The 121,896-nt window shown below is 38.0% G+C and overlaps 1 protein-coding gene and 1 long non-coding RNA gene across 2 annotated transcripts; one reads left to right on the top strand and one right to left on the bottom strand.

The window, feature by feature from the left end:
* Positions 1-207: 207 nt before the first annotated feature.
* Positions 208-112,381, bottom strand: SV2C (synaptic vesicle glycoprotein 2C). Its single transcript, XM_030470881.2, has 13 exons — positions 112,293-112,381; positions 84,756-85,470; positions 67,366-67,546; positions 53,557-53,708; positions 32,231-32,364; positions 31,990-32,079; positions 27,754-27,864; positions 25,429-25,517; positions 24,300-24,464; positions 21,396-21,529; positions 19,915-20,118; positions 18,802-18,961; positions 208-9,139 (listed from the first exon to the last, which is right to left on the bottom strand). Exons 2-13 carry the CDS (start codon positions 85,333-85,335, stop codon positions 8,956-8,958), a joined length of 2,184 nt encoding a protein of 727 aa, XP_030326741.1. The 5' UTR covers positions 85,336-85,470; positions 112,293-112,381; the 3' UTR covers positions 208-8,955.
* A 254-nt stretch (positions 112,382-112,635) lies between these two features.
* On the top strand, positions 112,636-117,225 carry LOC115601203. The gene is made up of 2 exons (XR_003989259.1): positions 112,636-113,497; positions 115,742-117,225. It is a non-coding gene; the product is annotated as an uncharacterized LOC115601203 (long non-coding RNA).
* The last annotated feature ends 4,671 nt before the right edge of the window (positions 117,226-121,896 follow it).

Here is a 121,896-nt window from a genome sequence, read left to right as displayed (position 1 = left end):
TTACAGTCATTTAAATTTCTTTAACTGTATTAACTTGTTCCATGTTTGCTTTTAGTACATGTTCAACTTCTATTACAGGCACTAAAAATGAGATACATAGAGAGCCTTTCTAAAAGAACTAATTAGCATAAGCCAACTGATTTTTGTTTTTGTAGTGATTTATGGATAGTAAAGAATGATGTTCTGGCTATCATCACACCTGATATGTATTCATTGCAAAGAACAAATCTTTATTTGAATATAGTGAAGCAAAATATCCCCTTTATTAATCTGATGTACACTAAATAGCTTTGCATTTCTTACATGGATGATAAATATTTGGCAGATAAATTTATAAACACTTCCACGTTTTATAGATTTATACTGTACACAGTCATCTTACACAGAGCATGCCCTTTCACAAGTATACAAGGAGCTTTCCTCAGGGGACTTAATCAAAACACTTGGTCAAACATTTTGGAAGTTGGCAATCCAACACAGAGGAGCATACTGGAAAGATGAGTTCACAATTGTACCAGCTGGACTTGAAATGAAAAATTCAGAACTCCAAAGAGAGAATTTATCAAGGCACACACATGCAAACACATATATACAATAGTGATGACTGTAACCTGCTTTGCAGGAGATCACACACAGCCATAAAGAAAACAAAGAAAGAAAGAAAGAGAGAAGTCAGGACCATTGCCAAGATCTTGTTGCAGATTAGCAGATCTAGAAGTAAACATGTATAAATGGGAATTCAACTTCAAAGTAGCTCATTACCATATATACAATATGTACATGTTTCCTCGCCTTAAGATATGGAGACTGTCAGAAATGGTTATGAATTTCTTGACAGCATATGCACACTTACACACCTGTGCTTTTGTACATGAAAGACAGTTTGAAAAACTGTACTCCTAGTTGGCTCAGAGTAGTTGGAAATTTGAGTGGAAGTTTAGTAGGATAAACTGGGAGCAGAACATAGCTCATGAAAAACTACGAAAGAACACATATTTTCCTTCTGTGGCTCAGCATTACAAAATGCGATTAAGTTTTTAAGAAAATCAGCAATCTGACAATGACAATAAATTATAGTGAAGGCAAAAAGCTCTACTTTACCTTATCCTTGATGTCTGACTTCTGCTCATATTTCATTGTCGCAGAGGAAACTGCCCACTTAAAATAAAAAAATCCAGTTATGTCTAGTACATTGCCAAACATATTCGAAGCCAAGTGGGAGATACTATTCAGTTGTTACAATGTTATGCAGCTGAAGGTAATACAGCAATTCTGGGTGAAGTTTTAGTTGGGATTTTTAATACAATGTTCTATAGAATAATAAGCTGTCAGTTGATTCATTAAGCTTGCAGCATGGGGTGCTATTATAAATCCTTTTACTGTTTGGGAAACATTACATTCATAGGAAATAGCCAGGCTAAAGTTATTCATGTTAAAAATAAGGCCTAAACCCCCACATTTCTCTTGCAACAGCAATCCCAGCATGACATTATACACAATCATGTACTTAATATTTTTGAAAGAGAAAGCTAAGATCCCAATCATGCAAATTGCTTCACTGATTTAAACAGGGATCAGTTTACACATAAAATACAGCTTAATTTGACACTTTGTAGGATCCTGAACAACTAGGAAGACAATCCAGTCATGAACAGCTTGGTGCATTTTTAAAAACTCTTTATAAATAAGCTAGTTTTCCTAGAGGCTAATTTTGTGCCTGCTCTCATTTTTGTTGCAAATGTCAGTAAAAATTTGAATTTCACTAGTGGGGCACAAATGAAATCAGTCACCTTATCAGAAGGGATCTGTGGCAGGAAGAAACAGGAAAGAGCTGTATGGTTTGTCCAAAAGAGATAATGGGCGGTTGTGTTTTGTAAGTCGCTCTCCAAGTATTAATATTCTCTTTTTCCTTCTAAACTACTGATTTAATCTATGTTTACAAATTTCTGCATAGAAGCTAGTATTATGTACTACTACTTTGAATCTGAACAGCAGTTTTCTACTTAAAACTGTCTATTCGTAATCACAGTCTCTCAGTGACTAGGTTTTCCTTTTGGAAAGACCCACTACCTTTCCAAAAGTACTGTCATGTAAGCATTGCTACCCTTTCATAGTCTCTTCCCAAAGGTTTGGTATAGATTGGTATTCAGTCTATCAACTCCTAGAACACATGAAGAAAAAATAAAAGAAAAAAAATTAATTGCAAGCTGCTTGGCTTTGTTTGTTTGTTTGTTTGTTTTAACCTTCATATAGAGTTTACTTTCCTATAGCAAATATACATTGTTAAGTCCTGTGGAAGGAATAAAGTCTTTCTGCTGCTACTTTCTTAGTTTGGTAGCATTGTGCCCTTCACCAAACAAAGCACACTGCAAAGAGCAAATGTCCTGCAAACAGGGGAGGAGAAATGTAGCAGATGCCAGAGCTTTTGGAAAAGCTCGCTCCACCCTCACTGCTCTGTGTGCATGTGCTGCTATTTTCACCCTAGATTTGCTTGAATTATAGCTGTAATTACTGTAGAAGATCTTTGTGGGCGTTAATCATCAATCGAAAGACACCCTGGCAATGGCTCTGTTTCAGGCTGGTCAAAGGTTGCTGACAAGAACAGCAGCAAACAATTATTTGGCCACATTACTAGAACAAGAGCAGCTATGTGTGCAGACACAATGAAAACATACAATACAGCAAGACACAGACATTTTCTCATAATGTTACACAGAAGTTTACAAGTTGAGATCCCCATGGAACATTTTGAAGGACTTCTAGTTGTGTAAGGCAAAATTCATAGCTTTTAGGATTTTATGTATCTGAGAGTGCTGTGTCTCCTAGTCACTGGAACATGACCAGCGTCTTTGACCATATGATGTTTTGCTGTTTGGCATGGTAGGGTGGGGACAGGGAAGGCTACAAGAAAGTCAAAGCTCATTTTCAGAGCATTTCAGGAGTTCCCTTCCAATGATGAAAGCTAATGATCAGCTAAGATGAATCTTGGCATCCCAACAATTTTGCACATGAATAAGTAAAGGTTCTGCACAAGGAATGGAGGAGGATTTTACTTTAGTTCTAAGCATAATGCATAATGCAAAAATAACACAGTGTTATGGAGAATGAGATGAGAGTGTGATTTGTAAGACTTACACCCACCTGTGTTACAGGGAACTGTATGTGTATATATGTGTGTATACTCAGCCAGACATGTGTCTGTGTATGTATTCACCTCTAACTGTGTAATACTTCTTTACAATATACAGTATTAAATAGCTGCAGCCTAGGATTTAAGGAGAACAGCTGACAAAAATAAAAGTAATTGAAGCCTAGGCCTTGAAATCTTACTCTTCTTGGTTTGCATTTAATTTTATTCCTTTTCACTATTTTTTTGTGACCATTTTCTCCTGAAGTACCACCTTTTAAATGGGTAAGACAGGCCTATGTGAGATTCACAAAATTACTTTTATCACATAGTCAGAGGGGGACAGGCATATATTTACAAGGCAGACATTAAAAGGATAAAAGACGTCTTATAGGTTAGAAAACATGCAGTATTATCAGAGAGAAATGCTGGGTGACAACTCTAGCACTAGACACAGATGAAACTGGAACAACACATACAACATTGCACTTTTGCAGAGTACTGTGCTTGCAATGAGTTATGAGTGCTGTCCGTTAGCAGCAAGTAGCTTCAACTTGCTTGGTCAGGACTACTGGTGAAAACTGAGTGGCAGGTAGGAGATGTCCAAAATTAGAAAGTAGGAGGCTGAGCAAAAGCGCAGATCCTTAGGACCAAGCAAAATGAGCTTGGGTGGCTAGTGTGGAGAGAGTGATGAAAGCCAGCCTGCCAGCAATTTCTCTCTCACTTGCAGACTGATGTGTCAGGCTACAGCTCAGAAGTGTTGAAGCCCAGAGTAGGGGCAAGATCTGTACAAATCTTCTTGGTTATATGGCATTAAAATATGTATTCATGAATACCCTGGGCGGAAAGGACAATACTTTTGTGTCAGGTTATCCTCATCCAGATACCTTTGTTGTTAAGTAATCTCCAGTCTTCGGTTATTGGGCTGTGTGCTGGTCAATATGTTCTATACCTTTGTCAAGCAGGGAAGATCATCTGCCACAGAAAGCGATCACACCTGTATTTTTCCCCATTTTTTTCCTAAGAATTTTGGTCCTGGTAAACGCAGCTGTGTGTATGTTGTGGGAGGAGAAAAATTATTGCTTTATTCATTTTTAGTTGGACAGTATGTACTTGAAGGGCTAGAAAGCATGGCTATATATTACAGGTCAGCATCTTTGGAGATAAATTCAACCCGCTATCAAATGAGAAAAGTAAATCAGGCCCATTTTGTCTTTTTTCTGTTTCTGACATGCTAGGTCACTGCATCAAAGAGAGGTCCTGAATGTGCATGAAGTTCTGTAACAATCTTACTCATCTGGAGTAGGACTAAATATTGGAGGATCCTTCCTTTGCATTAAGAAATAGCGTATTCACCACTGCAACAAAAATAAAGCATGCAGATAACAATAATGGATCCAAAAATATTTTGCATGATTTGATTGAAATTATCAACATTAGAAGAATGCAAATCAGGCTTATTTCAGCATATGGACTGGCTGCAGACTGGATAAGGGTAAGTGAAGGTAAAGGATACCTGCAATTAGCATTATACATTGGTGCTTTCTATTTAATTCAGCTTCTGAACTAAGTTCCAGATTTTTTGGCTAACATGTCTCTGCTAATTCCACAGCACTGCTTGATCCCTGTCTTGCCTTCAAGCTGCAGGCAAAAGTCTGCCTTTTCATGCTATTTTTCCTGAACTAGCAGCATTGGAAGGTACTAATTCAGGCAAATACCTAATGTTTTACAGTAAGTTTAACGAACAAGAAGGCAGGATATGCAGAGGAAAAGCAGTCTCTCAGACATGTTTTCTTCTGGAATATTATTACTGAACATGTGTTTTCTTTCAAGACTCCAGAGGAAGTGAAGGATTTCTGTTTTCACTTCTTGTGTGTTTGACCCCCTGAGTGCAAGACTTCATTTTTTAACATTGCGATTGAAATTTCAATTGCATTTCCAGGTTATTAAACAGGAAACATGGCTTGTAGGTTGTATTAGCATGATATCATCTTGTTTAGGTAAAGAGGTGCAACTGGATGTAAACATCTTTCTCTGACTAATGAAGATCATTTTAAAACTCAGAATGGGGCACAGAGCTAAAGACCAGCACACAGAGGCTGTCCATACGAGGGGCGGAGGACTGTATTATATTTCTAAAAATTGGAATCAGCAGTTGTGCCTCATGAGCAGTTGCACAAAGATAAGGATCCATCGTGGAAGGAAAAGCTAAAAACAAAACAGAGAATAATATTTCTTTCACATGGAGCTACACTAGGTGCACTGACAAGATTACCTCACAGCTGCACCTACAGCAAAAAAAGGCTCAGCAAGGGTCATTCTGACAGGAAACCCCTCTTTGTATTTGTTCAGCCTTCTTGATATGTAAGGAAATGTGGAGTCTGGCTGCTTGAAAAGGATAAAATAATCTGAAGGACTTTTGAGGTCACTTTCCATCTCCATTTAAAAAGGGATGGACAAATTGCAAAAGTTATGTAGCGAACCTTCTTGCTGAATGTTACTATAAAGTCGGAAGCAAGTGAGAGCATGAGCAGTGAGTTTTGACTATCTTTAAGATTCGCCCTCTCGTAAGAAAAGCAATTCGGGATGGAATTAATGGAATAGCAGGAAGAGAAAGAGAGCAGAGTCTGAATTAGCAGTCTTACTTTGCCCCACTTTTCTAAGATGATGAACAAAGAGTAGACCACTGGAGCCATTAGGAAGGAGGGCTAACACTTTTTTACCCGTGTCAAAATTTTGTAGTACATACCTCTGGAAAGGCACTGGCTAAAATCAAGCATAGAGGAAGAAGGCTTCCCAATACGTTATTCATTAACAATCCCCTTCAGGACTCCAGAAACCATTAACACCTAGACCTGGTTCCCTTGCTAGGAGTCCATACTCAGTAATCAGTGCAATGCATATCAAATGTAGTAGTACATGCTTCCAACCAACAAGGTGCTAACATGAATATAACCAATCTGGTTAAAATGTTCAAACACAATAAGTTGCTTTCAAGAAATAAGAATCTGCTAAATCAAGCTCTGCTATCAGGCAACCTGTAAGGACTAAAATTAAATAAATATTCTCTGCCAAAAATGAAAATGTGTGGTTTCTTCTGTAGTTTTTGTTTTTGAATTTTAAAGTAGTTGACCATCATGTTTAATACCGTTCTAAATGCTTTCAGACTTCTCTGTCTTCAAGAGCCATCGTACTTATTGTCATTGCTGTCATTGGGATGAGTCTTTCAGCTTTAATGGAGAAGAGCACTAGATGTTATATCCTACTTCAATTTAGACTGAAAAGAGTTTCCACTTAGTGATCAGTCAGTTCAGTGACCAAAACAGAAAAAAAAGTAGTTCTTATTATATATGTTCATAGCTCTGATACACATATGCTATCAAGATCAGTTCTCTGTGGTGTATCAGGTATCTAACCAAGCCACTAAGTGATTCTTTATGTGAGATGTAAGTGAATAGACAAAGAAAGGAAGTGCAGTTCCTACTGTCCAATATTTATTACCTGAGATTGCTTTGGAAACTGCAAAAAAACCCACAAATTCACTGAAGACCAGTCAAATCACTTTTGCTTGTGACATAAGTAACATTTGTGTCTAGATCTCCATAGATTAAGTATTTCTGTACCAGCCTGTGGATTGTACCTATCTAAGTAGTTATAGCTTGAAATTGCATTCACTCCTTTTGCCTTTATATGAGACAAATCTTCACTGCACTCAAGCCCAAACAATTGATTGTTCAAACAGTTTTGATGGTGGCTTGTTCACTAGTTCAAAACTGTTGAGCCAACTAAGTTCAACCTAGTTTTCACCAGCTAGGGAAATTCTGGCTTTAAGTTTTGTTTTGTATGATGGAAATGTTCGTGGATTTTTTCTTTGTTCCTCTTTTCAGTTATTTTTTTTTCCCTTTCCTAAACACTATTCTTTTTTTTTTCCCTTTTTCTACCTTAGAACATTCACTTTCATTCCGGACCATGTAAGGTCTGTGCAGTTGAGAATCTTGTTCATCTTTACTGATTCCTATTGTTGCTGTATTCCACTTCATCCAGACTTAATCACACACCTATGATGTACTCAGGTTTTATGATAAGAACCAGCTTTCTGATCAGCATAATTTTGCATGTAATGAGATTTTAGTGTGTTAGTCTTGAACTGTAGCCCTCAAAAGTCAAACCTTGTTTTTCTGTGGCCCGTTTTCACCATACTGGTCAGGTGGCATAAAGTGTTGGATCTGGATGTTTTTCAGAATTACATACAGAGATGGACAGAATATACTATTTCAAGCGGACGGTGCACAGCAAGACAATGTAATATTTCACCATTGCTGTTGATGTTTACTCCAAATATGTACAGAGGCTTCAGATTTCAAAATACGTTGCACAGTAAGTACAAGAAGGTGGACACATGCTACTAATGAATGGCACAGAAAAAGAGGGCTCAAATGTAATTCTCACTGGAGAAAACAGCCTTGAAATAATACTAAGGCTATGACTAGTGGACAAAAGCCACAGATGCAAAACCAAGGCCAGCATTTTTTTCTTAACCTGAAACTTGGTGAAAAATAATTCTTCCTCCTTTTTTATATCATTGTTTAGAAATTTAAAAGACATGTTTAAGTCAGATTTAAATATAAAATATTTAATCTCATATGTCTTGACTATTTATATTCCAAAATAAACACAATTCCTAAACTTTGTTTTTTACGATATCATATTTAAATTTTCAACATTAAAAAAACACTCGCTAGTTTTCCATACACATGCTTTTTTAATTCAGCCACCTTTCTCATTTGTTAACAACAGAAAAAGACCTCTTGGACTAACGATTTGGTGCTACAACTTGTAGCACAAGCATTTGTTAGTAACTGAAAAATGCAACTTCTAGAATCGGTAAATAAATAGTGAACTTTAAATGTAAAGAATGATCTTCCTATGTGGACTTTAGTGACTCTTTCAGGATGACCAAGACAATGACTGACACAGAATGCAGTGATAGATACTACTACCCAAAGCCAAGTTCATATAAATGAGCAAGAGACAAATTAATGAAAAAAACCTCTATCTTACTACACTGTGACCTTATCTGAGACCCTAATTTCTTTGGCAATGGTTCAACCACCTAATGAATGTTGTCAGATATAATTAGAAGAAATACTGATAAATTTTTCCTTATGTGTTATACCAGATTTGTTCCCTGAAACTTGAAAGTGCAGATAGTTCATCAACTAATACAAGTTGTCTTAGCTCCACTGAAAGCAATGTCAGTTCCTGTCATCAGAGGATCTGCCTCTTTTGTTTGATAATTTTATAAATGTATTTGTATTGAATTTTTAATGCTAACATTTTAAAGAGATCCTGCTATTCTCAGTCCTGATGTGGTCTGTAGAGTTTCCTGATTAATGCTGCATGCATTGATACATTAGCACTCTCTGCACCAATACTGCTAAGTTATTGACTTGCGCGTCTGTACTCTTACAAAAGCTCCAAATGCCATGGCCAAATTTTTTAAATAATATGATTGCTCACATTTTAAATATCTAATGATCAGTATGGTTTTTACCTTCCTGGACATGTCACCAGAAGTGTTCTAAGAGGTAGCTTTGCAGTTTTAAGTGGTTTTGAATAGTGATGTATGCACACAAACAAAATTGAAATTTAAAACTTTCATATAGAGGTTTCTAAATCTCTATCACTCCAAATATATTTTGGGTTTGATTTTTGACATTTGAGCACTCTACAAAGTATTGAGAATCTGAAGCCTTTGCACCATTGGTCAGGAGAGTTGACATTTGTACGAAGAAATAAATAAATAAATAGTAAATGGCTTTTCCCAGTTACATCAACACCTGGGTTCTTGTGTCAGGAAGGCGAAGTCCTACCAGACCTCCACATACTAGGACAGTAGAAGCAAGGAGAATAGGGATTGCTTTGGTGATACCAACAAGGGAACCGAATATTAAGTTTCCCAGTACAGCTGCTGCTTTGCATAGTGCATTCAAAAAGCCAAAGCCTGTTGCCCTAGAAGAGAAAACAGAAGAAAGTTAAAAAACGGGTGAGAGAGTAAAGCATTTCAGACAAATCCTCAGCAGGAATAAATCAGTATAGCCAAACATCTTAAACACAACTTATGCCAAGAAGTCTTCTATGCTTGTCTTTATAATGTGAAATCAAAGCTCAGCTGTTACAGCATTTTATTGAGGCAAATTCATTCTGCTGCCTCAGGGACCAAAATGTGAAATGAATGACTGAATAGGTAAGTTCACACCTCCACAGTAGAACAAAGGCCTTGCAAATGAAAATTCAGTAACACTTCAAATGTTGGACTGGGAGACAGGAGGTATCAAAAGAGCTCAAAACAGAGCTACTTGGTGATTTGGGAAAGAAGTCATCAGAATAAAAGGATGATCATCTTGGGGCACTGAATAGAAATGGATTTCTTACAGATGGTATACATATTTAACCAGCTTTTTGAAAAACGAGACCTCCAGTAATAATGAGTGTTTGTCTCTTAGAGGTAAAGAGAATAGTGCATATAAAAACCTGCTTGGTGCAGGAGTGATATCTGAGAAACTCTGGGGAAAAGGGAAACGAAATAGATTGCCAGGAGAAAGTATGACACAGGCAGCTCTGAGGGGCTTTTGCATTTCACTGGTGTGATTTTAGTAGCCTGTATTAAGTATTTTAGATGTTTGGTAGCCTGCGCATATATGTATTATGCAAACTGCAATTATATTAATAAACTATTTTTTACTTGACTGTATGACTCATAGTTGCAGCAATAGCCTTTTCCTACCAAAAATATCTTAACAAAAATATCTGTACAATAGAATCTCTAAAATGTCTCAAATTTCTTAGAAGTGAAAGAAGGAAGGAATATGTGAAGGTCACATTGTGCTCTCTGCGATAATATAATACAAATTAGGAGGGTAGCTCTTCTTCGTTTCAGAACAAAATGTTTCTTTCCTGTTAATATTAAATACTGCCATTAGAAGGAAAAAGGATGTAAACAATGTTCTTCGTAGAACTATTCTCTGATTTTGAAAACAGCAAACCGTGTTATCAAGGGAGAAGGATCCTCTGCCTCAAGAAACTGATGGACATGGCCACAGCTCAGAGTGCTACCAGTCAATCTCCTCTGCTCTCCTGCAAACTGGATCTCAAGAGTATTGCTCAGCCAGGCCATTTGGTGTCCTACATTCAGGCCTTATACTGGGGAGAGGTAAAAATTTCTCTCTAGTATAGTTGACCAGGATATAGGGGGTTTCAGCACTTCTTGTGCCCTGACTGGATCTGACATGCTGTGCTTCAGAATTCTACCACTCCTGGTATATTTGAGGACCCTGCACCAAAAGAATCATAAGGGTAGATCCTTCTGGTATATTTCTAAATCACTTTAGTTTAAGAAGCAGAACTCTAGTTGGCTCACAGAGTCAACTCCAGAATCTGAAACGATATTCAGAAATGTGCTAATCTGAAGTAATGATACTTTTATTGTCAAATTCTTAAATCGTTTAGAAAGATGTTTGTAGAACAGAACTAAGACATGGAACAGACTGACTGTTGTACCTCCAGAAAGTGTTTCTTTTCCCATTAATGTTAAATATTCATTTGTCTGTGGTCGTAGACCAGAGTTAACCCTCTTGCCTAAAACATTATGGAAGTAAAATCAGAAGAGCTCATACTTACTCTTCCAGTGTCAGCTCTGTGTATCACATGCCTTTTCTGACCCCAGGACAAAACAAAAGTTCATTTCTTTTTCTCAGTGATCATTATCATAATATATTTATTATTAGTTTGGTGACATGTCTATAGCAATCAAAACAGCATCTCTTTAAAATACCTGAGATTTTAAAAAGTAATTAATATTTGTCTGAAGTAATCATAATTATCTAATTATCAGCAATATCTAAGGAAGGAGAGACAAGGCATTCAAATGGCAAATCAGAAACTACCCAGAAAAAAAGTTAAAAACAAGCAGAAGAGACTCCGATATACCTCCTGAATGTGCAAAGTCCTTACTTACTTGTTTTGTTCTATATTTAATTAAACCTGCAGTACTTTTACATAATACTTACTGCCAAGAAAAGCTAAACATACACATCCTGGAAATAAGTTGGAGGTTGGAACTAGATAATCTTAAGGTCCTTTCCAACCCCAACTATTCTATGAGTCTATGATTCTATAAGCAACATGCTGTGCTGCCTGACAGTGCAGACCAGTGATGGCTGCTGGAGAGCATACTACTGAGGGCAGCAGTTGAAGAAACTTTGGAAGTGTTGTTTATGAAGCTTTCTGACAAAGAAATATTTGCAGCAGCTGCTTGAAAATACATTCCTCAGAGGTGGAATGGGCTAGTTAAAATTTGCCCATTTTAAGGATGGCATTTGAAGGACGTAAAGAAGGAGTAGGAGATGCACTGAAGGAAGAAGCCAAGAGCCACCCTACTGGAGTAACCTTCCAAAGCCTATGAGAAGATCAAATCTCTACCACAGAAACATCTGTACTGCTAGGGCAGATAAAGCCCAGAATACCTGGAGGAAGCTGATCCAGGATGGGGAAAAGCTCCTGAGTGGGAAGGAGATACAAACTGATGCATCTTCCAGGGTGGAAGAGAGTGCAGATAGGAAGGAGGAGCATGAAGAGAAAGGGCTGTTGTAAAATAGACTTTAAACAGGTGGGAAGAGGTTAAAGATGACACAGCCAGCCTGGCAAACACTGTTTACGTGATAGGATAATAGCAGGTTGTAGCTATTCTGAACAAGTCAGGGAAGAAGGAAAGGAAAAAAGTATGAACTATTCTAATTTCAGCCTCATTTACACACAGAAAGCATTTCTGAAGTTGTGGTGGTGACTGGTTGTGATGAGTGTCTGCACATGTAAATACAAATTCTTCAGCTGCTGGTGCTTATGTAAAACCAAACTTGCCCCAGATAACAGTAACAGGAAAAAAACTATGTTCATATGGACAAAATAAACACCTAGTCATCAACAGCCTCAGTATATTCAGAGGGATACCAGAACTCCCTAAAAAATACATATATCTAGCTAAAGCAAATTTGGATTGATACATGCAGGAAATCTTTGGAAATGCACAAAAGCATATGGGGATATTTTAATTTTTATTCTATGTTATTTTTATTTTATTTTATAGTGTTGTTTTATACTGCCTTATAAAGGTAAGCTCTTTTACAGATGCTGTTTGCTTGTATCAACTAGTAATAGCAGCGTCCAAATACAATTTTCTGAGCAATTTGAATGATTTCTTTTCCTGTGCTGAGCTCTGCAAATAGCACATTCAGGGCTGACACTGTGTTTTAGGTTTACTATAGGTTACATAGCCAAGATTACCTTAGTAAGGTTTAAAGTAATTCCATAATACAATATCTCTTACATCTGAGCAAAACTAAGATAATTTGTTGGCACTGAAAAAACAGTCCTGCTTTGTAAAATGGACTTACTAAATTCTTCCAATTGTAAGGGATCAATTAATCTAATCCCATTAATGTTATCAAACTTTAAACAAAGAAGAGTAAGACAAAGTAAGCCCATTTTTATTGCCCTTGGCTGTTCTGATGATACGACATGAACAACCAAGTAGAATTTTAATTTTTTGATCTTAAAGCAGTTTTCGGGCATGTCCTTTTGCCTAAAATATGCACTTCATTAGCAGGAACAGCAAGATTTTTACAGGCCAAAGTAAAATGTTATTGCAATCTGTTCAATAGTCTGTTTTCATATCCTTCAATTTTAATGCTGTGTTTGAATATGAATTTGTTGTGTACTAATAGATAGAATAAAGTCATTAAGCAAACTATTGAGCTCTAGGGATAGCAAATTTAGACTTGCTGTTTTTTAAACATCTTTCTTAGAACAGTGTTTGTGATTCAAATCAACCAAAATCTGCACTAATTCATGACTTTATACTTAATCCTGCTGAACCCAGAGTAAAAATAGCTGGGCAATAAATATGCTGCAATTCACATACATGTACAAGCATAGCCTTTTGTCGCAGCACTAGTTCAGTCTCTGCTACAGTGTTTCACGAAAGTGCTAGTGTGTACAGAAAGTCTGCAAATGATCGAAGATACATGATGTGTCACACACATGTATAAATGAAAAAATCCAAAAGCGTAAGGCCATTACTATATACACCAATTTCTGTTATGTTGATCAGTTACTAGGTGAAACACTGGCACAAAAATGTCATTTTGACTCCATGAACAATCCTTATTACTGGTCAAAGGAGTATGGTAGCAAGATTCCCTTGTCCAGCTGGAGAATGTCATAAAAGCCTCTTGGCACATGAGTGATACAGTGCTGGTGAATCAGTTTGGGATTGCCTTAAAAAGAACCCAATGCAACCCAACCCAAACCAGAACATGAAAAAACCCCAAAAAACCCAAAACCAAAAAAAAAAAAAAAATCACAACCGAAAAAACTGTTACATATTTTAGTATTGGTAGGAGAAAAATGCAGAAGTCTCATAAGTCTTGTAAAACTGTCAGGTCTGATAGAAAGATGTATCTTAGGGAAAAGTAATTTTCCCGAACGTATTTTACCTCTTGCTGGGAAAGCTGCAATGAAGTAAAATGCTTAGCTTCCTTTCACCCAAGCCCCACATAAAAATGGCAATAGCCCAAACAGTTAAAAACAGAAGGATTATCCAGGCCTTTAGATTAAAAGAACTTGTTCCATGGCTGCCACATATGTTCCTTCTTAAACAGGTACTTACATTCCTCCATATAATGGTGAGCCTTCAGGCTCACCTTTCCATTGCTGATAGAGTACCTAAACACTTCATGGTTCTGCAGTGCTACTGAATATGCAGCACAGAAATTTGATAACTTTCTTGCCAAAGCCAGTGCAAAGCCTACCAGAGCAAATTATAAAAAACTCTGAACATCATTTTGTGGGTGTTGATAACATGCAAAGACTATTACAACTATTTCTAAATATGCTATGGACAATTTTCTATTGTCCAGACATTTTAAGTTCTTAAAAAAAAAAAGAAGTATAAAAATGCATATCATAGCTGGGTGAATTATAGCACTTGGTGTGCAAGTAAAACTGTGGAATTTGTTTCCCTGCCTTGGACTACTGCCCAAGGCATGGCATATGTTTGACATGTCATGCCTTAAAAAAATTAACATGAAATTTCAACAAAATGCAGTTGAACCACATCCACAGGATGGCAGTAGAAAATAGCTATCAGGAGGTCTACTGTAAGTCTATGACTGTTGTTATAACTCAACAGAATAGAAAACATCTCTTCTAATAGCCACAACAAATCAAAGTTGGAGTTAAATACCCTATGAATAATGTTTATTACTCCTGGGATAGATTCTCGGGGCTCAAGAAGAAGAGAAAAAGAAATATAACAAACTGAAGATAGGTGACTTATTTCTTAATTATGACCAAACCCTTCTGAGCTTGTTTCAGAGGTATTGAAAAAAGGCAAAACAAGATTACTTCATTTTATAGCAAAACCTGGATTTTAAATATTCCTGGCCAAGATTCAAACCCAGATGTCTGGCACCTGTAGTAAAACTGATGAATTGTTGGCTATCTGATACAATCTGACCTTGATTTACTTTGCGGGAGTTGACCTATTTCTATTCCACTTGCTGGTTAGGTTTGGGTTATTAGTTGTATCTACTCCTTGTCAAAAGTCTGGCCTTAAAATGTTTGTGCTTCGCAACTTAGTTCACAAGAAGATATTTATCACTTATGGACAAAGAGAAATCTAATGATTGCATTTTAAAGTCATAAAACCCTCCTACATGTTACTTCTGAGAATTTTAACTCTATTCCATTCACATTTATATTACAGGCAGAGCTAGGAAACTGCAATGTTATTGCAAGCCCCCTGGGCACACATTACAACACAAGCCATAATTACCTCATCACACAGTATTTTTTTCCCGCATTGCTCTGCCAATGCAGAGAACAAAGAGAGCTCGAGGGTAAAACACAAACTTGGTTTCCTTCATCTGCTGCAGAAGTTGGAAGGTGTACTGTGATTAAGGTTGGGGACTGCAAAATGAGAAAGCAGTCTCATGGTTAAGATAGTTCAGTACTATCAGGAGAAAGTATACAATCACTACCACTGACACAAAATTCATATATGATGTGAGCAAGTCACATAAAGCTAACTAAATGGTCGTAAAGTATGCATTTCACATTTTCTGGGTGTTCAGCTTAGTACCTTCAGGTTTGTGTTGCTGAAGCGCTGAGCAGTGAAAGCTACATTTCCAGCCATTCCCTCATTAAAAATGCTCGGTGACTAGGATAGTGGGTACCACATGTGTCAGTCCACCGGTTTCCTTTCCTAATGGACAATGCTAAAGTAATTTTTAACAATATATTTTTCCTCTGTGCCTCAGTTGCTACATACATCACCTCTTTTCAAAGCAGTGTTTGAAAAATATGGAAAGTTTATGAAAGAGTAGGAAAGCAGTCTGGAGCACCCAAAAATGTTTGAAAGACATTTAACAACTCTTCTTGAGAGCAGAGCTATGGAATAGATTGGTTTGGCCTCCAAGAACCGATCAAAGGCTTTTCAGAATGTGCTGACTAGTCCAGAACAGCACATTAAGAAGAAAAGGTAGAAGAGAAAAGATGAGACGAAAGATGAGTTAAAACAAGTTCTTTACATTGTGGAGCTGGGTTAATTTACTTGCTCATTGGAAATCATCTAGTTTATAGCTAGTCATCATGCTTGTCCTTTAAAATTTGTGTATTAAAAAAATTATCAAATGATTATGTGTCACCACCATGTGTGTCATCTGGAAGATAGAAACCTACCTATGACTAGCATTAGTAAAATATCTTCACCTTTTAACAGAACTTCGTCATCTACCTGACAACCATCTGAAATCTATACAGTCCCGAACATGTCTTATTTTAGCAGTTGTGCAAATCAACTGAGATATCATAAGGAACAAGCAGGCAAAAGCTAGGCTAAAATAGCATAAAATTTGAAAGTGCTCATCAAAAATACAGGACAAACTACTTAATTACCTCAAATCCAGACACTAGTAAATTAAAATGTGAATAGGTAGATGAGTGTGAATGCATACAGAATCCAAATCTGTTAAGATTCTCAAGCAACCTTAACTCTGTCTTGCAGGCAGCTGATGAAGAGGAAACTGAAATGTGTGCCATGTATCATATACACTGCACATTTTCAAATTGCTCACCACACCCCTACCTGGCAAAAAGCCAGTATGATCCCTAAATACCCTGGAGTACAATTTATGAAACACCTTTTGTATTACACTGCACAATACTGGCAAAGTCCCAGTGGTTTGGCAACTGGCTAGTCTCCAAGAGGAGCTGTGCAGGAGGAAAAGGAGGGGCTGCCCAGCTTGGTCTCTTGTGCATGGTAGTATGAACTAGCCTCCTTCACACACTTTGCTTCTAGTCCAACCTTCAGCTGCACTTTACTGCTCATTTGTGATCATTTCACAGACTGGGTGTAGGAAAATGCGTATATTGGAATAGCAAAATAGTGACAGAGTTGAGCAACGTTGTTGTGCCTAGATTGTGTTTTGAGGGGAAACTGAAAGCCAGGTTCAGGACCAGATTCTCTCTGGATGCAGCTTTCCAGTGAAAGAGAGCATCATTTTAAGTATGAAAGACCTCATATGCAAAAGCAGATCATGCAGCTTGTTGTACCATATATGCCTGGAAAGGCTTGTTCAGCCCTACACCACCTTGCAGAAGCTGGAATTTCCTAGCTAACTGTGGAAAGTCATGCTAGGCCATGGAGATTAGAAGACTATTAGAAGGAAAGACAGGGCCATCAAAAGTGGGCAGAGTGGCTGTTAAACTGTAGTTAGTCTGGATAAAAAAAAAAATCAGAGAAAAAATTCTGGGAAGCAAGTTATTTGAGTCCCTGCAGGTATTAATTTTCAAATAGTTCTATGAAACATGAATAAGCTTTGCCCCCAGTCTGAAAAAAACATGTCTAGGAAGTGACTTTTAGAACTGATAATTTTCTTATAACCAGCTGGCAAAAACTGGCAGTGACAGTTCTATCACTTTTAGAATTTCAGAAAAAAAAAAATCTCATCTACAGGATGCGTGAGCAGTGTCTTTCCTGGCACAGGTAGATGTGGCTTATCAGCCTTTTTATAGTGATAATACAAAAGGACAAGTTTTCTAAGTTGTTGCAAAAAATCCCAACAACTCAGCTGCAAGTAAATTTCTGAGGTGGAATTCCAGACAGCTATTATTGCACACATAAGCTTTTTAAAAAATAAAAAAAAGGAAGAACTTGCTGCCATCCCAAAGTTAGCAAAAACTATTTAAAACAACTATTATCTACAAATACAGATGCTCTGGAATACATATCAGTTACATTCTTTTTATCAGTCCTAGTAATAATGATTGGTTTTGCTTCCATTAACATCAATGGCTTTTCCAGTTATTTTTATTTCACTTCATTTAAAGAAAACATTTGTGGTTGCTACATTCAGGAATACAAAAAAGACAGCTATTTCTATATGATATTTATTAGAATTATATCATAGAGTTTGGATGATGGAATAATTCTTGCCAAAAGAGCAATTTTCTGAGGTATAATATAAACACTAGCTTTTAATATTAAAGCTTAGTTCTTTGGATTCATAAATAGCCTAGTATGGTTATTCAATACAACCACAACAGTGGACATCAATGTCTTGTGTGAAGAAGCATATACTTTTATAATGCGAATAAAAAGAAAACAAAGCATCATGCATTTATAAACTAGAAATATTTTTCACTGTATTTGAAACTTCTAGTGAATAACATAGTGAATAGGACTGTGACAGGAGAGAGAGCACACTGTCCCTTGGCAGAAACCTGGGCAATTTTACATAAAATTTGTTTTGGGAGGGGAGGAAGGAGAAACATCCCAGTCTTTCCAAGAAAATGTGGCTTTTGTGTTTTTATACTTGACATACAATAGCATATGACTCAACTGTTCTTCCTTTATTCCATTAAGTGACATAAAACCAGCATTAAAATGTACCTGTTTCTAAGAAAAAAACCAAATCATGTCATCTAGCAGCAATGCTTGCATGACATGAAAACTGCCGTGAGCTTTCCTGTAAGAGCTCTGAAAAGTGAGGAGCAGTGCCTAAGACATTTTTGTATCCTCTTAATGCTGAGTATGTACACTCCTAGTGACCCTGCATACAAATTTGTAGCAGACTGATTAACAACTCAGCATGATTCAAGCCCACAGTCTCATCCAGAAGATGATGTTCAGCTCCAGACAGTGATTTTTATTATCATCCCCACCGTTTCACAGCCAATAGACTAATGCAGCTATATTGCCGTTTCAGACCAACAACTGTCTTTATAGTCAACTGCACTAGGGGAAACCCAGAAATATTCCATTATTGCTTTCAGAAATACTAGTCATTAGCTGTGTTTTAAATGAGAGTAACAGTGAGACCTTCTTTTTTCATATGAAGCTACATTTGTGGTATTTTCCTCATTAGACGATGTCTGATGCAAAATACATACCAAATAGCTCAAAAACATCTTTTTCCCCTTCATAAGTCAAACTATTTATTCAGTCCACTCAAAATACCACTTACCTCTGCAAAGCTCATACATACCCATTTCTAATTACCATTTCTGCTGACACATAGTGTCAGTAAAGTTAGGGGAGGTGTATGTGCACATACCTTCTGTCAGTAGGATACAGCTCCACGGTAATAACATCTAGAGAGTTCCATGCTGAGATGGTGAGGCCATTGTAGAGGCACAGCATACCTATCATCATGGATTCACTGGTCCCAAACCACAGGAAAAAACAGCTGATGCCAGAAAGAACCATGGAACCACCTAGGTTTGAAACAGGTGAAATGAACATGAAGTGGAGCTGTATTTTAAGAATTACCACTGTTTGTTTTTTCTAATGTATCTATATACACAGTACAGCTAAATAACTGACCCACACACTTGAGTTAAAATCTAAAGAGACCTCCTCTGCTAGAAAGACCAGTCAGGCAGACAAGCATTGTATGGTGCTCATAGAGAAAAAAAAGTAACTCCTCAAATATTAGGACATGTCATAAAGTATGTAGAATAGAGCATACTGGAACCCCCTCTGAACTCCCTAATTAAGCTGTTCGGGGATAACAGCCCCATTATTCCTTGTTCATCATCTTCTGCAATTACATGAAACTCGTTCATATATTGTAGCAATAAAAACACTGAGTGGGAATTGCATTTATATATTCTCCTAGAAAATGTACACAGTGAACTACCACATAGTTATTTAAGTAAATTGAAACCAGATTTAAGTAAATTGAAAACAAATTTGTCATTGCAGATAATCCAAGGGAGTTATCTTTCAACTGTGTTACTTTGCAAAGTAGATAACAGCAAAGGACTGCTGACTCTTCCGAGGGGCTGCTCCACTAGCTGAGGAGCATTTCAGCACATCTAACCTGTGCACATCTCGTTTTCCTTTCAGCTGGAGCAGAGATGAGCCTATGGCCATCACTCTCCAAAATCTCATCTCAAATGCCTAAATAATGGTCTTGTAATATCAGTGTGGAAGAGCAATGACTGATAATGTGGCATAGCAGAACTGGTTACAGAACCCTTTGTTCCTAGAGTTTCTAAGCTGGGGGCTTTTTAAAATGGCCCTTATGATGTCACAGAAACAAAGTATCCGCAAAAGGAATGTTTTGCACCTCTCTGAACCAAATTAATGAAAAAGAGAACATGTTGCTTTATCAGGAGAGCTTTAGATTTTGGTGGTGTTCCCTGTCTTAAACCGAAGCCTCTACCTAGCATCGTTAACCGTCCAATTCTATCCATCAGGAGAGCAGACACAATATTTCCTGGTAACACTGCCAAAGTTCCCAGGAAATTAACAAAGTAAATCCAGTAGGCACTGTAGTCATCATCAAAAGAAATCTGGCATCCTGTCCTGATGTGGAAAAACGTGCAATTTATCAACTCGCTGTCAACAAATTTATACTGCTCGAGATCTGTGGAAAGAAGAAAAAGAGACATTTCAGGTAACAGCTGACTCCATGTGCAGCTTTTGATTAGAAACATTTCAAGTTCACACAACTTTAATGACAATTCTGAGCTTTCATTGCTTCATAAAATGCGACTAGTTATTGCTGTTAATTTTGATACCTTTTCATCTTAATAAAAACATATGCAAAGCTCATTAAAAAAAAAAAAAGAGTTAAGGCCTGGAGTTAGGCAGGATATATTACTGCATTTCATCTCTGCTTGGACTGTATTTGGTTACGGTCTGTCAGCACTAGCTGGTCTTGCATAAAAAGTACTGGGTATCTGCAAGTTTCTAACACTCTGGTTTGCTCAGGATTAGATCTTCTCTTTCCACATCAGACAGCCTTTCAGATGAGACTGCCAATTGGGGTCAGTTTGGTTTGACTTCCTCTAAAGTGAGACATTCCTACAGAATTCAGATTAAACTAATTTTCATTTCTGACAAGGTCTCCTGGTCTTCAGCTCAAACACAGATGAGTTACTACATGCAGCTGTTGAGGCCATTCTTCCACCACTATTTCAGAGCTCTCTCCCTAAACTTCCACCTACTTTCCATTCTTCCTGTCAGCCTTATAACTCTGAATCAGGAATACCTTCCTTTCATGCAAAGAAAGCTGGGTGCTGCTTGCTCTGAAACCTATGTCTATTACTAGTATGACTTCTGGAGTTGCTTGAAAGTGGTAGGAAGTGCCCCATCTTTTCAACAAGCTTAGTTGCCCATGTTCTACTTTCAGTTATGTTTTAATAAAGTGAAAAAAAAGAGTCCTCTGTTTAACATATGAAAATATGCATTCCCATTTTTGTTACAATACTTAGGAGAGTGGGAATGATTATAGATTAGGTAGCTTGCATCCTGAACTCTGGTTCCCATGCCACAGCAAGCACAATGAACAATGTATTTCATCAGTCCTATTTAGACTAAGTAAAAAACCCACCAGGAGTTAAAGCTACCAGTAAAGCAACGAATATATTTTCTCCTCTCCAGAGTGAATCTCTTTAGAGATATTAAAATCAAAGAGAAGTTTAATATCTGAGTCAATATTAGGCCTGAGGTGTCTCCAGTGCAGGTGTGATCTGATCCTTTCACTTTTCTGTTATAACATTATAGAGGCCTGTTGCTTTTTTATAGCTTTCTATTCCCTACAAGAGAGCTTTTTGTATGCCTTACTAGAAATGCAGAAATTACAAACGTAAGATGAGAACATGCAGCTGAATGGATGTTCAGCATTTTTTCTCATAATACCTGTGTTGTAGAAGGTGGTATTCACAAAAGTACAGTTCCTGAAGAATGTGTTCAGTGAAGTAATATCTTCAAACACACAGTTCTTAAAAAGTGAATCTTCAAAGGTTACTGATTTAAACTTCATCATAATAAACCTGCCCAGTAGAAATAATTTCTGTCAGTCTACCTTCATAGGTTAGAAAGCGCAACAGGTCAAGCTGATGCAGCTATACAGGTCTAAAAAATATTAACTCCAGTAACGATGATTCCTTAAAGGCATTCTGCGGATGTAATTAATGATTACCTGATTCTAGAATACTATTGTTCAGAAAAAACATTAATAAGATGAATAGCTCCACACAGCTACCAGCCACAACCATTCCTTTGATAATATTTCTCTTATAGTTGTCCTTAATCATCAGACAAAAACAATGTCATGACATTACTGGAATAGCCTTGTAAATTAACTATTACTTATAACTTGGCATTACAGTCAGAAATTGGGAGATCATGCTCCAGAAACTCAGCTTCTTGGAAAAAACAATCACCTGCCAGTACCACGAAGCCGGAAGAAAAGAATTTTTTAAAGAACTTGTATTTCTTCAGACGAACACAGTGGGCATTGTGTCAGCCTCAAATGCAAAACAGGAACAGCACAATTACATTGCCAGTTACACAGCTACATATCCAACTGGAAGTTTGTGTTTGTTCCTCCTGTGCCTGTGGATGCAACTGCAACTACTGTGTACATAAAACAGGTATAGGTAAATTTTTAGTAACTTTTTCTTATTTCTGAACATCCCTCTTCCTACTGACTCATTTAACTTCTAGGTCTTTGATCATGACTGTCATTCAAGTCATTCACAGAAGAAGTCAATGATGAAGTGTATTACTAGCAGTAACTTTCTAACCTCGATGTTACTAGAATAAAAAAATGCTGTAAGCTTTTTTTAGTATAATTCTATAAAACAGCATTATTATGCTAAAAAAAAGAAAAAATGTAGAAATACATCATTATTTTTGTGATGTCTTCTATTTCACATGAAGCTGTGAAACAAGGTTGGCAGACTTCACTCAAAGTGGCAAGAGTTTTAAAAGCCGTGCTTTAATTGTTATATGACTGTAAGAACTGTTACAATGGCAAAGTCTTCAAAACACAGACCTGACTCTGCTCTAATTAAACGTGGTGTGACTAGCTAAATAATTTTCTTACTACAAGACTAATAGGAGGAATAGGACACACAAAATACATTACCTACAAAACAGTAGGAACTAAACTCTCTCACCAATAAAGTTGTTGAAATCTTTATGAGAAAGGAAAGAAAAACTGGTTGTATTTGTCACAGCAAGAGACTTACAGCTAATGAATTCTCTTTGTCTATTGCTCGGAAGAATGGTGTTTTCAACCCATTAGTTTCATTTACTATACCATTTCTCACTTGTGACAGACTGACTAAAATCAAGCTGGTGTTTAGTGTTAACTCCTTATAATTTTTCATATAACACTTCCCATTTTAAAATGTAGCCTAATTCTAGAGGAGAACAAAGAAAATTTAGCAATTAAATTAGTCAGTTGGAACAGAAATGACAGACTACATGTCCTTCATTCTTCTGATGCACTTTCTAGCTTTGGACAGGAAACATGACTATATTAAAATTGGTGTTGCGATGATTTGAATTAAAACCCAACAGAGATGTAATGAAGTAAAAAGTCAAGTACTAATGGATCTTCTATTTAAGAAAGAACATGAAGGAAACACAGATTGAGGGTGACTGGAGTATTTAAATATTTGTGGAGGAAGAATACTAAATGAGTACATACTTCTGTGGAAAATGCTTTGGTCATCTCATAACTGTCAGAGGCTTCTTAAATTTGCACATTTGAAAGAGTAAGTTAGTGTTTTGGAGCAGATAAATGTTAGATCTAGTGTTTTACAAGAATTTTCAGTTTAAATTGATAACACCTCAGTTGACTGAGTGCTGCCAGTTACTCTCAGCAGATAGTTCTTTGCTTTCAGGACATCTACCTCCTAGAAAGGAGTGAAACTGGAAAGCCATGGCTAGTTCAAAAATGAGATAACTGTATCTTCTTGTCTGAAGTGCATAAACCTTTAATTGTGTCAAAACTAGATTTCTTATAAAAATAATTTTTAAAGCCCTGTATTACAAAACCCAGTAATTTCACTTACCTAGATATAGATTTTCCTATGGAAATAATAATTACTTAGCATCACAACTTCCAGCAGACCAGTCACATGGTTATCCCTCAAGAGAAACCAGATACCTAAGCCAGCTGTATTTAATTTTCCCCTAAGTTCTCTAGCTATCTGTAAAGTCCAGATAGAGCCTTAATATGTTCAGATTCAGTTAAAAAAACCCCAACAAACCAAAACACAAAACGCATTGCCAACATGTTGTTTCCCATTCAGAGCTGTTTGTACTTTTTATTGATTTACAGTAACATTTAGCTTTTCTTTTTCTGTGATAAGATGCTAACCTCTCAATGTTCAGCGTTTTCACAGAAGCGTCTTTTATTGATATAAGAAACGAACTAGCAACGGAGATGAAAGTATGTCTTTTCCCAGCCGCCCACAATATGCTGCATGTGTTGGGTCTGAAAACCTTTGAATCCCACTGTGAAAGGATGTATTGTTAGTTTAGGCTTTTCGGTCTGTTTTTCAGGATGACAAGGAAGCTGTGTTTGCTTGGGAGATCCTCACACAGGAACCACCAGGGCATGTACAGGTTCATTTCTCCCCATGCTCCACAAGGCATAAGAAATCAAAATCAAAAATAAATTCCCATTAAAAAGCAACAAAAGCAACTATCATTAGATGATGGATAAAAATATGAGATTATTAGGACATGCTTTAAAACATCATTTGTTTATTTCAGCTAAGTCAGGATATTAGGAAATCTCTAAACCTGTCATTGATGTATTCTCCATTGCTGTGAATCTGATTTTCCAATGTGAAGTTGAAGACGAAATGTGAAACCTCCTCATTGCGGAAATGTTTCACTCGGGATGCATATTCGTCTGACTGCAGATGTTTAATGACGTCAGGAAACCAGACAGATAAGCCATAGTAGCTGCAAAAAACAGAAGCAGCTCAGTCACCAGTCTTACTTGTTGGGAAATCTAAGTTGAGGATGAACAGCTCTTATGTGATGGAGCAGGTGCTCCACATCGTGGTTTCAACCGTAACAGTTACTTATTCTTCCTAGCAGCTGGTGCAGTGCTGTGTTTTGGCTTTAGTCTGAGAACAATGCTGATAAACACACGAATGTATTAGTTGTTGCTAAGTAGCACTTACTCCAATCAAGGACTTTTCAGTCTCATGCTCTGCCAGTGAGGAGGGGCACAAGAAGCCGGGAGGGAGCAGAGACAGGACACCTGACCCAAACTGGCCAAAGGGGTATTCCATACCACAGCACATCATGCCCAGTATATAAACTGGGGGGAGGCACCCGGAAGGGTCCAATCACTGCTCGGGTCAGGCTGGGTATCGGTCAGCAGGTGGTGAGCAATTTTATTGCGCTTCACCTGTGTTTTCTGAACTTTCATTTCTTTTTTGTTGTTTCCCATTATTATTATTATTGTTATCGTTGGTATTTTTTCTATTATCACTATATTTTACTTTATTTTCGTTATTGAACTGTTCTTATCTCAACCCATGGGTTTTACGTTCTTTTGATTCTCCTCCCCATCCCACCTGGAGAGTGGGAAAAATGGGGGGTGAATGAGTAGGTGCACAGTGCTTAGTTACTGGCTGGGTTTAAACCATGACACTCCATCATAATAAAATCGTCCATAAAATAAAAATATTGGAAAATGCTGACATCAGAAGATGCTCTTTTCTGAAGCAGATATTTTTGATGAGGTAACCTTGCAACTAAAAACAGGCTAATGGATAAATATAACATTTTGTGGAAAGATACTGGATAAAACCCTTCTGGACAAAAAAGATAATCATAATGATAGAAATCTGCATGCAAATGATTTTTCTGTCCATCAAGTCTATTAAAAATGATTTAATATCTCAACCACTCTTACCCAAAAGACAGGGTGAACCATACAGCTGTAAGTTTGATCGTATTATCCTTCACTGGGTAGTTGAAGCATCTCATAAATGTCAACCAAATCTGTAAATCATTAGGAAATACATTTATTATGAATTGTATTTTGAACAATTTTGCTAAACGATAGAAGCTTTTTGATTCTGATTTGCTTGCTTCTTCAGGGCCTCTGAGAGAGTAGACCAACTCTTTGATATTGGTCACACAAGCATGTTAATCACAGCTCATTGGTCACACAAGTATGTTAATCTCCAGATATAGCCAGGTTGTGCACTTTTGACTTCTTTTCATAGAATCATAGAATGGTTTGGGTTGGAAGGGACCTTTAAAGGTCATCTAGTTTCAAGACCCCTGCCACAGGCAGCAACACCTTCTACTAGACCAGGTTGCTCAAAGCCCCACCCAAACTGGCCGTGAACACTGCCAGGGATGGGGCAGCCAAAACTTCTTTCGGCAACCTGTTCCGGTGCCTCACCACTCTCATCATAAAACATTTATTCCTAATGTCCAATCTAAATCTATCCTATTATAGTCTAACACTCTTACCCCTTCTCCTGCCACTACAGGCCTTGGTAAAAAGTCTCCCTCAATCTTTCTTATAAGCCTCCTTTAGGTACTGAAAGGCTGCTATAAGGTGTCCCTGGAGCCTTCTCTTCTCCAGGCTGAGCAATCTCAACTCTTTCAAGCTTTTCTCACAGGAGACATACCCCAGCCCCCTGATCATTTGTGCGGCGTCCTCTGGACTTGCTCAAACAGGTCCACATCCTTTTTATGTTGGGGGCCTCAAAGCTGGATGCAGTACTGCAGGTGGGGTCTCATGAGATCAGAGTAGAGGGGCAGACCTGCTGGCCATGCTTCTTTTTATGCAGCTTAGAATGTGATTGGCTTTCTGGGATGCAAGCATACATTGCTGGCCTATATAAAATTATTTACACACTAGTGTGTGTGGTGTTTATTAATTCACCCTCTGCTCTGATCACCTCAAACTTTCCAATATCTAGGCAACTTCATTTCACTATGTCAAATAAACAGAGATCTTGTCAAAAATGTTTTCTTCTCACTTCCCAGTATTACACTGCTTTAAGTTTTGATAAACTATATTCCATAATTCAACAGTGACACAGAGTTTGATCTATCATAACCTACCACAGCTAGAAATTGGTACTTTGAGGAAAAGATGGGACCACCCTCAGGTCAGAGACACTACAGCAGAGCCAACCGAGAATGGTGTTGTCTTCCCTCTCTCTCTCATCTCAAGAAGATTTTCTCCTTTTGAAGAGAAGTAGCAGTCTGTCTTAGGAGGTTTCAGCACACATTGTGCAACAAGGAGCTCTAACCCAGGGACTAGTCCAGTGAGATAACAAGGATGTGAGACAGCCAAGCTGTAACTCCTTTAAAACTGGTTTGGTAACAAGGAAAAATCATAACATTTCAATCCTCAACTAGTCAATTTTTGTACAAATAACTATAAAAGTAGACACCTTCTGGGTTTGTTTGGTTGAGGTTTTTGTGTTTGGTATTTTTTAATAGTGAAAATGCCATTTTACCATGCAAAGCAGTTTTGTGACAAACCTTGGTTTACAACACTTCATCATAGTTCTGGAGACTTTCAAGATGCCAGATTTTTAACAGCTGTGAAAAGATATTTCTAATTTTTTTTTTTTTTTAAATTGATGGGACTTTTCTCAATTTTCATTACAAGGTTAAAAGGTACAGCATAATTCTGGCTTTGCAAAGAAATAAAAAAAAATATGGAGCACAGTCCTGGTAAGCTTGCATTAAACTCTCTGAAATAGTTCTAAAATAGTTTTCTGGTAAAACAATTGACATGCCTAAAAATACATGCAGATACAAAGCCTTATAAAGGTTTTATTGACATCTATTTATACAATTTATTCATGACTTTACCATTTGTAAGTAATGTCGCTGCCTCAAGTTCATGTTGAAAATTTTCCATCTCATCATGTGTCACCTCTTTCTATAGGTATATATTGATATGCATTTCCAGTAGTTATTATACTGTGGTGGTTGGGAATATGGCTATGTAACTATCAGCCATTGCTTGTGTGAAGACCAATGGAGCATTTTCCTTCTCACAAACTGTGACCAACCTCTGTGATTCACCAGCACCTCTTCTAGGTCAGGAAATGAGAACCTTACACTGGTTCCTGAATCTTCTAGTGCATGGAAAATGCAGCATTGCAGCTATCGCTAGCATGAGCTCAATAATCCATCCCATATCTGAAGGCTAATTAAAAAGAGGAAAGGTAATTACAGAACAAACAGAGGTGCTGTTACTTACGGCATACAGCTCTGTGCGAATTCTAACAAAACACCTCCTGTACCAAGTTCCTGTATCGCTCTCTATTTCTATAAGCTCATCTATCTGCTTCGGAGTTTTGATTCTGTTAACCTAGAAATAAAAACAGAACAGCAAATGTTTGCATTTTATTGAATAATTAACTGCCTGTCAAGGACATTTGGAAGGTTTTAATAAATCCCATAAACTAAGAATGAGCAGATGTTAAACCTGTGTCTACACCCAGAATGCTTTAGAAATATAAAGGAATAGTAGCACTATCCAAATCCAAATTTCGTTATGAATGCAACTGTACTGGAAAAACTTCAGATTCAAAGCATGCAGGAAATCAATTTCCTCTGACTGAAACAAGCTGTTACTGTCAGGTTCTGCTAGACTGTTGCTGTGCATACCCCTAATGCCACAAAGGATAAAACAGTATTTAAACCCTTAGTTAACCATGTCCAGATTTTGCTATCAAGATGTTTCTGACTTGCTATCGCAACATTCTTGAAAGTCTACTGATTAAACATACAGTAATGCAAATAGAAGTATTTGAAATGTCAAGAATTAATAGTTGAGTAACGTTATTCTTTTGTTCTTATTTCCTTTACTGTCAGACAGGGAACTCTCTTTGTTTTTTGCATGTTGACTTTAACTATCTATTTTAATGAAGAGAGAAAAAGTTAGGTGAAATGATCTGGAATCATGCATGTTATTGCTGTTATGAGCAATCACCTACTTTATCTAAAGTGAAATGAGATAAACAGACATCAGGGAAAAATAAAGAATTACCAGTGACAGAGAACGTGATGTTGCCTACAATGCTAGTTTTCACTTTTGCTCTCCTGTGTAGCAAAACAAGAATGTGTAATATGGTCTTTCCAGACACAGGACTTGACAAACTTAAATCATTGTATGGTTTTGGTTTTGGCTTCTGCTCTGGTCCCAGGTTCACAGCGATACCACAAAAGGCAGTGTAATTATCCACAGTTTATTTTAAAAGAATAGAAATAGAGAACGGGAAAAAAAAAAGTAAAATGGGGAAAGGGACTGATATATAGGGAGGGAAAGAGCAAGACACTGAGTGTTCAGTGTATGGCTGGCATTTCTGAAGGTAGCAATAGCTTGTGTTTCTTCCTAAGAGAATGATGACACCACTACCCACAGATGCACCAGAGTGGATTAGCGGACACCAGGGAATAGCAGTATTGATGGTAAAGCTCTAGTTTTCAGCCCACTGCTTTTTATAGGTGTACACTGTTTAAGATGTACCAGCAGCCTCATCCCATGAACAAGAACAAACAAATGCCCACTAAGCAGTTTAGCTATAATCACCCTCATTTCTGAAATACTGCAGCTCACTGTCTTGCCAAACGAGGACTGTACCAAAGACAAGACTGTACTCTTCTCATCATGCCTTTTCCGATAGCAATAATCTTGTCTGCATCATTCAATTGATTTTAAACTTTTCTTATACTGCTTTTATGAAACATGTTATAAAGAAGACTGAGTTGAGTCTTCCAAGATTATTTAAGACCTTGTATATACAGACACCGTCACAAGTCACAACTCCAAGCAGAAAGGGCATGCCTTCTGAATCACACTGTTTAAACCAGTACCACGCTTGTAAGCTCAGGGGGCAGCTTTTTCACCTGACTCATTTGGAGCTCTGGAGGTTGGGGGAAGCATGCATATATCCTAGGACCACTGTATATGACTGGAGACAAAAAGCCCCTGGCTTTCATGGTTCTTTAACACAAGAAAAGTCCTACTGAATCAGGACAATGGTCCATCTGGACCATGCAAATTCAGATGTCAGAATATGAAGAATGAAAGAAAAAACCAAAAAAGAATACCTATTTTAATGAAAATGGAACTTCTGTTTAAACGCAATGACTAAAAATATGCAATGGCTTAAATTTTACAAAATCAAGACTTGCTGTAAAGACAAACTTTTTGCAGATTAAAAGATTAATATATCACAAAGAAAGAATGGACAGAATTTTGGGTTTAAGGATACAAAGATTTTTTTTTTTCACATAAACATTTAAACCAATTGATCTAATGAATGTATATTTTAAGGATCCAGGAAGGTAGTTAAGCATGTACATAAATGTTTAACTTGGGTAGTTCCATAATAGAAGATACTATCAATTTTCTACCATCTCTGTTAATGTCACTGCTCTCAAGAGAGATTTTCAAAAGTTTTCAAAGATATTACCACCACAGTCAGTAACTAGAACATATCTATTGGAGTTTCTAACTGAAAAATCAATTGTTCACCAGTTGATGCCTTCCCTGTTCTAAAGGTTTGAAGATAAAATCCTCAATATGAGTAACAAGCGTAAATATGACATGTGAAAAAAGCTTCTAGGAAAAGATGAAATCAATATAACATAGGAAAACATACCAAAGGAAAGCACATTAAAACTGCAGCAGTAATAAAAAAAGTTGCATCAGCTGTGGAGTTACAAAATATACTATCAAAGCATATCGGATGTGACTAGTGACATGAAATGGAGGAAAACAGTAACACAGAAGTCATAGAATGGTATTGGATGAAGAAACAGGGTTTAAGAGAGCTATGTGAATAAATTACTGAGACAAAATGACACAATAGGAATAACTTACATTTTTTAAAAAAAGAGAGACTAAAAGTATGACCCAAACAATTAATGCATAAGTTCTTCACTTTTTGGATTTTATAAGATTAAGTGCTGATGTTTTCAATGAGGAGACAATGAGGTATTCTCTAATCATATTAAAGCAAGCTAAAACCAGGGACTTCTATATATGTGTAACCTTGACATACAATATTTCTAATCTTTCAAATGCTCAATATCTGGAATTGAGTTTTCCCAATGATTATGTCAGAAACTGGCAAATATCCCAAGAAAATGGTGTGTTTTCCTTATTCATGCCTTATTCATGGGTGATAAATTAACAAAAATAGCTATACATAAACTGTTGAGTTCAATATGATTCAGTGTCACATTTTAACAGCCGTAGAAAGACTTGTTAGATCACAAGAACTGGAAACAAGAAGCATGTGCTTTGTTTTCTTCTCCACAGCTGCTTTAGGACATGATTATGATTATGTTCAACTAATGTGAGACTGTGGCTGATCCTTCCTCCCACCTTTTGTCCCAGTATATTTCTGTCTTACTCCTCATGCCCAAGCCAACATCGTAGGTGGACAGTGTCTGTGCTATGGCTGACTGTGCAATCAGTCAATGAATATCAACACTGGCAGAAGAAAAACAAAGAGTGACTGAGGGGAGGCATACCGTGTCTGAAAGCAGCTCGGATCAGCAAAAGCCAATGGTGAAATTACACCCTAGCTGTATGGTGTTAGGCAAATCTCTTTATCCATAAATGAAATCAGAAAATAAAATACTAGGTTAGATGGGATTAGAGGTAGATCACAGGTGTATCAATAAATGTGGATTTAACATGATAGGTGTGCTAACCAGCCTTCTTTCAGACTAAATACAGGAGGGTTTGAGCTTCTTTGTGGAAAAAAATTACATGGAGTCAACGGAAACTATATCCAAGGCAATAAACTGCAAGTCTTAATGAAATAAAGTTATATGGTCACATGGTCGTTCCTTGAGACTGCCTGCAAATGCAGAACCTTCAGAAGGATTTCTTAATTGAGTTATGTGTGCATTAAAGTAAGAGGAAAGCCTCCTGAAGACGAAAAACATCCCAAACATGGCTCTGAGAGGGAGCAGAGTGCTTACACTCCCACAGCACAGCACAAGTTGTAAAGGGAGACTGGATTTCAAAGCAAGAAAATGTCTTCTGCTATTTGGTCCTACTGTATCCAGGAAGAAAAAGATTATTATGTATATCGTTCATAATTAAGGAAGATGCCATAAAAAACCCCCACATCTGAATCACCAGTTTCTCCTCCAAGTAGAAACAACCTGTCAATGCTTTGAATCTGGCCTTTTCATTAAATAAAACACAGATTGAGTCTATTAAGTGTCTTCGTACACCAAAAATATCACAATGTGGATTCGAGAATATGTTGGCCAAAGGCTTGTATGTTTACATCCGTTGTATATATAACAATTTCAGTAGGAATTCGGTTCTTATATTTAGGTTTTTAGAGTGCAAATTATTTACTTTGTCATGCAGAGTATCAATATTGATTGCTTAAGCCCTCCAGACCTTGCCAATCAGCTAGCTCACTGATGTGTTAAAACAATTAGCTTTAAAAGTGGTACTCACTGTGAAGACTTTCTCAGGCTGACCACGAGCTCGCATGTTTGTGTCATGAATTTGCTTGAGTATCATCCAAGCTTCATCATGTTTTCCGACCTAAATGTTCATTTAAACAAAACATACATACAGATTAAGATATTCATTATTATCACTGAACAATCATTATGTCTGTTATACAGAAGTCATGATGTAAACACAGAGATAATTTTGACTGGAATCTGAAGACTATTTGGAAAGTTATATATACCTCAAGCAAGAACCGCGGGCTTTCTGGCATAAAGGTGAGGGCTACCACGGAAGAGACACAAGGCAGTGCACAGACGATCACAAATACTCGCCAGCTGTGGAACTGGTAGGCAGAGCCCATGCTGAAACTCCATCCTATGAAATAAGAAATTCACAGCATGTAGAGAAATAAGGAGTATTGTATATGAGAGTCTGCAGCTTCTTGGAGATGCAAAATGATACTTTTATTTAAATGAAGCCTGATTGGTCTCTCTCTTCTATTTCCACAAATATTAATGATTTCACAAATAATCTTACACAATGAGTTTCATGCTCTTTCATGTGATTAGTCAGGCTGGAAAATTGCCATATTATGTAGGGTGAGAAACTTCCTTACACAGGGATGAAGAAAGCTCATTCAAGTCTCTTATCAAAATCTGCATGAAAGTAGTTATGAAAACCAAACAGGGACACTATCACCATATGTAAGAATACATACACAAAGAAATAGTTTTCTAAGAATACTGGAAGAAGGAAGAATTAAAGAGCTACACTCAGATGATATGTTTTATGGAATTTTACAGCCTTCCTTACTAACTTTTTCTACAAAAAGTTAATTTCAACACTCTTCGTAAGAGTCTCTTAACATGATACAGTGCAACACATAAAGCATTTACAGTGCCTAACTTCTGTTTCCATCTTGTTCCAGAGCACTATACCACTCCTTAAATTCTGTTAGAAGTAAACTGACAGTTGGCCCCCTGCCTCATAACTAGATATACAGGAAAAAACACCCAGTATTTAAGCTTCTATCTATCTGAGATGAGCAACCTTAACATTGAAGTAGAGAGAAAATTTATGATTATATAAAAGAGATTACGAAAAAAGAACAAGAAAACAACTCTCATCTGAAAAATTGATTTTGAGATACGTATAACTAATAACATGCTATAGGAGCCATTGTTAAAATATACTGAAAAGAACACAAAAGGAAATACTGGAAAACTTGTATGTGAAGTTGCAGTGCTGGTAGTTCAGCTTTTTAATAAAATATCTGATTGTTCCATATATTATGACTGGACTATTGAAACGGTGTAATTGTAAGAAAGCTAAGAATTTCTCTAAAGAAAGAGAAAAATATTATTTGAGTAATTATCTGGCGTTTTAGTCTGGCTTCAATACAGTAGTAATTTTCAAGTAAAATTTTCAAAGGATAACATACTAAAAGATGAGTGGAAGATAAGAACGATAAAGGACAGATGAAGTTACTGGAATAAAATGGAATCCTGGCTGATGAAAGAGCTGATACCAGATAGATCTGATATATTTCTTTGCTAACTGATTTTTTTAGACAAAAGACATGGTTAATTAAATCTGTCTGCATGTCCATAAACAACTACTACAACATGGTACCAAATGGCTGCAGGGAAGGCAGCACAGGAAAGGGGGGTCATCTTTCAGGATAGTGCAGTCCAGGTACTGGCTCTTGTCGTTAGAAACAGTCCCAGAAATACACAGAGCCACTAGCATACTTACACAATCTGCCTTTCACTGCTCTGGTTTATGTTTTATGAGATTGAGCTGCAGAAAAAGCACTTCTGCGGTAAATGTAATCAGCCTGGCTTTATACCTATTTTAAAAACCAACAGTAACATCTTGTACTTCATAGCCAGTCCTGGAAAATGATAATTTATTTTAAGGTGTCATTTATTAATGTAAGTGAACCATACCACACTTAATTAAAGGCAATGAGTGCACCATTCATCTCACTGTCATCCTGACAACCTACAAAACATCTTTTTCGCTCCTCAAAATATCTGAGAGGCATGTCAAGTGAAATGTTTATTATGGTTTTTATTGCTCTTATTCTGCCTTTTTCCCTATTTATTGTATTAGCTGCTGCAATTTATCAACATATTTGCTGAGTTAATTATAATAGTAAATGTCAGGATTAGAAGAAGCAATTGGTAGAAAAAAGCCAGCTGCAACACAGCTTTCTTGGGGCTGCTCTCCTGTCTATTCCAGCACCACCAGCACTAGATCAGCAAAACGAACATATATTTTAAATGCAGAGAAAGTTTAGATTTATTCTTTTTTAACACATCCCATTTTCCTAGGTCATGAGCTAATCTGGAAAACGGGGCCATTAGAGTAGCTCTGAATTTAGCTCACAAAGTGGCTTTCTTTCCTATTAAACATAAGTCTTGAAACGAAATGAAAGTGTGTTCTTGGCTGTAACTCAATTTGCTTCTTGCTTCCATGATTTATGACACAACAGCAAAGACAGAGCAGCTCTGCACAGTTCCATTCAGAGCACTGCACCACAACCTAGAGCTAAACTTCACCCTTGCTCCCTGGCTATGCCATATCTGCTAGGGTCATTAATCCTGAAAACAGTGGCAAGTCTCAATGTCTTATGAATTGCAAAATGCTTGGCCCAAATGCATCTTGGAAATGATGCACTGCAGAGCAACATAAAACCTGCAGTGACTAAATGTGAAGATGCTGCAGCAACCTTTGTACTGAATACAACCCTCCCACTGTACTGACAACTGAAAAGGCCAAGTGAATCACAAACATGGCAATTATTGATTACAGAAATACAGCACCATGCAGCAGAGCAAAACCAAAATGTACAAGATGCTAATCTATATCTAATAATATATTGAATTCAATGTCAACAAAATCTTCCCTCCCAACACAGCATTTAATCTACTCCATAATGTTAATAAATTAAAAGGCTGTTATAAACAAGACCTTGCTCCAAAGGAGAGAAAAGAACATTTATGTCATAGACTTTCTGAATAAATAAATACAGAGGTAAACCTGTCCACATTATGCTGAATTTTGTAAATTTATATTACCTGATAAGCAACAGTATTTTCAAATACAAGGATCATCTTTTACAGTGGGTAGGTTACCAGAGAGCAGACTAACGGAGAAGATTTGTTTAACTTTTCAAAATGAGGGCTGAAAGGGAACGCAATAGCTCTCTACAAACCCATAACGGTTACACTAAGGTGCAATGTGGGCAATGAAAATATGGGTGCCTACAGCTGTGAAACACCTTTCTAAGAGACCAATGTGGGTAAAGAAAGCCAAACAGAATAGAGGGATTTTACAGCATGGTTAGCTAAAGACTGACCATTCTTGATAAAAATTTTTGTTAGTCATGCAGTAGGAATCAGAGGAACAAGATTCATGGCAGTGTCAGAAATTGACAAAATACAAGTTTGCATAAAATTCTGTCTTTCGGTAGATCAAAAGAGGGAGTAGATGGAAGAATACCCCTAAAATTAGGGGTAGACAGATAGATAAGGAATTTATATAAATTCACAGACTTGATAGATTCATCCGCAGAATCCTTTCTATAATTTTATAATTTTTCTTCTTTCTGTTTCACCACACAGTCTTTGGTCAAAATTCAACTTTCTAGCCTCAATTTTTAATGTTTTAAATTTGAAATATTTCCAGTAACTAAGATGTGTAATTGCTCTAAATTGCCACCTGGTGGCACTGTTACTGCACTTAATACAAATAATAATTAAAAAATATCTGCAGAAATACTTCTACTATTAAATATTGTTGTTTTACTGAGCATTTCACAAATCTAAGCTAAAACCAAATTAGAGGCAGGACCGGAAATATTTTGCAGCTGGCAGCATTGAAATACAAGGTTATTGTACTGATATTTGTCTGTCCTGGCATTACCAAGTTTAACTGTGAGTGACGTCTAGGATTTGAGCACATGTATTTTACTGGTACTGATTAGAATAACGGTAAAACTGAAATTGGAAAAAAAAAAAGTTCAGGTAAGTTATATAGCTGAGGAAGCTCAGTTAGACAGACATTTTTGCAAGACTGAGTGAAATACACAGTTTCTAACAAATGCAGAAATAATGTTTTCAGAATTATTCTGTAATGGTATTGATGTGAAATTCCAGTAGAATGCATGTCTTTCCTGTGACTATATTGTTAATATCACATCGGAGAGACAGTGGTATTTTTAGCCTATATAGATAGTTAGATACTCTATAAACCCACTGGCTCAGCAGGTCAGCTGCTGCTAATTTCTGCAGAAGAAATCTGGTAATAAAATAGCTGAAGTATGGCAGGCCATCATGCGGCATCTTAACAAAGGTGCCTGTAGAAGACTCTCTAGATATCATCTGCATTTGCCTGTCTCTTTAGCTAATGTTAATAACCCCTGGGAGCCATGAGGATCAACAGTTCAATGAAAGAAGAAAGTAGTAGTGTTAAACAGCTATATTTTGCAAATACATTACACTCAGACTTGGTCTGCTGACACTTAAAACTGTGATTAAAAGGGACAAGGCGTTTTCTAAAGACACATTTCCTTTCCCGCAGAGGTGGTAGCTGTCAACCACTGACACTCATCGCTTCCCTGTGCCAGCACTGATCTTTATCTGAAGACCTGAGATTATCAGGTCTCCAATCACGCGGGTAACATTATCTGCCATTCAGACAAGCCCCAGGAGAGCTGCAAGCAGGGCTGACCTTATATATAAAATAATTTGCTCTGTAATACCATCAGACATAATTCCTCTATCCAGTGCACGCCACTGCAGTCCAGGTGATGTCTCCAGCTGTACTACCTCTGAACAGTGATATCAATAATTCACTTCTAAAATGTTTCTAATACATGCTGTAGTACTGCCCAGTTTTACTTTTCTTTGAGGAGGAAGTTTGTGTATTCTCATAGTTCAGACAATAATAGGATATTATATGTCCTCAAAATTCATAGTTTATTAACAATATGTCAGCCTTTCACCTAACCTTTCATACACTCTGTGCAAATTACAAAGCTGTTAGGTTTGTTTCCTTGCTATTGAATAGCTAACGTATTTGCAACAGACCTGATAGAAAAAAAAACCCAACAAAACCAATGCAACACAAAAAAATAGTTGCAAATCATAATATCTAGCAATGCTCAGGAAAAAAAGAAAAAAAAAGATAAGGGAAGCTTGTAAGTCATTGTGTGCACAGACTGAAATGGTCTGTCTGAAATCTGGCTTTAATTTGGCCCTAGAGTGTGACTGTACCCAGATGCTGTGACTCATAGTAGCCATTACAGGCAAGAAGCTTATCTTTAAAATGGCAGAAGAGATGAACAGGTGTAATTTTCTAGGAGAATTCGAGCACTAATACGAGAACTGCAGGTAGCAAACAGCCTGGTCATGTCATTTGTCAAATCTTGGCAGACGCTAGAGGTGGCAAAGGATGTTTAATTAGTGGTCTATTTATGATTAGGATCTCACTTGCCTTCCTATCTAGATAAATATGAATGCATGTAGGGACTTGAAGTAGGCTGTTGATAGTACTGAGCCTGATGGGAACGGCATGTCTGTATCTTGACTTCAACAAAGGAAGCTATTTTTGCACTTCAATTTTCTTTCCGAGAAGAATACTGAGCCAACTAAATAAAACGGAGACATGAGTAAGGCAAAATCACCCCTTAGCAGTTCACTTTTTATAAGTCTTAGAGGGCAGAAGAGAAGCTATACAGAATCAAAGGACTTGCAAACTAAATTGACCTTTGTACATTTTCTGCATATTCACCCCTTCAGTGATAATCTTCCCTTCAGTGGACTATTCCAAAGACACAATAGTTATAATAAATGGTGGCAAAAGAGTAGAAGAGCTTTCATAAGAGGTAGCTTATGGCATTTTCAGAATTGGTTTTCCTCTTCTGCACTTACTATATGACTAAGAAAGGTCTGATAACAAGAGGATTCCTGCACACCTCAGAGTTGGACAAATTACCTTTTTACTCACATAAAGCAAAGATGAAACAAGCCTTGGGTAAGCACACTTTGCAGAAAACATTCTGGTTTGAATGGCAGCTGTAAGAATCATCTGACGGCGAAACAGCTAACAGGAGATGACGATTCCTTTCCCTCTATACATACTGTTTAATCACTTTAGTTAAGTCTCCAGGCCATCACTCTTCCTAACATTATCCTTCATACAGAAAAGATATGGACCTGTTGGAGAGGGTCCAGAAGAGGGCCACAAAAATGATCAGAGGGACGGAGTACCTCTCCTATGAGGAACAGGGTTGTTTAGCCTTGAGATGAGAAGGCTCAGGGGACACCTTAGAGCAGCCTTCCCGTACTTGAAAGGGACCTATGAGAAAGATGGGGAGAGACTTTTTAGCAAGGCCTGTTGCAATAGTACAAGGGATTTTAAACTAAAAGAGTGAAGATTCAGGCTGGATGTCAGGAAGAAATTCTTTACAATGAGGGTGGTAAAATACTGGCACAGGTTGCCCAGAGAGGTGGTGGATGCACCACCCCTGGAGACACTCAAGGCTGGGCTGGATGTGGTTCTGGGCAACCTGATCTAGTTCAAGATGTCCCTGCTTACTGCAGGGGGGTTGCACGAGATGACTTTTGAAGGTCCCTTCTAACCCAAACTATTGTATCATCTATGATTCTATTCAATTACATGGTGAGTTATTGGCAATCTGTAGTGTTATATTGTGCTTTTCTGTGTATTTATGTGCTACATCCCTATTTATAAAACAGGAACAATAATACTTACACAGGTTAAGTCTTAACTCTGTGCTGGAAGATCTCAGAAACACTGCAGAGGCATGAAAATACCAGAAAATCAGAGCCAAAATATACAGCATTTGGGAGAAGACTGTATTCTTCAAACCCATAAAGAAAGACATTGACATGAAATGAAGAGCCATTACGCCACAAGGGGAGAGAGGAAGGATAAATATCAAATTTGTTCAAAACCCTTTACATGATTTCTTGATGTATCTGCACCTTATTCCTAAGAGAATTAGGGTTTGTTCTCCAATACGCACTTGGCCCTGGAGATGTGCTCAACTGATGTGGGATCATCACGCACAGCTTTGTGAGCCTCTGCTAGATTGATCCCCTGATTTAAACTCCTTGTTGTACCCATTAATATGATACTGCACGAATATAAACGCTGAGAGCAAAGCATTCCACACACAGGAAAGGAATAAAGAATGTCACTGCTTAGAAGTGGAGACAACCCATCAGTCTTCTACTTCTGTTTAACGCTGGCCACTTAGAATTTTCCATTCTCAAACTAGAGAGAAGTAATAGAAATGCACTTTGGTAAGATGTCATGGCGATGTAAATGCCTCCACCTGGCCACCACCATGCATGGATCCAATTTTGTACCTTAGCAATTCTGAACACAAATACAATGCAACCATCCTGTCAGGCTGGAACCCTATGAAATTTCATAGCACTTCAACAGAAAATTGCAATATATTGACTTTCATTACCATTAAGGCTTTTGTCTATGTCCTGAGATGTTTTGCCAGACTTCAGGTACCTATTCCTATCCTAGGAATCAAGTCTGAATTACTTCCACATGTCCTCCACATGAAGGCAAATATTGTTATACTCCTTGGGAAGTGGGTATATCCTCACTCATTACGGTCCCTGGATAATGAGCATAGATTTTGAAAATTTTCCAGTGCAAACCTGCAAATTTCTGCTTAAATCATAAATCAGTGTTTCTAAAACATTCTACTTGTGCATCCTCAAAATAGCTTTCTTCCTCTCCACCTCATACTTTACAAAATACAAGAACTCTCTTAAAACTTATGTCTCTTAAAATGAGAAACACTATGTTGCAATTAAAATTATTAAGTAAGTAAATATGCATATTCAAGGCTATAATGTTCTGCACTTCCCTTATATGCAGTTATGATAGACTCCCTGAGAGAAAACTGCCCAAGACTAGTAGAAATTAATGTAGATAGATACAGGTCAAATTTTGCCCATGGTTCAGCTGCAAAATTTGAGAAGAACTGTGACTTCTAATCAAAGGCTCAAATGTTTTATTTCCCTATAAATGTCTGCTTTTGTCACATTTTTGCATCTAAATTGGATTTGGAAAATATTATCCTTTCAGTTAAAGATCTGATATAGATCTACATTTACTTGTATGTAGAGATATTAGGACTCATATGGCACCTTCCTCAGCTCTGTGGAAACCAACACTTGCTGTAAGTGCTTGGATGTAAAATTCATTTAAACATACATTTGCAATGTTCCCAATGCCCTTGTAATACTATGGAGTCAGAAAAAAAATCAAAAGTAGTGCTGGGATGCAATAGGTCAGTGACTTGTAACCTTCCCGAATTTAACAACAATTAGACATTTTTCAAGTGGATGTGTAGAGTCCTACATGGCTAACTAAGGCTTGTGGATGAAAGATTTATTTGTCTTAATTATTTTTACAGGCATACAGCCTAAAAACATTTAATGAAATCCCTGCTATTGAAAACCACAGCAATAGCTGACAGGATCTGGAAAGAAAACTAAATCAAAGAATGGTCTAAGAATTTTGTCAGCTTAAAAGTCAGATAAAAAGTGTGCATAGATATAAATATGTGTTTTTCAAATACGAACAAGATCTATTCAATAATTACACTGAGTTTACATTGTAGTCCAAAGCGGAATGGACACTGAAGAACTGCAAAGACAATTTTCTAATTACTTACACATTAAAAGAACCAAGCCATGATAGGCCACCAAGGGTTAATATTTAGCTGATACTATTGAAAATCTCATTACAAAGACTGTAGCACATAATTGATCTGACTGTTTGGCTGACTGAGTCAGTGGCCCCAGAGATTTATGTACTCATGCAGTTCTGCAAAGTCCCTGCTTATGTCTGGCTCTGTGCAGCTGTTCAATGAAGGCACTTCACAATCTGCTAAACAAAGAGTAAAAGCTGCTGACCACTACTCTGACAACATCATAACTTATAGGCTCATCAGCCTAAGAAGAAAAGGTCATGTCATGCTTTCCACAGATGATGGATCAAGCAGATGCAACTAATGCAAAAAAAAAAAAAAAAAAAGAGTGAGAGCACGTGTTAAAAGATGCTGCTGTCCGAGCTTAAAAATATCATGGTCAGTGTCAACATTGAGACTGTGCAATCAAATGTCACTAAAACGTGCTTTAGATTTTGTTTGTATGACCTTACTTTTGATTTCTTGTTAAGTTTTCTACCTCTGGTCTTCTACATGTACTTAGAGGTTTCCACTACTTCCTTTTACTACACCTAATTAAGAGTTGAAAAATGGTTTGAAAAAGTTCAAAACAGCTGTTTGGACAGTGGCAAAGAGTACAATAAGAGTAAATTGTACTCATCAACAGCAGACAAAATACACTTTTATAAGTAGACAATAGAAAATTGCCAAATGCATTATGCAGTAGTCATTAAAAATCAAGTGTGAAATAAAACACTTGTCTGCAACAAAACCTGATTATATTGTTGTCCTACCAATATGCAAAACAAATACACGATGGCATGTCTGTATTTTTGTGTGGTGCCTTCCATGGCCTACCCATAGACCTGAGCTCACATATTGTGTGACAAATTATTGTAGACACTACTATCAGCAGCTGTTAAATGTGGAAGCTAATTGAAAATGTGTTTCTGTCCTGGTTTGGGACGTCCAATGATTTATGTGCATCTGGACTAAGAGTATTTAAATGATGGACTCACAGTTGAAGAAGAAAAGAGAAACAGTTAACCAAAAAAGACAATCAGAAAAAGGCAAAATAAAATTTTATGAAAATAAAAGTTTATGAAAAGAAAATGGGGCTTTCTTATCTAGCCTAACTTACAAACAAAACAATCATTGAAAAACTGGAACATTTTCTGAAGAATACAGGCAGGATGTGTCTTTTACCAGCAATGAGCATTTTACCTTTCACATGCTGCTGCAGTGTAACAACAGAACATAATCCTATTCAAGAAAGTCTTTCAGAATTTAACCTTATTATGTCTTATTTGTTTGAAAGTTGTTGCAAGAAAACTATTTTTTAAATGCACATTTCAGTGCTGTGGTTTAAGTCTCATTTCCTTTTTTTGCTATTTAATTTACTTCTAATATTTGGGTGTTTGGTTTTTTTTTTTTTTTAATTTTAAACAGAAAGGATCAATATGCTATTACTAAGAGAGAGGTAGGCAGTTTATGTGACCAAAAAGTAGACCAGATACACATTCTAAAAATTATCTTCCAAACTAACAGCAGTCAATTAAATAAATGTGGTTGGTTGAATACATGGAGCTTTTCTGTATAAAATGTGAACCATGGGTCAAAATTCTTGAATTTAAACTTCGGTAAAACACTTTCAACACAAATATTTTTTACACTCACAAATCAAGTACTAATGATTCTCAGTTATAATCTATCGTAGCTCCAAGGAAAGGGGGTGGGGTGGATTTTGCCTACAGAGATGCAGTCACAGTGTTTGAAATGTAATTATTGAAGGGAACAAAGAAAATAGAGTATGTTTAATAAACAGAGCATTATATTATATTTTTTCCTTTTATAAAGCTTCATGACTTCTTTAGAGAGTCTAGAATATCTAGATATCATGAAGGAATCATATGCTTGTATCAGATTGAAATACATAAGGTTTCTGAGGAAAAATAAAACAATCTAAAAGCTTACCTTGATCTCTTTCGATGACACTCCTCACTTTTTTATTACATGGTAACGTTACAGGAAACAACTAGGAGGGGGCCCAAACTTCCAATGCCCCCAAACAAATAGCCCCTGTACTAGAAATGCAACAAGATAATACAGCAAGAAAGGAACAGAGAGTGGTAGAAAGCATTATCTCCTCACCTTGGCCAGCATCAAAGCTGAGGAGACCAGGTACTGAAACCTCAGCCCAGAGCCCTGACTACAAAATCTTGCTGTTTCTCTTTGCTCATTTCATACTGTTTTCTGCTGGCATCTTTGGAAAGTGTAAAAATAAAGCTGTATTGACAATATTGAGCACACAAACACTGTAGGGGAGGTAGATCAGTTTTTTCCCATATATTTATACAGGTCCCTACCATATAAATACAATCAGGAATAATGTGGTCAGATGCTGTATTCAGATACTCAGATACACATGGATGATGGAATATACCTTGAAGGAATTACTTCCACTGAAGTAGGCATGACTTTCAAAAGTAATATTTAATATTTCAAATTGAGAAAAGGTATAAACAAGTTTCCTGAAAAAGAAATCCAATGCCATTCTGTAATGGATTATGTTAATTTTTTTTAAAGGCAACTGCACTGCAAATTACAAATGATATCAGTTGTATATCAAACCCATAGACATAATGCATTATTGAAGTGAAAAGAAACTGTTGCTAAAAGGACAATTGCTATCTCCTTCAGAGCAGACAGTTTTATAAGCCAGACAAACAATATGTATGTTTGTAGTGGAAGTATGATTGACAAGCTTGTGCTGTTGCAGTGTGTTCCAGAGAAAATTTATATATTTAGGTATCTGAATAATCATACAATAAGACCAATACCTCTTCCTTCGTCCATCTGTACAAAGCACTTTTTTCAGCTGTTACAAACCAATCATAAAACCAAAAGCTTTTTCGTCTTTTTAACATTAAAAATTTGAACAAAGAAGCAATCTTGTCAGATTAGCATCTGATTTGTTTCTAGAAGGGAAAAGCAAGGGTTATGTCTGACACTGCAGACATTTCTGATGGCCACTGATCAGACTTCTAAGGCAGCTTCATTAACTTGGATGTAATTTTTTTGATTTATACTCAAGGCCAATTTGTCGTGTGAAACTGAGTTTTCATTAAAACTAAGGATGAGGAGCTGCCATCGTTTTACTGCCATAAGAATGATTGACTATCACTATGGTGTCTGCACGAAATTATGTTTATGACATTAGACGGTGATGTTCATGGAAACAGACTGTTCACCTGTCTGTCGGTTCCTCCAGCAGCATTGTTTATAGTGACTGACCTGCTTCAATCTAATCTGACAGTAAGAAATAGTCTCAAAGATAATCACAAAAGGAAAAGCTGAAGAAGTAAGTCAGTGGTCCCTCAGGGATGCTGTGGCCTGCCTGGGAGCTGGGACCATGCCTTGGTCATGGCATCCATCGGCTCTCGCACCAGTCTGACCCAAGCCAAAATGTGTTGCCTCCACACTGACAGCAGCTAGACCAGAGCAGGGTTGCAAAACAGCAGGGAGCACGGTGAGAGTGTTTCTTGTTGCACAGTGTTGGGGACAAGAAAGGGCAACTGTGGACACTGTAGCAGCAAGGGATCTGGAAAAAGCAAGGAGAAACTGAGTACTGCTGTGATGCCTTGAAAGCGATATAGGGGACGAAGGAGAGAAGGGTGTTAACCCGGATCACAGGGACATTGACAGAAACCTCTAGGAAATGGCCTCATAACTTCTCTGCTCTCAAAACAATTTGCTAGCTTTTTACTGAGCCTCATAATAAACAAATTTTCTCTTTCACAATCAACCTGAAAAGCCTAGGAGAAGATTATATTTGAAGCACGCTAATGAGTATCTTTAGTGCTCATTAAGTAGATGTGCTAAAAGCTACTTAAGCTTCTACCAATTACAAATATAAACATTTAAATGACCATATCAAAACCTGCATTAGGGCACAGAAAATAACAAACTGATAAACAAAGTGATTTGCTTTGCTTTCCTCGCTGGATCTGCATGAGCATCTGTTCTAAAATTCTGCTGTGTTCCATCATTCCTGTTGTTCTTAAAGATGAAGATTTTTTTTAAAGTATACATATTCAGTATAATCTAATTTCACAGGATTATTTCAAATGAAGAACAATTCACCAGTAGGAGTTGATAACTCAGGTTAACATTAAACCTGCCTCATACCCACTTTAATTAATGCAGATTTAAAATAACTTCAGCCTGCAGAATACCAGATTAATGGAAGTGCACTAAGTATGAGGGGTAGCATAACACATTGGGGATCATTTTGCATCCTAGTGGAATGCAAAACAGATCAACAGATGTTGCATTATGTAGTAGATGCCTTTATGTCTGATCTATTCCATTTGTTCAGCTTGACAGTCTCACAGCAAATGCAGATCCAGTCTTAAGGAAGCTCCAACAACTTCCATTAAATCTCAAACAGTATCTTTCATTGGTTAAGGCATTCATAGATTCATGAATTCTGAAGACAGAAGATGTATCAGAAAGGCAGTTGTATGAAGGCAAAATTGAAGAGCTGCTCTTGGTTTCAAAATTTGGATCAAATGTTTCCACCAAGATAAAATATACATATATATATATATTTTTTAAATTCTGCAGATTAATTAGTCTGTTCAGGAGCTTTTTACAACTAAGAAAAGATATGTGAAGCTCTTTCCCCGGCCATCTTCCCAGGCCATCTTCTTTGGTATCTCTTTGGTCTGGGCAACTAATAAAATTCAGAGAACAGAAGCTATTGTATAACAGAAAATGGAGCCTTGGGCTCAGCTTTTTCCAAAACAGCTGCTGCCAGAGTTTGGATTTGTTCTGAACCACTATGAAAGGATAGACTATTAGGAAAAAAATAAGAAAAATCATACGTTTTAAATTGAGGGTCCAGATTAGAGAAGGATCAACTCCTTCTGTGCTGGGAATGTCTTGTCTCTACTTCTTTTCCTTTTGTTTCATTCCTTCTAATTTCTGAAGTTTTATCCTCCTTCTGTCTTTTTTTTAATTCATTTGTTCTTTTCTGGCCTACCCAGCACCCCTGGGAGCAACAGAATCTGTTTAATAGTTTGCTGAAAACGGGGTAGATGGGATCTTGAGGGGGCATCCACTGCATCCACTTGCTCCAAATCAGAATCAACAATAGCCCCTATAATATTCTCAAAACACCTTCTTAGGCTTAAAGTAACTGAGATTTCACTACCTCCGCAGCCGTTTTATTCAGATGCTTAACTAACACACTATTAGAAAGTCTTTTTAGTTATCTATACTACCTCCCTTGACAGAAAGTTCAGGTCATTACTTTTTGTCTTATCAGTAAGCAGTTTACTTCTTCCCTTCTGCAGCTAATCATGCTTTTCTCTTATTTGCCTTTTGCATGATTAAAGAAAACATCACTGATGCACCTCTTGCATGTCTAAATCATTGATAGCATCCTATTTCAGTATGTTCCAACTTTGAACAAGAAAACAAAACAGCCACCACATAACTGTTTTTCCTGTTTCCAACTCACATTAATCAGGTGTTGACGTACAAGTACTGCAGTAAATCACGTCTGTAGATATGACTATTGAATATATTTCTTTCCCTTGTTGTTTTGGGCACAGTCACTGCAGTGATGCAGCAATATGAAATCAGTCAAGTGTGGCTCTTTTTATCATAAATCATGTAAGCACATCCTGGTCTTTTGATTGGATGGGTGCACTGCATTAGAGATAGTCAAATTCCCCTCTGAGGACTACAGCAAAGGAAAGGGTGGAAGAAGGAACTTGGTGATCTTTCCCCTAAGACGAAACCATGATTTATAATACATTTATGAGCTGCTGGGCACCTCACTGCCGAGGAAATGCTAGCAGCAGCTGAATAAATAGTCATGAGTGAAATCAAGCTGTTCCTCTGATGCTCAGACCCACCTCTAAAAAACATTTCAGAATCTAGAAGCACCACAAGAAATACTTGAAGCGCAGCAGTATGTGTAAAAATAACAGCCATTTATTTACAGCATCACCATCAACTTCTACACTTTCAGCTCATAGATCTGAGCACACAAATTATGTCTAAAGATGCTTTGCAGACATTAATCTGTGCAATCTCAACAAAGTAATTAATAGTGTTTTGGTTTTGTTGGGTTTTGTTGTTTGGAGTTTTTTTACACACAGGTAATAATGAGGTTGAGACCTTAATTTTTCAAAGTAGTCAAGAATTTTCTATTTCTATCCAGGTACAACTCTGACTTAGACCTTGAGATACCCAAGTTCATGGGTTAAGTTTGAAAAAATTGTAGTTTATACAAGCTGCTAGCAAAAAAATCTGGCTTCTAGTCCTTCATCTTCGTAACAAAACCATTTAACCTTTAAATTTCTATAAAAATAAATGCTGTCAAACAGAAAAAGCTTTACCATGTAACATTAATGTGTGGGGGAACAATTATTTCACAGCATTCATCTTGGAATAATCATCACCATGGAAGAGTGCAACCTTTTGACTCTGACATTTTGCTGATGCAAAAAAACTTCGTCTCCTTGTAATAGGAGGAGAACAGCAGGCTAGACTGAAACATCTGTACCTCCACACTTGCAGCTCCTACCACACAGAAGGATCCAGCTCAGCTCACCAGAAGTGCTGGAAGATAGACAGCTCCTAAGATCCTTCTGCTTTTATTGCTAAGCCGGGTTGGACAGAGTCTTGGGCGACATGGTCTAGAGTGAGGTGTCTCTGCCCATGGCAGGGGGGTTGAAACTAGATGATCTTAACGTCCTTTCCAACCCTAACTATTATATGATTCTATGATTTTAAGTACTCACCATGCCCTATAATCCCACTGATAACACATAGCACTGGTGTAGGGTTTTTTTACCCTAATATTTCTGCTGCCATGTGCCACTGAGAAACCCTTTAGCCACCCCAAAACTCATAGAATAAGGGAGTTAAAAGTTTTTCTGACTTCATTGCCACTGAACAGTTTTAGTCCATCATGTTCTCAGTTTAGTCTGCCTCAGGCTGAGAGATTAAATCCCTTCTTAACACTGCATGGTGCTGTACATGCTCTGAGTCACAAAATGAGCCAGTAGCTCTCCATTTCCTCATGTGCTCTGCTTACCTCCTTGCCTCTTTTACTACAGTATAGTTCATGATGGAAATTGTATTGCAGGTTTGAAGATATGTTTACCTTTTTTATCTTTTTTATCTCCAACTGGACACAAGAACAGAGCAAACATGACAATAGAAAATACTACCAAAGCAACTCTCAAGCCACCTACCAAAAAGGTGATAAAAAGGTCTTTTTGGTTGCCAGTAAAGCTAATTTCTTCAGGCAAATTGATCTGTTTCATCTTGACAATCTTTTGTTAGAAACTGAGAAATGTTGTTTGGGTCGCTTTGCAGGCCACTTACTTACTCAAAAGAAAAACAGATTGTTCCACTCTAATCACAATTACACTTGGTTAGAAATAGAAACCATTTATGGACTCTCGTGCCTATGAAAAGACCTACCTACTTATGGAAAGCAAATTTAAGAATGGGCAATGGGTCTCTAGCATTACGTTTGGTGAATTTAGCATGGTCCTAAACTATTGAGGACAGGATGTGGCTTGATGTTCCCTGACAGAGATTCTGTAACTGTAATTTGCAGTTTATGTTAGTACTACATTACACCTGTATTCAAATCTTAACTTTTTTCTTATTTAAACTAAACTTCAATTTCTGCAATTTAAACTCATTTAAGGCTATTGGCAGGAGAAAAGTAATAGGTGAAAATCATCAGAGAAAAGTAGGAGCAAATATATTTTATAAACCAGGAAAATAATACCAGATTTCCAGTACAAGACATAAATAAACATTTTAAAAATAGAAGTTACCATCAATCTTTTAAATACAATATTTTGCAAGTCAAGCGTGAGTCCATCATTTGGACATTTCTATGTCTGCATTTTTAAGTTGTGTGTTACTGTAAAAGAGTTATTATCTTAAAAATAATTATTCAGGAAAAAAATAGCTGGAGTAGAAATACTATTTGTAACTTGTCTTCTTCCACTCACAGAAAAAAATATCAGTTGTTTGCAGATGCAATGGAAAAATCTGCTAACATAGAAAACAAGTTAATACTTTCCTATTTGCACCTAGAGAGACACATTACAAGAAACGAAGAAATCTCTAGTTCTGACATGGAATGCTTTTTCCTTAAATTTCTTATTCCACTTCTTTCTCCTCCAAGTTCATGTTCCCTGAATGGTGCTAAATACCTCTGTTATGAACACAAGTAGCTAGTCCTCAACAGAGTAGAAAAAGATTTCACTGATGAAAAATGAATAGTTTAGATGAAGATCTATTACGCAATGTGATTACACAGGTCTGAAGAAAATGTTTAAAGATTTAAACCTGCTTTTTGTATTGAGTGTTTTAGAAAGCAGTATATTCCTTATTTTCTTGATTTTGTATTATTAACTTTGTAGTCTTTTAGTGAATAATCTAGCCTAATATAATCAGAATTTGATGGATATATAGAGAAGTAATTTCTCTGCCTCTGATCATACTGTAGAGATTTGTTCACTAAAGCCATTTGATATGGTTGTCTCCTCTTTGCCCTGGTAAATACCACAAGCGGAGGGTTAGAATGCTGTGAAAATATCAGATTTCAAACACAGCTTGTGCTTTAGCAGCCTGGACACCTACATCATCCTGTTCTCTGTCTTGCAATCTAATTTCTTTTTGGCCGTGTATTCCCCTTCTTTTTCTGGAATAAGACTTACAAATGAATGAGGTCAATATTTGTTAGTCACTAAGTAAAATATTCTCATGAATGCTCCGAATTTCAAAAGATTTTACAGTAGTTTGTGAAGCAAGAAAAGGCTCATATACATCATACATACAAAACATAAAACTACATGGAATATCAGAATAGTTTAAACATACTGAAATCCCCCTTCAGCTTCCTCTGATTTTCAGTTTGGAGATGTGGTACAATAAAAATTGAGACTGATTTTTAAAATAATACATGTGTATGAGAGGCGACCTTTTTTTTTTTTTTAACTTCTAATTGTATAACATTCTTTTTTTTATATTTTTAATGAAAGGGGTAAAATGGCTAGAACAACTTGACTAGTTCTTTTTGACCCTATCCTCAAACTAGCACATGTATTAAAGAATACTGGAATACACATTTGACGCATTTGACAGTCTTTGAACTAATCTACCTTAAAATATGATGCTAAATTTAAAGTTGAACTTGCAAAATAATTTATAAAATGAAAATTATCCTTATTATCCCGCCTGATATAAGAAGTGCATAAAACAAATTCTTCGTGGCAGTCTAATCTGGAATTTTGTTAATTGGCAGCAATTAGAACTATTTCTCTGCAGATGTTTCTTCTAATAGCTTCTCCATGACCCAGACTCTTCTTTCAGAGTCCCTGAACAAGTTTACATTCACCTTCAATTTTTAAGCAAAAGCCAACAGCTACAGAATTCAAGCAGCCTTGCAACAGAGATGCTTGTCTTACAGATGATACTCGCTTTTCCATATGTGGTCACTGCAGAACTACATCTACATCATGCTGATTCTTTTAACAACATGCTGATGCCAAGGCAACTGCTACCTTCCCTTTATTTTGTGTTTCAGAGTGTTACTCACGTTTCAGATACTCCTGTGCTGCTTGAACCCAAACAGAGATAAACTGTTACATATAGAGAATGTAATCTTTGTTTTCTCTCAGCTCTATCTTTTCTCTCAGAAAGATAGAGCTAAATGTTCAACTGGTAAACCTGTATAGATAGCTTCACTGGCTGCCGTGGGCTAGATGATGTATACCAGCTGTGAATTTAGGACTTTTTAAAGTGGTTTATATAAGAGCAGTACAAACGAAAGGAACACATTTGTAAAAGAGAGAAGAAAAAAAATCTATGAAATTATTCTACTCTGTTGGCATGGTATTTTTCTATTCGTTTAAGAATAATTCCAGTATACTCAATAGCAGTTCATTGCTTTTCAACAGGTGCAACTTGCTATGGATTCACTACTGCTGAGTAACTTCTGAGTTCAGCTGGGAAAAATGAACTCTACTTATTCTTCATATGAGAAGCAGAGAGCTCAGAAATCACTGTGCACTATATAAGTGAGGCTTAGAAGCGGCTGGGCTGCTTTGTTTATAATTATATTTTGCTTCCTGGTCAGTGGAGATGAGAATGATGAGAAAGACTAGAAGTGATTTAGAGAAAAATTGGTATTTTTGCTTAATTCTTTCAAAATAATTCCACGAAAACCATGTAGAAATCGTAAAAGGCAAAATACAACTACACGAGCCTCCTTATGAATGCACATGATATAAATGGTTCAGGGATCTGCACTGGTGCTTGCCTGACCTGGTGTGTTTCCAGGAGGGTACAGCAATGTATGACAACATACTCTCAAGTGCCAGAGCAGGGTTTGCCCTGGAAGCCCTTGGCAGTGCCTGAAAACTTGGCACAGCATTATGACAATGAAGTTTGTCCCTGGTAATGAGCTAGGGTGATTCCAGATTTGTACTACGAACTAAGATACAGGTTTTAAATTTTACAGCGTAATAAAAAGTTTGATTAAAGTGAAGACACTTTTATGACCTCATCAAAATCCATAAATACATTTTATTTAATTTTGTCAAAATTATGTTTAACCCCACTTATTTTCCTGTGGGAAAGGATTGTTTCTGTTGTTTATAGCTTGCTTTTTAGCCCTCCTTTCGACTGTTACAACTTTCTTTAATATACTGTAAGGAGAGTGATTTATAATCCCCCTGTACTAGGCACTGGTGACGCTACCTCTCGAATACTGTGTTCATTTCTGGGCCCCTCACTACAAAAGAGACATTGAGGTGCTGGAGCAGGTCCAGAGAAGGGCAACGGAGCTGGTGAAGGGTCTGGAGCACAAGTCTGATGAGGAACAGCTGAGGGAACTGGGGGTGTTTAGTCTGGAGAAGAGAAGGCTCAGGAGGGACCTCATCACTCTCTACAATGACTTGAAAGGACGTTGGAGTGAGGAGGTGGCTGGTCTCTCCTCCCAGCCTCAAGCTGCGCCAAGGAAGGTTTAGACTGGATATCAGGAAAAGTTTCTTCACCAAAAGGTGATCAGGCATTGGAACAGGCTGCCCAGGGCAGTGGTGCAATCACCATCCCTGGAAGTGTTCAAAAACTGTATAGATGAGGTCCTTAGTGACATGGCTTAACGGTAGACTTGGCAGTCCTGGGATAACAGTTGGACTTGATGATCTTAAAGGTCTTTTCCAACCGAGTTGATTCTCTGATTCTAGGGCCAACACTGAAGAATACTGTCTTTTATAAATTGGTTTTATAGTCTTTAGCCTTAAAATTATTTCATAAATATTTTTGCAAGACACACATAGACAAAAAAAAAAATGCAGAATGTCTTTTTTTTTGCTGATATTCTTCCACTGCTAAAGAAAGAAGAAAACTTCTCTCTCTAGTGCTACTGCCTTGGTATAAAGAAGTGTATTATTATTCACTGATATATTGCCATGTGGTCTTTTAAAAGCACATCAGTAAAGGTTATTGAGTTATTTATAAAACCTACAATGAAATTAGACAACATATATCTGTCATAATGTTTGCATTTTCTACTCAAAGATAAAGAAAATAAAAATCCATAGAAAAATGAAAAGTACTTGGCATTCTATGATTCAGAGCAATTTACTAATTGGACAAAAAATAAATTATCCACATTATACCTTGTCAGCAATAATTACTCTCTTTAATTCCAGCAATTCAAAGACAAAAGGCAAGGATGAAGACATAGATTCAGGTTGTGTGGAAAAATTAATTTTAATGCAACAGTCTAGATACTTGATTAGTCTGAATTATTATAATTCATTTCTGGACATTACTGCTTGCTGAATGTTCCAATCAGTTTGGACAAATGCTATGAAGTTGTCATCTCTTTCACAATCCAACTGTGATAAACCTCATTGCTTGGCTAAAGAAAGCTGCTTTGGATGCCAGCTAACTCACAGCTCTGCTTTACTTGTCTTGAGGACTGCCAGAGAGAAGTGTTTGCACAGGCTAATTTTTAAGAGCCCTTGAGCAGTCTCAGCAACCTTGGAGACCTGCGAGCACTTAACACATGCAAAAGGCAAACCCAAGAGGCTAAGAATTGAATCTGTATCTCCACATAAAGCTTAACCATGTCAGGGCAGTAAAGAACTCTTTCACAAAGTGGCTTATATTGCATGTGTGTATAACTTCAGCTGTTGCAAGCTTTCTGTACTATCTGTCCTCATTCGCCCCTACAGCAACTCTACACAATTGGACAGTGCACTCTCTTCAATTTCTCTACTTCTACACTTCTAGTTCTTCTACTAAGAATGAAACATTCAGCACAGATTTATATTCAGAACTAGCACTACAAGCATTAAGATAGTCCTTACTCTTCTTTCTCTAGAATGTGTAATTGACATTTTACCTCTGTATTATACAAACAATGTGCGCACAAGTTTGAGATCCAGCAATTTCACATTTATTTTCTCTGATGCAAGTCTCCACACCTATTTTCTTTGGATTCAACACTACCACCGATTGCATTTTCATGTGTCCAGGTTTTCAGCAATTTAAAGAATCTGACTAAACATGGGTATTGGCTATGTTTTGCACTTTTTAATATATTGTTTGTTATTTAGGGTAAAATCTATTCATATTATTCCTACCAGAAGGAATTTTTCTTTTTTTTCTTAACAGCAGGGTCAATATTTTGGAAAAGACATGAAGTCCCCTCTTTAAAGTATACTTCAGGATCTTCACTTTCACAGTCGAAGAGCTACAAATCACTAGATGTTCTTTCTTACCATAATGAGGAATTATTGCCCAAGCCATTGCAGAAGCATAGATGCCGCCAATCATCCAAAACATACAGAGCCAACTCAAGTGTTCACCTCGTTTCTCACGAGCAAGCACTTCCGAAAAATAGGAGAAGACTGTTGGCACAGCTCCACCGATCCTAAAAGGAGATACAGATTACAGATTAAGTGGGAGAGTAACAGCTAGTTGAGGTTTGAACTAGCCCATAGCTGCAATCATTGAAAACCCAAACTGCAAGCAGCTTTTCTGGTAAAGAATTACTTTTTCTCTCAAATTGCACCATGTATTGGGAAACTCTAGAGGAAACTCTCAGCAGTTTGGACAATTTTTGTCAGGTATTTCCTTTAAAACTGTATGTACAATTAGTTGCATTCAGTGTTTCAAGGGAATTGTCAATGTGCCAGCTGCTGGAACAGAAGGCTGCACATAGTGGTTGACTTTCACCATTACAAAAACCTTGAAATCATGGCAGTCTGCTGGCAAGTGTCAAAATACATTAGTTTTACCTGAAAAGGTAAGTAATTTTCCCGAAGAATAATAGAAAATCTTGCTTCCCATGCATTAGGTAATCAAGAAGTAACTAAATGCCAGCTATGTTACTAATACATTTTATTTCATGCATATTTAAAAAGAAGTTCTATTCAGTTGTATAACGTGATTTTCTAAGTCCATGATGGCTTTTGACTTAAGTTTTCTATGAAAAGCCTATGCGTTCATAAAATATTAGTTTTTTCACATGGTAAAAATAAACACTGTCTGAAGGTTGGTTGGACAAAAAAAAGAGTTCAACCTGGTTTTACAAAAATTAGAGTAACTCTAAATATGTATCATTTTCAGTACCAGCTTGCAGATCATCTACTGTCTTTATCTCTTCGTTACCAATGCAAGCTGTCAAATGTTCCACAGCAGGACAAGTCCTTGTGGATTTTATTTTCCCTGCTAGAAAATACCTGTGAAGCTTGAAGAGATTTTCTCACATACTAGATTACATACTTTAAAGCAGTATCTTGCATGGATTGAATTTTTAACTGAATTTCAAAGATAAATACATATTTATGATGTCATCTGGAGCTGCCACACTGAGAGCGAAATGAAGGAAGATTAAAACAAATATTAAAAAGGAAAAAATGCATATAGAAATGGTTTTTCACTCCAAAGATAATTCAGTGCCATAGCAATACAGATTATTTTTACATTCAGGTAGAATGATAAAATACTGGATTGATCTGTTATACTTGTTTAGGGGTCTGATGTTTTGCCACTTCTTTCTAGACAGCTCTTCATGAAGTATTGCTGGTCAGCTCTCATCTTTACAATGAATGTTTACCACAGTTGACCCTGCTAGTTCTTATACTCTCTGCAAAGGTTTATACATCCATGAGTTCTTTTTAGACACTGTCCCAGTCTGGGCTGGAATGGAGTTCACTTTTTCTTAGTAGCTGCTGCAGTGCTGTGTTTTGGCTTTAGTCTGAGAACAATGCTGATAACACACCAATGTTCTAGTTGTTGCTAAGTAATGTTTACCCTGATCAAGGTCTTTTCAGTCTCTCATGTTTTGCCAGTGAGGAGGGACATAGGAAGCTGGGAGGGAGCACAGCCAGGACACCTGACCCAAACTAGCCAAAGGGGTATTCCATACCACAGAATGCTCAGTACATAAACTGGGGGGAGCTGGCTGGAAGCCCCCAGTCGCTGCTTGGAGACTGGCCAGGCATCAGTCAGCAGGTAGTGAGCAATTGTACTGTGCATCATTTGTGTTTATTGAGTTTCATTGCTGTTGTTATTATTATTAGATTATTATATTTTACTTTATTTCAATTATTAAGCTGTTCTTATCTCGACCTATGAGTTTTACCTTTTTCTCATTCTCTTCCCCATCCCATGGATGGGCAGGGAGTAAGCAAGCAGCTGTGTGCTACTTAGTTCACAGCTGGGGTTAAACCACAGCAGATATACAGTTAACAAGGGCTGTACCTCATTTCTGTTCATGGGTGAAAACACTAAAAGCCTTCACTAGTGAACTGTCCTGTCACAGGTAATGGGAAGTTATCCTCAGTGGTTATCCTAGAAGCCCAGAGTAAGGAATGGTGGAAGGGGCATGTCCAAGGGTGGAATTGCAGCTAATTTTGAAGGCATGTGGAAGCCATGCTGCCTCAGTGGTGCTATGGACTTGGGGCTTTCCAATTCCCAAAGTATAAGGAGATTACAAATATGATTTCTTACCCTCCAAGGCTCAGGTACAGCTTTGAATTGCACAATATTGCCCAAATACAGTATTCATGGATCTGATTAGAGTGGTTCTGGGGGGTTGTGGTTTGGGGGTTTGGTTTGTTTTTCGTGTTGAAAATTCACTATCAGAACCAGAAACAAGGTCTTCCTTCCAGCTGGAAAGTGCTGATGAGGAGTTATAGGTGCCCACTTTCAAGAAGACAGAAATTAATAGATTGCTTATGGCATGTAGGACAGTATCATTCACGTAATAACGCCCTACCTAAAGAGAGTAATTTTTGGTAAATCAGTGCTTTTTTCTCTGATTGCTTCTGCTCATTAAAAAAAGTGTAGAAAATAGTAAGTAAATATATATTTGGTAATTTTCCTGCTCTATTATCCAATCTGTTCTTTAAATTTACAATTTTTTTCACTTCATATGATTGTTCATGAAGAAAAGAATCTTCTCTTTATTTTACAATGCATTTACTATGGTAGTAAATATAGTCTGAAACCACTTGTGATATATAACACAATTAATAGTAAATAACATTTAAAACTTTAGTAGTTTTCCTACTGCAAAGTGCTTGAAAACATTCTCTATAAAAGGTTTGTTTCAGGCAAATGTAGTTTTTATGCTTACGAAATTCAAGATTCTACATATAATCCTCTTGAAATCTCCATTAAAACATCCTAGGCTGGAATTTTGACAAAGTAAGGCTTGTGGAGAGTTTCCCACGGGTGGAGTATGTCTGTAGGTCATACAAATGTTTGTGGGATTATGGTTTAGGAAGTGGGTGGATGCTTCAAGTGGAAAGAACTTAACCTACCATAATGTCATAACATGTACAGAGATCCTGACCAAAGGCAGCAAAAAAGGCATCTCCTACCTATCCGCATGAACCAGCTGTATACCATGGAGGGTGGGAAGTTCATGCTGCTTTAGCGTTTAAAACTGGTCCAGGTGAGCTGACTCATATGCAATGTCCTAAAGGTCCTCCAAGGCTACAGAAGAAGCATTGTCTATACTGACCAATTTAACAGGGCAACTTTTCTTACTAATAGACCTTTTAGACACGCAAGAGGAATTTTGGAGCCAGCAAACTAAAATGTTTATTTAGGATATGCAAATAAACAGAAAACAATTCATCAGCTTTGAAAAACAACAGTTTTTCTGTTTCATCTGATGTAAATGACATTTACAGTAAGCTCCCCAACAGGCTAAGAGAAACTTAAAAACCTAGATATTACATTCATCATGATTAAACTGTGAAAATAACTATCTAATGTCTAAGGATAAATAGAGGATATATTTTCATCATACAGACAAAAGCAGCAGTTTAAAGTTGTAGGTCTCTGTTTCATAGCAACTGTCTAGTAAAGTGTGCCGTGTACTTCTTCACACCTTAAATGTGTGAATGGAAAACTTACTTCTCACTGGTAAATTCCTCCTTCTCTCCTTATGTAAGTGCAGAGTAATACTGCCAGAAGCTTTTAGGATACTGATATCCAAAAATCTCTTCCAATGTCACAAAGCTATTACAATGACTAAAAAACTATAAGAGAATCTTAGAGAAGCTAATCAACAGCTGAATTGGAGAAAAAAGGAGGGAGATTGAGAAGAAGCATCCTGCTGCAGAAGACTGTTCTTTTGCTCTTATGCTGGACAATCTCAGGGTGGCACTCGCCATTTCTCCACTCACTAAAACTTGTTCCCAAGTGCAGGGCAAGTTACAACAGAAATGTAAGAATATATGCAAGAAGAACACTTAATAAACAGCAGGACCCTTTTTCGACTGCACATATTTTTACGTATGCAGAGAAAATGACACAAATGTCAGTCAGAAGAATGACAAATGGCAGCCATAATCTTTTTCAGCTATTTTTCATCTTCTGCAATAAACCCCATCAAAAGTAGGCAGAGCAAGAGCAGGATGCAATTTTAATTTTTTTTATTTTATTTTCTCAGAAACGTAATTACATTGGAAGGAAATACAAATTAATCAGCATACTGTTGCCCTTTTTCATGCAAAAGATGAGCCAGTTTTGGAGCCTTATGGATTTCTTCTTTTTTAGAGAAAAAATAATGACTGAACATGTTATTTGGCGCCATCCTGGTTATAAAGAATGTAGACGTTCTGCCCCAAAATTCTTATTTTATCCTTACGTCTTACTGTCATTTCCAGGATTATGTTCTTAATATCTTTCTAGTTACATTTTTAGGTTTTAAATACCTCTTTCTGTCTGCTTTTGCTCATGTACAGATGCACACATGCAAATTCCTCCAGTATCTGGTACCTATGCCCTGCAGCTGCATTTAGTCTCTAGCAAAAGCCATCTTCTACATAGTCCAGCTTTCACTCAGTGTGCATATGGCATGTGTTTTGGGTGGTAGGTTAAGTCTTCTCAGTTCTTACTTCAAAAAAAGAGTTGTACTGTTTCTTCTATTTATTCACAAAGAAGGGTGGCTCCCTATCCAACATTTTGATGCAGTTTTGCTTTGGTATTTTTTGTGAGTTTTTGTTTGTTTGTTTGTTGATTTGTTTTGGTTTGGGTTTGTCTTATTGGGTCTTCTTAGATTTAAAAAAAGCAACAGCTATTCAGAGGGAAATGACAACACAGAAATAACCAACTGGTCTAATTCTACTTTTCAGCAAAAGAAGGTTCAGTTTCTGGCCCCAGAATATCATGCAAACTGAAAGCTATTATTTTAGAATGTAATTTCCGTACACTCTCTGTCCATAACTGTTCTGTGAAATATGGGCAGGGTGAAACCAAAGGCAGATTTAAGAGATGCACCCTCAGAGAGAAGGATTCTGTGAAAAAAACAATAAGCTAAGATACATTTTTGCTTACTTTGTCACAAACAAAGATGATAAATGTCTGTTAATCTACCTTCAGAGCTGTGATTTGTCACAACAGATTCTGGCAACTGCACAGTGTGACAGCTGGGATGAAAACACTTCTGTGAGGCATTCAGGACCCTCTGGCTTCAGATAGAAGCCTTTGTATATTTGCAGATTCACTAGCCAAAGGGGCTTGAAATGCAAAAGCATATAAGGAATAGAGATAATTAGGAAAAAACCCTGACAGAATACTAACTGCACAGGCAGGATGGTGTTCTTCTGAAACACCTTGTCTTCTTCCCTTTCAAACTTGGACAACATCCAGACTAAAAATACAGTGTCTGTGTGAAATGGTATTTGCAAGTTGTCTCCTTGTTATTTGCAATTTGTTAAAAAGTGATAGAGCTCAAAACACAGATTCAGTGTCACACTCCTGAGATTTGGAAACAGCCCACCACCCTTTGCCCTTCTGCCCAATTGCACTTACTCTTTTCTATTCTGATTAATAGCTCTCCTACGCCCACTACCACAGGTCCCATTAGAAACACCTCTGTTGTTTTTCTTACAGAACTGCTATTAGACTGGCAAAGTATCTGAGAGTGAGCAGCCAGACTGACCAGTTCTACTTGAGAACTGCTGGATAAAGCCCTACAGAACTACAGCATGCTATAGACTAAGCTTTGCTATCATTCTACCCTTGTTTAAATACAAGCGCCTATTTGGACTATGAATACTATAGAAGTTGTCTTTCAGGTACACACGTGGCTTGTATGTTATTAATAGCAAGGCAGTCCTTGCAGTTAAGAGTCACGTGATTGTTTCCTGAAGTTACAGTACTGTCAGTTCTGATGGAAGCTGACCTGATGAGTAAATAATTCATTCCCCAAATTTACCCAATACTCCTTTGAAAAATCAAGTCAAATTTGATGTTAAATTCAAGCATATAATTGCAAAGAATTTGCCTGCAGTATTTGCTCAGCTAGATATGTCAGATAAATTGCTTTCACATTCATCAGTATTAGTAATCACAATATCATTGTTTATGAACATTCTCTTTTGCAGATTTTTGTCTTCTTTTTCATTGCTCTTTTCAAGTTTTCATTTGAAAGGCAGATATCATAACGGGATATCAATGAAGAGGCAGAAGGAATATTCTACAGGCAGTCAGCAGAAGTCTCACAATCACTAGCCCTTGTTCTCATGGGGAACTTCAACTTACCAGATATCTGCTGGAAATGAAATACAGTGAAAAGAAAACAGTTCAGGAGGTTCCTGGAGTGTGTGGAAGATAACTTCCTGACACAGCTGGTGAGGGAACCTAGGGAAGGTCATCCTTGGACTTGATGTTTGTGAACAGTGAAGGACTTGTGGATGATGTCATGGTTGGAGACCATCTAGGCCACAGCAATCATGAAATTATAAGAACTTTTAATTCTTGGAGAAGTAAGGATGGGGAGTCAACAGAACTGCTACCTTGGACTTGTGGAGGGCAGACTTTGGCCTGTTCAGGAGCCTGGTTAACAGAGTCCCTTGGGAGGCAATCCTGAAGGAGTCCAGGAAGGCTGGACATTATTCAAGAAGGAAATCTTAAAGGTGCAGGAGCAGGCCATGCAGGAGCAGGCCATGCCCATCCGTTGAAAGACAAGCCATCAGAGAAGAAGACCAGCCTGGCTAAACAGAGATCTGAACTCAGTTAGAAAAGGAAAGTTTACAACCTTTGGAAGAAGGGGAACGTTTCTCAGCAGGACTACAAATATGTCATGAGTTTATGCAGGGAGAAAAATAGAAGGGCCAAAGCCAAACTAGAACTTAGCCTGGTTGCTGCAGTAGAAGACAAATATAAAATGTATTTAAAATACACTGGCCACAAAAGAAGGGCTACGGAGAATCTCCATCCTTTATTGGATGCAGGGGGAAACAGTGACAAAGGATGAGGAAAAGGCTGAGGTATTTAACTTCTTTGCCTCAGTCTTTAATAGTAAGACCAATTGTCCTCTGGGTTACCAGTCCTCTGAAGTCCTGGAAGGCAGGGATGGGGAGAAGAATGAAGCCATATAATCCAAGGAGAATTTGTTAGCATTCTGCTACACCACTTAGACACACACAAGTCTATGGGACAAGAAGGGATCCACCCAACGGTACTGGGGGAGCTGGCAGAAGCGTTCACCAAGCCATTTTCCATAATTTATCAGCAGTCCTGGCTAAGCAGGGTGGTCCCAGTTGACTGGAGGTTGGCAAATGTGACACCCATCCAGGGAGGGCCAGAAAGAGGATCTGTGGAACTACAGACCTGTTAGTCTCACCTTGGAGCTGGGGAAGGTTATAGAGCAGATCATCTTGAGTGCCATCACATGGTTTGTACAGGACAACTAGGTGATAGGGCCCTGTCAGCATGGGTTTATGAAAGCCTAGTCCTGCTTGACTAACCTGATCTCCTTCTATGACAAGATGACCCACTTAGTGGATGAGGAAAGGCTGCGGATGTTGTCTACCTAGACTTCAATAAAGCCTTTGACACTGTTTCCCACAGCATTACCCTAGAGAAATTTGCTGCTCACGGCTTGGACAGGTGTACTGTTCACTGTAAAAAACTGGCTGCATGGCCAGGCCCAAAGAGTGCTGGTGAATGGAGTTGAATCCAGCTGGCAGCTGGTCACAAGTGTTGTTCCACAGGTCTCAGTATTGGAACCAGTTCTGTTTGATATCATTATCAGTGATCTGGATGAGAGGATCAAGTGCACCCTCAGTAAGTTTGCAAGAAACCACCAAGTTGGGCAGGAGTGTTGATCTGCTTGAGGATAGGAAGGTCTACAGAGGGATCTGGACAGGCTGAATCAATGGGCTATGGCCAATGGTATGAGGTTCACATCAACGCAAAGTGCTGGATCCTGCATTCAGGTCACAAAAATTTCATGCAATGCTCCAGACTTGCGGAAGAGTGGCTGGAAAGCTGCTCATGGGAAAGGACCTGGGGGTGCTGATTGACGGAGCTGAACATGAGCCAGCTTGTGCCCAGGCGGCCAAGAAGGCCAAAAGCATCCTGGCCTGTATCAGAAATAGCGTGGCCAGCAGGGCCAGGGCAGTGATCATCCCCCTGCACTGGGCACTGGTGAGGCTGCACCTTGAATATTGTGTGCAGTTCTGGGACCTTCACTACAAGACAGACATTGAGGTGGTGGAGTATGTCCAAAGAAGAGCAATGAAGCTGGTGAAGGACCTGGAGAACAAGTCTGATGAGGAGTGGAGCAGCTGAGGGAACTGGGGTTGTTTGGATTGGATATTAGGGACTGGGGGTGGGTTAAAGTGGGTATTAGGAAAAATTTCTTCACCTAAAGGATTCTCAAACTCTGGAAGAGGCTGCCCAGGCAAGTAGTTGAGTCACCATCCCTGGAGATATTTAAAAGATGTATAGATGTGGTACTTAGGGACATGGTTTAGTGGTGGACTTGGCAGTGTTAGACTAACAGTTGGACTCAATCATATTAAAGCTCTTTTCCAATCTAAACAATTCTATGATTCTGTACTTTTGATAGTTTTCTGTCATGTAGGCTCTCTACCTTATTTATAGGGTTCCCTTGTCCAGTCTTTCATTCCCTTTTGTATAATCTTTGCTCCTCATAAGGCTACTATCTTCTTCTCCTAACAGTCTTAGGAAAGACCACTTCTCTCCCAGCTACCCAAGTTTACATTAGTCAACATTTCCCCACAGCTGAAGCTGCTAGAGCTAGATCAAAATTGTTTGGAAAGCTCAGACCTTGCCAACTGCTTCCTTGGCTTGACCAAGAAGTGTATCTACCCTTTTGGCATACACTATCAGCTTTGAAGCCAGTCACCTGCAGAGCTATTCACCAGCTCACAGTGTAAAAACACTGATAGCCATGGGTGGGAGGTAGCTTAGAGCTGGAGAGGAATTAGAGACAGCAGTATTACAGCCTTGTGAGGGTGAGAGGACACAAGGTGTTTCATGAGAAAGAAATGAAGCAAGTGGATATGAAGAGGTAAAAGATAAATACAACATGATAGTAAATGCTGATGACACAGTTATAAAAGCAGCCTGTTGGTCTAGATCTGAAGCTCTTGAAGGCAACTGCTTGTTTCAGGCTGACCATTTTGTGCTGTGTCCACATGGTCCATATCTCTGCTGGAACATTTTACAGTTGTTACGCATATGGGCTGCTTGCATATCCTTCCTCTCTTGGCCATTAAAAGAAGGGGATATACAACAGTAAGAGTTTCTTGCCACTACACATGATATATGAAGTGGTATTAAAAGTCAGCATGGGTGGATTTGCAGAAGCAATCACCTCAAAACTGCTAATTACAAAAAACTACAACCATGGTTTTGGATTTTTGCTAACTCTTGATTCACATAAGAATATGAAGAATTCAAGAAAAGATCTAAATGAGGAGTTTAGTGTTACTACATTGACACCAGCAATCTTTAGTAGATCCTAGTAATGTGGAAGGAGCACTGCAAGCAGCTTTAGAGGTATTTCTGAAGGAGGGTTAGGAAAGCTGTCTGAAGGTGAATTTCCGATTCAGTGAAGTATAGTCTAGAAAAGAAACACTACGTGATAGTACATCTCAAGAGAGACAGTTATTCACAAAGGGCAATGGGCAGGGAAAAGGCTTCTTAATAGCTTTTAGTTACATAAGTTAACTACATCTGCAAATAATACCAGTTGCAATGTAGAATAGACAACAACTCCAGTTCCATTCAAGTTAACAGTGATGTTATGATTCATGTTCTAGTATTAGAGAAACCTTCACTTGACAATTTCAAAGACAGATCTAACAAGGTGCTTTTTGATGATAAATCTTTGCACATTTCCTACATGGCTGATGATGAATACAGCTCACAGTTTCTTGTCTAAGTCTTTTTACTTTGTAGGAAACCATGTCTAAATCCCTCCTAGACCTTCACCAGGCTTTTGGGTTCAAGTTCCTTTTGAATTTTGATTTTGGATTAATCAGTTGAAGAATCACAGTCATGATACTATTTTCTGTTAAAGGAAATGATTTTGCAGACTGCTCAACATTCCTTTATTCTTTTCAGTAGCTTAAGTTTACCTTTCAGACTTTCATATCCCTCAGTGTCCTTTATCAAGCAGTATCTTAATATTATTGAAACTGTTTTGAATTCTAAACAGTATTTTGCATGCAAAATTTTTACTAGTTCTGGGTTTTTCGGATGCAAAAGAAGTATTTGAAGGGAGTTTTTTCCCTGAGCAGATTACTTGTATAAACACATTTTGACTGCAAATAAAATCTGAGAAGAATCTGTTTCATAGTACTTTTTATAAATAAAAACTTCTATCAGATAATGTTTTTATTTTTCATGCTTCTTAGTCTATTTTTATATTATCTGGAAGATAACAGACCAGTTTAAACTCTATACATCTAAATGATATCATATTTTTTGAACATTTCTTATTTTTTTATTGACTTCAAATGGTATGAAATTGTCCAGATAATTCTTTGGCCCGTCAAAAAGCTCTTCTTCAATGTGAGTGACAATACTATTCTGCGTTTAAAACACATAATTAAATTCTTTACTTAAAATTATTCTTATTTCACATTTGGGCTCTCTGATTCAACAGAATTACTGGAATAAAGCCACCTCTCTTGGTAAGAGAGGTATAGAGGTACATCGGTGATAAAAGGAAGACTGGGAAAATGTGGGCCCTCTCCAGAAGGTAACAGGAGACTGGTTACCCAGGGTATGGGGAAGGCTAAGCTACTCAAAGATGACTTTTGCCTTGATCTCCACCAGTGAGTGTTTCAGTCACACCACCCAGAAGGCAAAATTGGGGAAGGGACTGGGAGAATGAAGAATCGTCCTCTGTAGCAGAAGATCAAGCTCAAGACCATATAAGGTACCTGAAGATGTACGAGTCCATGGGACCCAATGAGTTGCATCTGTGTGTCCTGAAGAAACTGCTGGATAAAGTGGTTAAGTCACTATCCATCATATTTGAGAAGTCATGGCAGTCCAGTGTAGTTCCCAGTGGGAAAAGAGGAAATATAACCTCCATTTATAAAAAGGGAGACCCAGGGAACTACAGGCCAGTCAGTCTCACCCTTAGAAAGATATGGGATGCAGTAAAGAACACAATAAATGCTCAGGATTTAACAGAAACCCTTTAAGCAAATTTCCTGTCATACTGCAAGAAGATAGGGCTTCAGAGCTGGCACAAGCTTCTGAGAGTTTTTAAGTGAGTGATACCGGCTTCTTGCACAGCAGCTGATGCAAAGTATTTGGAAACAGATCCGTGCAAGATGCATGCTCTAACAGTGGCATATATGTGTTTAAAAGTGAAAAGATTTTGCTTTGCTGCCTCTGCAGCTGGAACTTTCTAGCCTGTCCCTTCTTTCTTGGTGCTTGGCATATGATGTGTCTGCTGTTACAGCTGCTCTCTAACACACGATTATACCCAAGCCGGGACTGAAAAACAGAGGAAAGGCAGATATGACACAAATACCATCTTGAATACAGCTCTTAAGTGAAAAGCAAGCCTTCTCTGAGAGCCACTGAGCAGATGAAAAAGAAGGGCACCAAACCTGCAAAGTCCGGTGGTGAACTACATCATCACAGGCAAACAGTGAGAGCAGAAAAAGGAAGAGATTTCCCTCATCTTGAGGGTATGAAGCACAGATGCAGTTCTAGAAACCTCATGGCTTTTATAATGCAACTATGATAACCAGCTGAAAGGGGTTATTCTGGAGAGAAGTCTGGTCTTTGAAGAAAATAGCAAATGTGAGCCAGCCAAGAATCTTTCTCTGCGGTAATTGCTATGAGAACTGCTGTGGTTTAACACCAGCCAGCAACTAAGCAATAAGAAAAAAATAATTCTATGCCAGCTGAAACCAGGACAAGGAATGACTTTGTAGCTCATAGTGTCTTGGTTTCTTGTTGTCACTGTTTGGTTGTTTCATGTTTGGTTGGGTTTTTGTTGGTTTTTTTTTTGGGGGGGGGTAAGCATTTAAAATGTAGGTGCCAAATTATCTATTACCAATTGATGCAGATCTCGAAGATGAGGTAGGAAAACTTCAGTCACAGTGGGGACCAACGCATGTGTAAGATAGAGATTTGAGGGGCCTGTTCTTTCAAATCATAAGCTGTGTACACAATAGAACACGCTTCCCAATCCAGGACATACATTTATCACAAGTAAAGCTACAGGCACTGCATGTTACTGGAAAAACTACAGCTATAAGTGAGGAGGAGACCCTGAAGGCAAGTTTGGCATGAAGCATGACAAATACATATTTTGTCATATGTCCAAAGAGGCAAACTCCAGGAAGCCGACAGTGTCACAAACCTGCCTCACAATAGACAAACCTTCGTGGCACAAGGGTCCAGTACTGCCCTCATGAATTGGGCAGTATATAAGCCCAATAAGCAGAAATACAAGCAGCTTCTGGTCTTTGAGAGGGTCATGGAAGATTGAAAATGTCATGCAATATGATCAATATTTCTCTATGGAGAGAGAAAACTAGCACCTGAAACTGAGAGTGACCTATAATATGAAAAACATGTAAAGAAGCTAGATGGGATTTTTTTTGTTTGCCTTTCTAAGTTTTTTTAAGAATTGGAAGAGTTGCCATTTCCTCTTGATCTCTCTTAAAGTCATATTTGACAATTTGGTGACTAAGCAGATTCTTCTAAAAGAAGGCTCCTCACATCTCCTTCCTCTCTCCCTTTGCCCTTCCATCCTCACTCCTAAAACAGTTTAATAATACTGAGTGCTGTGGTAATTTCTTTTTGGTATTTTGAGTGTCTAGTCCAACCCTACTTCAGACCAGTTCAAGGGGTTTCTAAAACTGCAAACACCACACAACAGTGTAATGCACTGCGGCCATATAAACTACAGCCAACAAACCATACAAACAGTGGACTTTATGTGCATGGCTTTACAATCAGCATACTGTGATCCCACCAGCTCCTGTCTGTTCAGCATCCTAAAAACTGATAATGGCGTGAAATGAAATTGTAACTGGGAGTTTTGATCCGAGCCAAGGAATTACCACAAGTGCTAAACTAACTGCTCTGCAGAACAGCACTCTTGATTATTCCACGGTGCAGTAAAGGTAGAAGCTTTCTCATAGTAATTTGCTTCTGTATCTCAATCTCTGCTCATGTAAGTTTAAAGTTATAAACTTAATTGACCATTACCAATATCCTAAACTTTTCCAACAACTGAGAAGTTATTTAAATGAAAAGTAAAGCAAAACCAGAGTCACAAAACCCATTCTTACAGAGAGAACAATAACATTTGGCACATTCCAGGGCCCTGTTTTAAATTTGATAGTCTTGACTTCAGTGGTATTATAAACAATATTATGTATACAAAGACATGAGAAACTTTACAAATATTACTGAAATCTTACAGTACACATGTGAGGAGGGTATTATTTTGCTCACTGAACAAATAATACATAGAGAAGCTGAGGCACAAAAGAGTTAAGCAAATTGATCAAGTTCACAAAGGAAGTCTGTTGCAAAATAAGAACAGAACTCCATTTCACAATTTGCAGTCTGTGTCTTTCCCATAAAATTATTATTCTCCTCCTTCAGGTTATTATTGTTATTATGTTGTTTAGGAGTATAGTAGTTACTTTGTTTAATTCTCTCACCTCTGACGCAGACTATATTTCTACATTAAATAATATGCTTTTACAAACAGTAAAGTTTTATTAACACAAAAAATTGTGGAAAGGAACAAAACCAGAGAAGCTTACCCAAATCCAGAAAACAAGCGACAGAAGAGGAAGAAGCCATAGCCCTGGACAAATGATGAAAGGAAGGCAAAGAATCCATTGACAGACATGCATATCAGGAGTGACTGTCTCCTTCCCACCTTGTCTGCCAAGCCTCCCCAGAAGAATGCCCCCACCATCATCCCCAGGTACACTATGCTACCTGCAATACACAAAAAGAAAGATGTTTTGTGAGCTACATAACTGACCACACCAAAAATAGTTGACCTTCTATATTTACAAAACAAACAGTATACAGATTGATTTCTCCTTTTTCAGTGAATATAAATTATATGCACATCTTTGCAAATACATCTAGTGAGAACAGATTTCCTACTGTGTCTTGTCATCTGTTACCAGACACACTGAAGCTCACTATAATTATTAAACAAGGTGGCTCTAGCTAAAACAATTAAAATCGAGGCAAGTAAGACCGAAGGGGAGAAAGAATGCCACTACTTCCTCAGTAATAAACTGCATTCATGTTAAGCACTGCAAAAATTATAACTTCCCCTACAGAAATGAATTGTCTGAACATTTGTAGAATATAAGCAGTTCTATAGTGGTTTAGACACGGGGAGTAAGATGTGCTGAGTCTGAAAGCTGATCATGAAACAGGCACTTTCCATTTGAGATCTACAGAATCAAAGATGTCCGCCTTGATTAGTTTTTTCTCTCTACTACAGCAGTATACTGCTTTATTTAAAAGGGCACTGTCCTGTATACAGAAAAGCACTGGAATGTTTTGGTTTGTGGTTTTGGTTTTTGGGGTTTTTTTTTGTTTCCTAAAGAATTTTGTACAGATATATTAGTGTAGCTACTATATTAAAATGGGATAGGAAAAAATACTTAGGGGTGATTTTTTTTTTTTTTTTTTACATTAACGATGTTTTCAACATGAAGTACTTTCCCACAGAAAGGTAAGTTGAAATATTTAACACTTTAACCATTCACACATAGCATATTGTACATTATTTTCTTTCCAGGGAAAAACCTTCTGTGGGACATTTGCAAAGATGCACAACACAATAAGCACACTGTCAGTAGAAAAAGTACATCCCAAGCTTTGGACAGAGCCAACCAGATTTCTATTTTATTTGATACATGTAATTCTTTCTCCACCTACTTTCTTACTGAACTTCCCAGTTTGGTTTTTATCTACCTAGCAGTTGCTGTCATCTTCTATGTCTACTACAGAGCAGGAATTAAACATCAAGTATCTGAAAGCAGCTAAAATACTAGCAATCCTTGTCCTGTGTCACTTTTCAATCAGCCACAAGAACAGATAAATTCCCCAGCAACTCTGCTGGGCTTTAATTGCTGTTCTGTAAAATTGTGGTCTCCAAAAGAAAGACCTCTGCCTTGCAGAAGGTAGCTGGAATAGAAAGAAAGCTGAAAAGAAAATGCAACACTTAAATGCCTGGGCTTTGTTAACTGCATATTAACACAGAGGTCACTCATCAGTATTTCCATGCTTGGAATTCCAGATGTTAACATTTGAAGTCCTGACATCTGCAGGGTCTCATGCACCCCTAAATACCCGTGTTCCCTCTCACGTGTTGTACAAGTAGTTCCCACTGCTGCTTCCTTGTGAGACATCATTTTAAACATTCAATAGAAGACACATTGTGTGAAATGAATATTAGCGAGATAGAGAATTTTACTTTATCTATGTGAGTATGCTGTTTTCATCCATGTCCTTTGCTATTGATTCTGACCAACATCAGCAAATCACTCTTCTCTGCAGCTGCCTTTTTAGCCACCATAAAATAAGAACAGGATATTTCTAGACTGACTATCTTCTCCATGAGTCCCTCAGGACAGTTTGACAAATCCACTGCTGCTCATCACAGGAGCATTAATTATCCCTTTACCTAAGCAAGAGCAACAAGCTCATTAGGAACAACAGTTAAATGTCTTCTCAGAACAACTTTTATCAATGAACATTTTCGAGCTATTACTGGGATCTTTGTCTTTGATCAAAGGATACCGATAAGAATGTAAGTCAATCCAGAACTTGCAGAATTACTGATATTTTTGTTCTCTTTCTTCTTAGCCTAGGAAGAACACAGAGACTACAATACTCTTTTTGGTTTAGAGGTGTTTAGCAACAGACATTTATCAGATAGCTTCTTCATTCTGATCAGAAATTTTTATTCCAACAATTGAGATTTTCCTGCAAATGCACACTTTCTGTTCCTAAAGAGATGAAGTTTGGCAAGTGGCTTAGCATATTTGCTCAACTGCTTTAAGATCTCTTTTGTGGGCAAGGTTACAGTACCACGCTCCAGGTAAACAAGTACTCAAAAGCAGTTTGGAAACTCCATCAAGAAGACCTAGTGCTTGCTTGTCAATATTTGTTGAAAGAACTTAGCAAAATTCAGTAGCTGCATTGACAGCAGACTGATTTTTAAAAGGAAAATAAATGGTTAATTTTTACTCTTTAAGTGAAATTCCATATAATCTTTCATATATAAATGTTGTTAGGCTTTCCCAGTCAACACTCTAATATTAGAAATACTCAGAGAACGCCAATCAAATAGTTGCATATTTCTTTATGTAGATAGCTTGGAAATATTTTATGCAAATAGTATTAATTTTATGAGCTACTTCCTTGTGATGCCCAGAAATACCAAAACACTATGAACAACAAAAGAAAAAAGTTTCCAAGTCTTGAGAGTTAAAAACATTCACCTTTCTTTCTGATGACAAGTCACTGTATTGTGGTTTGGCCTCTCTTATCCCATGTAATTCTCCTGAAGAGCATTCAAAGGCCACTGCTTAAAATAATATTCTCCTCCTATCAATAAACTGCTATAATAAGCTGATCTCTGAGTTGCACCATTAGCTTATTCTTTCCCATTATAATAACCTTTAATTTTTTCCTAATCACCTTGCAGACTCTCCACAATCCCTCTCCTTCCCCCCAAGAGATCCCTCCACCCTGAGCTTATTGCAGCTGCCAGTGATACGTGTTTCAATGTATTTTCCCGTCTGTCTTCTTTTTCATATTTTCTGTCTCTCTTTGTACAGTAGGTAATAGAATCATAGAATGATAGAATAGTTTGTGTTGGAAGGAGCTTTCAAAGGTCATCTAGCTCCAACCCACCCTGCCATGGGTAGAGACACTTTCCACTAGATAACCAGGTTGCTCAAAGCCTTGTCTAAAATGACCTTGAACAACTCCAGTGACCGGGTATCCACAGCTTCTCCGGGCAAACTCTTCCAGTGACTGACAGTGGCTTAGCCACTTCATCCACCAGTTCCCTTAGGACCCGTGACGCATGTCATCAGGTCTCATGGACTTGTGCAACTTCAGGTTCCTTAGATCTTCTCCTGTGGCAGGCAGGTTTTCATTCTCCCAGTCCCTGCCTTTCTCTGCTCTGGCTTGGGTGGTGTGGCTGGAGCTCTTGCTGGTGAAGACTAAGGCAAAATGTCATTGTTGAGTACCTCTGCTTTCTCCATATCCCAGGTAACCAGATCTGTTACCTTCTGGAGAGGACTCATATTTTCCCAGTCTTTTTTTATCGCCAGCATACTTACAGAAGCTTTTCTTGTTGCTTTTGATGCCCCTAGTCCTATGTAATTCTATCAGGGCTTTAGCATTCTAAACCTAACCCATGGCTGCTCAGACAATTTCTCTGTATTCTTTCCAGGCTACCTGTCCTTGCTTCCTCCAACTGTAGGTTCTCTTGTGAGTTTGAGTTTATTGAGGAGCTCCTTGTTCATCCACACAGGCTTTCTGGCATTTTTGCCTGTCTTCCTCTTTGTTGGGATGCATTGTTCCTGAGCTCTGAGGTGGTGATCCTTGAATATTACCAGTTTGCTTGGGCTTTAAATCAAATTAAAATGGCTTTAAACTGAAAGAGGGTTGATTTAGATTAGATATTAGGAAGTTCTTTACTGTGAGGGTGGTGAGACACTGGAACAGGTTGTCCAGAGAAGCTGTGGATGCCCCATTCTTGGAAGTGTTCAAGGTCAGATTGGATGAGGCTTTGAGCATCCTGGTCTAGTGGAAGATGTCCCTGCCTATGGCAGGGGTTTGGAACTAGATGACCTTTAAAGGCTCCTTCCAACACAAACCATCCTATGATTTTATGACTTAATGATCCTTACATAAAGAACTGCCACAAAATAATATTCTTCTATAACAAATATTTCTTCTTTTCTCTAAACAGTGCTTGAAGTAGCAGAACAACAAGCTCTGTATTTATGGAATAGTAAATTTTTAAGGTGTAGATCTTAGTGGTTAAAGCCATAAAACAGTCAATTTTTCAGACATCTGAAAAAGTTGATGAGTTCTGTTTTTCAAAAAACATGTAAGCCAGCCTCCATATTAACACAAAATAAAAATTTTGCATGACTCTTTGAAGTTCAAGACTTCTCAAGCCATGGATCTCCTTTATCTAAACGCTAGCTGTTTCTTGCAGCAATCGTTTTATGTCTTAACTTCAGATGTTAAATGATTGCTCTTACCTAATTATACGTAATATATGCAAATCCTTTAATGCCACAGCATATCAGGTTCTTTTTCTATTACTACTCTTCAGACTAATTCAGTCCTCCTGCATTCCCTTTCAGGACAGCTGCAGACAGGCTTCAATCTGCTATTTCATATTCTGTAGTGCAGATGCTTAATTACATATTTGGTTTGAAGCTTTTTGCTCTTCTGCTTAATATATATTTACAAACAGACAAGTTCTACTTACTACTAGATTATTAGAATTATTTTTAGCAATCCTGGTAATAGGGCTTATCTGTTTAAATAGATTAAAAGTATAAAGCTATTTCAAAATGCTGAAGCTCTTCAGTCTCAATATAAAAGTTTGTACTGTATCTCTCACACTACAGTGATTGTTGTACCTTAGAGTGTGGACTGCAACTGAGTAACCGGTATGTTTATTTCTCTAACAGTAATAATTCTGAAGTGACAAGTCTTCACATAACAGACAAGTTAGCTTTCGCATACTTTTTTAGAAAGTACCTCCTTATACGACCTTCAAACATATCTACAAAACATCTATCTGATGACATTCAATCTCATACAAACCCAGAAATTTCACATAAATAGAAATTAAATGAACTGTATCTGATTCTCACACAATACTGATGAACTGCAACAGAGAAAATTAACCATGAAAGTTAGGAAAATGGAACTTAAAGTAAAGCTGAGCAAATGTAAGATCATACTCTGTTGACCAGTATGGATAGATAGGAAAATTAAATTGCAAGTAACACAAGTAACCCAACAGTTCTATGTGCAAACCTATTTATGCTCTTTAAGGTAATAGAGGGACAAAAAAATCAGCAACACAGCTGACTCAAACAATACAGGTTTGTAATAGTATGAGGGGAATATTTTGATGATTGTTTAATCAAAGGAAAATTGCCATGGGGTAAACATGTACTTTATTTCTAAAGAGAAGCCTCACAAATACAAAACAAAGATAGAGCCTAGAAAAAGTACAAAATATTAAATGGAAATAAAATAAGGGGGGAAAAAACCTACACATTTTTTTTTCCCCTTTCAAAAGCATCAAGTCCAAATTTCCCAATAACTTAATTCAGAAAGTGAAGTACAGGTAAAAGCCCACTATGAAACCTCCAAGATAGTTTGAATACAACTGAACCTAAGTGAATGGGACTTAAGGCATACATAGAAAGCAGAAAGCACCTAATGCAAGAAAAATTTTGACAATACAAAATTTTAGGTCAAAAAAATTTTAGACCAACAAATACCTACAATATATTTGTTTTGATTTAACATTGACACTAAAGCGAAAAAAGTCTCATGGCATGGCTACCCAAATTCATCACCCAGTTGTGCTCTTATAAAGGTCAAATATAATCCAGGAAGACTTTTTTTTTTCTTTTTTTATTGGGAGGAAACGAGAAGTGAGAACAGTTCTGTTCTTCCCATGAAAAACAAACAAACAAACCAACCAACCACACGTACACCCTTTTTTTTTTTTTTTTTTTTTTTCCCCAGGAGAAAAACTTGCATATGTTTTCAAATCTTTAAGCTACTCCAGTGAAATTTCAGATGTAAAACCTCATAGCTGGAAAGATTTGACCAAAGTTTTTCCAGTGTTATAATGGAAATACCATTCACATTAAAGTCAAAGGGTCCCACAAAAATCATTCACACAAATTTCATTCAGGTATTAGTTAATTTTTTTTTCCTCTGGCAGCTTTTGTTAAATTTATGTGCCTAGTATGTCTATTTTTTGTTAGTTTCCTGTATCTCAGGTGTAAAATTTACAACCTGAATTATTTGTGGTGTAAGGCTTAATTTAACTCCAACAGGAAAAAAGTTGACATTTTGCCTCCATGTTTCCTCTCATTTGGCTAATGAGACTAATTCTGGTTTATGTAGTAAGCGCAGAACAAGGTGATTTAGCTCTGCACCTTTACATTACCTGATAATTTTGAAAAATATAGTATTTCCTTGCTTTGAGAGTCTCTGCTATTAACTCTTCTTACAGTTCTAAAAGACATTCAGCTTATAACATACCTGAATTTACACAAGCGGGTGTGCTGATACATGTTTTTTTCTTAATGAAATAATACTCTGTCTTAATAGATGAGTTTCCTGTGTATTTAGATAGTATTTTAATTGAAATACGGTAATAACAAAAGGAATAACTGCTCCTGCTTATCCTCAGATCCAAATTAGATAAATTAATAAACGCATTGAAGAAGCTCAGCAACTGCAGAGATTGTGACAGGTAATAGATTACTTGCTAGGATGGGAAATTTTCTTCACAGCTGTATTTTCTGATAAGACAGCAAAAACAGAGAATATGGTAAACCAGTACCTTTGCAGTACGTGGTCATCATCACTTCTGCTTTAAGAATGTTATCATGTCAATAACCAGATTTCTCAGAATAAAACAAATTGATCAGAGCTTTTCCATTTTCTTCATTAGAATAATTTACAAACTGATTCTTCATTAGAATCATTTACAAACTGAATACTGGTAGCAATTATTGCACAAACAGCAGCACACCATTTCATACTACTATTTCTTGACTAGTGATATCAACCGTGCATTACAGAGAAAAAGATCAAAGCACTACCTCCTTGACACAACAGAAATAATCAATCAGCATTCAAATTTAGTAACACAGGGCTGTAAGAACCAGCCAGTATGTGGTATCTTTCTTCCTATATAAACAATATTTTACAAGATGGTAGTTGCAAAATGCAACATATAAAGCACAGACTTTATCAAAAACCAAGGTAATCTCAGGTGATGATGAGAAGCTGTTGACAGATTCCTTATGTGTTATCACTGAACGTACTATTTTAACATTATCTTCTCCTTTGATCCAACAGTTCCCTCTGACATTAATGAGAAAATCATAATAGACAAGCTTCAGATAAAACACACCTAGTTAAGCTGTCCTAATACCACTAATTCCAGTTTTCTTCCGCTGCAACTGTGGAGGTTCCTCTGGATTTTTCTACTCTCAGATTTAGATGCTAAATTCATTCTTTGCCCATCTCTGAATTGACCCTGTCATGCTAGAAATTGCTATGACTTTGCAACTTGAAATGCACTTCCATGGCAATCCTGAGAATCAGAATGATTATAAATGCTGCATACGATTGAACAGTGCATAGCATGGTGCAATGTGCTAGGATTAATTACATTTCAAAGTAAAAAAACATACTTCACTAAAGCTTTAAATTGCCCATGCAGTCATCTACATTAATCATCTTATTTCATATCAAAACTGTTCATTTTGGCTACATGTTTTACTGCCTGAATGTTAATCTCTTATTTGCCTAGTCCTGCTTCTGACTAAAAACAGGGCTAAGTCCATGAATATTGCTAACTTTTCATTAATTCTGAATTACAACAAAAAACCAAAGTAGATACACCTATATTAATAATAGATGCATCCAAGTCAGGAAATCAAAGCACGTGATGCTAAGAACTAATTAATAAAACTAGGCTTCTCATAAAGGTACGTGTCTAATATTAAAGCTAACAGTTATTATTTCTCCTGGGTTTAAGAAACCATTAACTCCCCTTATTGTAACTATATTCCAGTACTGTGCGAACTTCTTTCCTTGTAAATGGGAAGAAATATTTGTTTATTTTGCTTCATCTATACACTGGCTGTTACCATTTTTGTTCCAATGAAATGAAAGGGTGGGAAAAGAGAAATTATACCAAAAAAACCCACAAACAAAAAACCAAAAACCAAACCATAACAAAAACCAAACAATCTTCCACCGGTTTCAGTAAAAGACATTGAATTACACTTAACCTCATCAGGAACAGGTTACCAAAATTAAAAAGGGCCTGAAATTCGCACATCTCCTGAAGTGCCTGAGAAGAGACCTAGTCTACCTCACCTAGCACACAACAGCATAAAGGAAAAAGGAAACTTCTGTTGCTAATGGTCCCACATCTTTTTTCTGCTTTCCTATTTAGAGTCAATGAAATAGATTAACTAATCCAATGTCAGAAAGAATAACAGATCAGAATAATCCTCTATATGGTGCCAATACACCTGCCGGTGGTGGTGATGCTAAACAGGCTTTTTAATTATGTATTTACAATAGTGCCAGAGGCACTGTTATAATGACTAATTGGAAAATTGTTTAGATGACTGTATCTATCAGTTCATGATCTCTGTTTAACAAGACTTGCTACTGGCAACTTCAGAACCAACCTTGAAAATTGCCCTGAATTCTAGTGAATTTGGAAAATACTTGCACTCTGTGAAAAACAGCAGGTCTGACAAACGTCAGACAAAAGCAATATAGGGCACAACAGAGAGTCAGGCATCACATGGGGTATATTCATCCATATTTCCTCAACTTCATATGAGGCTCTCAAACACTAACCAGTATACAGCAAATAAATTCAGTCCAGCTAACATGACATGAAGAAATTTGCAAATGGGCCATCTTTGTCTATCCTTGAGAACACAGATCTTCTTTAACACTATGGATGTAAAGCCAGTGTTACTTTACACCATTTTCTTAATTTCCCTATTTTACATTACTCTCCCAACTTTCTACGGTCCCCCCCAAAGTCATATAAAAACATCTGTCTGACTAATAAATGGGTTTATGTGAGTCTTTGAAGACACTTTGTCCTTCACCTGTTTATCCTGAGAAAAGCAGATTATTAATAATACTTACATTATTAATATATAATACTTCATAAGTATTATATACTTATTAGGAAAAACTAGAATAACTTGACATATGTTATGCATCATCAAAAACTCTTGGGTTTGTTCTCACTAGCTGGAACAAAGACTGATAGATATTGGGTAACAGCGTCATTAGTTTAAGACAGCCAGGGAACAACATTTTACACTAGTGGTAGGGAAGTGCCCATCTAGAATATTGATTAAATCCATGGATAAAAGACATCGGAAGAAATTTACTTAGCTGTGACAAAGTGCCATTAAATTATGTTTGTTCCATGTCTTATTGAAGTTCATTAACACTTTACCTGTGAAAATATTTCTTTTTCTTGCTGAGGAGCTCATATGTCCTCTCTTTCTATTCATAACTCAGTATTAGATGCAAAATGCAAAAATCAAAGCTAAAAATACACCAATAAGGAAGACAACATTTCTGTAAATGAAAGCTTGCAGATTATAACTTAACTCCATTGCAGAATTAACCAAACAGGGCCTTGGAAGAGAGTCCACCACCATATATAAAATGTTTGATTTAGTTAAACAACTTCATTTGACACACTGATTTAAGAAATGATGTATCATCAGCCAGAGATCTTATGGCATTTGAGAGAGGGAAGAAAGAGTGGTGGTGGCAGCCAAATAAAATGTGTGAAATCACCATGGCCCTCAGGCTTTTCCTTTGGGAGGAATTTCCCTCTTTTGGCCACTTCTGTAAAATTGTAAATTTGTGTGACATAAATGGTAAAATCACTGATCTGTGATGGGACAGGTAGAGCCAGAAAATAACCTGCAGTACATAAAAAAGCAGCCCAGTGATTTTCAACTATTTTGACACAATCAATCTCTGAGACAGATGTTTGAAGATAACTACATGCACATGATTATTTAGTTTTAATTCTGTGTGCAAATAAAGGGTATAGGCATATTTGGACATGGTGGTAATGCATGTCCGTAAGCAGCCAAATCTAGAAATATCTACTTGCTACTCATAAAATCTTCACAAGTACATACATTATAGCAATTCCAGGCTGTACTTTTCACCATTTAAATAAAGGCAAGTTTCCCAATATCCACTGTACTCACTTACTTCAGCTGAAGCAATTATAGCTTAAACATTGAAGGAGTGTTATATTCTGGCAATAAATATGAAGCACGGGAACAGGCTGCCCAAAGAAGTGGTGAATGCTCCATCCCTGGCAGTGTTCAAGGCTGGGTTGGACTGAGCCTTGGGCAACATGGTCTAGTGTGAGCTGTCCCTGCTCATGTCATCACAAATCTGGTACCCTGCTAATAACTGGAATATAACAATCTCACCTGTATCTCGTGAGCTGTAGTAATACTGAACAACAAAAGAAAACAATATTGTATAGCGATACATAGATATCTACTTACAGCAGCAGAAGGAATTTTACTCACTGCTGTGTAAGGTCAGTTTTGAGACAATATACTCAGATTCAGACCTTTAAATAAGTAGTGTCAAATATATGATTAACTGTTCATGTGTTCTGCATGATAATATATGGAGGAACCATGCTGTCGAAACTATTACTGAAATCGAGTAGATGAGAGAAAACCATGATGCCTGAAGTAGATTTTCTTTTGAAATAAAGTCTTAAATGTCTGAATTTTAAAAAGAAATGCAAAACAGAAAATCTGCTGCTCAGCATTATACTTCCGCAGTTTTCAGTCTTTGAATTCTGGACTTGGAAGTGAAGTTGGAATTTCAGTTAAGTCACAAGTGTAACACAACGTAGAATAAACAAGGCTGGTTAAAAATGGTTTAATGAATTCAAAAAAAGGAATAATCATAATTGATCATTAAGATAAACACATTTAGTTTTCATGGTATTTTTTCAAGCTTTAAAAATACATTTATTTACAATTGGCAAAAAGATTTTTTTTTTAAATAAAATGTTTGCTTAACCGTCAATTAGCAAAACCAAAAACTTTACCTTCCATATTAAATCATAGTCCTCAAAACAGATTAGCAATCCCAAGAAAGCTCCTCCTCCCCTCCAAATCATGATGTGTCTAGGTATCTGGCCTGCACAGAGAACTTTTAGCTACTTAGTAAGTGGAAAAACAAATGAGTATCACAAGCACTGAACAGGAAAGAAAATTCAACATAAAATTTTGTTTAAGATCATCTTAGTTTGAACATCTATAACAAGAGAAATCTCTCTAAAAGGGAAATTCCTTGCTTCAGCAACAAATTACATGAAAGAAACCTATCCAAAACCTATCCAAATGTGCAAAATGGAAACGATAGTCTGAGAATAACAATTTGATTCCAGATTTGTTCATATATTTATGCCTCTAAAAAAAGTATGCAAAGTGTCTAGTGATGCAGAAGGTGCCTAGACATGTTGGAGAATCCCACTAGGCAATTAGATGCCTGAATATTTATGAAATAGGCCTCTCAGACTCAGGTTCTGCAGTGCTTTATTCACTGACATTTTGTCACATGCTCCCAGATTTCTGCCAGATCCGGGGACAATCCATGCAGGCTCAGGAGAAGAGTGGTGGACTTGACAGTCCTGGGGGAATGGTTGGACCTGATAATCTTAAAGGTCTTTTCCAGCCATAGCTGATTCTATGTGGCCTCACTGTGGTAACAAAGGAAAATAATCACTTCCCTCTAGTTACTGGTCATTCTTGCCAATGCAGACCAGGTTGTGGTTAGCTTTCATTGTTGCAAGGCATTAGTGACCCATCAACTTATTTCTTACTAGGAGCCATATATCCTCTTCTGCAGAGCTGTTGCTGCCTAGCAAGACAGTGCCTAGCCTATACAAGTGATTTCTGTCATTCTCTCCCAGGCGAAGGACTTATGTTTGTCATTGTTAAGTTTCATGTTGAATATAAATTCGTTGCAAAAGATCTATGCAAAATCAGAATTACATTAAGTAGCAAATATCTGGCAAACCAGTATTTTTTAAACTATGGTGGGAAAAATATTCAGTAATCATATGATATCTTTAGCAGAGTTTATAAGCACTTCTCATCAACTACTGAGCCTCTGGAGAGCTCCCATGTAAGAGGAAGCATTGTCTGGATTAGAATTATGCTGGGTTATGTTAAGTAGGTTTTTAAAATAGAGTAGATGTAGGAAGGGTTGCATTAAGCCAGCTAATATGCAAATTGGCAATCAATGCAGAATGGGTAGACATGTCTGTTGTCCCAGACTGAAAACTATTTCAGTCCAAAAGACTTAGTTATCACCTCTGATACTTTTCTTCCTATAAATATTATAAAAAAAGTGATTATTTAATTCTGACAATATCAGAGAAACCTCTTACATCAAGGCATTATTTGACACTAAACAGGGGTTTCAGAAAATCCTTTGATTTCCTAAGTAAGCTGTTTCTTGCTATTCACATTCACAATAACTGCATTATCAGACCAGTGATTTACCATGATACTTGAGTTTTTTAGATGGAAGAAACAGTATGTATGGCTCATCAACTAAGAATATCTTTTACAAGGAAATTGTCATTAAATTAAAAAAAAAAAAGGCAGCAGGTAGGCTCTCTGAATATTATCACGTTTTTAATTAGCTCAAGTTGCTAGTAAACTATCATGGCATGGTATATGAGAAATGAGTTTTTACAATTGAGTCAACAAGTGCTTTTCAATGACAAATTAACATGTTGCTAGTGTGTTTCCTAACAGTTTAGAAAACTGCCTGGAAAATAAGTATTGTGTATGTATACCAGTTCCAGCCTATAACTCCTAGCACTGGTCCCACGACTTCGGTATTCTAACAACATTAAGGCCCTCCAGATTATGGAATTATAATTATGAAAAAAAAAATTATGCCTGTCTGCAAGACCCCAGCTAGGATGTAATTATGATGCGAAATCACAATGGCAAAATAATTGAAATGAATGGCTGTGAGGGCCTAGTTATGATAGAATAAAAGTTGTTTCACTAAGCATTACTGTCATTGTGGATATTTTGTATCACTGGAATGAAGGTTATGCTGTCTGCAAAGGTTATATATCTACATCTGTTATAAGCAAAAAGTACATCAATATACTGACAAATTGCAGCCTATGATATGTTTCTATTAGCAAAGGGCAAGTAACATAATTTTTGTGAAATTATTGACAAAACCGCCACGAGTTGCAATGCCTCTGATACACATTCGGAAAGAAACTGCTTATCTCTGTTCTTTCCTGCTTCTGTTTGCTAATCTTTTCCAGCATAGAATTACTTGTTTGTTAATATAGCACAGAGTCTAGTGACACATTATTAGAAAAGGAAGATACAGGGACATCCATTACAATTTCTCTATTTTAGGCTTGAGAATACATAGCTTGCACACCCAGGCCTTCCAGAGTCATTTCCTTAATTTTGTCAGGAAGCATCATTTACATATACACACATATCTATGTGGTATTTAACAGCTTACTGAATTTCAGTTAGACACTGATGGAATCATTCCAATATATCTCAGGACAGTATCATAAGAAGTCTAATGATAGAGAAATCCTTAATGCTCAGGGTCAGACCTTAACAGGTGGCTACAAATCCCCATGGCAGCCTCATGGCTGCTTAGTGTCAACACTTTTCATGCCCAGATATCCATATATCTCCACAGTACTTACCATAACTGACACTGATTGACACTGATTGAAACTAATTGACACTGTCCCACACAACATCCTTGTCTCTAAATTGGAGAGACAACAATTTGATAGATGGACCACCCAGTGGATAAAGAACTGGCTCGATGGCCGCATGCAAAGAGTTGTGGTAAATGGCTCGATGTCCAGTTGGAAAACAGTAACGAGGCATGTCCCTCAGGGATCGGTGTTGGGACCAGTCCTGTTCAACATCTTTGTCGGTGACATGGACAGTGGGATTGAGCGTGCCTTCAGCAGGTTTGCTGACGACACCAAGCTGTGTGTTTCGGTTGATACGCTGGAGGGAAGGGATGCCATCCAGAGGGACCTTGACACGCTTGAGAGGTGGGCCGATGCCAACCTTATGAAGTTTAACCAAGCCAAGTGTAAGGTCCTACACCTGGGTCGGGGTAATCTCAGGCACAGCTACAGGTTGGGCAGAGAAGAGATTCAGAGCAGCCCTGCAGAGAAGGACTTGGGGGTGTTGGTTGGCGAGAAGCTTAACATGAGCTGGCAGTGTGCGCTCGCAGCCCAGAAAGCCAACCGTATCCTGGGCTGCATCAAAAGAAGTGTGACCAGCAGGTCAAAGGAGGTGATCCTGCCCCTCTACTCTGCTCTCGTGAGACCACACTTGGAGTACTGTGTACAGTTCTGGTGTCCTCAACAGAAAAAGGACATGGAGCTGTTGGAGCGAGTCCAGATGAGGGCCACGAGGACGATAAGAGGGCTGGAGCACCTCCCGTATGAAGACAGACTGAGAGAGTTGGGGCTGTTCAGCCTGGAGAAGAGAAGGCTGCGTGGAGACCTCACAGCAGCCTTCCAGTACCTGAAGGCAGCCTATAAGGATGCTGGGGAGGGACTCTTCCTTAGCGACTGTAGTGGTAGGACAAGGGGTAATGGCTTCAAACTTACACAGGGGAAGTTGAGATTAGATATAAGGAAGAAGTTCTTTACAGTGAGGGTGGTGAAGCACTGGAATAGGTTGCCCAGGGAGGTTGTGAATGCTCCATCCCTGGTGGTGTTCAAGGCCAGGTTGGACAGAGCCTTGGGCCACATGGTTTAGTGCGAGGTGTCCCTGCCCATGGCAGGGGGGTTGGAACTAGATGATCTTAAGGTCCTTTCCAACCCTTACTATTCTATGATTCTACAATTCTATGATTCTATGAATTAAACACTATTTTTAGAAAATATATTTGCCCCCAAACTTCAATTCTATATAGCAATGTAACAAAGGAAAAGCATTACAGCAATGTTCTCCACACTTGACAGGAGAAGCCAGGAATATTAACATGTTCGGAATATCTTAATTATGAAAAGATCCATCTCCCAGTTCAACATTTAATGTAAACGTAAGGAACTGCATATCCGGATAAGTTAGCTACTGAATGTGTAAGCATCATGGAGCTCCCTCTTAATGTTGCATAACCTTGTTCTTTTCCATAACTCCATACGAACTAATTGCAGAGAGATGTGGTGGCTGCACTTACATTTTTATTGTTCTGGAAAACAATGACAACTTTGACCATTCAACTTGTTGGAAATGTGTGTGTGGTAAAACAAACAGTGTTATTAGAAAATAACAAAAAAAAAAAAACAACGAGTTGAGATCCATCAATTTTTTTTTCCAGCAATAGAGAGGGCTTATAAAAATTGATTATTAGAGTTTAAAGATATCCTCAACCGCCAGTACTGGGTAGTAGAATCACATCGGAAGCAAACTGGGTTTATGCTGCTTTTATAAAGTATATTCTGTGTTACTATCTGCACTGACACGGTAACATTTTTCTAGTGATACCTTTTGGAGTTCTTTTGGTTTCTCTTCTTTCTCTCTACTCTTTTAATAGAGCTCCATAATACGTATAAATAGACATGTTTATGTACTTTCTTTCTTTAACAAGTAGATCTGAAAACTCAAAGGTCCAAGCATGACAAATACAATGTTTGTAAATTTATGTAAAGAAACAGTATCAAACAGGTTATTTGTATGCAGGCTCTTTAACAATAAAAGCTTAGATAATTTATTTTCTTTTATTAGACATTTAACCACTGCACTGTGCAAATAGACAGAGTAGTTAATTTCTAACAACAAATGATCAAATGGGAAGGAATGACTCAAAGGACCCAGCCATCTGATAACTCGGCTCCCATTTCCAATCATAATCCTCTCACATGGAGGGAGGCTTAGAGATATAAATGAGGGTAACTACAGTCCCCATTATTGAAACCTACAGAGCCACAAAGCTCGTATCAATATGTCAAAATCCAACCTGTCATGGGCTTAAGGATCTGCCCAGAAAGCTTCTGTGTTACTTAAACAGCACAAACAGCCTGGTGCTATTTAAATGAATCTAATATTGATGCATTTGGTATCTTAGGGTCCTTCTATTTGATAGTGAGCAAAGAAATAAAATCAAGAGACTGACTTAAGTTTAAATCAGATAATTTAAAATGAGACTGTTGCAACAGAACCATGCACTGTAAGGATGCAGTAAACAGTATGTCTGCTAGAAGACAAAGGTTCCTAAATATTTTATGAGAACGCTTCTTCTCTGAAATAGCTTGGGTCCTTCAGGCCTAAGCTGCTTATCTACACACATATATTCCATTTTCTGCCACATCCAAAGCCCCCATGCTGCTACCTCCCCTCATCCTCAGGGAACCATTTTAATACCCTTTCTCCATAGCCCTGCCCCATGAGATCCTTGCATTATCTGCTGCACCTGAGCATGCCCAGAGAGAGCAAGCACAGATCCGCTCACAGCGCTGCTGCTCTCACCAAGTCACACAAGGCTGCCTCAGCCTGCCTCTTTGCCGCACTGCGGGAGGGAACAGGCAACAGGATGAGACACAGCCAATCCCCGTCAACTGAACAGACAATGCTCTTCTTCAGCCATTTGTCCTACTGACTTCTGTGTCCCCCTAATCAAAATAAACATACTTTTTGGATGGCTAGAGAGCAGTCATTCGGATAAAAGGAGTAAAAGACAAAAATAAGGAACAGGCTAGGCAGCATTTTCCCTGGATTTCATGCATTTCCCAGGTTGCATTCCACTTTGCCCTTGGGATGGCTCCCATGCAGTATGTTTCTGGACAGTTGTATCATCTCCTCTTTATTATGCCTGTTTAAATCCAGCAGAACTCCAATACTCTGACTGCGGTTTATTTTTTGTTTCGTTTTGTGGGGTTTTGTTGTTGGTCAGTTGGGGTTTTTTTGGTTGCTTGTTTGGTTTTTGTTTTATTTGGTTTTTAATTAGTTCATCTGCATGTCTACTCTTGTATATGAGAACAAGATGTATCCCTCTGCTCTTAAGTGTTACTGTGCAGATTTCCATTTCAGTAATTTATTTATACTGACTGAAAAAAAAATCTAAAAAATAAAATTATAAATACATTAAATACGTATTTAATATCTTCATTAAATACATACAGCTGTTAATGCACTTTGTGGATCATATATATTCAATACAAATATATTTTTATATAAGCATTGGTGTTGACAAATACATATTTAGGCATACTGTAAGCAACACTTGTAATAGCACAAAGACAGAGCAAGGACTTTTTACTCACCAAGCCATCCTGATCCAGAATTGGGTATACACATATCTGTTTCAGCACTGGGCAACACAAATCCAACTACAAAAACTTCAACTCCATCAGCCATCAGGGCCATTCCCAACACAAAGAAGAGGGCCCACTGGAAACGACCATGGCCACATTCTTGTATTATCAGTTCATACTGCTGTGCTAGCTCTTCTTCATCAGCTTTTCTCTCTGTTTCCAGTTCATGACGATCTTTATACTCATCACGCATAGGCTGACCTAAGGCCACCATGCCGTCTTTACCCTGCCCCATGCTAGGGACTCCCTGATACTCCCCTTCATAAATTTCATCATCTTCATCATGCCCTTCAGTTGCTTCACTTGATCCTTCATCATCATTAGCTTCAACACCATAGTTTCCTCCTTGCACATAGTAATCATCATCATCTTCCTCATCCTGGAATCGATTGTAGGACCTCTGTGTGTAGCCATCCTGAGCCTTTTCAACAGCTTTATTCACTTTTTTCACTGCTTGCCTCTTCACTTCTTTGGCAATATCTTTTGCCCCTTTCATTAATGAAGTTCTATCTTTGTATGTTTCCTCCATCTCGTATCAAAGAAGGACTGCTGTTATGCTGCTGTTATGCTGCTGTGGGACCTGCTGAATACCGTTTAGAACACCTACTGTGTGTTGGACATCAGTAGAAAAGGCCCAAATACATGTGAAGCTGTAATATTCAACCTGCAAAATATGAGAGAAAAAAGTTTATGCTTTGCTCCTTAGTTGCTTCTTCATACTGATACAGTACCATACCAATCTTCATTTAAGCACACAACACTACAGTTCAGGCCTTCAAATATACAAACCTGAATTTTCCTCAGAGATAAAAATATCCTAGGTTACAAGGAAAATACTCTCAAGAGAAAGCTAATATCCTTACTGGTTTTCAAAATGCAACTTATTTCACTCTAGTCTTGGATACTAGGTTTTATTCTGAAAGAAAACAAGTGATTCCATGCACCATACATCATATCAACTCTGTCTGCAGCGTCCTTCCCCATTTGAACTGCTTGCTATGTTTTGAACTGCCTGCTATGTAATAAAACACTGCAAATACTAGCTTTTCTCTCAATGAGTTACCATCTGTCCTTTGTCCAGCCTCCCACTTCCACGAATCTTGTAGGGAGTTAATATTCCTAAGATCTGTACCAGTCTCTCAAACTGACTGAGCTTGGCCAATGCATTCACAGTGCATTCACACTGAGCCTTAGCAACATGTAGTTCTACCCTACAAAAGTCAGCACAGGGAGCTGGGTGGATGGAAGTGGTGGGACTTTCACACTTCAGAGTTTTCCAATATCTAAATCATGCCTCAGACACATCCCTCTTTCACCTGCCCATAGTAACAGCAAAGACAGCCTGGAGCAACTGCATATCAACAGCTAATTCACCCCAGAGTGTGCTAGTCTGGCATGAGCTCAAGCCATGTGTGAAAGCACCAAGATATTTTAACCCCATCCCCCTGCTGTACTTTTCCATTTCTCCCTTTGTGCAGCCTTAGGATCACAAATACACACGCAATGAGTCAAGAGCAACTTGCTTATTTGACTGAAGACTAATCACTCTCTTCTTTTCCAAGAGGTTTTCAGGCATGTTAGCAAGGCTATTTGCTGATCACACATCTGCATGATCGCTAGGGGTAGTAGAAAGAAATGGCAACAGCATGCAAGCAGATGGAGAGAAGAAATGCAAGATCCTTCTCTGGCAACCATCCATAGTTATAACAGCTGAAATCAATTACAAAACTGCACCATTACTCATGTGTCAAAAGTTAAGGGGGGGTGAACTTGGGCACTGCAACAGGACTGCAGAAGCCTCACCTCTGGGAGAAAACAGGCTAGAATTTATTTAGCAGTGCTTCCAAGAAAACACTGCCTGCTTCCAGCTTGGGGAAAGGTTATTTTTAAGCATGATCATTTTAATGAGCATAACCTCAGAAAAAGCTGCAGTAGTACAACTAGGGAGGCAGTGAGGTGTGATGCAAGAGTAAGAACAAATGACTGGAAACTTCTGAAGAAAATCCTATTCCCTTTGCTAAAGTAGTGTGAACTGCCCACCCTGAACTCCATGGGAGAAGACCAGGGTAGTGCTTTAAGGAGTTGTCCTTTATTTATTCAGCTGTAAACACTGTTCCAGAAGTATATTCCAGACATCAATTTTAAGACTGATACTGTTTTGAAGCATAAGAAGAATTAGAGACTGCATTAGATAAACTAAGGACATGATGTACTTCTGATTAAAAAAAACCAACCCTAAAATCACACACACATACTGGTAATAAGAATTAAGATGCTAAAAGATATTTCCCTGACTTCTTTTATAAAGACCATAGAAATTCACCTGTAGTGGAAAACGTCTTTATTTTTAGTTCCTTCCTCTAGATTACACTCTGACTGTTTCTCAAAGAAATCAAATGTGATGGCACTACTCAACTATTCAATGTAAACTGAAGCACTTACTGGAAGAGAAATGCAGCCTTAAAAAAAACCCAGAATGTAATATTTATGGCTGAAAACTGCAGCCTGATCTTAGGTACATAATGATCCTTCTAAACAGGTCATCCTGATGAATCTTTTATGCTAAGGCAGTTTCTCTAACTACAGCTTTTCAGTTTTCAAGGCACTCCTTAGAAGCTATTCTTTGTGTACTGAATTAGGCATCTGATCCCTACTGTTACCTGTGTGTTACTGCCGGATCTACTATCTGTTATTAAACATGTAGTGCATAAAAACATTCACTGGGCCTGCTGTAGCTTCTACAAGTACTTTCAAGAAGTTAATGATCGCCTAACAGGGACTCCTCTGATTATGATGTGTTCCTAGATATTGACCATTTTAGATTTTTAGATTATTTTAGAGTATGCATGCACCCTATTTAACCTGAACTTTGAATTTCTCTAATTCTTTCTTGTTTGTTTGCTTTGTTTGGGATTTTTTTGTTTGTTTTTGTTTTTCCCAGTGAGTACAGTCTTCCATTAAAGATTTTCAGTTGTCAAATTCCATTTTACTGTAGGGTATGTCCATGGAAGGAAGACAGCAGGAGTCTGAATGCCAACATAAGAGTATAAAGTCTGAATGCCAACACTGGCAAAACCATGTGTTGCTCTCCTATAGTACACCTAGCTCAAGAGTTCAGCAGACTCTAAAAACACAGATTTGCAAAAACAACTGAGCTTTCACTGTAGTTTATGATATACCAGGTATGGCAATAGGAATTACACCTGTTCAAACTCATAAACAGCATAACTCTGCCAGCAAAAGCCTGCACACAGAACAAGTCAAACTTCTGTCTGGACAGGGTATGAAATCAGAAATTTATCTTGCCTAAGATATTACCTAATTTGAACACTGTTTTTTTAACAGCTTTGCTTTCTGAGGAAACTTAAATCCCTGCCTTAAGGGTGATAAGTACAAAGTGGAATTATTTACAGCCCATGCATGATAGCTCCCCACCCTTTTAATTATGTTGGACTGATTGACTACAAGTAACTGAAAAGTCGGGAAGAATGAGGATTAATGACTACCTAAGTAGCATAAACCTGCAAAAGCACAGATGAGAGAGACTCTAGCCATATACTCCTGTTTGTACCGTCTTACGCAACAAGCCTGCACACCTTCACTAAACACTAAACACCGCATTCCTATTCAATTCCTTCAAATTAAAAAAAAAAAAAAAAATCCAGGAAAATAGTGATTTCACCTGGAAGAAAAACACTATTTCAACAAATAATTACTTTATTTTTTTCCCACAAAACACTCAAAGATGCATTCACCAAAAAAAAAAAAAAATCAAATTATTTGTTTGCTCTAATGTTTACTCTTTTCCACTCTATTATATTCACAAATGTCAATACATTTACACTTTAGACATACTACGCTACATCTGAAATAAAGGTAGGACATTACAGACTAAATCAGTGAGGTCCTATGAAGATGTAAATCTACAAGAAGTCAGAAAACCCGTTCCTACAAAGGCATCATTGCTTAACATAATCTGTGAGAAGACTCACTGAAGACTAACAAGACACGATATTATAGAATCAGAGAATCATAGAATAGTAAGGGTTGGAAAGGACCTTAAGATCATCTAGTTCCAACCCCCCTGCCATGGGCAGGGACACCTCGCACTAAACCATGTGGCCCAAGGCTCTGTCCAACCTGGCCTTGAACACTGCTGGAGATGGAGCATCCACAACCTCCCTGGGCAACCTATTCCAGTGCTTCACCACCCTCACTGTAAAGAACTTCTTCCTTATATCTAATCTCAACTTCCCCTGTGTGAGTTTGAAGCCATTACCCCTTGTCCTACCACTACAGTCACTAAGGAAGAGTCCCTCCCCAGCATCCTTATAGACCCCCTTCAGATACTGGAAGGCTGCTATGAGGTCTCCACGCAGCCTTCTCTTCTCCAGGCTGAACAGCCCCAACTCTCTCAGTCTGTCTTCATACGGGAGGTGCTCCAGCCCTCTTATCGTCCTCGTGGCCCTCATCTGGACTCGCTCCAACAGCTCCATGTCCTTTTTCTGTTGAGGACACCAGAACTGTACACAGTACTCCAAGTGTGGTCTCATGAGAGCAGAGTAGAGGGGCAGGATCACCTCCTTTGACCTGCTGGTCACACTTCTTTTGATGCAGCCCAGGATACGGTTGGCTTTCTGGGCTGCAAGCGCACACTGCCAGCTCATGTTAAGCTTCTCGCCAACCAACACCCCCAAGTCCTTCTCTGCAGGGCTGCTCTGAATGCTATATATTAGCTATATGTATATCTTCAGATAATAAATTCTTCAGAATAGACATGGAAGTCTGTTTTGAACTATCACATTTCAGATACACTTGGGGACCTAGTGTAACAACTTTCCCAATTTTCTTTTGAATCTCTGATTCCTTTTCAAAGAGAAAAAAAACCCAAATCAAACAAAAAAAAAAACAACAACCCAACCAAAACCAAAAAACAAACTAAAACCAAACCAAACAAAAAACATTTCTTTTATAAGATGATGCCTTTTTAAATGCACATTTTACCCAACATTTTGATTCTGGTTTAATCAGTTCTTCTGCTTTCATTTTTTTTATCATCAATAACTTTGCATGGATACAAGTGTATTGTTTCTTCTGAGTTCATCTGTTGTTTCATGTTAGTCTTCATCTGAAGCTATAATTTTCTATTAGATCATAACTGATTTCAATTATATTACTCTGATGTGTCAAATGATTTTATTTCCAAGTGAAATATAAGCACCTGAACTATGCGAATTCACAAACAGAAGATGCGTTTTTCTTGCATGTGCTCTCAGTTGTTAAAAAAAGGGTAAGAAAAATATAAAAGTATTATGCATTGCTGTGTCATGACAGAGAACAATAGTATTCAGATTTTACTAAAGTTCGACAATTTTTACATGGTACAGTTCATATAACACAAAAGATACAATCCTACAAGTCACCACAGATGTAAACCATATGCAGAGGTACAACCCATCCTTTAATTTATTGGGATAGCTGCAAACTTCCTCCCCACCTCTTCATGCACAAAACTGTTCTGGAAGAGATGTCCTTTTATAATTCCAGGGTACGGAACTCATCATGCTCTGATAAAGAACAGAAACCTCAATAAAATATATTTATTTATATTTATTTATATATTTTTTTATTCAGGTATTTATTCATAATAAATTTATTTTTTATTCATGTATTTATTTATTCGGGTATTTATTTATTCATAGTAAATAAAAGGTGGCATCAAAGCTCCTGAGAAGGCAATTCTTTTAGGGTAATGTTACCTGATTAAAATAAAAGCTTCTATAGCCTAAGCAAACTTTCTTTTCCTCATGTTGAAAGTCACACACCCAGGCTGCAACTCTTCCATCTCAGGCTGCAGTTGCCAAAGCCATGCAAATCACCATAAGCCTGCAGTGCTACCACTAGCAGCAGTCCCCAGTCCTCTCCCAGTTCAGATGGCATTCTCACCATTTGTCCTGTATTAGCACTTTTCACTATTCATTCTCAGTGCAGCCACAAAACACGTACACAATATGAGCCTGGGAATTCATTAATCTAGTACACATCAAAGATCCTGAGCTCAGCAGAGACGGGCATTACATGGTACACTGCAATCTCTCCCTATTTTATTTCTTTCCTTCCTCATCAACCAGCAGAGATAACTTTCTCCCTCTGCATTGTATGCTTTACCTGCCCAGTTTCTCTTATGCTATTTAACTAACTTACCTAATAACACTAGAGGAATTGATTTTAACTTGATTTTGCTTGACATTTGATAACACTCATCAGAAAAAAAAAGGGGGGGGGGACATTTTTGCCTGAAAGCATGTTCATGTTCTTTATGTACAACAAAAAGTACTGTCTTTAACTGCCTCCTATGGCCTTAAAGTATTAACAAACCCAAATAACTTTACTAACACTTTTCTCGCAGTGCTTTTGATCACAGGCTTAATTCTACCTCACTTACAGCTGGATATGAAAACATGGAAACAGGATCTGCAAAAGCTCTGCTTAAAGCAGTGCAAATGATTGTGTGAGAACAAAAATGAAAAACTCTGTCCAGTGAAAATCAGGAAATCTTACCTGAATCACTTATGACAAAAATTCAATAATATTGTAAAAATGAATTCTCCTTTAACCAGGGGACACAGAGTAGAAAATGATAGGTATAAAGTTGGGAGGTGGGCCATTCTTCACTTTTTACTTGCACTTTATTACTCTTTCCTGCATTACTTCTGCGCTCTAAATATCTTTCAAAGAATATCCCAAAGGAGGGTGCCACAAGGCTGATAAGTTTTATGAGCACCACCATCATTTTAAACAGTTAGACATTTTAAATTGTTTAAATATAAATTGTTAATTTAAATGTAAATTGTTAAATTTAAATTGTTTAAACATTTTAAACAATTAGACATAGACATGTCTAATTCCGCTGGCTGTCATTAAATACTCTCAGGCTTCCAAATCCCTCTGATCCACAGTTCCAGCTAAGATCACAACCTGGACTGAGGATTCATCTATGGTCCACCCTCTTTTATTAAGCTCTTATCATGCCTTTTTTTGACCTACAAAACAGCTTTATTACTGACAGTAAGGGAAGATGTTATCTACCCTCTGGTTGTAAAACTTACCACTCCATCCAGACTCAGCTCAGTGTTTCTCTCCACTCCAACAGTAGGGTTAGACAGTGTTACAAAACTGATATAATAATATCTTCTAATTAAATTATAGCACCAAAACTGTAAAGACTCTCCAGTGGAGTGATCCTTTCCTTTGATTTTTTTTTTTTTTTTTTAAATCAAAAGCTTACTTCCTTAGAAAAGGTGATAGAACAAAAAAAAGGACATACTTTGAAATTTCTTGTTATCTCTTACATAGTAAACCAATAACACAGAATAGCACATACAAAGAAAACAACTTTACTAATAAGGGTTCTTTTAATCTAATGCTAATTATTTTTTTGCCTTAATGTACTTAAATACAAGAGTTTAAATTGCTTTTGCTGGTTTTGCAATCAGTCCCATCACTGTCTGATCACTATCTGGCTACTTAAAGATCCTACTTGCTTTTACATGGCAAACATTGAAAAATTCGTTCTCATTAATAGCAAGGCAGGACCACTGGAATCCTCTTCCAACACTGTTTTTATTTGCTCTTTAAACACTCTTCCATGCTTCCTGTGGATCTATAAAATGAGCATTTCCAAGATCTATGTTGGGTGGTGGTTACTAAAATGCATTGACTTGTTCAGTAATATTGACAAGAATCAACCATAGAGACATTTCAGACAGACTGTATGACATAAACTAAGCTTCTTCAGTGAGATTGTGCTCACGCTGCCTACAATGACTACCCAAATCTTGGAGAAGTTGAAATTTCATTATTTTCAAAACCAGCATTTAAATCAAACATATTTAAACATATTTCTGAACTTTTCAGACACACTGTTACAGAATACTGTATTTCACAACTGGAGCTGAAAGCTATCCTCCTTTCTCATACCTACTTCTCTTGAAAATTCACTTTCTTCAGCAGGCTATGTGCATCCAATATGCCTTGTACTTTCCAGTTGCCAGAATTATAGTGAAAATAATCATCCTGCTTTTCAATAGTGAGGGAATAGCATAAAGCAGGTGGACAAGCGTGTTTTCATTGCTGATCACTGCCAATCATAAAGATAAAACCGAAACACCAAAGCCACACCTACCAGCACTTTCTTGGATCTGCCACGGTCATGTCTGCTGCTTCAAAGAAAGCAAACAAGAGTCTCTTCTGAAAGTAAAGGCCCACACGCTGGGAAGAATGGCTCAAGGTTGAAAGAAGGTTGAAAAATAATTCCCCTCACAATGGAGAAGACAGATAGAAAATCTGGAGATAGATAACTAGAAAAATGCATTTTAAAAGTGCCGAGACTGAAGTGAAGTCCTAAGAACACTAGCCAAGGAATCCCACCCTGGAAGAAAAATAATAAAATAATGCATGTAGAAAGTCTCTAAGGAATAAAATCTGCAGGTGCAACAGGACTCAAGTAGCCATTCCTAAAATAACTTTGCATAAATCTGTGATGCATATGTGCTGTGAAACAGCATTTGTACAAATACTAGACAGACAGGTGCCACAGAACAGTGCTGGAGCTTAGGGAAAACACGGGAAGGTTGAAGGGTATCTTGTAGGGCAAGCTGTATTACAAGCTGGAATTAAGCACCTTTCCTTTCCTCCTGGAATAAATCAGGCAAGCATTCTTTACATTTAAGGAGGAAACACAGGGTCACAATCTCATCTCCCACTGGGAAAAACTTTCTGAAAAGAATCAGCTTTCTGTGCTGCTGGCTTTCTGCCGGGACATGTCATCCCTGCACCTCCACAATTACAGTCCCAAGACCCTTCTCAGTTCTGAGCTAACACAGTCTGCCAACTCCTTCCTTCTCTATTGCTGGTTTAGATTGGACTCCTCATGGGGAATCAGCTGTTGCAGTCAATAAACCTTGGTAAGAAAGCAATGGTTTCTTGGCGCAATGTTAAAAGATACTTTAACATCCTGAGTTTTAACCCACACTGCCTTCCAGGCATTTTGCTATTCACTCAAAGCACATACTCTTTCGTCTTTAACATCTGTTAGTTTTATTGTTTGTAACAGGATATGAAAAGTTGGAAAACAAAATCCTTTTATGGAATTCCATAGTTCTCATTTCCTAAATATTCTATTTTACTACATTTTCAACATGACAACAGCTGAACCTGCTACTTCAATTTTATTCCTCTGTTTCACAATCACGACATTAGACTGATGCTTGTTCTGAGAATCCCAAGCACTCATGTTAATCTGTTCCTCCTTTAGTGAAAGATGTTTGAATTGTCTCTCCTGAGCAAAAAAAAATTACAAACTATATATAGTGTTTTCTATGACTGAAAGCCCATTTCCCCATTGGCATTCAGCCAGCACACTTGCAAAACTATCTTGTGGGAAGAGATAAATAATAAAAACAAGAATGACATACTAAGCTTTTCTGGTGAGGGACTGCTTCCGCTGTGGGAGTCTGAGAAGAAACTGAGCATTCATCAATTTGACCTAAATAGCAAGGGGGAAAAGGAATAGTTCTAGGTGTATAATAAAATGAAATGAGCCTGGGAAAACATGAAATACATCAGTGAGGCTAGCTAAAAAAAAAGGAAAAAATAATAAAAAAATTATGCATATAAATGTATGTCTATTAATATACACATACAATTAAGATCTATTAATACATTATGTATACAAATGCATACATATTAAATGTTTCACTATAAACAAATCATTAGTAACAACTAACTCTGCATGGGAAAAATTCACATTTTCAAGCAAGAAAGAAAAGTTTGTGCTTGGTGGCTATATTGGGTTTGCGTGGCAAGGTTTGGTATCTGGGGAGGGGTTACAGAGGTGGTTTCTGTAAGAAGCTTCTGGAAGCTTCCTCCATGTCCAACTAAACCAGTGCCAGAGGGCTCCAAGACAAGACCCACCACTGGCCAAGGCCGAGAGCATCATCAGCAGTGGTAGCATCTGTGGGACAACACACTCAGGAACAGAAAAAAAAGCCTGCTGTGGAACAATTGCAGCCAGAGAGAGAAGGGAGAATATGTGAGAGCAGCAACCCTGCAGATACCAAGGCCAGTGCAGGAGGGAAGGAGATGCTGCAGGGGCCAGAGCAGAGATTCCCCTGCAGCCCACGGTGCAGACCATGGTGAGGCACGCTGTGCCCCTGTAGCGCATGCAGGTCCATGGTGGAGCAGATCTCCACCTACAGCCCGTGGAGGGCACTACACTGGAGCAGGAGGATGCCCAAAGGAGGATGTGACCCTGCGGAAAGCCTGCGCTGGAGCAGGTTTGCTGCAGGACTTGTGACCTCACAGGGGACCCACGCTGGAGCAGCCTGTTCCTGAAGGACTGAACCCCATGGAAGGAACCCGCGCTGCAGCAGTTTGATCCTGAAGGACTGACCGCATGGAAGGGACCCATGCTGGAGCAGTCTGTTCCTGAAGGACGGCACCCCATGGAAGGGACCCATGCTGGAGCAGTTTATGAAGAACTGCAGCCCATGGGAAGGACTCTCATTGGAGAAGTTCATGCAGGACTGTCTCCTGTGGGAGGGACCCCACACTGGAGCAGGGGAAGAGTGTAAGGAGTCTTCCCCCTGAGGAGGAAGAAGTGGCAGAGACAACATGTGATGAACTGACTGCAACTCCCATTTCACATCCCCCTACACCACTGGAGGGGAGGAGGTAGAGAATCTGTGAATGAACTTCAGTCCAGGAAGAAGAGAGGGGTGCCAGGAAGGGGGTTTAAAATTTAGTTTTTATTTCTTATTACCCCATTCTGATTTGAGTGCTAAATCAAACAGATTTCCCCAAGTCGAGTCTATTTTGCCTGTTACAGTAATTGGTGAGTGATCTCCCTGTCCTTATCTCGACCCAAGAACCTTTCATTACAGATAGCCTTTTTTCCCCTGTCCAGCTGGAGTGACAGAGAAGCTTTGGTCGGCAACTAGTGTCTAGCCAGGGTAAACCCACCACACCATATGGAGTGGCATAGAATGGTTTGTTTGGAGTTTGTTATCCCACTAGTGCTAGAAAGCAATGAAGGAAATGAACAAGCAAAGCATTCTCTGATAACTATTTTAATAGAGGCTTATTATTGCCTCTCATTAGGCTGGTTACACCAAAATGCAAATTTAAGATGGAGAATGTATTCCCTGAATTAAATCAATACTGACATAGGTTAGATTTTAGTCACTGCATTATGTGTGCAGAAATGGACCTAGAGGGTCTAGGTGAATAAGAGGCTGAACACAAACCTGCAGAGCCCCTTTTCAGCCATGATAGAAGAGTTGCGTACCGGGTTGCATTAGCAGGAGTGCTGCCCGCTGGCTGTAGGGAGTTTTTCCCCTCTACCTGTGCAGCCTCAGCTGGCCTACCCTGTCCTATTTCATGCATGTCACCACCATCATAATCCAAAAAAGACAATGACAAACTGGAGAGGGAGAGGATCACCGGGGTGGTTACAGGTCTGGAATGCCTGACACACAATGAGGAGCCAGTTTGCTCAGCCTCTGGAGAAGAAAGCTTAAGGAGGAATCTAATCGCTGTCTCCATTCTCTAATGAGAGATTATAAAGACAATGGGGACAGGCTCTTTTCAGAGGTAAAGAACACAAAGAAAAGGGGAAACAGCTGCAAGCTGCAGCAAGGGAAATTCCGGTCAGTCCTAACAGGAAACTCTTCACAGTGAGGCTGGAATGGCTGCACAGAGGAGCTCAGGGATCCACAGCCTTGGAAGTATATTCAAAACTCAACTGGACAAGACTGAGCTACCTAAAGTCCAGGTTTGAAATTAGATGACCTCCAGAGTCCCACCGAAATTATTCTGTCATTCTAGCACGTTCTTTTTTTTAAATCAATTGTCCTGTATTAAATGAAGAGCTCATTTTTATAAATTAAAATCACGTGTCAAGTGCTGCGTGTACAAATGTGTACAGTGTACAAATGTATCTTTCACAGAAAACTGAAAAGCTTCAGAATCCAGTCTAGAAAACTAGAAAGTAAGGGACGGTTCAGTGCACTCTGGAGGACAGGGGGCATACACACACCCAAAAGTCACAAACCCTAAATGGCTGGCTAAAACTGGCTAAACAACCGTTGCCCATAAAAGAAAAGGAAATCAGCCTTCTGTTCTCATACAAATTTGACCTAGGAGAAGCACTTGGCAAAGATGTCGGCTCTGAACAGTAATTAAATACGGATCAGGTATTTGTCACATCCCTGTCATACGGCATAAAAATGTCAACATTTTTACGATTGTGCTCTAGTTCAAAAGATCTGATCTCTAGTGATTTTGGGGGGGTAAAAAAAAAGAAAGTCACTTTGGTGAATGTGCCTCCTGGGGTTTTTTTTCCTCTGTTTTGGCAAGCAAAATTAGATGTCATATAGGCTTTATTTTTCTTGTTACAAGTGAATTAAGATATACAGGAAATATAGAACAAATGCTTTAGACTATCAATGTCAAAAAAAGCACAAGAATTTGCTTTTAGATTAGTACCTTAGCTAAACTACTCAAGCAGGTTATTCAATAATTTTCTCTTTCCTGCTTTGAAATAGTGGCAATAAAAGCACAGAAAAGTTAGGTCATTTGTTCAACTTGACATGGACAGGTATTAAAATAGGTCTTAAAATTATTTGGGAACTTCAGCATCTTGCTCTTTGAATTATAGATCATTTCTTCCTTGTGTTTTTCCATAGACGTGTTACCTCTGAGAGAAAACAACTCAAAAAATACCAAACTCAAAATAGAAAACTGCCTAACTACAGAAGTAAGAGCTGTACACATCAAGTACAGATCATTACACAGAATAAGGCAATAACAGAGTTGATAAGAAGTGTACTTGTACATAAGAAGTAACAATGACTTTCAGAGTCATTGTGACATGGAAATTCATCAATATGGAACTCAGCTATAACCAAGAATGACAAGAACATTCATAGAGAGCTGTAATAAAAACAGTCTGATAATATGCAGATAACAGGTACCTTGGCAAAAGGTAGTTTTAGCGGTTTCAAAATCGATTTATACATAGTAAAAAAATTTTCCTGCATACTGATGTAGGAACTAAATTTAAAAGCTTTATTTAGTTTTACTTTATTTTTCACCCTGAAATAATTAAAAGTTGATGGTCTGTCTTAAAACGTTTGGCATCTCATACAAAAGAGGAAGGGGGCTAATGAGCAGATTATTTTAAAAATAGCCTGCAAACCTAAATTCTTTTCAAACATTTTTGTACAACTAAGACTGCTAGGTTCCTTCCTGCAAAAAAAGTGATTTGGTTTTACATCCACTGTATCTTTTCTCTGTTATTCTTAAAGAACAGGGTACCTTCTAAATTATTTGGCTAAAAAAGATTTGTACTGTGTATATTCCACATGGCGTACACTAATCCTTTCTATTTCATCCTGTTCCTTTAGGGTTTTCCTAGGACTGTTTTCTGCACCATGCCAGATACAGTGTTTTCATTGGAAGCCTGTGATCACAGTAACATATCTTTCTGCTTCAGACGTACCTTGGCTATTAAAGATTATGGAACACGATATCCAAATAGAGCACTAGTTCTGCTGCATTAAAAAGGAAAAAAGTGATTCTGCACACTCAGAAAGTCTTACCTCTCCCTATTTATTTAATAATTTCAGGTGTAAATTACTTTTTTCATAATTCAAGCCTGACTCATTGTCTCCCAGGCCTTAACTGGGTAAGAAAGGAAACCACGAGTGCTCTTACCTCCCCAGATATAAATGCCACTGCTAAAAACTGAACTGCCTTTTTTTTAAGGCTGAACTGGCTTATAATTGTACAAATTGTTTACATAATTTTATTCTACACTGGAAAACAAAGACTTTTTAAGATCCCCATAAACTCAGGTTTCAGCCATATTCAAACTGTGTCATTTGCTGATCACGCATTTAATGGGGTCTCTTCAGTTCGTTAACCTGAATCGCACTACTATTACAAGTTACACAGTGCACATGTGCCTTACGACATGCAGCTTTTACCAACTTCAGCCCTAAAGCAAAGAAGTTCAAGTGGCTGCAGGTGCATGGCTTCCATTAAATCACAAATTTAATATTTTAGCAGTTTATATTTTATATCCCTATTTGGTTCACTAAACTTCATAAGCCTTTATTTTGTAGATTTGATAACATAGGTAAGAAGAGAGCGTGGAAACAGACTAAAATAATGGACTGATGAACAGAATCTGTACTGAAAATGCATCGGTCCCTAGCTTTTCAGATTCTGCCTCTGTCCTCCGACAAAATGGGATTTATCCGTATCTCAGAGTGCATTATGCAATCTAAATACTACTTCAGTGTGGTTTTCTTCCCTTGGGTAGAATATGTAGGGGTGGATAGCACAACTGAACAAATACAGTGCTTTGTTACTTAAAACAAAATAGGCAGCAAAATTAAGAAGAGCTGATGAACATTGTTTTTATTTATTTCAGTAAGCTTCCTGCAGCTTATTTTGAAAACTGCCCACTCGCCAGTCTGAAAAAAACATTCTGCTCCCTGTGTTTGATGCTGCACAGGGAAAAGGTGTGGTGAGGCAAAAGATTTCAGAAATAAATTCTGCCATATGAAACCATTTATATTTTATTTTAAAGCAGAATGACAACACAGCCTTTTTTCCAGTGTGTGCTTTATGGACACAGACAATTCTCCAATTCACTAAGATCCTCAGTTTTCCTACTTACTCTCAGCCTAATTCTTAGTCTGGTTCTTAAAATGCCTGACACCCAACACTGAAATTGACCATCTTCCTGCGGTTCCCTGTCTTGAAATTGTTTTTCCTTTTCCTCTTGGAGAGTTTTAATAGACTGTTGGGGGCTCAGGTGCTTCAATAGGACTTAATCATCCTGCCCAGCCTCACCTGGGACCCTCCCCAGGAACTCACATCTTCTGCCACAGACACAAGCTCCCTTTAAGCTCAGACCTAGGCACCTCAACTCTGCCTGAGCTACACCATAAAGTACCTGTCTCCTATCCCTTGCTGTTTCTGAATCTCAGACTGGATTTCCTTGACTAATCTTGGACATAGCACTGCCTCACCTTGTCCAATGAGCTCCAGACTGCCGCTAAAAAACTGTTGCTGCTCCCACCATCTCTGTACACACTGTCTGGGGCCCATACTCCACCAGCAAAGGTCCCACCCTGCCTACACTATAATCCCCCTCAACTCCAGGCTGAAGCCTGAGTTTAGAGCTCCTGGACCAGAAGGCAGATGTTGTGAGGGGTCCAGCTGAGACTCATCAGGACAAACAAGGTCTGTTGGGCACTCCGCATTCTCACAGAGACTGAGGGTATGTGCAATCTATCCTTAGAACTGTGAAAGCTCACTAAAACCAGAAATGAGACTACTGCCAGCAGGGTGAAATTTTCTATACATGGCTCCTTACCTCTACAGGAAAATCTGAAGGCATCTCTAAACTCCAGAAGGCTGGAAACTGCTTTATGCATACAGAATGGTATACCCAAAACTATGACACCTGTTGTGATCAAAACTATAATCTGGAGGATCACCTGTAACAGCCACAGAAAGACACATATTGGGAAAAGTGGCAGTATTTTTCATTTGCAATCACTGATTATAGCTATGACCAGAATGGCTAGTAGAAAGCTCACTTTTGGCATATGTAGCAAGTCAAGTCTACAATCAGATATTAGCTTAGTTCTCCTTTCTGGTGAGGTGTGGGGAACACTGCATTTCAGCTGCTAACTGCCAGTTTTAGCATCAAGCCTCTTATCTCTGTGTGATCTCCATTTTCTTTTCTGCCACATGAAGCAGCTACGCAATCTTCAAGACTGAAGAGGCTGTTTCAAAGGGACATTAAGGATGAACATTTGGGACTGGATTAGAATTAATTAAAATGCTCACAGTGAAACCAGTGGGATTTGGAATGAACATGCACCACCTTATCCAGACTGATTATCTTCAGCAGTTTACTAGGAGTACATGCTAAAACCACATAAGAAACAATGCTAAATTCTGGACAACTTTTAACATTGACTAGGATTGTGAATTTTCAGCAATTCTTAATTATTACATCATGAGAAAAATGTCACTGAAAGAAACCCTTGAAAATGCAGAAGACTGAAAGAACAGGACCTTTGCAACACTGCTATTCTTGGGGGCCATGGGTTTGATTTCCTGTGCTGCTACTCAAATAACATATTATACATATTATCAAAGCAGGATTTATTCTGTCATATATAAAGCTGCGAATAGAAGCAATTGGACATTTTTTGGAGGGGGTGGTTTCAAAAGTCTTAAGTTGGTTGAATCTTAGTCTTAGCACGCTTAAAAATGTTAACCTCACAGTTCTAATGGGAGGACATTTACCGCTGCCAGTTGCAGAGAATGAATGTATGAAATCCTCTCCTTTCTTAAGTAACCTTAAAAGGGCTTTAATGAAAAGAAACTGGAATATAAACATGGGGAAAATTAGTAGTAGTTGCTTAAATATGAAAAAAAAAAATCCTGCTTATGAAGAAAGTACAAGAAGAAACAATTCACTCGTGTGTGTAGACATAGGTCCAAAGCAGGCAAAATAAACAACAAAGTCCCAGTAAAACACAGCAGCCAAGCTGTAAAAGCAATTTTCCTTTTCTACCAAAAAAAGATAAAAAATCAGACGTCATGTTTAAATTTAATAACCAAAACAATTTTAGAAAAGGAATTCTTGCTTCATCAGCCAATTAGTTTTTGATTATAGCTTACAATTAGTTTTTAAAAAGGATCACATTGTGGTGGCCTGAGGATATATGTCACATTGATTAAGTGCTTATTTCCCTGAATGTATGTGTATCAGCCAACATTGAAAATAGTTTTGCAGATTGTGTAGCTGATGCCATGTTAAGTGCTTGCACCCCTAAAGCAAGGGACATTCCCATTAAGGAAAGAGAGTTTTTAATTTAATCCAGAATTTCACAGAAATTTGGATGAGTGTATCTTTTCTTAAAGCCAGGCTAGCCTCGCAATTAGATCAGAGCTATGTCCAGGGAAGTTTTGAGCATCTCCAAGGACAGAGATACCACAGTGGTCCTGTGTACCTACTGCAGTACTTCACCACCCCCACACTGAAGAATTTCTTCCCTCTATGTTGTTCAAATTTCCATTCCATTTCCTGACTCCATCTTCTTTATAATCAGTCATTAGATTAGAGAAGGCAGCAATTAGATCCTCCCCATTTTCCTTTGGTCTTCTCTTCCCAGCTGAGGAAACCCACAGCCCCTCCTTATGCATGCTTATGCTAGACTACCAGGCTATCTGTGTCTTTCTTCACTCAGTGGAGAATGCGGTTGTTCTATTCTGAAAGACTGTCCATGGATCAAGCACTAGGGAAGCTTACAACATTTAGCAAACATTTTCATCCTATCCCTACCAGAATAACATACATTCCTTAAAACACCAATTGGGATGTTACACATGTTTCAGATCATACCTCTGAGTGATTCATATTTCAGCAAATATACACAATAACTCTTTAGTAACTTCTATGAGCAATATTTACTTTAGAGAGCAGTCACACCACCAGCAGATTGAAATAAGCTGGTTTCCAATAGTTTCCCAAATACTGGAAAATAGGTTTTCTTCCTTTGGACTATGGGGCAAGGAGTCACCGTATTTATTTTGTACATTTTCTACAGTGAAATTTGTTATTTTCAGAGATACCTAATTTCACAGAGAGAAGCAGTTTTCTCATTTACCAAATGATTTAAGTGTAATGGCAGCAGAGTGCTGATCTACTTAATAATTTTGTACAGCTGGTCATACCAAGGAATCTCCTAAATTACGCTCCAAGACCACATGAATGATAAGCATTCACTAAATACTGCGGGGAGGAGAGGGAGGAGTGGGGTGGCGAGAAAAAGAAAAAACCCAGAAAATAATTATAATTCTGTGACTTTTGACAGTTTTCTGCCATGAAACTGTAGCTGGAGCGAAACTGAAACTTTAAAACTGAGAAGGAAGGTGATTCTTAATATTTTTAAGTTATTATTATGAAGTCATAGAATGCTATGTGGGAAAGTGAACATCAATCAGGAGGCAATTCAGTCATCTTCTTAGGCAAGAAGATGAGCCAGATATGAGAAATAAGCATTACTCAAAGGTTTTATGAATTTCAACTCCAGACAGGAACTTGAGAAACATTTCGTGGATTTTCACAAATCCAAGTACACTAATCTTCTCTGAAGTGATTGATAAGTCAAAGAATGGCTTTGATACACTAAAGAAAAGCATCCTGAATGGGTTACTCTTGAGTTGTTGCTTAGTCATTTCAGTCAAAAGATGTCTCAGAGAAATTCTCCGTATTTTCTTTTTAATTACTTAGTTTTATTGGTTGATCTAGGTGTGTAATCAAAACTGTAATGCTGTTTTACAGCAGAAAAAAAAGGCTCATTGTTTTAACCATTGAACAAATGCGAACTGAAAGAGAATTTCCAGGTGTCTTTATTTCTACAAAGGAAGCTAGTTCAAAACAAGCAGCACTCAGGACAAAACTGCTTTGAGGAGGTAAGGTGTCCAGTAGCAAAACATTAGGATTGCTTCTAGATTACTAATGAGTAGTGCCACATCTTGGATGGCTACTGTCTCCGTGGACAGACATGGGCACGAACAGACAGTGGAGAGCCAGGCTGTAACTCCAGCAAGTATCATGTTAGATGTTTATGTTTTGTTCATTTTAAATTTAGCTGTTAAGGTTCTTCAGGTAGGAGCAAGTCTCTTCTGTTCCATATAGGACCTAATAAATAATGGTCTTTGACAAGAATTCATTTTAGCCAATTAACACCCATTTTCTAAACATCCATTTACTAAAATGTGTTTGGACAATTGGATAACAGTTTGGGTTTTTTTCCTGCCTTGCAGTTTTTCTGAGCAAATACACAGAACCACCCAGATGGCATTATCTTTTAAAGTCTGTGAGTTTTCTATTGTTTGGTTGTTCAAGATACAAGGCCTGATACCTTACTTGGGTTTTTCATTACAGGTATCTCCTGCTTTCAACTGGAGTACGTCTTCTAGTGAGAGTATTTCCAGGGTCTCTGAAAGTGAGGCCATGATATTTATGATTATAAATATGGGTCTAAACATCTGTTTAGATATTAAAAGTTTAAAGAGTGGCTCAGATCCTTAGCACCACATACTAAGCAGAACTTTTAAGAGCTTTGCAATTAATTTGCGCTTGGACTCTTCCAAGTTCAAACGTGAACTGAGCATGGAATTTTATTTGAAGAAGCAAAAATTAAACAGAATGTAATTTATTTTAGCAAACAGATGTTAGATGTTCCGATATGGTGTCTAACATTTATACCACTTTTTTGTGTTTTCTAGGAAAAGCATACTCACTTCTCCATTTCCAAGTTTTTTCTATTTTCCTTCCAGGACTTCATTTGAAGGCAAGAAAAGGACTGGAAAAGAATTAGTATTTCAACTAAATAGACCAAAGAAATTATCAAAGAATAACATATAAGGCTTTTCCAGTTTTCCCAATAAGTGGGCTGAATTTTTGCTGCATCAGACTTGGCCTACACAACTTGGGAAGACCTGAGAAATATATTAAACTTGTGGACATATTTGATAGTTTAGAATACCAAAGAATGCACTTTAAGTGTACACATGTTGTGGCCCGCAGGGATTATGCCCTCAATAAGCAAATGTAGTGACCTGAACTCCTTTAGAAATAGGAATGTTGCACACTTTCAGGAGATGCATGTTTTTTAAAGTCAGAGTGTGATCTGGCTTTATATTTTTCTTTACACAATATGTATGTATTTCCATTCACAAAATCAAATAACATTCCTCATTTACATTATGTATACCAATGGGTATTTAAAAACTGAAATACTACAAAACATTTACTCTTCCAACTACTCCCTCCACATAGAGGTTATTATACGGAAAAGCTTTATTCTGAATTTAAAACATAATTAGTCTAATTATGCAACTGATAAGAGCAACACTTCAGATATTCCAATGATTTTCCTATCAGTTTTTGTAACATTACTATTACAATAGATGTAGCTTTGGTTTTCCATGCTCTCCTCTCTCCTGTTTTTACTTCAGACCCATGAGAGTGCACAACCTTTCTAAGTCACAAGATACATGGGGGAAAACTGTCAGAGCAGCTACATATGAAAGAATGTGCAATGCATAAAATATATGGGAAAAGGCTTTTAATTCCTATAAAAGTAATTTTTCCTTTGGTCATTTTCAACTTTAGTCCTTTGAAGTGCAATAAAAAAACTACAAAAGGTACATATAGAAAATACAGCTTTTTCTTCTTAAAACTAAAGCCTTTATAACCTTTGTAAGGTTTTATAAGGTAGGTATACACCATAAATAAGACATGGGATTTTTTTTTACTTATGGTACTGACAAACATATCTATCTGAATTTTTCCCTGCTAATTATCATAACAATATCTGGCAAGGCTAACCATGTAGGTTCTATTCAAATACAAGTTTAAGATATCTCTGGATACATGGAATCTTAGAAGGACACACACTTTCTGGTCAGACGCTTATTTATTTATCAGTGTAGTTAAGACTATTTAAAATCAAAGAGAAAATAATTATCAGAGAAAAAAGATTGATGAAATATATGGCCTTTTTTCTCTGATGAAACCTCCAGACTGACAGATCCTGAGCCAAATTCCCACTGACTGCAATTCCATTCACCTTGTTTGAATTATAGTGGGTTGTACTGGGATCTAAATTGGTCAATATATGTATGAATGCAGATCTGTAATAATCTGTGGCATCCTTCCTCTCACAAATGAGATGAAGACACCTGTTGATGTCATCTTAACTGAGACTTAGGCCCCTATATAATACCTAATAGCTCAGTGGGACACTTATCTTCATGCTGTTTACAGGCAGTCATCCCAAAATATTTTTAATGGGTTATTGCATTTCAAAAGTTGCACATGTAACATCTTTCTAAGAGATAATGGGAAATGTTTTCTACAACAAAAATCAGGGCCTCTGTATCAATTGCAGTATTATGGCAAATGGATGACATTTTAACTTATGCTGCTATGCACCATTGGGTACCCTGTAGTAATGAAGGATAACCACATCCTGGCATGCATTAACAAGCGATTTACCTGCAGTAATTATTCCCCTCTGCTTGTGAAACTACGTCTAGTTTAGCATGTCCAATTTTGCTCTCCTTACCAACACCTAATAATAAGGAAGAAATTCTTCATGATGAGGCCAGTGAAGCACAGGAATGGTTGGAGGTTTGGAGTTTTGAAGATATTCAGCCTTTGACAGGGCAAGGCCCTGAGCAATCTAATTTAAGAGTTTGCCCTGCTTTGGGAAGGGGACTGGATGAAACGACTTCAAGGAGTCCCTTCAAATGTACATTATTCCATTATTCTTTTGCATTGCAGTAGTGTTGTGCAGAAACCTTCTTGCAAGTTTTAAACTTGTTAGCTTTGAACGGAAGGCAATCTACCTTCATCGTGGCCCACGCTGTAGGATAACATCAAGCATGTCTGAGGTTTGTTCAGAGCATCATCCTGGTATACTAGTCTGCAACAGAAACTAGCTATTTTAAGTATCTTCATTTTGACTATGGTATACTGCAGCTAGTGGTGATGTGGCATGCTGAGGGAAACCGAGGGAAAGACAGACTATATCTACATAGCAGAGAGTCCCACAAGCCTTAATACTTCTTGGTTTGTTTGTTGGATTTTGGTTCAGTTTTTTTCTGGGTGGGGTTTTTTTTTTCCTGAACCCTTATAAGATTTTTTCCTGAACCCTTATAAGATTTCCAGGCACAGTAATGAGTTTATTGGTGATATGTCTTACATTTTTTCTCTTGACAGTCTCCCTGTTGCCAGAACTTCATTTCTTTAACAAAGCTGAGAGGAAATAACAGTTGAATTAGTTATTAGAATATAAGGTGCTGCTCGCACACTGAGAAAGAATGTTAAAAGGGTAAGTGAATCTGGTGGCAGTGGCTGGCTGTGCACCAGCTAGACATGAAGAGAGGCAGTGAGTCCTGCTCATGTGAGGAGGTCTAGACACCAAGAAGAATACTGTCCAAAAGCAAAAGCCACTGTCAGCTGCACAGCTACCTGCCAGTATGAAAAGTAGGAGACCGAGACATGTGAAATGTTAACATTTGGTATCTTTATCTACTGCATTTAGAATTACCTTCTTTTATTTGTTGATTAAACCCAGATCAGTAAAAACTGAGGTGAACTTTGCTCTGTAAAATCAAGAATATGCATTCTCTAGACTCACAGGAGACCATAGTAACACTTGGTCTTACTTTTCCTTTCAGGACCAGCCTTTCACAACTTACAAAGCAGTACCCAAACATTCACAGATCCATAAACCTCTCAAGAAGTGCTAACAAGCCATCACTATAGGATCTTCATATTTTGTACTGAGCAATTTACTGTGTTGGTGTGAGAGTTAGTTAAAAAGGGAATAAGATCTGGTGCCTTCATATAAGTACAAGAAAGGTATCACAAGTGTGCTGCAGAGAGCTTTCAACATGATCAGGAAATGGAGAAATACACTGTTGATCTTATCTTTATCGTTTGGTGCTTGGATATATTTTGTGATGGAATTTTCAAGCGGTTCCTTTCTAATGAAAATAAATATGTATTTTCTCTCATTTTTACAGACAGCAAGGATGTGAGACATGAGCTGACCAAGAGGCAGGATTTCAAGAAACCACACAGCTAAATGTAGCTAAAAGCTACGTGTTGGAGACCAGCAACTTCCATCTGTAAGTGCTGTTCCAAGGAATCACTCATTTTCAGCCTTATAAGCAGTTCAGAGGACCACTTCATTTGTAAGGCCGTGGCAATGGCTGCAATTCCCGGATAAAACAAAACCGTGCAATGTCAGAGCAGGGCAGGGGGACAGAAAGGTGGAATCCCATTTGCAAAACCATCTTCTTGGGATTAGCACTGCACTTTTTTGCAGAAAGGGAAGTTTATCCTCTAGCTTTGTATGCCACAAAAATGGTGCCACTTAAAGATCCAGAGGCTCTATGAGATGCAGTGAGCAAAGTTGCCTTTCAGTTCCACATTTAACTGTATTTCTAAATAATTAGTTTCTGTGATGTATTTCACAATGTTTTTCCCTATACAAAAACTCATATGATCATTAAAGGGAAAAAAATCCTGCACTATCCTCTAATGCTGCTGCCAACTGTATTCACTGTAATGTGGATTTTCAATCAAAAATCTAGACATGCTTGTGAGACACAGGCTATCATTGTAGAACAAAGCACGTAACTAGATCCACACAGCCACGACCACAAAAATAACCTGCTGAGAATGAAAGAGCCAGCTACAGGGATGCTGCTTTATCTTAAAAAAAATCTTGCTGCTGGCAAGGAAACATGAAGCTGCAGCAATACCATATTTTTCAGGAGTCTCAGATCAATATAAAGCTATATGCCTTGTGTGTGCTGAAACAGCTACAACACATGGTAGGTATCATCTGCGTTTTCAATATGGTGCACTTTTAGTTGAATTAGAAATATTTGGATGGAATGCCCACCTAATTATGAAAATCTCTGACGGTCTGTTGATGCATGTAAGGTCTTTACTGCCAGCGGCTGGCCAGCAGAAATGCAGACATAGGTAAGAATTCAGTCTTAAAAATGAAATGACGTTATGGTATCTTAATCGCATTACACTGCATTATACCTTAATCAATTTCATTGTTATGCCTGCAACATTTAAACTTTTATTAGCCTCTCTGGGTGGGAAAGTGACTAAGAGTTTGAACCACAGAGAAGGAAAGGATTTGCTCAGTGTTGCTTTACCCCTTCTGTTTGGTTTTTAATAAGAGGACAACAGCTTCAGTAATAATCATGCTAAAGAATTTGCATTTGATTAATATACACATATTTATCTCTCACTGGTGTAAAAATAGTAACTTGAAACCAAACCTAACATATCACAGACAGCAACATATATATTTACGGGCAAGTAGGTACTCTGTATGTTTAGGATGTCTCCAGAAGAACCACGTAGCAACACACAAAATGAAAGATTAATTAAAATGTGAGGCTATCAACCGGTGTTTTATGGAAAAAAAGGCCCACCATGTCTTGTAGTATAGTTACTAGAGAATATATCACATTTAATTAAAACCGGAAACAGTTAGCTAATTTAAAAGAAAAATTTCTTTTTCTTCCCAGTGTAAATACTTTGAGCATACTTTCAATTAATTTTTCCATTCTACTGCTTACAAACACTTAAAAGAAGACAAGCTCTAAATCCAGTTCCCTGAATCATTTTAGAAAGGACTCCATTCTGTTTTAATAGGAAAATGTTATGCACTACATAATACGAAGGCGGTAGCAGCAGCTGTGCGTTCCCTATCACAGGTTTGCAAACACATTTAATCTAATTGATGAGCTTTTGTTTAAACAAGCGTTGATATGCATCCTGTGATGCATATGGGTTGCAAAGATTCACAGCAACATACAACCCAAGTGATCTGTCTGTGATGCTGAAACAACTTTTATATGACTGAGAATGTGAAGTATCTTCATTGATACTATTTTCACACAAAACCACTAGCTAATTATATAGCTGAATTCATTGTGGTTCCCACCAAAATCTACAACAGAACTCACACCAATTTTACTGGGATGATCAGGACCACTGTGAATAAACATTTGTCCTCTGTGCTTTGGAACACACCATTAAAAAAAATAATTTGAAATCCACCATTACTGCGAGCCACTTATAAAAGCTTAGACACTCAGGCACTTACAAAATTGATTATAGGTTTCATATTGTCATCTGAGGTAACACCATGTTTTGCAAACATAACTGAACACTTCATGCGATTTTCCTTTGTTGCAAACATATTTATTTCTTGCGTGTTGCTGACAACTGAGAAAAAAACCTAACACCTTTGCTTTACTATTATTAAAAAATAATTAGATTTATCAAATAAACAATCAGAAAACATTTGGCTTGATATCATTTGGCCAAATACAAATCTATTTTTCCAGAATGCAATGACATTTTACATCAAGTTGTCATCAGGGGAAGTCTATGTCTAGTCTGCACGACAGATATTCAGGGTCATCTTTATTGATTAAACAGTATGAATCCAGCTTCAGAAATATAGACATTAAACAGTTTCTTCTTTTCTTTCTTCAAATATCATTTGTAAGATGTTTGGAGGCTCAATGTGTGTCAATAATTTTAATTGACAGACTTTTTGTCAATATTTGCCTGTGTAAATATTTTCTCCAAATATAAATGAAACTGTACTTGGAACTTACTGTGAGGTATCTTAGCGTATTCTGCATTTCTTTGGAATACAGAAAAGCAATGCTTCTCAATCCCACATTAGAGAAACAATTTTTAAAAAAAAAAAAAAAAAAAGACCAAACCAGTAAGATTTAACGTATGCTATCCTTCTGTAAAATTGCAGAAAATGGATAGGTGAGAGGGAAGGGAAGAAAAGGAGTCTCAGGCTTACCATGGTGCCTTGTTCTCTATGAAGATGCTGGATAAATGCATAATTAAGGGAAAACTATGAATATTGTACAAAATAGTGCAATAGTAGTTTTCATTCCCACAGGGACATCAGACCATGAAAAGAAGATCATTGTAAAATTTCAATAATTCAGGAGGACATATGGCATAGTTAAAACAGAGCTCTTTCCCACAGAGAACTCAGAGGAAAACAACATAAGTATACCATTTACAATTTTTCTGATTGGAGAACTTATTTGTTTTGTGTGTTGCTGGTTTTGTTTGGGGCTTTTTTTTTCTTGTTTTTTTCTTCCCTCCTGCCCCTTTCTTCTCCTTTCTTCCCCCCAGATCTTTTGTGGCTAATTTTAAATTCATCAAGAAGTTCCTTCCAAAATCTCCTTACATCTCTACTTCCAGTTCTATCTGCAATTCCCTCACAAAGCAGTAATTTTTGGCATAGTTTGTGCCACCTCTATAGATCAATTCAGCATCTCCCTCTCCCTCCTAAGGCAGAAGTTGCTGTGAGCTCCCTGCACTGCAGCGCAATGCAGCCCGAGTATCAGCAGTACCAATTGTGTTTGTCTGAGTAGGTTTCCCTTGTGTTCTACTAACCACTGCAATCTGCCACCCCCTCCACCAGAGTTACGCTCATCAGCCTCTTAACCCTGGAAGGAGAGCAGGGTACTATCAATGACGGTGGAGCCTCATGGTGATCTCGGCTTCTTTTGAAGAGATGATCTGCCTCCTCCCTGCCTATCTTTATATGCTTCTTTTTCATATCTTCCTTCTCACCTCAGCCTCCCCATTTCTGTTCAGATGTGCTGTGGCTGCCCCATGACTCAGATTGCACTCTCGCCCCCCACTCGCACTGCGCCCACACTGCTTGGCAGGATTAGGCTCCCAAGACTTGCCCATGACCTCCATGCTCCATTACCCCCATTTCACTCAGCCCTCAGGTGCCTGGGGTGTCCTGCCTGTCAGGACTGCCAGACCAGCTCTTTCACCTCTTTGCATCCCTCGGGCTCTTCTGCTCTACAATCTTCTTAAAATTGGATGGAGTCGCCCCAAAAAAAGTCACCATCCCATGGCACTTCCTAGCCCTGGGACTTGGACTGTGACTCCTCTGTGCTTCCCTGCTCATATACTGCCAGAAGCATCTCAGGATCTAAATCCTCAAAGCACTAGGAAAGCAGTAACTTGGTGTGTTTTGGAAAGGTCCTTTCGTAAAGCTGTAAGGGAGTCCACCCTCCCCTCTATGGGTCACGAACGCTAAACTATTCTCCCAACATAGTATGAGAACCAATCCTTGATGGCAACCTACAGTGAGAAAAGCAACACAGTTTTCAAAACACCTAAATTGGTTTGACTTGGTTTTTGGTTTTTGGTTTTTTTTTCTTTTCTGTTTCAGGGTGCCTTCTAAACACATCTTAGAAAGTGTCAGTTCCCTAAGGAGCTGGAATCTTGGCACACTTCCTGCATCTTTGATTCTCCTCACCATCCTTACCTCTAGGACATCTTCAAGCTTGTTTTCTTCAAACATCTGGAGTCTGCGAACCCCCAGTTTCCGCTCCCCTAGCGTGGAAAAGTTCTGCCAGCCTTAACATGCCGGTCAGCTTCAAAAGCAGAGATTAGACGCTCGGATCTGCGCAACCTACTCTAACTGCGGAGAAGAGCGACCGAGCTCTGGGTAGAGCTGGAGTGAGCAGCAGCCGAGCACAAACTGCTCCTCCCGCTCACCGCCGAGACATGAGGGAACCCCGCGCTCCCTGCACCGCCCGGCCTGCCCGGAAGAGAGCTCTCCCCGCACCCCGGCCATCAAACCGCCCGAAAGTCCCGTGGTAAAAGTTGAAGTCCCGAAAAAAAAAAAGGGGGGGGGGGGAGGGGGGGAAGAAAAGAAAGAAAAAAGGGAAAAGTTGCCCGGAAGCAGCAACGGCCGCCTGACTGCCCGGAGCACCACTTACCGACCGGCGGGGCAGCGGCGGAAAGCCGCGGCGCGACTGGGTTGCGGGGCGTTCCCGGCTCCTCTGCTCACCGCCTGCCTCCTGCTCCCGGCGAGCTGCTGCGGGAGGGAGCGTCGAGCCTCCCGGAGAAGCCGCCAGGCGTGACGGATCAGAGGAGGGGCGGACCGGAGTGGCGGTGTGGGCTTCGCGTTGCGGTGAAGCCTCTGCGGCAGTGCTGGGGAGAGAGAGGGAGAGCGGGCGGGCAAGGCGTGGAGGGGGGCGCAGAGGGGTGCAGGGGGGCGCGGCGCGGAGGCAGGCGCGGAGGCAGGCGCGGGCGGCCGCCGCCACCATCAATAATTGAAGGCGTGGGGATCGGGGAGGGGGACTCCTACCGCAGGCAGCCGGAGAGAGGGAGGCACAGAACCGCCCCCCCTCGGGCCCCCCCGCGGGGAAGGCTGGGAAGCCTGTGCGAAAACAAGCCCATTTTAGCCGGTATGAGTGAAAAACAGAAACAGTGACATCCATACTTGCGCTTATTTCAGAAGACAGTATTTTATGAGAAGTGGTGACAGGGCAGAGCGTATGAAACTGCTTGTTTCAGAACGGGTTGCAACAGGCCCTCCGACTACCAAAAGATCTCTGCATCCTTCCTTCTTACTGTCCTCCCCGAGCACGGGCCATGAGCGCTTCACAGCAACAGTGCAAAGCTGCCTGCACATGCAAAGACTGTGTATGGAGATCAGGGTGAAAGAAGTGAAGTTGGCCTAGGAAGTCCCACAAGCAAGATTCACTTCTCTGATTGGAAAAATTCCTGACTATGAGAAAAGTGAAGCATTAAAATGGATTGCCTTGGGTGATGGTGGAATCCGTATCATCCCTGGCTTTTAAGAAAATCATACATTTGAAGATGATTGATTGATTTGTCTTGGGAGAAATGGATAAACTAGATTATCTTGTGAAGCCTTTCTTCGGATTCAGGTTCTATGAACCTGAGGTTCTTATGTTTATTACCATTATCAACAGCATTTTTAATGCAGTGGCATCAAGGACTCAAAGTGATAGCATAACTTTCTTGCACTAGGTGCAACAGCCACTGCAGAATAAAGAACATGGAGACAATTCCTCCTTTATACACATTTACCTGCAATTTCACTGGCAAAGTGTGTAATGTGACAAACATAGTGGTGCTGCCAGAGTGAAGACATGAAAGAAAGTGAAGAGAGCAGGTAGGACTCCGTATTAAAACTACTTTTTAAAATCATCAAGTATTCCACCAGTTTTATTAACCAATAAGGGTCTTGGGTTCATCTCTCCAAAATGTGTTAAACCATGCATTGTACCTGTAATAGGAAGGTACAGATCTGAGCAGATCCCACCACTGCCTCTGCCTTGTACCAAGCACATGCCTAGTGTGTGGCTCCTGCAGAGTTGCAATTTCTGCCTTGGTAGTTTTGCCTTGGAGTCTTCTGTCAATATTGTGAGTTTATATACATGTTTTCCTATGCTCTGAAATGCTTTTCGTTTCCTCTGTTGTTCAACGAAAGACTCAAACAGCAAAGGAAACTGGCTTACTGATCGGCTACCCAAGGGGAAAAGATGAGTTGAACTATGCATGGAGTGCTGTCAAGTGTGAACAAAAGTGGAGAAGCAGAAAAGAAATACCTATTACTTTTCTGTCCTTTTCAGTAATCCTAGCATTAGAAAATTGTGCCTGGTGTTAGAAAACGGCACCTCTGGGTTAATAAATCAAACTTGCCGTGTGCAATATACAAGAAAAACAAAGATTCCAAAATTTTCCTGTGGCAACAACAACAAAAAAAGAGACTCTGCTACACGAGAAGAATGATGGTAAAATGTTGTTTCCATCCATTTACTGTTGACTATCTAATAGAAACATTTCTGTAGATAAAATGCATCTTAAACCAACCCCATTGTGTTTTACTGACATAAACTGACTAGGACAGAAGACAGGCTCCTTGTGTGTTCTTGAGCAAATGCAGCAACTAACTCTGAAAGAAAAAATACCACCAGATTTAGGTTTTGAATATACAGGACTAAAATGCTAAGGAAAATAAATCAGTGTGATACGAGCACAACAGACAGACTCAAGGCTTTTTTTTAACCTTACCTTCAGATTCCACAGAGAAAGGACCACTACAGCAGCCACATAGCTTCTCACCTACCACACTAGATAGAGGAAGGCTCACATGATAGGTTTCCAGGCATTTCATAGAAACAGGCAGATACACTAAAGGATAAAACCAGGAATTTTATTCACAGAAGTAAAATTGTGCAGTTTCATGGTTGGGTTACTGAAGTAACACTGTATTGCTACTGCAGAGAACAACTCTGCCACTTGTCTGCATACTTTGCCACTTTCTTAGCATCAGCTTTATTGTTTGTGTGGTTTCAGGGTAAAAATGGGCTGGTGAGGAGATCTGAAGCAGAATAAGCTGCAATTAAGCTTATGACATCTGCTTCTCTGCTAGTTTTCTGTAGAGACTCCATTACATATTCATTTACAGCTATCACAGACCAAATAACAAAGTTTTTTTTGCTAGTTAAAGATCTGGAATATGACTTTGTATATATTGCATTTAAACAAGGCAATGGGAAATGAATATAAAGTGCACAGAAATATTTAGGGTTAATCCGCAGCAATGAGTCCTGGGAGCTGCTGTGGTAAACAGCTTACCTCAGCCACTAAAGCACTTCCATATTTTATTGTATGCAGTGTATAAACTTTTCAGACTACACCCATACACAGTGACCTAACAGAACAGGACCCAGTCCTGAATGAGACATTTGGACACCTCTTTGTTTCAAATAAGTAACAGCATGAAAAGGTCACTTAAATGTACAGAAGGAATTCATTATGGTTACAAGTGACAGAGACAGAAAAATATTTCTACAGTTTGTCTAAAAGAAAAAGAATAATTAAGTTTTCTTTATTTTTTCTTGAAGTTCTCTTTAGTGATATATGATATACTTGTCTGAATCTGACCCTAAAGATTGTGTATCATAATGCTTAGCTATATCTAATTGGAAATATTAGACAAATATAAAGAGCATTACAGTGAAAGGGAAAAATCTGACACTTCTTTGCTCTCAAATGAAAATCACTTTTTAAATCAGCCTATATGGCACTGATTCATACACATACACACATCAGACCATGTTTTCTTGTGGCCTCATTAAACAAAAAACAAAACAAAACAAAACAAACAATACCAACCATGACAGGTAAAGGCTGCCACTGATAAAAAATATCCTCTACCTCTTCTAGAATTGAAAGTAAAGAATCGCTAAATAAATCTTCATATAATGTAAGCAGGAGCAACATTATCAGGTGACTAAGTACTCTACCAACAGGAGAAATATTAATACCTGAATACTTTTGGTAATGATACAAACATGAAAAACAAATCTCTCACCTTCTTGACATAACATGTTTCTCTCTTGTCTTACAGCTGCCTATATTTCAAATCTGATTGGCAGGAATGAGTGGCTTCCTGAACAAGAAGGAACATTAAATGTGTATATCTCCTAAATCCTAGTTTAGGGTCTTCTGCTGACCTGCTGCTCTGACCTTGAACAGATCATCTCCTCAAGCCACCACTTCCTTTCTTGTTCTTTTCTAGTCTTGTTTATTTAAGATGGTGTATCTTAGACATGAGGAATAGTATGGTTGCACTGCATATATCCACTGTTCTCATAATTAGTGTTGAAAATAATTTGTAATTCATACACCTCTGTATCTAAGTATAATAAAAGACAGGCCTCATTTCTGCAAGGACTACTGCATGATGTTAACTAAGCACTATGTTCAGTTGAATCCCTGGGGAATACTCCTTGTACAAAACAGTCCTATTCAGTGCTGTAAATCTTGCTGCACTGAGGCCTAAATTTGCAACAAGATAAATCCTATTTTTGTTCATGGCAATAAAAGCTTAACTGAAAAAAAAAATTGTTACTAACTGTTTAGAATTTTTTATCTATATGTTAATGTACGTGTACAAGTACATTGAACTAGTGATGAGTTCTGAATCATATTAAGCATGTGATTAGAAATTTGCTTCTTTTTCAAGTATCATATTGCTTCTGCCTTTGACCACTCTTGTTAAAGTGATTTCTGATACTGTGATGTACTGTTCAGAGAGGTTTATTCTTTTAGGTTTACATAGTGCTACAGTATACATCATACTCGAGCACAATTCGTACTGATATATATTGCCCCCAATACTGGGGACACCATGCAAATACTAGGAAGAAAAGTTCCTGACCAAAGAACTCAAACATGAACTTAACCCAGTGAAGAGTCATTTATTCAAAACTATAAAAGTGAAAGAGGGCAGCAAGAAATACAAAGTATCTCATTATTTTCACTTACTGATTGATAAAATGGCAGATAAATTTAAAAGGTGATAAATACAATTCAATGTGTATTGTAAAAACAATGTCTTTTACGTGTACAGTGATATGACCTAGAGAACCCTGCTACAATGTAACTTGCCTTGTTAGTATATTACATTAAGTATCTCATGCTGAATATATTCAGTTTCATTACTTAAATACACCTGCTTTTTAAAAACAAACAAACATTTCTATTGTGGCATGACTGACTGCTGCAAACCAGTTTTAAAGCTCTTTCACCTACAACACAGCGTATAGATAATGCCACGTTTCCATCTAAATAAAACTTGTAAGATGCTTTTTCGTATTTCTGACAGGCAGTGCTGAAGTGTCTAGAGGCTGTGCAATGAATCTGTATTTTCATAGCTACGTATTTGTACCTGTATTCTCTGAGGTATATTCTCTGGGACCAGGTAAATGGCATGAAGATACAATGAAATTATGCCAGGATTACCTTTTAAATTAAGAGTATGCTCAAGGGAATATTTTATCATTTAAAATCTGTAAACGAATCATGTAAATAAATCTGGTCATTCAATCATAAACCCACAGTCTTTCTGCAGGTATCTCAGTCATGCATATGATGCCCCAGGGTGTTGAATCTTGCATACATATTTAAGGAATAATGAAAAGCTATGTTAATCACAACTTGACTGAAGCTTTCCTATGGCCTGTATAGGCATCTGAAGAGACTTGCAAACATTGTTTGTAGTATGAAGCTAGAACATATCACAGAGCTGAAATATGAGTTGACATGGTAGCTTCACAAAGAATCCATAAAAACAACAAATTTAATGGGCTACACTTGTACAGTGTAACTTATTCATTGTTTTGTTTCTAATTTTTTTCCATATAAGGCGGTGAAACAAGTGTATTTGTCCTACTGAATTTCTAAGAGAAAACAATCCCAAGATCAATAGAAATTCCACAGAAGACTTTGGGGTTCTATTCATTACATATATTGCTCCATTCCTCTAAGACATTCAATCAAAGACCAGAATAAAGCCAAAAGAAACTCAAATTCTGAAGATAAAACAGTAATAGGAGGTCTACACAAAACACTTTTAAGAAACGGAATTAAATAAACATCATTAAACATCAAGTGTGCTTTGCACAGGCATTGGCCATTCTGGGTTAAGTTAATGAAAAGAATCTTATTTTCCTGGAATTCTCCTAGTTAGATAGCAACTCTAGGAGCCTTTCCTTAATTTTTTAACACTGAGCATAAAATACTTCAAAACCTGGACCATTTTCTTTTCTATTATATCTTCTGGGCCATCTTAACAGATTTTGAACCTTATATATAAAAAAAACTCTTTTAGAATTGCATTTCTGGAAGTATTTTCATTTGGGCATCTTAATCTGCATTAGAAGGCAAATTATTTTATGATTATTTGGTGCTTCAGGAACTCATCAGGTCTCCTCTCCTCACGTTCTTACCAAACACTAACAGTGCTAAATCAGCAAGAAATAATATACTGGATTGCAGTGATTTTAAATGTTAGAAACTGTATTTAGAAAGAGAACACATTTTACTCGTTCATAAGCTTAGAAACACTACTGCTTAAAATAGAAAATGCTCTATGAAACAAAGTAAAAGAGTTCATGAAGTTAGTGAGTACAAGCATGTTGTGACTGGGCTATGGGGCTATCCCATGGACCATGTAACTTAATTTGCCCCTAAAAGTAAAGCCCAAACTCCCTACAACTAATGCTTTTACCTGGACTATCTCCATTGAGATACTCAGTGGAATAGCTGACACACTGTTCTACAAAAGGACAACGAGGATCAGTGTATCTGCTGTAGTACATAAATTTATTGAATGCTGCTTTTATAAAAGGCAATTCGGTTCAACAGAATAAAACAAATGGGCCAAATCTTGCTCACATTAGACTACTCATCACCTGGAATTGGAGGCAATTTCTCCACATAAAGGCCTTATGGGCTGTTCACACAGAAAAGAATTACTCCAACAAATGTCAGTAGTTGAAAAAAAAAAAAACCCAAACAACAAAACACAAACCAAAAAACAAAATGAAAACCAAAAAAACCAACCCAACAAAACACATGAAAGAACATAAGATTTGGCTTAGGATTTCCATCCATAAGAGTAAACTGAATCCATGAAACAGGCTTTTAACTCTATGTTGCAACTAAGAGCATTTATAGAACTGAATCATTCTTTTCTTAGTACAAAGGGAAGTAAAAACACAGGTCTGAAACAAATGGGTGAAAATAAGCACTAAATTCTGCAGCAAGATACAAAATCCCAGTCTTAGAATTGCTATTTTTTTATATTCCTGTGCAACACCCAGAAAATGACATTCTGAGGTGACTGGTTTCCACATGCTGCTGGAAAATACAGTAAACAATGTACACAGTAGTGCAATTTATACATCAATTCTAGAGGTCAAATTAGCACTGAATGTTCAAGCATATAAGCAAAAGCTGAAATTACAGTGAAACTGTAAATAAGGGTGATCACATCCTATTTTCATCCTTCCTAGTAGGAGGTTTCATGCTATCCTCCTTGCTTTGTAAGTAATATCCAGTTTGCAAATATCCTATGTGCAGTCATGAACCCCAGATCCAACTACTTTACAACATGCCAGGAGAAGGGCACATCAGTTTGCAGTGAGTTATGTACAGGCTATGAGTGTGTAATGGAGAACAACCCTAGAGATGCTTTGTATTTAAGGATCGGGAGCCAAATTTTGATGTCACTTAAACTAACAGAGATTTTGCATTTTGGCAGGAGTAGAATTGAGCTGCAAATCTGCTAAAGAGTACTCATGGCTATGTGTAAATAACATGTTCCAAGAGACTGTCTCATTGCAAATATAATCTTATTAAACATTTTAAAAACAGAGTAAAATTAGGAGTTCCTGTAGAGTGCATCCATCAAGCTACTTCTGATTCAAAGAACAAGGAGGACTCATCAACGTAAATCCAAAACATTCAGAAATCCTCCGATATGATGCAAATGTTGCCACAGCTGGAGAAAGGGTAAGTCTGAATTCTGTCTTTCCCCGCCTCTCCCCCACCCTTCATCCTAGAATTATCTGAATCAGCTATATCAAACACCCACACATAGAGACACCATTTTGGTGATTCATTTGAAACATTCACAAGCCCACAATTATAATGAAATCTTTGAAAGCTGAACTTGAAACACACTGTTTCTCCCAATGATCAGTTCACATAAGAGGGGCTTCTAAGTAAATAGTCATATGACTAACAACTCACTAACACAGGAGTTTCTGAAGGATGTTTATTTTTCACTCTTGCTCCCTAAATGATGTCTGCATCTAAATTATAAAACTATGCCCGGTCAAATAACTTGCAAAACTAATCTAAACATGCTTAGTAAGTCTTTTTCAATAGCAGATAATTAAATTTATCATAATGTTAGCAAGAAATGTATTCAGATTTTTCTATTTCTGGGCAGTATTATTTATTTAACTTTTGCCTTGGATAATTCTTCCAACCGTCTTTTGCAGCTCTTCAATTAGTTTTTCTCTGATATTATTTTTAACGTTAAGAATGTTAGTTCCCAAAATGAGAAAACTTGTATGAAAAGCCCACCAAAATTTATTTTACTTTTATGGTGACACAGCTTTTATAATCAAAACTGATGAAGTTATAATGGAGCATTAGAAATCTACATTGGTCTCTACTTATAAAAAGAACATCAAAATGCTAATGCAAAATAATATATATTTTTTTCTGACTTCTGCTATTTCATAAACAATTGAATGACTTGATTTAAATTAATCACTGTTTTTACAGAAATACGCAGCTGCAGTTGATCTTATCTCCTACTTACCAACTTACAAATCACCGAGCTAACTTCGTTTTTGCCTTAGATCACATACATAAAATATAATAGTACATAAGGAAGGACATGACAGGAAGAGAGAATTTAGTTTTCTTCATCTAATATTTTTCTGAATATGTATGTCCAAATTGAGAATTTTGTTGCTAGGAGCAACACCATACAAAGTATTCTCCCAGCTGCCTCAGTTACTCCAGCTCCATCTACTTATCATCGTATGTATTTTCTACATGTAATGTCCTCCCTACTGATTTCATTCTTATAAACTTCAAAGTCAACCATTTCTTCCAGAAAGCCAACAGAGGCAATCATCCAAATGGTTGTTTTGTTCCAACAACACATCCAGAAATGGGATGATATTAGAGAAGGGAGAGGTAAAAAAATACCAGAATTTGGTCAATGCCAAATGTTGTTTCCCAAGACACCAAAAATAGCACCTCTATGCTTCTTTCTGAAATTCTCTAATTCTAGGAGAAACTTTTGACAAACATTGAGTATGCTGGCAGACATGTGATGGATAAGAGTACAATCAAGAACTTGTTGCCCAAGTATGTACAGACAACCACTGTAAGAAAATGGGGATTGCTGAACCTTCTCAGGATGAAGTCACTGGTAGGTAAAATGATGTTCACCTACATCTTTTGTACTTTTCAAAATGGGTGTAAATCTGATAACTTCTGCCTCTAGCTACCTGATTTATGCCCTGCCATGAATTTATTGTAAAAGTTTAAGTACATAAGGAGCTTCAGGTACATTAAGTGCTAGAATTTCATCTAAATGTGATTTCCCATGTTTGCTCAACTTGAAATGCTTCTAGGAATCTGCACCAAGTTGAGCAACCAGAAATCTAAATGAGGGCAAATTATGTCTGTGATTAGGTCTGGATTTAAAAGAATATATATGATATGCCTAATGTCAGGGAGTAGCGGAAGCAGGCTGCTCAACAAGGGAAACTGTGAGCTAAACATGAGAGTAAGGCACGCAGGGGCAGTGACAAGAAGCACAGGCTCACAAAAACCTAACAAGGCAAGCAGGACAGGTCCAGTGACACTAACAAGGTTCTGCTTAGAACCTTGATCCTCAGACAAGTCCACAGGTGTAGCGCAGGTCCAAGGTCAAGCCAAGAAGTTGAGTCAGCAAGTCAGTGACGGGATCAGGTCTGGAGACAGCAAACAAGACCACCAGCAGTCCAGTGACAGCCAGACAAATCCACAGAGATAAGGCAAGTTTGGGATGAAGGCAGGTCAGGAGGTCAGGGCTGGAGTCAGGAGGGCACATTGCCAGGCATGGGCAGGTTAGCTACAGTGAAGGCTGAGGGCAAGGGCCTGGGCTTAAGAGCAGTTTCCAACTGAAGGGGGACAGGCTTTCACTTCACA

The sequence above is a fragment of the Strigops habroptila genome, chromosome Z (assembly GCF_004027225.2).
Source record: "Strigops habroptila isolate Jane chromosome Z, bStrHab1.2.pri, whole genome shotgun sequence".
NCBI lineage: Eukaryota > Metazoa > Chordata > Aves > Psittaciformes > Psittacidae > Strigops > Strigops habroptila.
The sequence above is the reverse complement of the archived record's forward strand: the minus strand, read 5'-3'. Positions and strand labels throughout refer to the sequence as shown.

Excerpts from the sequence above, each read along its gene's own strand:
- SV2C (XM_030470881.2), bottom strand. The coding sequence starts at position 85,335 with ATGGAGGAAACATACAAAGATAGAACTTCATTAATGAAAGGGGCAAAA. Across the intron at positions 53,709-67,365 it reads CGCTTGTTTTCTGGATTTGG|GATCGGTGGAGCTGTGCCAA; the intron begins GTAAGCTTCTCT and ends ATCTCCTTTTAG. Across the intron at positions 21,530-24,299 it reads GGAGAATACATCAATGACAG|GTTTATTATGATGAAGTTTA; the intron begins GTTTAGAGATTT and ends TCTACTGGGCAG.